A 121,896-nucleotide genomic window follows, 5' to 3' on the forward strand; every position below is an offset into this window, starting at 1 on the left:
TGTCACCCTGTTTGTTTAATCTAGGCACTGAGCAAACTATACATCATGAGAAATGCTGAGCTGGGCTAAATGAGTTACAAGCTAGAATCAAGATAGGTGGGAGAAACATCAACAACCTCAGATAAGCAGATGATACCACTCTACTGGCAGAGGAACTAAAGAGCCTCTTGATGAGGGTGAAGGAAGAGAATGAGAGTTGGTTAAAACTAAATATTAAAAAACTAAGATCATGGAATCCAGTCCCATTCCCAGTATTCCAATCATTAGTCACACAGTTGTGTCTGACTCTTTGTGACTCCATGGACTGTAGCCTGCTAGACTCCTCTGTCCATGGAATTCTCTAGCAAGAATACTGGAATGGGTTGCCATTTCCTTCTCCAGGAGATCTTCCCAACCTAGGGATTGAACCTGGGTTTCCTGCATTGCAGGCAGATTCTTTACAGCCTGAACCACTAGGGCAGCCCTCCAGCCCCATTATCTCATGGCAAATAGAAGGGGGAAAATGGAAGTAGTGACATTTCCTCTTCTTAGGCTCTAAAATCACTGCGGATGGTGACTGCAGCCATGAAATCAGAAGACATTTGCTTCTTGGCAGAAAAGCTAATGACAAACCTAGACAGTGTGTTGAAAAGCAGAGACATTACTCTGCCACCAAAGGTGCATATAGTCAAGTCTGTGGTCTTCCCAGTGGTCACGAACAGTTGTGAGTGCTGGACCGTAAAGAAGGCAGAGTGCTGAAGAATTGATGCCTTCGAACTGTGGTGTCAGAGAAGACTCTTGAGAGTCCCTTGGACAACAAGGAGATCAAACTAGTCAATCTTAAGGGAAATCAACTCTGAATACTCGTTGGAAGGACTCGTGCTGAAGCTGAAACTCCAGTATTTTGGTCATCTGATGCAAACAGCTGACTCAGTGGAAAAGTCCCTGATGCTGGGAAAGTTTGAGGGCAGAAGAAGAGGGCATCAGAGAATGAATGGCTGGATGGCATTCTGATGCAATGGACATGAACTTGGGCAAACTTAGGGAGATTACCTACCTTCGGAAGGTACAGAGAGGCCTGTTGTGCTGCAGTTGCAAAGAGTCGGACATGACTGGGCGACTGAAGCACAACATCTAACGAACCTAAAACCCTTACTGTCAATTTCCTCAGGACATTCAGTAAATTGGGGACCACTGTTGGTTCAGTTCAGCTGCTCAGTCGTGTCCGACTCTTTGCGACCCCATGAACCACAGCACGCCAGGCCTCCCTGCCCATCACCACCTCCCGGAGTTTACTCAAACTCCAGTTCATCAAGTTGGTGATGCCATCCAGTCATCTCATCCTCTGTCGTCCCCTTCTCCTCCTGCCCCCAATCCCTCCCAGCATCAGGGTCTTTTCCAATGAGTCAACTCTTCGCCTGAGGTGGCCAAAACATTGGAGTTTCTGTTTCAGCATCAGTCCTTCCAACGAACATCCAGGACTGATTTCCTTTAGGATGGACTGGTTGGATCTCTTTGCAGTCCAAGGGACTCTCAAGAGTTCTCCAACACCACAGTTCAAAAGCATCAATTTTTCGTTGGTAACCTGAAAGAAATCCACACACTGGAGGCCTTTCCTTTCCCTACAGGAAAGTATCTTTTGCTGTATTTTTGCCCCTTGAATGCCTTAGAGGAAAAAAAGAAAGGAAGAAAGAAAGAAATCTAGGAGAGATGGTGACAGACTTGTTCCTTTCCAGTGTGGAAGCTGGAGGACTGACTCAGAGAAAGGACATCACAGGCATTTTGTTCTTCCAAGAATTGTAATGCTTGGGATTTTTAATTTCAAGCAGTGAAAAGCAAATGATCAGGGCCAAAATCAGAGAGAACACAACAATTTCAACAATTTGGGGGTTATCTTCCCTGTTTTTTCCCCTCTGTGTCTGTATGGTTCCTCAAACAAAGTGGGTTGGAAAAGTTCAAGCTTAGTTCACAAAAGAGAACATTCTGTACTCTGCACAACAGGCTGGGCTGCTCTCTGTAAAACAAAATCAACAGCATGATCTCAGCCACCGCGGCGGCAGGCACCACGCGGCCAGCCCACAGCCCCAGCGTTTGAATAGACCGGCTGTCAAAGGCGCCCCATGGACAGGACATGAGGAAGGTGCAGTGGCATGAGCATGCACCCCACACACAGACACACACACACACACACACACACATGACTTTTTGCCCGATTGTTACTTCATACACACACATGTACAACTTTCTGCCCCATTGTTACTTCTTCTCCCCAGAAGGTCAAGGAAGTTGTTTGGATATTTCTTTTTGGAGAGTGATTACAGCTGAAACATTTCCAAGGAAACAGCCCCCGGATGTGCACTTCTGCTCTGGCATTGATTGGAGATTTTTAGTCTGTTAGGATGTTACTGTAATCAAATGACAATATCAACACATCACTGCTTCCCTACTAAGGGAAAGGGAGAGGAGGAAAGAAAAGGGTCAAGTTGGTGTTTTCACCCCTCCTCCATCCCCTCAGCTTTTCAGTTTACTTCTGGATTTGCAGCCTTGGCTTCTTTTGTCTAGAATGTAGCATGCATGTAATTCAGTAAATATTTGTTGAGTGCATATTTGGTGCCAGGGACTGCTCACAGTAAAATAATACCTATAGCAGGGTTATTCTTGTAAAGTGAAAACCTGGCCTTGAAGCCAAGCAGTGGAAGAAGAAAAGAGATTTAGGGCTTCCCTGGTGACTGAGCGGGTAAACAATCCACCTCAGTGCAGGAGGCCTGGGTTCAATCCCTGGGTTGGGAAGATCCCCTGAAGAAGGGAAAGGCTACCCACTCCAGTATTCTGGCCTGGAGAATTCCATGGACTGTATAGTCCATGCGGTCGCAAAGAGTTGCACATCAGTGAGCGAATTTCACTTCACTTCACTTCACCAGGGAAGGGGAGAGGGAAAAGGAAGCGGGTTCTCCAGGAGGGTTGAGAGATTGAGGTACCAGAAGGCCCCAGGCACAGGTGGGTGAGATTCAGGAAGACAAAGCAGACATCTGGAATGGGGCTGCTAGCCCAGTGCTCCTTCCATGCTGAATTCAAGCCTGTTTGCTCTAGAAAGAAATAACAACAAGAATACACAACTGCCCACAGCAGGGAGTGGAATTGCTGACCCAAGCCTTGTTTAAAGTCACCCTTACTGCAGCTGCTGCAGGACCCAGAGACTGCGGATAGGGGCAGGGCACGTGGAGAAATGGCGAGTGAAAAAGCAGAAGCTTTTTGCCTGGGGAGGGGAGGCTTGGAATCTGGGCTTACTGTGTGGCCTCAGGCTTACTGAGGTTCTCAGACTCTGTGCCTGTGAGTCTCTCCAGCTGTGCCCTCCCTCAGCTGTTAACTGGGGTGAGAAACCCCTGTTTCTTAGGACTATTGACTATTGACCTATTGTTATTACTAACATATAGTAAGTTCTGTTCAGAGAAAGCTGTTAACCGGGGCATCAGTTAAGAATTTCCACCAGTGTGTCCTCTCAGATGTTTTCGTGCCCACGTAGCTCACAACCTGCTGACTTCCCGGGTGTCTGCCATACACCTTCACCCAGGGTCACGCTGTGTGCAAGGTAAGACAACAGGCATCGGACCAGCAGAAGACTCGTCCTCAGGAAGCTCTCTGCCCTGACCAGGGAGGGGGTTTACACAGGGCAGTGACCACCCTGGGGTTCAACGGATACTTCCTCACAGCCGATCTTCCTTTGTGCTCAGGCTCACTTTTTCTGGGTCCCAGACCACCTCTTTGGCTGTCCAGCTGTCCTACAGAGAAAGCTCCTGGGGGGCGGGGATTGGTTGGGAACAACCCTGATGCAAGACATTTCTCGAGACTGCTCTTCCAGAATGTAAACACCCTTCCTCACTTCAGGACCAGAGCTCCTGCCAAGACTTTGAAAAACAAGTTACACAAGCACCTTTGGGGTGGTTGGTCGTGCCACATCACGGGTGCTGCTACTTGGAGAGGTGGGGGAAGGGTGACCTCAAGGACTCAGTCAGGGACAGTGCACAAACGTGTAAATGCCAGACTCACTGGGTCAGGAGTTCAGGAAAACACAAGCCCTTGGGCACCACAGTAAGACACCGCCTGGGGAAGGAGTCAGTCATTTAAAGATCATTTCAGAGTTGCTTCCTGCCATCACTGAAACAATCCCAGGACTCAGTAGAAGAATCATCTGCTATTAGAGTCGGGTCCCAGGCCAAGGTGGCCCTTCCTTAGAACTGCTCACTGTGATATCTTGAATTTTCTCTCCCCCACAGAGATCACCTCCCTGACTATACTCACCCCACCTGTTTAAAATTTGGGGAGCAGACAGTCTGTCACAAAAACACTTCACCCTGTTGAACCTCCTTTGCCAAAGGCTACTGCCAATTCCAGCCAGTTGCAGGTAGAACTTCTCAAAAGGATGGAGTGGGCATGGGACAGCAAAAGAAAAACCCTAAGGATCTGAGGTAGACCAAGCTAACTATTATAAATCCAGGGACTAGGCAGGTAACCAGAATCTCAGGGAAGAAATGAAGGGAAGTGGTTCCTAGTTCATACCCACCCGCACATACTTGATGGGAGGAGAGCCTAAGAGAGTGATGTAGGTTGGCCATTTATTATATGCCAAGTGCCTTACATACATTCTCTCACTTAATTGCCATGATAATGTTGTGTGGCAAGTAGTGGTGTTATCCCAGTCTCAAAGGGCTTAAATAACTGGCCCAAGGTCATGTAGCCAAGTACATGGTAGAACTTGCACTTGAAACCCTGTTTTGTCCAACCTAAAAGACCAGGTTCCTTTCATTATACTAATCTGCCTCCCTGTAGCAAGAATCTTTCTAGAATACCATTGGAATCATCTTGTACATTGATTTTGGTTTTTCAGAGATGGATGTCTCAAAGTTCTGACACAAAGTCTCACTCTCCAACCTCAGATATTTTATTATACTTTATCTCAATAGATACCAGTCAGCAATAGTTATTGAACATGCACCAGCCATTGTGCTGTGCTCCCTGGGGAATAGAAAACTGTTATGCATGAGTGTTACCTTCAAGGAACTTATAATTTGCATAGGATATTAACATACAATTAATTTTTATTTATGTTATTATTTGAATAACCTCTGACTCTAAATGGCATAACACGACCAAGGTTTACTTCTTACTCATACCACATACCCATTGTGAATCAGCTGGGTCCTCTCTCTTACTGCTTCTTCCCTAAAGGGGCTCATGTTAGTTCTGTTCACATTTCCTTAGCCAAAGCAAATTAAACAATCACATATAACTTCAAAGATTAGATAAGGACAAACCTACCACGAGTCTGGAAATGGAGAAAGACCTGAAAACTCTGGTCAGTTCAATTCAGTTCAGTTCAGTCACTCAGTCATGTCCGACTCTTTACGACCCCATGGACTGCAGCATGCCAGCCCTCCCTGTCCATCACCAACTCCTGGAGTTTACTCAAACTCATGTCCATTGAGTCAGTGATGCCATCCAGCTATCTCATCCTCTGTTGTTCACTTCTCCTCCTGCCTTCAATCTTTCCCAACATCAGGGTCTTTGCAAATGAGTCAGTTCTTCGCATCAGGTGGCCAAAGTATTGGAGTTTCAGCTTCAACATGAGCGCCAAAGAATTGATGCTTTTGAACTGTAGTGTTGGAGAAGACTCTTGTGAGTCTCTTGGACAGCAAGGAGATCCAACCAGTCCATCCTAAAGGAGATCATTCCTGAGTTCACTGGAAGGACAGATGTTGAAGCTGAAAACTTTGGTAAATAGACCAGCTAATGACCACATTCTGGGAAGAGGAACAACCTTGATGCCTCATACCCCAGATTACAAACAATGAAAGACTGAAAGATCTAGTGCCATTGGAGTGGATGCATTCAAGACAGATGTCCTAAGGACTAACTCAGGAGAGAATCACGCCTGGACCCGAGACCTCAGTGAAGTATCCTGAGGAAGTGAAGAGCTGCATTGAGCCTTAAAGAGTGGGATGGACTTAGATGGACCTACAAGACCAGTTCAGTTGTATCCACCTTGACCTTCAATAAGGTGATGATAATATATCACCAGTCACTCTCATGAACTACATAGGTGCTTTCAGGCCTGGAGAGACCACCCAAATGAGTGCCTGAAGGTGAGAATGTGCACAGTGGGCTTGAGGGGAAAGGCCCATCATAGCTGGGCAGGGTATTCAAGCCAGGGAGAGATGGCAGCTGGCCAGAGCATTACTTGAGAAGGAATAAAAGATCTTTAAGTGAGAAAGTCATGATTACAGTGGAACTTTGGGGATTTTAATCTGTTGTAATATTAAAACAAATTCTTCTTTCATCTGTTTCTTCTTTGATTTCACAAATGCTTTAAATATTTTGCAGAGGAGAAACAAAGGTAGATAAGGCTTGATTCCCACCTTTAAGTCTTCAGTGGGAGAAGAAATGTGTTTGGTTTTTTAACTTTTAAGAGGAATTGATCTCAAAGAGATACTTCGTTTGCTGAATAAGATCTAAAATTTCAAGGATGTGTGTTTATGAAGCAGAAAGGGCTAAAAGAGCCAGTCGACTAAATGGAATTGGGGTGGTGATAAGGAATCCAGGAGTGGGAGGAGTGTGAAAATGGAGGAGGCAGAGAAGATAAGACAGCTAGCAATAAGAGAAAAGCCTTTGGGTATGATGGGGATTTTTAATGGGGAGTTTTATGAAGTTTAGCCATATGGTGTTCAGTGTAAGCCCTCCACTTTTCTCCCTTGTGAGCATTTCAGTAAAATATATGTTATTCAAAATGCTTTGGGAGGTGACTTGAGAGGTCACATGGGGGCAACTGGGTAGCAATTAAGTGTTGATTGTGGCCTCAAACTGTACAGAGTGTGAGCCAGAACATGTGAAGAGAGCACAGTCATGTTTATGTTAAATAGATATGTGCAATCACACTTCTGTGGGATAAAGTGGCAATTCTAGGCGTGGGAGAGTTTGTCAAGAAATGCTTCATAAAGGAGATTAAAGGAGATCCTGAGGCCAGGTGTTGAAATATCAGAAAGTGTCCTGACCCATCTGGATTAAGGAAAAGCTTTCCAGTCCAGGCACAGAGAGCAGCATATACGAAGGCAGTGGGGTGTGGGACAGCCTACATTATTGGCACTACTCCAAAGCAAACATTGATGGGTAGGCTTATGAGGGACAGGGCTCAAGGGAGCAAGTCCGGTAGTCTAATCCATTTATCAGGGTTTGTGGCAATAAGGACATATGTTTACCTTCAAAACTGTTTATTCAGTATTTATTTACTCTCATATACTTTTCAACTTTTATATTGTTGCAAAACTATTTTGATTTAGCAAAAAAAAACTAGAAAACTAATGATTTCCTGTTTTCTTACCTATTGGTAAGACAAATGGTGGATCCAGAGATTAACTTTTCTAAGGATATCCTGACTTGTTTATTTTCACTGCCTGTGTACAGCATGTCAATATTTACCTGGCTGCTGAGCACCCCCTCCCCACGTGCAGTGCAGAGAAGTGCCAGGATCCTTCAGGTCCTGTATCCCAGGACGTGAAGGATTGCCTGAGACAGCAGCAAACAGAAGCAGATAGCTGGTGACTATTAAAACACACCTCTTGATTTACAGTCACCTGTCAGGTAGCAGAATTTATCGCCGCTGATCAGAGCAGAAAGTACCCTGCGTATGAGGTATGTGTGTGTGTGAGTGCCTGAATATATTTTAAGTATCCACCTGGGAACTCTCTAAATCAGCATTTATTTTAATAATCTCATACATTCATATGGCACCTTTCTCCATAAATGCTTCCAAAGCAGTTTGTAAATTTTATATAGCTGGGGAATCATCACTGCTGGAGTAAAAGGAAAGAGATGCTTATCAGCTTGCTAATGAGAACTGTACTTTTGTTAAGAAGTACAGAGATCCAAGAATGTGTGTGTATTTAAATGACTTTGTATTTCATTAAAATAGTATTCAAATTTCCTCTGAATAAGCCATTCAGATTCTACCTATTCCATAATAATCCATTCAGATTTCCAGCTCACCTCTAGATTCAACTTTGCAGTTGATGCTAAATTTCGGTCCCCTAGAGCAAAGAACTGTCACTTCGCCCTGGATGTGACTCTTCCCTTAATACCCAGAAGAACAGAATTGGGCGGGAGGCCTCTGTCACTCTCAGGGTTATACATCATGCATTTCTGACCCGTTAGGAGGCTGTGCAGTACCTGAGAGGCCAGTGAGCATCCGGGAGGAAATTAAAGGAACTTCAGTTCATTCATTCAGTAAGTAATTATTTATTGGGCCATTACTATGTTCCAGAAACTGGTAGGGTGCTGGAGATACAACTAAGAGCACCAGAGACAGGGCCCCTGTCCTGGAAGCCAGCTGTCTGGCAGGGGAGGTGATCATTAGTGAAATAATCACACAGATCATTGTAAACTGAGAATCAATATAAGTGCTACAGAGGATGGTTCTGAGCGTATAAGCAGGGAACTCACCCAGACTGGGGAGTCAGGGAAGGCTGCCTGAGAAAGTGAAGTTCAAGGCTTCAGCTGAAGGATGAGTAGGAGAGATACAGAGAGAGAGAGGAAAACAGAAGGGAGAGGGTGATGGGAAGAGGCGGGGAGGGAAAGAAGGGGAGGCGGGGAGGGATGGAAAGGAGTATGTGTGAAGGGTGTGTGTGATGGCCTGAGTTTCTTCATTTGTAAAACAATGATAGTAAGTTTTACAGTCTAATTTTGGAGTCCACAAAAGCAGATCCTGAGATAAGGACTCTTGTGAATGTGATTTATTGGGAAGTGTCTCCAGGGAAAACTGCTAGAGAGGTTGAAGAATGAGAACAGAAAGGGAAGGAGGCCAAGCAAGTTTGAGAAGGAAGCAAAACGCTGTGGAGGGGAGACCTGGAGACAAGACAGGTACCACAAGTAGCTGGGGCACTTGTCCCCCTGTGGAGTTTCATTGCCAGGAAAGTCCTGGGCACGTCTGCTGTCTGTGCTGGGAAGCAGGGTGGCTCCAGCAGCTGGGGGACTGTCCACTCACACAGTCAGGGCGCTGACTGCTGGGAGCACCGCACGTGGTCGTAAGGGAACAGGAATATGAGAAAAGGATGTGGAGGGAGGCAGGCAGAGCACTGGTGGCCTTTACCACATAGGATACAGGGACAGGTTAAAGGAAGCGATGCATATAAGGAAGAGAGCGCAGTGCCTGACACGTATTAGTGCTCAATAAATACTCTCATTGTAATTCTTATTGACTATCCATTGATGTGGCCTGGAACAGGCTTCATCTGCTCAGCTATCTCTGCCTGTTCCGATCCTGCAGGAACCACTCTACCCACTCTAGCCACTCCCCACCACATCTTCTGAGACAAACACATGTATAAATATAGCAATATATATTTATATTTCACAGGATTGTCACATTTTGCTGAGCTTATATCAGAACTGAACAAATAGCCCTTTCATCCCCCGCAATATATCCTATCATTCACTGAGGCCACATCTCTCCCAGTCCTTCTGGACTCCTGGAGCTCAGAAATTCACGAGCCTGGCTACTTCTTAAATGTGATCTGTACCAGCCTGATCAGTTCTCAGGCAGGCCTGCGTTTCCTGGACAAGTTGATAGAATTTTTAGACCAGAAGGACTTCCTCGATCTGCTCATCTTCTTGAGTGGTATATTGAATAATTATTTGCTCCTTCAAAAAGCAGCATTTTAAATAAAAAGGAATGAGCTATGGATATTCTAACAAAAATGAATCTCAGAACCATTATCCTAGGTGAAAAAAGTAGACACAAAAGAATGTATATGGTATGATTTCATATATTGGGAATTCTAAAACAGACAAAATTAATGTGTGGTGACAGAAAGCTGGTCAAGGATTGCCTGGGGCTAAGGCTGGGTTAACTGTAGAAAGGCGTGAGGAAACTTTCAGGAGTTGAAGATGTTCCATGTCTTGGTTGTGGAGGAGTGTGTACATTTGTCAAAACTCAGAGTGGTATACTTAAAATGGGTGTGTTCTATTACATGTAAATTATACCTTAATAAAGTGTATTCAGAATCAGATAGGCATTTTATTGCCTGACCAAGAGATCAAAAGTAGATCCAAGACTTGTCTCAGGGAGTTCCATCTGGCCAGACACACAGAAGCCTTTGTATTGTTCTCCATCCCCACCCCCTATTTTTTCCTTTTGGCAAGAAGTTGGTCTTTATTATTTGCACCAATGGAGGGGAACAATGGCCCCGAGACTCTTAAAGGGGAATAATCCACGAATCATTTATATCTGGTGGCTCTGAAATGTGTTTTGTAGCCTGTCTGGTATTTGAATAGAGATGTGCCTGCTTGACATCCTGAAAATTCACTTCAGATGAAATAATGAAGTTCCCTATAGAGATCCGAACTGTTGGAAGCTTGGGAAGCCCTTCACTTTCCCTGCCTGACCTCGCTTCTCCGTTCTCCTCAGTCCAAGCAGGAAATGCAGTGTTTCACCCAGGCCCAAACCTTCCTTCAGGCCGGTTCTTTCTCGGCTGACACCTCTGCCTTGTGAGATTTAGTACCTCTGTGTTAACATGCAGTGTAACGAGAGGGACTTGAGACACTCAAGTTGTTGAAAAAGAAACTTGATAAAGGTCTTCTTGCAAGCTAAGTGGAATCAGCTACTTGCATGCAGATAATTGAGAACAGATTCTATAAAAATTGATTTCTTATATTTAGGATAGAGTTTAGCTAGCTCTGGCTCTGGGAAGTCTCTGCTGGCACCCCCACACCACCAGCCCTGCCATTCTCAAGGCTGGGTTCACTGCCCCCACTGTTTGTACCACCTCCAACCCCCTCGACTTTGCCCTTCATGGCACTCACCACGTGGAGGGCAAATGCTTGTTTGCTAATCTGTGCCCTGGACCTGACTGAAAGCTCTTTGAAAGCAGGGTCTGCTGAGGTCACCAGTGCATCCCTAACTGCTACAACAGTGCTAGGCTCATAGTAGGTGCTTAATAAATAGTCGTTGAGTTGTTATGACTCTGAACATATCACAACAGAGTTTATTTAAGGTTTTCAAAATCAACTGCACAAACAGGAAAACTCTGGGTGCTTCCAAAAAGAACTCCACCCAGACAAGAGCTCCAGCAGGAAATACCAAAAAGTCAGTATCTAGCACCGAAATCACTGTGTGTTTCAGGGCAAACTCTCGTGAGCTGATCTCTGAGAGGCTGTGGAACAGTCTGGAAAGTCCAAAGCTTTAAAAACTCTACATAAGAATTCTCCAAAGCAAGTGACACTCTCCAAGTGGGGGGCAAGGTAGGGGTTGGGAAGGGAGGCTCCCAGGAAAACGCCCTGGGGCTCTGAAGAAACCCTGAACTTGGGGACAGTGGACAGGCTGGGCACCTAGGCTCTCAGAACCTCTGTAAATGACATTAATGACACCTCCCACAGAGTTCCACCTGTCAGTCCATAAGGATGACAACACGTTTTAGCTGCCTGTATCATCAGGGAAAACAACAAAATACACCAATGGCTTTAAATTTGATACACAAGAAGAGAAAGAATGAGGAAATTCTAAATAAAAATCATAAGTTACTCCTCATTTTTCACACACTGACCTCCAAGATAAAAACCACCCCAGTTCCTTCTTCCTCATGGCCTCCTGGGTGCTCACATGGGGCTCATTTATTCCACGTGTGTGAAGAGAGAACACAGGGTGTTTAATTCACTCAGTGTCACTACATATTATCCACATTAAAATTGGGAAAGAGACAGTTTAAATGAGCATACAATCTGAATCCCAGCTTTCCATAAATTCATCCTGGTGGGCACCTAGGCCTCAATATAAAAAGAACAAAATTAGTTTCTTGATTAATGGTGCCTCTTTCACTAAAATGTTAAGAAGCAACCTCTTGAACTTCACAGAGTACTGTGGCCTAGACCCATCAGGTAACTTACCTTGAATTTAGATAATGAATCATGCCAGTATTTGGGGGAAAGTAAAAAATTGCAGACTATCAGCAATCAGGTCAACTGCCAGAGAACATGCAACTGGTGCCTTTCATGATGTCATCAGTCATCCATTCATTAAATCATTTGTTCAACAAAGGAGAAGATCTTCAAGTCTGGTATGAATCCTTCTATTAGTGATATTGTTGTTCAATTACTAAGTTGGATCATACTCTTTGCAACCCCATGAACTATACAGCACACCAGGCTTCCCGGTCCTTCACTATCTCCTGGAGTTTGCTTATACTCATGTCCATTGAGTGGATGATGCTATTGAACCATCTCATCCTTTGCCACCCCTTTCTCCTTTTGCCTTCAATCTTTCCCAGCACTGGGGTCTTTTCCAGTGAGTCAGTTCTTCACATTAGGTGGCCAAAGTATTGGAGCTTCAGCATTAATCCTTCCAATAAATATTCAGGGTTAATTTCCTTTAGTATTGACTGGTTTGATCTCTTTGCTGTCCAAGGGACTCTCAAGAGCCTTCTCCAACCCAAGAGTTTGAAAGCCTCAGTTCTTCACCACTCAGTCTTCTTTATGGTCCAACTGTCACATCCATACATGACTACTGGAAAAACCACAACTTTATATAGACCTTTATCAGCAAAGTGACATCTCTGCTTTTTAATATGCTGTCTAGGTTTGTCATAGCTTTTCTTCCAAGAAGCAAGGGTCTTTTAATTTCTTGGCTGCAATCACTGTCCACGGTGATTTTGGAGCCCAAGAAAATAAAATCTGTCACTGCTTCCACTTTTTCTCCTTCTGTCATGAAGTGATGGGACTAGATACCATGATCTTAGTTTTTTGAATGTTGAATTTTAAGCCAGCTTTTTTACTCTCCTCTTTGACGCTCATCAAGAGACTCTCTGGTTCCTCCTTACTTTCTTCCACTGGAGTGGTATCATCTACATATCTGAGGTTGTTGATATTTCTCCTGCAATCTTGATTCCAGCTTGTGAGACATCCAGCCTGGCATTTTGTGTGATGTACTCTGCATATCAGTTAAATAAGCAGGGTGACAATATACAGCTTTATCATACTTCTTTTATTAGTGATGCAACATTCATCAAATTGGATGTCCCTTCCTTTGTAGGTTGCAGATCACAGTAATTCCTACCTTGGAGATGTGCCATGAACATTAAATGAGTAGCTTTAATTATTAGTAATAATAGAAACAATAGCTATGGCTCAGAGCAGACTACATGCATGAGGAACTAAGAGTCATCTTGCTTCTCCCACTCTAAGAATGCTCTCTCCAGCCTTAAGGCCTTAAGTGGGTGTCATTGCCCTCATGGTCACATGCCACAGGTAGACATTAAAGAGAATCTTATACAAAGAAAGCTTTGCAAAGTGTCGTGTTTCTAGTAAGATGATAGTTCCATCAGACTAAGCCACCTGACTGTTTTTGGAGAAAGAAAAAGAGCTTGAATGAGTAGGAACTGGAAAACAGAGAAAACAAAGGACGAAGGTAAATACATAAGAAACCCAGTTTAAGCAGATCCTATCTTTCTAGCACAAAGTTTTGATGAGCACAAAAGCTTCTCTAAATATGTCCCTGCTAACCACAATTTAAGCACAGTGTTTTGTAAAGAATGTGTGCTGCCAATATATGCAATAAATATTCTCTTGCCTCCATGGGATAAGCAAGAGTTCAGTTCAGTTGCTCAGTTGTGTCTGATAAGCAAGATGAGAGAACCAAACATGAATTACATGGTGCCCTCCCCTAGGGCATCTGTCTGGTAAATGCTCGATGACTTAGAAAGAAAGTTTTCTATTTCAGTTCTAGTTTTCAAATTCCAGAGCACTTTACCTGTCCCACTCTTAGGAAGCAGTTTCTCCTGAGTCTATAGTTGATCTCCCTTGCCAGAGAAGGCAAGGAATTGGGATGGCCCCATGCCTAGTCCACCTGATCCACTGGGTGGACCACATAGCACCCGATAGAGTGCCAAACACACAACATATTTTTCTCCTTCCACTGCTCTACACATATACACACACACAGTACTAACTCTGTTTAGAACTGTCACACCTATAAAGGCCTTACTTTAGAAGGATGCAGAACTGACCATAGTTGTTTATATCTGACCCCTATCCTTTGCCAGTTGTTTAACACCTAGTTCTCCAAAGAATGAGGACCACCACATTTTCATCTCTTCAAACCTCATCACAGCCTCCCTCCAGACATCTTTCTCTGGCTACCTATAAGTCATTGACTATTTGGAGCTGAAAGAGCCAATACAACACACAGCCTCCACCATACTTATTATATAGTGAAATTAAGATAGTGAGGCAAAAGGGGGATGCTCTACATCATAGAGTCAGTTCTGTGGTCAGAAAGAGGACCTAGGTCCTTAATTTCTTGCCTTTCATGTGTTCATTTTCCAAGGAATTAAAATCCCAATTTGGAAGCAAGACTTTATTCAAAGAGATAACCAAGAGGGCAGCAGAAATATGGAAGCAGTCCCTTCCTTACCTTTGTTGACTTTGAATTTTAAAGGCTATTGGAGAAGAGTTGTTCTATTATATGTAGCAAATGTACATGTACACACACATTTCATTGTGCATAAGTATTGTTGTTGTTCAGCCGCTAAGTCATGTCCAACTCTTTGTGACCCCATGAACTGCAGCACGCAAGGCTTCACTGTACTTCACTATCTTCCACAGTTTTCTAAAACTCATGTCTGTTATGTCAGTGATGCCATCCAATCATCTCATCCTCTGTTGCCCTTGTCTTTCTTGCCCTCAGTCTTTCCCAGCACCAGAATCTTTTCTAATGAGTTAGCTCTTCACATCAGGTGGCCAAAGTATTGGGTTTCAACTTCAGTCCTTCAGTTTCAACTTCAGTCCTTCCAGTGAATGTTCAGGATTGACTTCATAAATATACCCATCTACAGTGTTAAGCCCTAAGATATGTGTGTGTTTATAGCATTATTGTATGTTATTATATATACTATATATAGTATTATAGCATATATATGTTAGATTCAGTTGACCTGGTCAGCTATTTAAATAGGTTGGCTCCTGAAGAATTTTATTTGCATATAGAACCAGGTGACTCATGGGAAAATTTTGACATAATAAAATGTGAGTCTCAAAGCCTCTGCTTGGTTGAAGAAGTCAGTTTGCCTTAAAAAAGGATGCCTAGGGGGCTATTCCTTGGGGTACCTCTGCTCTTTCTTCCTGCTGTGTTTTCCTGAAGTTCTCTCCTCTCTTTGTGATGTTATTTTATGGAGGGTGCTGGGGAAAAGAAGTCTGCAGCAACTGCATCAAAACAACAGTCATGGGTTTACACCTTCTGCGGGGAAGGACTGGTGGCTGTGGGAAGGTGCTCTGGCACTCTTCAATGAGGGCACACAAAGAAAGAAAATGGGATTTGTCCCCTGCAAACTGGTTAAAGACTGAACCAAAGAAACACTTTCTGTTTGTCCCTGGTCTTTTCAATGACGTCAGCACCTCTACACCCAAATCCTAGAACTCAGCTGTTGTTTCTTGAAGGAATCCCTTCCTCACCCAAATTTGAAACCAATTGAGGAAAAGAGGAGTCAGGCAGATGGAGATGAAAATGCTATCCTTATTGTTTGCTATAGGCTGACTTTGTGCCCCACAGAGTCACATGTTGAAACCCTAATCCTCAATGTGACGGTATTTGGAGATGGTGCCTTTGGGAGGTAATTAGGTTATGAGGATGGGAACCTCAGGATGGGATTAGTGCCCTTATAAGAAGAGAAATGAAAAAAAAGAAGAGAAATGAGAGAGCTTGCTTTCTCTCTCTGGGCTATGATATGTGAAGATACAGAGAAAGGACAGCCATCTGCAAACTGTGAGAGGGCCCTTGCGGCAACCTGACCATGCTGATGTCAGACCTTCCCAGCTTCCAGAAGTGTGAGAAATAAATGTTAAAATAAATGTCATGAGTCTATGATAATTTGTTATAGTAACCCAAAGTGACTAAGACTCAGAAAGGCTGGGTGGGAAGATGTGTGAAGTGTGCAGTAATAATGAGTTTTCTAATACCAAACCCCAGAACTAAGCGACAACTCACCCAGTCACAGGCAGCAGTGATTGAGTGTAAGGCCCCAACCAAGGCAAAGGCTGCTCTATATAGAGGATGCGTGAGCAGAGGAGAATGGGGGTTTTAGCTGGCAGGCCAGTCCCAAGAAGAGGGAGAAACTGAGCCACACAATTCAATCCCTTGTCTCAAAGTCGTCATTCTGCTATGTCACCTAACCTCTCCTGAGAGGGATAAGTAAAAGGGTATGGAAGGGCCAGGAATATTGCTGTAGTAAAAGGCCCTCCACATGAAAGGAATATTGAGTCAGAAGTAAACACTCGCCAGCATGAGCCAAGACACAAGCCAAGCTTCAGGTGACAGTGGAGGTCCCCCAGCATGGCTCAAATATGGTGCTCTACTTCCCAAGTCATCGTCTTTCCTAACTTTCTAATCTCACTTTGTTTACAGTCCCTTGGGCTGCTCCTCTGGATTTTGAGTCATGGCACCCCATCATGAGGGAAAGGAGTAACAATTAAACCCAAGGGTTTGTTGTTTCTGTTCTTCACTTCAATGACTTGGCTGGAGGATAGAGAATGGACAAGGAGGAGCAGGTCAGATGGGTACACAGTACCTCTGCCTGCTCACCTTTTCCCTGTCTTCCCAAAAAGGATAGAACACAAGCAAAAGGACTCTAAAGTCATGGCTTTGCCTTAGCTAGGAAATCAGGAGTCTACCTAAGAGCAGTCTTTTGGATTTACAAAGCCCATTATTTCCTGGTAATACTCACTCATGCATTCATTCAGCATTTTTATTGAACACCTGAAAGGAGGAGGCATGGGGTCCTGGGGACACAGGCACAATCCAAGCTCCAGTGAGATTTCTGTTGATCCATTAGTCAGACAAGAATTTATGAGCATCTATTATGCACCCCATTGTGCCAGACAGTGAACACCTGAGATTTAGCCGCCTCTAACCTACTCAATGCAACTGTGGAAAGTGCAGACTTGGAAGTGTCCAAAAGCATGGTTCCCTTTGGGGTGAGATTTCTTCAGATTGCATGAGAGTGGTGGAGGGTTTAGAAAAACAAAGTAAATGACTGATTCAACTAACTAAAATGTCTCTCGTGGATGACTGCACAACTTCTGCACCCCTTAGAAGGGCTAGTGAGCATTACTCTTGAGTAGGTAAAGTGAAAGTGAAAGTCGCTCAGTCACGTCCAACTCTTTGCAACCCCATGGACTATACAGTCCATGAAATTCTCCAGGCCAGAATACTGGAGTGGGTAGCCTTTCCCTTCTCCAGGGGATCTTCCCAACCGAGGGATCGAACCCAGGTCTCCCTATGTGGCGGCTTTAAAAACATTAAAGGCTTGAGAATCTGCTTCCCATCCTTGACGGAAGTGTGACTGCTGACCTGACTGTGGCTCTTGGATGAATTTGTATGTTTGGCTTGAATATGTATGATTGGCTCTTGGATGAATTTGTAGACATCATAGATTTCTTTCTGTCTGAGCTTCTTTTGAGCATTGTACATTTTGATAAAATTTTAAAACAACACGCAGGTAAAAGAATAAAGTCTTGTATCTCCTTTAGTCTCAATATATCTCTGTATGAAGGGCAGAAAGCCAAAAAGTTCATGTCTAAAAACTCAGGTGCTATTTGTAGCTTTCTAATGAGCAAGACTATAGGGGCCACTTACTCATTCATTTTGCTACTACAAAACTTAGCATGAAGATAGGCACATAGTGGGTGTTCAATAAGGGATTATTTAATGAATAAATCAATTTCGAGAGATAAATCTCCAGTATGTCCAGCCTTCTACAAGCACCGTGTGACTTTGGGACTGGCCAGCAGTAACTACCGTGTTTATACCCCACCTGGAACTAGAAGCAGAGCAGTTCTTATATGCTGACCCTTAAAAGGAAAAAAATGAAGTATAGAAAGAGGATAGACTCATTCAGAAAGAATGCTGAACCCTAGAAATAGAGAACTAGAGCACTTGAGAGATAAGAGGACTGGGAATTTATACACCCAGTCTTGTCCTCCATCGCGCAAGTGCTGTGAGGGGACAAGGGAGTATCTTCTCAGTCCAGATTCCTGATTCCCCAGAAACTGTGAGATAATAAATGTTTGTGGTTTTCATCCACTAAACTTTGGTGAAATTTGTTACATGGCATGGATAACTGATAGAACAACACTGGAAAATCGGCAAAAGGTACAGATTATTTTTGAGCCTAAGATACTGTTTCTTTCTTCCTTTTTTTGAGGGGGGGGGTGCATTTGGCCTGGTATATGGGATCTTTATTATTGATAGTTCCCCAACCAGGGATCAAATCTGTGCTCCCTGCATTAGATGCTCAGAGTCCTAACTACTGGAGCTGCCAGAAAGTCTAGATACTGTGTTTCTTTAAAATGAGCTTTATTATACAAACTACAACTACTCTCCTGATCCACATTTGTCTAAGTGCCCCATAGCGTAACATTCTGTTGTTCCACCCTATTATGAATATCCCCATTCCACCCCATTATGAATGTCCAGGCCAGGGTCCTGACTGTGTAAGCTAAAAACTAACAGCTTCCCAGTGGGAAGTAGTCCCTTCCTCTTCTGCCTCCCTCCGGCCTCAGTGTGGGCCCACCACTGATGATTGTTACGACCAGGACATCAGTTGATCATGATCTCACAATCATATAATCAAAGAACCATAAGATTAGAAAGAGCCCAAATGAGATTTATTGACTATAAATTTAATAAAGGTAAAAATTGTATGCCCAGTTAGAGAGGAAATCCTTAATAATTCTTCTCTCCCCTACTGAAGAAAGCTCATATAGCAAAGAGCCCACTGAGTTCTCTCATTTTTAACTTTGTATAATGAAAACCTTCAACATAGAGAAGTAGAACAATATAATAAACCCATAACTCTTGCATCCATCTTCATCTTCAACAGTTACCAACTCAAGGCCAATTTTATTGCATCTCCTGCTCGCTTACGTCACTATTCACTTAACCCTCACCCTGACCCTTTGGGTTATTTTAAAACAGATTTCAGCTATCATATCATTTGTAAGTACTTTAGTACATATCTCCAAAAGAGAAGTTGAGAACTTTTTTTGTTTAACATAATCATGATACCATTCTTATGCCTAAATTTTTTTAAAGGAATTCCTCAATGTCATCAAATATCCAGTCACTGTCTTATTTCCCACAATTGTCTCACGTTTTGTCTTACAGTTGGTTTGCTCAAACAAGGTCTACACATTGCTTTGGTTGATACGTCTTTTAAATCTGTTTTAATTTAATTCTCCCTCCGTCACCACTCCCCACCTACTACGCCCTGAACTAGTGGTACATTTTGAGGCAATCTTTCCAACCTTAGTGAACATGTTGTTCTCTGACTTCCGCTAGTGACTCATCTCTCCTGATCAACAAATAACAGCACACTGGACCTCCTTCTTTAAGATATAACTATAAGAGATGTGCTTGAACTTGGGTCCATTTTAAAGTATCAAAATTTATCAAGGAGAGAGAGACTGATTACACATCATCCTGGAGGAGATAGAAGTCAATTTCACACTACAGTTGATATAACACTTTTTAAAAACTCTCCTATTGGGGGATATTTCATGAAAGTCAATAAATATTTTGGTCCATTGACGCTGCCCTTGCCATAACTTTTAAATAATAAATATGAGATGAGAAAGTGTTTCAGCAGCAGTACACATCAGGTGGCCTTTCTTCTAAACCTCCTTAAGATTTTTCTTATTTTCTCTAAAGTGGGATAAAACTAATAGCTTCACAGGAAAAATCTCACTGAGGCCTCTTTCCAAGTTTTTCCCAAGCGGAGGCGCATCTGTGGAGAGTTGGTGTGAAGTGAAAACACAGGGAGTAACTGATATCTGTGAATGTATTGGGGTCATCATGATGCTATTAACTACAGGGTTTTGACAGGAATGCTGTGAAATCTCCCAAGCCTGGTGTTGCTTAGGACCCAGGAGGAAGCACACTCTCAGGGCATGTTTACTTTTCAGACCTATCTCCCTGGGCTTGCAGTTCACCTCTGCACTTAATACCTGGTCAGTCAGAGCTGGGCACTGCATTCTTGGAGGTGTGAGCCTCATTACGGCTTTTTCTCTGGTGCATGCCTGGGATCTGTCCTGCCTTGGAACAGGCAGAGTTGAGAGCAGATGGCACCTTTTCATGACTTGAGTCAATTAACAAGGGATTCCAATCCGGCCTGGAAGGCCTGGCTGCCAGAGGGCCCTGGAGCAGCAGCTGGAATAAAACTAATAAAAACAACTACAGAGCAATTTGTGAAAATGTCAAGGCCAGCACAAACACACTGACCCTCGTAAACCTTAATGTGAACTTGGAGGGGTTGGCCCAGCCTGCCTTCAGGATGGCAGAGCGGGTGGGGGCGGCTGCCTTCTTGCCAATTCTGGGGTCTTTCCAAGTCTCCTACTGCCTTGCTCCACTGCCCAACCCTCTCCTGATACGGCTTGCTCCAGTGGACCAGTCGTCTGGGACAGTCACTCTCTCTCAGCAGACCCTCTCCATATTAAACTCGGTCTGTAGTGACTGGAAGTGTCAGATGTATCAAAGGGGGCTAGAGCCGGGAATTCTAAGAGCCTGTTAAAAACAAAACAAAACAGCAGTTCCTCAAGCCCATACAGACACTCAGAACTTAAATAAGTAAATGTTAGGATTCCAAACTTCTTTTATCTCTTCCTCCCTCCCTCTAAATGGTTTGGAGTGTACTCACCACTGTTTACACAAAAGCAAATGCCTCTCTCAAGATAAATGGACTTTTTGTAAACCTACAGCTGTGTAAGCTACAAGCAGTTACAGAGGTGATTAATTGATCGAGACAACAGCTTAGCTTATGTAGACACATGGCAAAAGGCAGCCCAGATCACAATTTTGCAACTACTGTAGGTATTGAACCAAATGACTGTTTCAGGATCCCTAAAGTCAGTTAAACTGAGGTGAGGAAAAATTAACCTATATTGAGAAAGGGAAAATAATATCTGCTTTTATTTCTTATTAATTTGCAAATGTGGTTTTTAAAAATACTTTCATGAGGATAATGCTTCTCCCTGGGACAAGAGGACAGTCGCCCAGAGGGGGCATGTAAAGGGCTGCTGGAGAGCTGGCAATGTTGCCCCTATTTGGCCCAGCATGATGGTCACATCAAAATTTGCTTTGTGATCAGTCACAGGGTTGTATATTCCTATTTTGTATGCTTTTCAGCGTGTGAGAGTGCTTCACAATTTTACATATGTATATACATTGTGTGTGTGTGTGTGTGTGTGTGTGTATCTTGTTTTCAAGATTAATAGACAGTCCTAAATAATGCACAGTCCCTAAGATCAGTTTGCAAAAGTTTATTTTTAAAGTATTGGATTGACCAAAAAGTTCGTTCAGGTTTTCCCATAAGCTGCTATGGGAAAACCTGTATGAACTTTTCGGCCAACCTGATAACTTTCGTTTTATGGGTGCCTGTAAGAACTCCTGTAACTTCAACTGTGTCCCTCAGTTGCCTGCTTCTGAGTTATGTGGGGTGACTGTATAAAAGCAGAAAGTGGGATCCCCACCCAGCTCAGCTGACATAGACTTGGGAGAGGGAAGGCAGGAGGGGGATAAGTACTTTCTTAGAACCCAATACCCAAGCCAGAAAACTGAGATGATTTGCGCCTCCCTCTGGTGCACCACCCACATCCAGACAACTGTCCCATCCCTGCTGTGACTCAGCCTCTCTGCTGCTGCCTTTCCCCGCTGACCTCCTCATGTGTCTTCAGGCTCCATTCTTGCCCTCCACCACTCATCTTCTGTACCATTTCCAGGATATATTTCTAAAACACAAGCATGACGGTGATAAGAGATCCCCTTTGCTAAAGTCCCACCTTCCTCCTACACACAGCCCAGCTCCTGGGCCGGGTCTACAACTGTACCTCTCCACTCTCCTCTTCCCCAGGTATACCTGTGGTCCTCCCACACCTCCAGTCTGCTCTGCAGGTTACAGAGGTACCATGTTCTTTTGCACATTCTTGTCTTGGCTAATTTTGTCTCCTCTGCCTAGAAGTTCTGCCGACTCCCTTCTCCAAGCACAGTCCTACTCAGATGTCTCCTTATCTGCCTTCCTTTCCTGCTGCCGGAGACCCTATAAGCCCCTCCCTTGCCATGACAGGACCTCTAGAATGATACCTTTTTTCTGTTCTTTCTTACAGAGAACTTGCCTACACAGTTATAAACACCTAAAGAAAGACACACTGCCTTGTTTCTTTTTGAATTCCTTAAACCTTGCACAGTTTGAGGCCCAGGGTTGGTGCTCAGAAATGTTTCCTCCACTGAATTTAATTGACCCTAACAAAAACCCAGTAAAACCTATCACTTGCCTCCTCAGCCTTGGATCCTCTTACCTAAACTGTTCACTTTTGGTTCCTTTCCAGTCAGGGTGAACATTTGATCATTTCTGGCCTACACTGATGCTTCTCCTAATGCAGGTCTCTCTCCTAAGCCTCCTCTTATTGGCCAAGCTTGGGCTTGAGCAGCCAACACTGGTGCCAACAACTATAACAATTACACACTTTTCCTGCCAAAAGCAGCCATGACCCAGGGGTAAAATGAGCATGGTCACTGGAAAGTGTTCAGTCTTTGCCGGTTGATGGAACATTCTCTGGTCACCTTCTGAAGCAGTATGCAATAGATAGAATTACCCTCACCTGAGGCAGAGGTGTCTGGGAGGATACTTATCTCCCTCCAAACCAAGCCACCTTTTCTTCCAAGTGCCTTTGCAGTCTAGAATTCTGCCTCCCTTCCCTGGAACTTGTCTTCTTGGATGGAGGTTGATTTTCTAGCCTAAGATGGCAGAAAGTCATCTTGGAATGTTTTGAATTCTGCAAGCAGTTGCATTGACTCAGGGGCTAAGTACAGCTTTTATTCACACTGCCTAGAGACACCCAGGACTGAAAACAGTGGGTCAAGCACTGGGTCCATGAAGTATTATATTAAAATATTTGGAGAGTGGACTATATCAAAAAGGACATTGGGTAAATCTCAAAATGTAATAGGAAGAATTTAGAGGTCAACAAGTCCACGGTCCCATTTTACACACAGGAAGCTGAGGCACGCAGAGAAGGAATAGCTTGCCCATATCACACAGCTGATCAGCACTGAGCCTCACTCCACTTGGGGCTCTTTCCAGCATCCTTCCATACTTAAGTCTGAGGAGTTTCTGGCAAAAACAAAGTCCAGGGTTCTCTAACACCTCTGCTCAATCCATCTTTCATCTGCTCAGTTGCTTTTATAGGGGTTGCATTTCAGATTCCCCACCTACTTATTTACAGTGCACATGTGACCCCCAGTGGCTACGGAGTGTGGACCCTCTCCCGTGCGCTATCTCTTAAGCCATGGTTTCTAAACAGGCACCAGACCACCTGGAGTGATTTTTTAAAATATAGAATTCTGGTCCTCATATTAGTATTTTTCGTTTCAGTAGGAGAGGCTCAAGAATCTGGTTTGCTTTTATTTTTAACTCTTTCGCTAATTCCCTTGTAAGGTAAAAATTCAGGACCACCCTGACAACTTTCCTTTTTAGGTCCCTTCCAACCTGGAGGTTCTGTGCTTAAATGTCATATGGAATCTCTCACTTCTGATTTACTGGCAATCACCCATCATTCCTAAAAAAAAAAAGGAAAGGAAAAGAGAAAAAGGAAAGATACGACTGGAAGTGTGGGTTTGTTGTCCAGACTTTGAGCAAGAAAATGAGCATCCAGAAGAGAATGTGAAAGTCGCTCAAGGTCACCCATGACCTGCCTCTATCTGTAGGAGGGCCCAGGGGTTTTAACTCACTGACCACGAGGTGATGCTGTCCTATAGAATAAGCAGCAAAAAGGAGACCTGTGACCCTGAATGACTCAACCATTGCCCTGCAAGGTGAAAGTCATAATGTCTGTGCACCATCTCTTCATCCATGACATGAGAGTGATAATGCTTGCCTCCATTTGACAGAGATGCTTATAAAAACACCGAAAGCATAAAAGTGTTAAGAGAAGACAGACTGTCTTTTTAAAATAACTCACATGCTATTCCCTCTTAAGTGGCTGTGTCAAGTAAAATTTCCATTTAGATCCAGCATGGAAATAGGAACTATGAGAACACTGACATCTTAAACCACTGTTCATATAACTTGGGCTGCATAGGTGGCCTCACTTAGTGTGGTTACTCCAGTTTATAATTTATTGAAATCAGCCTAACACCAAGATAAAACTTTATCAGGTCAGGTGACTCTTTTAGTCTCCAGTCAAATCCAAAACCCCCTTTACAGAGCTTGCAATATGGAAGGTGCCTCCAAGACAAAAGTCATAAACCCTTCAACTATAAACTCTGGTCTAAGGAGTTAGAAACTAAGAACTGGCTGAAGACCACTGCTTAGTGATCCAAAGAAGGTTCCTATAATCATTGCAGATCCCTGGCAGAACCTCTGTATTAACCATCTACTCCATCTTTGTCCCGACTCCCACTAATCTGATGAGGTGATGGGAAACACTTAGGCATGACCAGTAGAATGCCTTAGATAGAATCGAAAGCTTAAGAAAGCCTTGAAGGACTTCTCTGGTAGCTCAGTGGTTAAGAATCTGCACTTCCACTGCAGGGGGCACAGGTTCCATCCCTGCTTGGGGAACAAAGATCCGCGTGCCATGTGGTGAGGCGAAAAAACATAAAAGCCTTGAATAAAATTCCACTTAGATGTATGGAATTTCAGTGGCTACTGTCTTGTGGGATTTAAGACTCTACAATGCTTAAGTTGTTTTGCAGTGTTCTTCCATCCATGTAATGCTCATACTCAGAGATTACTATAGTGTTCCCAGTGGTTTGTGGGATGGGAAATTCTGACCAGTCTTCACATACATGTAGTGGGAAACTGCAGAGAGAACAAATGAGTAGAAATACAGAGGAAACAGATTAGGGAAAATGGAGCTCCGGGACAGACCAGAGAGAGCAAAGTGGAGACACAGTGTGATGATAATAAGGTCACGTGTGAAGCTAGAGAAGCAAATGTGAAAAAAGAGAAGGGAGAAGAAGAAAAGGCCAAAAGGTGAGAATAAGATATCTGCCTTTCAAGGAATCCACATGCCAGATAGATGCAGATGAAGACCATTGTCTGCTCCAAATTGTTTTGAGCTGAGGCAGTAGTAATAGAGATGGTGGTGACTGGAATTTTATTGACTGCAAGGAGAGAAAAGTCATGTCAGCCTGCATACTGACTGGAGCAACAACTGACCTTCCTGGGCCAAGGGAGCCACAGGGAGATCAGGGCTCTGGACTGGTGTGCAGAGCAAAGCCTTGGGTTGTAAAATCAGACCACCAGCCCAGGTTCTCTGCAGAGCCCATATCTCTGATAGAAGTCAGATCTGTTCATCTGCTGATGGGCATCTAGGTTGTTTCCATGTCCTGGCTATTATAAACAGTGCTGCGATGAACATTGGGGTGCATGTGTCTCTTTCAGATCTGGTTTCCTCAGTGTGTATGCCCAGAAGTGGGATTGCTGGGTCATATGGCAGTTCTCTTTCCAGTTTTTTAAGGAATCTCCACACTGTTTTCCATAGCGGCTGTACTAGTTTGCATTCCCACCAACAGTGTAAGAGGGTTCCCTTTTCTCCACACCCTCTCCAGCATTTATTGCTTGTAGACTTTTGGATAGCAGCCATCCTGACTGGCGTGTAATGGTACCTCATTGTGGTTTTGATTTGCATTTCTCTGATAATGAGTGATGTTGAGCATCTTTTCATGTGTTTGTTAGCCATCTGTATGTCTTCTTTGGAGAAATGTCTGTTTAGTTCTTTGGCCCATTTTTTGATTGGGTCATTTATTTTTCTGGAATTGAGCTGCAGGAGTTGCTTGTATATTTTTGAGATTAATCCTTTGTCTGTTTCTTCATTTGCTATTATTTTCTCCCAATCTGAGGGCTGTCTTTTCACCTTGCTTATAGTTTCCTTTGTAGTGCAAAAGCTTTTAAGTTTCATTAGGTCCCATTTGTTTAGTTTTGCTTTTATTTCCAATATTCTGGGAGGTGGGTCATAGAGGATCTTGCTGTGATTTATGTCGGAGAGTGTTTGCCTATGTTCTCCTCTAGATTATAGTTTCTGGTCTTACATTTAGATCTTTAATCCATTTTGATGCCCATCAGCAGATGATGGATAAGGAAGCTGTGGTACATATACACCATGGAATATTACTCAGCCATTAAAAAGAATTCATTTGAACCAGTCTAATGAGATGGATGAAGCTGGAGCCCATTATACAGAGTGAAGTAAGCCAGAAAGATAAAGAACATTACAGCATACTAACACATATATATGGAATTTAGAAAGGTGATAACGATAACCCTATATGCAAAACAGAAAAAGAGACACAGAAATACAGAACAGACTTTTGAACTTTGTGGGAGAATGTGAGGGTGGGATATTTTCAAAAAGAACAGCATGTATATTATCTATGGTGAGACAGATCACCAGCCCAGGTGGATGCATGAGACAAGTGCTCGGGCCTGGTGCACTGGGAAGACCCAGAGGAATCGGGTGGAGAGGGAGGTGGGAGGGGGGATCGGGATTGGGAATACATGTAAATCCATGGCTGATTCATATCAATGTATGACAAAACCCACTGGAAAAAAAGAAAAAAAAAATAAATAAATCCCAGATTAAAAAAAAAAAAGTGTGGCCAGTGGAGTCTGCATGTCTGGGTTCTAATCCTGGCTTTGGAACTAATTAGGTGGATAACCTCAGGCCACTTAACCTATCTTGAATCTCAGCTTCCTCATCTGTAAAATGGTATAACAATAGTACCTACCTTGCGAACTTGCTTTGAGGATTCCATGAGTAAGTGTAAGTAAAGCATTGAACACCATTATAACAACATTAACAAACATTTATCTCATGATAGGCACAAGTATACATTAGTTACATGTAAGCTTTTCACGTTGTTTACATGTACCTGTGAGCTATTGATAATAATAATGTTATTATTCTCATATTAGAGGTTAAGAAACTGTGCCTGAGGTCCTACAGTGAGTAGGTGATTGGGCAGGATTCTGCTGAAGTATTTAATAAAGATCCGATACTACTACCACCAATGTTTCTGCTAATGATCAAAATATGGTTTCCTATACTTGAAGGGGTTCAGAAGCCAAAATTAAGGTCAGATCGTTAGGGAAGACAGTCATTTGCTCCTAACATAGAGGGAAGCAGATGCCTCAACTGATTTACAGAAGGATCCTGAAACTGAAAGCAAACATTGGATTTCAACTCAGTGAGTGAAAAGCTGTGGCTTGAGGTTTATACACTGTTATACTTGGGGATGGGAATGTGCCTGCAAATAGATCTTTAAGAAAGACCTGCTGGAAGGAAATGGCATTTATCTGGAGGAAAAACAACTCACATAGATAATATACATGCTGTTCTTTCGAAACATCCCACCCTCACCTTCTCCCACAGAGTTCAAAAGTCTGTTCTGTACTTCTGTGTCTCTTTTTCTGTTTTGCATATAGGGTTATCATTACCATCTTTCTAAATTCCATATATATGTGTTAGTATGCTGTAATGTTCTTTATCTTTCTGGCTTACTTCACTCTGTATAATGGGCTCCAGTTTCATCCATCTCATTAGAACGGATTCAAATGAATTCTTTTTAACGGCTGAGTAATATTCCATGGTGTATATGTCCCACAGCTTCCTTATCCATTCATCTGCTGATGGGCATCTAGGTTGCTTCCATGTCCTGGCTATTATAAACAGTGCTGCGATGACACCAGCCCAGGTGGGATGCATGAGACAAGTGCTCGGGCCTGGTGCACTGGGAAGACCCAGAGGAATCGGGTGGAGAGGGAGGTGGGAGGGGGGATCGGGATGGGGAATAAAGACCTGCCCTCTGTAGTTGAAATAAAAAAAAAAAAAAAAAAGAACGGGGGCGGAAACCCCCAGGAAAGTCCCGCGCGAGCGAAAGTATTGACCAATGAAATTGCAAACGTGTAACCAATCCGCTTCTCACCCTATAAATTTGTGTAACAGCTTGGGCTCAGGGCTCTCTGACTCGCACCACTGCGTTGGTTGCGGGCGGAGAGTCCTGGCTCGAGTCAGTAATAAACTTCCCTTCCTGCGAAAAAAAAAAAAAAAAAGAAGTCAGATCTGGGGGAAACATGGGTTTCCACTTGTCTGATTCAGCTCGGGCTGCCATAACAAAATACCACTGACTGGATGGCTTAAAGAATAGACATTTTTTCCTCACAGTTTTGGAGTCTGGGAAGTCCACTATAAAGGTGCTTGCTGGCCGGTTTGATTCCTGCTGAAAGTCCTCTTGCTGGTTCACAGGTGGTTGCCCTCTTGCTGTATCCTCACATGGCAGAGAAAGAAATCATGGCTTGTTGTTTCTCTTCTTATAAGGGCACTGATAACATTTGTGAGGGCTCCACCCATGACCTAATTAATTTACTCCCCAAGAATCCACCTGCAATGAGGGACACCTGGGATCAATCCCAGGGTTGGGAAGATCCCTTGGAGAAGAGAAAGACTACCCATTCCAGTATTCTGGCCTGGAGAATTCCATGGACTGTATAATCCATGGGGTCCCAAAGAGTTGGACACGACTGAGCGGCTTTCAGTTTCACCCCCATATCCAAATACCATCACACTTGAGAGTAAGACTTCAACATAGGAATTTTGAGGGGACACAAACATTCATTCCATAGTACCATCAGTATTTGTTTTTCTTATGAAAAATTTTAAACTGCAGTGAAGTATAATATAAGCCACAGGGCTTCCCTCATAGCTCAGTTGGTAAAGAATCCACCTGCAATGCAGGAGACCCCGGTTCAATCCCTGGGCCGGGAAGATCTGCTGGAGATGGGATAGGCTACCCACTCCAGTATTCTTGGACTTCCCTTGTAGCTCAGCTGGTAAAGAATCCGCCTGCAATGCGGGAGACCTGGGTTTGCTCCCTGGGTTGGGAAGATCCCCTGGAGAAGGGAAAGGTTTCACTCCAGTGAAGCCACTCCAGTATTCTGGCCTGGAGAATTCCATGGACTGTATAGTCCATCGGGCCGCAAAGAGTCGGACACAACTGAGCGACTTTCACTTTTACTTTCACCTACTACTCAGACTTAAAAATGTTAATACTTTCCTGTATTAGCTTTAAATCTTTATTCTAAATGTTACATCTATGTTTGGAAACTTATCTGGACCCTTCTCTGATCCTGTTTCCTGAGAAGTAACCACAGTCGGGAAAATTGTGTTTACCCATTTTTTCTGTCTTTTCATATATTTTTTACTACATATATGTTATGATGATATGATAAGTTGCTTCAGGCATGTCCAACTCTTTGTGACCGTATGGACCATAGCCAGCCAGGCTTCTCTGTCTATGGGATTTCCCAGGCAATAATACTAGAGTGGGTTGCCATTTCCTTCTCCAGGGGATCTTCCCCACCCAGGGATCGAACCTGGATCTCTTAAGTCTCTTGTTCTGGGAGGCAGGTTCTTTACCACTAGCACCACCTGGGAAGCCTTACTACATATATATGCATCCGTAAACAATTGTTGGCATTGTTTGAGTGTGTTTTTAAGTTTTGCATAAAAGGTAATACATAGGATCCTGAAACTTGCTTTTTAAAGTTTAAAAATTATGCTTTTGAAAAGTAAAGAATTAGTCCCTCAGTTGTGTCAGACTCGTGGCAACCCTATGGACTTTGCCCTGCCAGCCTCCTCTGTTCATGGAATTCTCCAGGCAAGAATATTGTAGTAAGTTGTCATTCCTTTCTCTAGGAGATCTTCCTGACCCAGGATCAAATCTGAGTCTCCTGCATTGCAGGCAGATTCTTTACCATTTGAGCCACCAGGGAAGGCCTGATGCTTTTGAGATTCATTCATATTGTTGCTTATAGATCTCATTTATTCTTGTAGTTGTTGTATGCTATTCCCTTATCTGAATAGCCCTCAATTTATTTATTCATCCTCCTTTTAATAGACTTTTGGTTTTCATTTTTTGCTGTTATAACACTGCTTTAAAATTCTTGTGAGAGCTTCTCTTGGATATAAGCTTGGTGGTAGGGTACATATATATATATCCAACTTTCATAGATATTACCAAGTTATTCCAGTAGCAGTCCTCCCAGTTTGTGTTTACCAACAGTGTTTGAGGTTTCCTTTTCCTCCACACCCTCACTATTGTTGTTGACTTCTAATTTTCACTAATCTGATGGGTTTGAGATAGTATCTCATTTTAATTTTAATTTGCATTTCTATGATGTCTAGTGAGAATGAGCATCTGCCCCTTCAGGTCAGCCTCTTCTGTGAATTTCCTGTCTTTTCTTTTCTCATTTTTTTCCTTTTCTTTGGTTAGTTGGTTTTTTTCCTCAAGTATTTAGGGAAGTTCTTTGTGTGTTGTCTGTAATGCAGAGTCTTTTCCCAAGATGTAATTTATATTTTAACTCTGTTTTTTTTTGTTGTTGTTGTTCTTTTATTACTTAGACTAGGTTTCTTTTTCTTAATATAGTTTCTTAATTTTTCATTTATGGTTGCAGTTTTTGTTTTGTTTAAGAAATTCTCCCTTATCCTAAATTGTAGTCTGCCATAATTTTTTTAAGTCTTACTTTTTTATTTAGAGCTTTAATTTTGTAGAATATATATATATATATATAAAGTATGATGGAATGTAGAGATATATTTTTGGCTTCCCAGGTGGCGGTAGTGGTAAAGAACCTGCCAGCCAATGCAGATTAAGAGACACAGGTTTGATCCGTGGGTCTGGAAGATCCCCTGGAGGAGGAAATGGCAAACCACTCCAGTATTCTTGCCTGGAGAATCTCTATGGACAGAGGAGCCTGGCGGGCTACAATCCACAGGGTTGCAAAGAGTTGGACATGACTGCAGCAACTTAGCATCAGCAGCAGAGATACATTTTCATATTTCTCATATAAGATATCCAAATACCACAACACAATGAATAGTTTATCATTTCCCTTATTGATTTGTAATGTGCCTTTACCTTACATTTTCTTGTATGTTTATCTTTATGGGCTCTCCATTCTTTTCTATTAATCTTTCTGCTTTATTACTGCATCAGTATACTGTTTTCATTAAATAGCTGCATAATAAATAACTCTTGATATCTGCTAGAGCAAATCTCCCTCATCCACCTTCTTTAGTTTTTCAAAATTCTCTTAGCTTATTCTTGGCTTCTTCATCATCCAAATTAATTTTCAGATCAGCCTGTTAATTTCTATGAAATTTCTTTGGGATTGCATTAGTAAAGAGTTGCATTAGTTAGGAGTTGATCAGAAACACACAACCACTGTGAAAGACTTAGAAGAGGGATCTATTATAGGGCTGCATCTGGTGTAGGACCTGAAGTCAACAAGGCTAGCCAATAGGGAAGGAAGAAAAGTGGGGCAGAGCAGAGACAACTAGGAAACCACAAGGGCAAACCTGTGTCTTTCTCTCACTGTCCCCAACCTCCGTGATATAGATGACCTTTCAGATAAGCTGCCATAGAACTGTCACACAGACCTGGTCCAGCTGCGACCTCATGAGTTGCAACAGGGCCTAGCCCTCAACAGAACTTCAGAGCATAATAAATTACTGCTGCTTTATCTCTACCCTCCAATTCTCATGCTTATCCTAATCCAGGACCATTCAATGAAGAGAAGCCCGGGTGACAAAGTTCCCACCTAGCTAAATTGATACTGTTCAATACTACCTCAGGAACTTTATTTGGAATGGCTTTAAGTTATAGAATAATTTAGACTAATTGTCATCCTTAAAACATTTAGTCATTCCATCCATGAAACCAATTTCTCTCCTTTTATTCAGATCTTCCTTTATGTCCCTTGAACATTTTATGAATTTCTCCAGAAGAATCTTACACATAATTTGAACCTTAAGTACCTTACAATTCTGTTTAATATTTTGAATGGAATCTTTTAGTGTTAAATATCTTAGATGATTACTAATGGTTTATAAGTTTTGATTTCTGTAAGTCCACCTGCTACAATTCTGTTCAGTTCAGTTCAGTTCAGTTCAGTTGAGTCGCTCAGTCGTGTCTGACTCTTTGCGACCCCATGAATCGCAGCACACCAGGCCTCCCTGTCCATCACCAACTCCCGGAGTTTACTCAAACTCATGTCCATCGAGTCAGTGATGCCATCCAGCCATCTCATCCTCTGTTGTCCCCTTCTCCTCCTGCCCCAATCCCTCCCAGCATCAGGGTCTTTTCCAATGAGTCAACTCTTCGCATGAGGTGGCCAAAGTATTGGAGTTTCAGCTTCAGCATCAGTCCTTCCAATGAACACCCAGGACTGATCTCCTTTAGGATGGACTGGTTGGATCTCCTTGCAGTCCAAGGGACTCTCAAGAGTCTTCTCCAACACCACAGTTCAAAAGCATCAATTTTTGGCGCTCAGCTTTCTTTATAGTCCAACTTCTCACATCCATACATGACTACTGGAAAAACCATAGCCTTGACTAGATGGACCTTTGCTGGCCAAAGTAATGTCTCTTGCTTTTTAATATGCTAGTATCTAGGTTGGTCATCACTTTCTTCCAAGGAGTAAGCGTCTCTTTTAATTTCATGGCTGCAATCACCATCTACAGCGATTTTGGAACACACCAAAAAATAAAATCTGACACTGTTTCCACTGTTTCCCCATCTATTTCCCATGAAGTGATGGGACCAGATGCCATGATCTTAGTTTTCTGAATGTTGAGCTTTAAGCCAACTTTTTCACTCTCCTCTTTCACTTTCATCAAGAGGCTTTTTAGTTCCTCTTCACTTTCTGCCATAAGGGTGGTGTTATCTGCATATCTGAGGTTATTGAAATTTCTCCCGGCAATCTTGATTCCAGCTTGTGCTTCTTCCAGCCCAGTGTTTCTCATGATGTACTCTGCATATAAGCTAAATAAGCAGGGTGACAATATACAGCCTTGACGTACTCCTTTTCCTATTTGGAACCAGTCTGTTGTTCCATGTCCTGTTCTAACTGTTGCTTCCTGACCTGCATATAGGTTTCTCAAGAGGCAGGTCAGGTGGTCTGGTATTCCCATCTCTCTCAGAATTTCCCATAGTTTATTGTGATCCACACAGTCAAAGGCTTTGGCATAGTCAATAAAGCAGAAATAGATGTTTTCCTGCAACTCTCTTGCTTTTTCGATGATCCAGCGGATGTTGACAATTTGATCTCTGGTTTATCTGCCTTTTCTAAAACCAGCTTGAACATCTGGAAGCTCATGGTTGTCGTATTGCTTGAAGCCTGGCTTGGAGAATTTTGAGCATTACTTTACTAGCGTGTGAGATGAGTGCAATTGTGCAGTAGTTTGAGCATTCTTTGGCATTGCCATTCTTTGGGATTAGAATGAAAACTGAACTTTTCCAGTCCTATGGCCACTGCTGAGTTTTCCAAATTTGCTGGCATATTGAGTGCAGCACTTTCACAGCATCATCTTTCAGGATTTGAAATAGCTCAACTGGAATCCCATCACCTCCTCTAACTTTGTTTGTAGTGATGCTTTCTAAGGCCTACTTGACTTCACATTCCAGGATGTCTGGCTCTAGGTGAGTGATCACATCATCGTAATTATATGGGTCGTGAAGATCTTTTTTGTACAGTTCTTCTGTGTATTCTTGCCACCTCTTCTTCATATCTTCTGCTTCTGTTAGGTCCATACCATTTCCTTTATTGAGCCCATCTTTGCATGAAATGTTCCCTTCGTATCTCCAATTTTCTTGAAGAGATCTCTAGTCTTTCCCATTCTGTTGTTTTCCTCTATTTCTTTGCACTGATCACTGAGGAAGGCTTTCTTATCTCTCCTTGCTATTCTTTGGAACTTAGTTCTAATCATTTGTGTACTTGGATTTTTCTGTTTAGACATTCCTATGAAGTGTAAGTGTTGAAAATTTTGCTTCTTCCTTCCCGAACTGATGCTTTTTTTTCCCCCCCAAAAATGTTTTCTTTTTGTCTTACTCAATTAACTAGAACTCCCTCTTTCATCTAGAATAGCATGGTAAAGGGGGCATTCTTGTCTTGTTTCTGGCTTTAATGAGAAAACCTGTAGAATTTCACCACTGAGTATCATATTTCTTATAGATTTTTGGAATGTACTTTATATTAATGTAAAAACTTTTCTTTCTATTTCTAATTTAAGTCTTTTATCATGAAGAAATTTTTAACTGTTTTATTTTTATTTATTAAAACAATTATGTACATTTTCTCCTATATTTTGATTGTGATAGCCAGCCTCCAAGATGGCCCTGGTAATCCTCATCTCCTGGTATTCCCACCTTTGTATAATGCCCTTCCATTAGTGTGGGCTAGACCTAGTGATGTACATACTTCTTTTTTCTCAAATTGATGTTTATTTTTTTAACTTCTTATTTTATGTTGAATTATAGATGATGAGCAATATTATGATGGTTTCAGGGTGGACAGCAAAGGGACTCATCCGTGCATATACATGACTCCTTTCTCCCCCAAACTCCCCTCCCATCCAGGTGGCCATATAACATTTAGCAGAATTGCATGTGCTGTACAGTTGGGACATGATGTACATACTTCTGATGATAGTGTGGCAGATGTGATGGTATGTGATTTCTAAAATTAGGTTTAAAGCTTTTTGTGTGTGGTTTTAATAAATGAAGTAGTTTTCTGTCTTTTGCTGTTCTATAAAATATTTGTACAGGAGAAATTATCTGTTTCTTAAAGATTTAGTAAAACCTGTTTGTAAAATTACCTGGGTTTAGTGTCATTTAACTGAGGATTTTCAAATCTCCAAGGCAATATCTTAAATAGTTACTGATAATTCTTCCTGATTCACTTTTTGGTGCGTTATGTTTTTCTAACATATTGTCCATTCCATTTAAGTTTTTAAATATAGCCTTAACCTAGTTCATATTCATTATCCGTGAAGTTTTAAATCTCTAGCATCCATTGCTATGATCGCAATATTGTTTATTTTTACATTTCTCTTTTATCCCTTGATTAATCTTTCCAGTAATTTGACTGTTTTATTAAACTCTTCAGAAAATCAGTTTTGGGCTTTTTTGAGAACCTCTGTTGTTTCTTGGTTTTCTGTTTTACTCAATTTCAGTTTTATGATTATTATTTTCTTGATTCTACTTCGTTTGGATTTACTCTGTTATTTGCTATTTTCTCTTTACCTTCTCAAATATGATATTTAATTTGGGTCTTTCTTCATATCTAATAAATGTGTTGAATGCCCCACTTCAAGCAAAAACCTGTCTCTTCACTGCTTCTGCCTGATTTTGGGCCCAGAGCCTGCTGCTTCAGGGCTACTCCTTATTTGTCTTTCTGCTCCTTTGCTGATCAACAAATGTTTATCTGGTCTTTGAGCATGGCTGTGTAGTTTTATTTTCTCATTTTATTTTTTAATCTATCAATGGTATCATTGGAGCAAAGATGCTGATTGATGCATAAACTTAAAATACAATCTTGACAGAAGCCTCAAGCTAATTCTTGTATGGAGCCTCAAAACACAAAAGCCTTTGTCTACATGGAAAAGTTTAACCCTCATGGAAGGGACAGGGATGTCATTCCAAATGTTGATTCAAAATCTGTGTTTGTAGACCTGAAGCTCTTTTTTTTTTGCCCCATCCCAATATGCTCATTAAAAAAAAATTTTTTTTTAATGAAGTATAGTTGATTTACAATGTTGTGCTAATTTCTGCTATGCAGCCAAGTGATTCAGTTATACATTTATATGTATTCTTCTTTATGTTCTGTTCCATTGTGATTTATCATAGGATATTGATATAGTTCTTTGTGCTGTACAATAGGACTTTTTTGTTTATCCATCCTATATATAATAGTTTGTATCTACTAACCTCAATCTCCCATTCCATCCTTCCCTCAACTCCCTCCCTCCTTGGCAGCCACAAGTCTGTTCCCTATGACTGTGAATAGTCTGTTTCTATTTTGTAGTTAGGTTCATTTGTGTCATATTTTAGATTCCACATTTAATGGTATCATATGGTATTTGTCTTTCTCTTTCTGATTTACTTCACTTCGTATGATAATCTCTAGGATCACCCACGTTGGTGTGAATGGCAGTATTTCATTTTTTACAGCTGCGTAGTATTCCATTGTATACATATACATCTTCTTTAGCCATTCATCTACTGATGGACATCTAGGTTGTTTCCATGTCTTGGCTATTGTGAGTAGCGTGGCTATGAACATGGGCAAACATCTATCTTTCTGAATTAGAGTTTTGTCTGGATATGTGCCCCAAAGTGGGATTGCTGGATCATACAGTGATTCTATGTTTAGTTTTCTGAGGAACCTCCATACTGTTTTCTTGTGGCTATACCAGTTTACATTCCTACCAAAAGTATAAGAGGATTCCCTTTTCTCCACATCCTCTCCAGAATGTTTTATTTGTAGAGTTTTTAATGATTGGAGGCCTGCAACTTTGAGTGCTGTCCCACATATTCTCCCTAAATTTGGGTGTAGGGGTATGCATTAGCTTAGCCCTGCGGTAATTGTGTTCCTGGCCAACAGTGGAAGTGATAGCCATCACAGGGTTTACCCCAGTTGCCCCACTGTTTACTGACCCCTTTGTTTGGTAGAAAAATCCTCCCTTGAAATTTCCAATCAAAGAGAGTTTACAAACTGTTGGTAAGTCAACACATGTTTATATTATTAAAACAAAACCCCAAAGATCAATTTACCCTTGAACTCATAAGGATATGCATCCTAGTTAGGAGTATGTGGTCATATGGCAGTGATGGAGGTGTGAACTATACATGAAGCCATTGAATAAATAACTACACCCAGTCTTCCTAGGGGGAAAATTTTACCATGACAATTTGGGTAAGAAAAAAACTTACATTTTTATATTAAAATACACATAGATATGTAGCATCAATGCAAAATTCCTGTGAGTCATTATAATATAACACCAGTCTTCAAAGAAATGACAAGAAATTGCTTTTCCTTTGAGTCAAACTCTTAGAATCTCAGAAGTTCACTCTTCTGGTTGGTTAGGATATTTCAGTAGAAAAGTTGGAGAAGAATCATCATAAGTGAATAAAGTAAAATATAAGGTGGCATGAACTGTCCATTCCTTACTCATTCATTCACTTCAGATTCTTTTTTTTTTTTTAAAGTCGCTCAGTTGTGTCCAACTCTTTGCGACCCCATGGACTGTAGCCTACCAGGCTCCTCTGTCCATGGGATTCTCCAAGCAAGGGTACTGGAGTGGGTTGCCATTTCCTTCTCCAGTCACTTCAGATTCTTATTTTCCTAACTTTTTAACCAAGGAGACCAGGACTTGAGGTAAGAGGTAGTGGTTAGGATGTTGTTTAAAGCCCAAGAGTTTAGTCTTCTTTACTTTAAACATTTCTAGTTAAATCTAAAACAGAAACAAAACCTATGTGCAAAGCAGTAAGGATAACCCAGAGTTAAATATTCTGCTCAAAAGTATGTCAGTCAGCAGTTGTTCCCTTTCTTCTTTCATTCACACCAAAAAATTACTTGCCCTGTCCTAGGTCTGTATAGTCTCCCTTTGAGTGCCATATTTCCCACAGTATGAAACATATGACCTGACAATGAAGCAGAATATCTGAAATTAATACTGTCCTAGAAAATATTTGATTCACTGGAATTGTACTACCAAAAAAAGCCAATGATTGAATAGTATACAGCCTTCCACACAATGACAAGACATGAGAATGAAATCTCAAATGAGATCATTTTGTCACTATACCTAACATGTACTAGATGGTCAATAAATGGTGGCTAGAATTCTCCATATTCTGTTCTCTGCACCAGGTTCCTCTGGGGATTCCTCACTTCTTCCACCATAGTCTGCTCCCCAGTATTCTCAGGCTTATCTTACACAACAAGGGCTCCTACTGAAAGAGGGCCTGACCATTATTCATTTATTCAGTTTTTCAGAGAAGGCACTGGCACCCCACTCCAGTACTCTCGCCTGGAAAATCCCATGGGCAGAGGAGCCTGGTAGGCTGCTGTCCAGGGGGTCACTAAGAGTTGGACATGACTGAGCGGTTTCGCTTTCACTTGTCACTTTCATGCATTGGAGAAGGAAATGGCAACCCGCTCCAGTGTTCTTGCCTGGAGAATCCCAGGGATGGGGTAGCCTGGTGGGTTTCCGTCTATGGGGTCGCACAGAGTCAGACACGACTGAATCGACTTAGCAGCGGCAGCGGCAGCATTCAGTTTTTATGTTTTCCTTTACATGTTAGCAACTTTTCACCATCCCAGCCTTTGAAGAGTTATATCACTTTATTTTTGACATAACTTTTCACTCAAAACTCACAAACAATGAATAAGAAGTAATATTTCTTCATTTGGGTTTCAAGCAAAAAACCTAATCACCAATTTTCTTGACATAGGTTTATTGTAGGAAATATCATTTGGAACCAATTTACATTGTGAGCCATGTTTATATAAACCCCAGACATTTGATTTTGCCCAATGAAAGGACCAAAGAGGTCGCAGCATATATGACCCTTTGACCTGTTGAGTGCATTCACTATTTCCATTTATTTTGAAGTACTCTCAAGCTTAACCTTGATTCTGCCATAAAGGTATTGTTCTGTGCTGTAATTTTATTTTTAGCCCCATGTAAGTGCAAAAGTCACCAAAGTGTTGAAAAAGTGAACAAGAAAGAAAGAAAAAGAACAATAATAGTAAGCCTTTAATACATTCTCTTTTGTATAAATGGTATTGATTTAATTTTTGACTTGCTGCTTATTACTTAATTAAATTTATTTTTATTGTTCAATTGACATGTTATTTTTAACCTGTAGAGTCGTTTGGTATCTTGGGATGGGATACAGCACAATTTTTCCCATTAGAATGAATAGTTTTTTTTGTTTTTTTTTTTATGTAACCATTTTTCACACAGCAGAATTTTCAGTAAAAATGACAGTCATGAGTGAGAGATGGGTATACTCTGTTCAGGGCGCCCCACAAGGCATTGGAAATCCAGAGATGAACTGAACACAGATTGTGCCTAAAACTCATAATCTGTTAAAAGACGCTGATGAATCAACATACACCTTAGAAAGCAACGAGATGAATGCTATAGTAAAAATGCAGGGAGAAAAGTTTCAGTCAGCCAGAGGTACGAGGATGAACTCTAAGAGAGCATATGAATTTGAGGCAGGAGATTGTTCAGGACTTTTACTTAGGCCTCGCTCCTTCAGCAAAACAAAAGTATCTTATTCCTTTAGAACTTTACAAATTAACTAGATTGTTAATCTGTAATAAAGTAATTTAAGGTGAGGAGTTAGTGGCTAATAATTACTCAGCTATCTACTAGGCAATTCCTCTGGACTGTCCCACAGACACTGTGAACTGTAAAATATTTTTAAAAAATATTTATTTGGCTGCTCTAGGACTTAGTTGTGGTATGCGGGATCTTTAGTTGCAACATGAGGCATCTAGTTCCCTGACCAGGGATCAAACCTGGGCCCCCTACATTGGGAATGTGGAGTTTTAGCCCTGGACCAAAGACAGATCCCCAAACCTGATTCTATATCCTCACCTACAAATCTATGTTTGCCACAGTTGTTGAACCCAGAAACCTGGGAAACATCCTTAGCCCCTCTGCCCTTCTCCACCAAATCTGATCCCCAACCTTTGTCAGTTTTTCATCCTAACTGTATCTCGGCATACTTCTCTCGACTCTTTTGCCACCATCCTATTCCAAGCTACTTTCACCTCTTCCCTGGATTCTCATTTCCCTTCCTCTAATCTCGGTTCTTTTGATTCATTCTTTAGACTACAGACAGAGTTGTGTTTCTAAAATGCAAGTCTGTATCTCTTTCTTGGATAGAGCCCTGAATGACTTGCTATTGCACTTAGGATAAAGCCATATGGGTATTCACAGCCATTTAAGATCTGCTCCATGCTTGCCTTCCCAGGCTCAGCTCTCTCCGCTTCTGCCTTCCCAGGCTACACTTCTTTCAGTTCCTTATATGTAGCCTGATCTCTTACCTCAGGACCTTTGTACTTGCTATTGCCTCTTCCTCAAACATTCTTCCACCCATTTCCCCTGCTTGCTTGCCTAACTCCTCCTCAGCTTAGCTCTGAGTCCTTCCCTGATGCTCTTATAAGGCAAAAGGACCCCTATTATGTTTTCTTTGTAGCACTGTTTAATTCTCTTGTCACAGCATTAATTATACAGTATTACATTTGATTATCCCTCCCCCCACCCCCACTTCTAGTATATAGGATTGGGAAGACAGTAGTCGTGTGTCTTCTGTTCACCGTTATATCCATTGTGCCATTCTGAGTGAAAGCAAAAGTCACTCAGTCGTGTCCGACTCTTTGCGACCCCATAGGCTATACAGTCAATAGAATTCTCCAGGCCAGAATACTGGAGTGGGTAGCCTTCCCTTCCCCTTCTCTAGGGGATCTTCCCAATCCAGGGATCGAACCCAGGTATCCTGCATTGCAGGCAGATTCTTTACCAGCTGAGCCACAAGAGAAGCCCAAGAACACTGGAGAGGGTAGCCAATCCCTTCTGTAGCAGATCTTCCTGACCCAGGAATCGAACCAGGGTCTCCTGCATTGCAGACAGATTCTTCACCAACTGAGCTATCAGGGAAGCCTTTCTGAGTAGCGTGATGAAATCTTGTGCTGTCCTGCTCCATCCCACCTGGTTCATGAATTGTGCCTTTGTCCAGAGTATCCTGCCATCTTGGTTATTATGTGTGGTATCTCAGTGCATGTGTTCTTGTCACCCTATTTTACTTACTAAGGGCCCCAAAGTACAAGTTATCCTGGCCATTCGGACATGCCAGAGAAGCCATAAAGTACTTCCTTTAAGTGAAAAGGTGAAAGTTAGAAATTTAATAAGGAAAGAAAAAGTCGTATGCTGAAGTTGCTAAGAGCTGCGGGTGAGAACGAATCTTCTGTTCGTGAAATTGTGAAGGAGGAGAGAGAAGTTTGTGCTAGTTTTGCTGTCACACTTCAAGCTGCAAAAGTTACAGCCGCAGCGCATGATAAATGCTTCCTTAAGATGGAAAAGGACTGATGCTGAAGCTGAAACTCCAATACTTTGGCCATCTCATGCGAAGAGTTGACTCATTGGAAGGCACCCTGATGCTGGGAAAGATTGAGGGCAGGAGGAGAAGGGGACGACAGAGGATGAGATCACTGGATGGCATCACCGACTCAGTGGACATGGGTTTGAGTAAACCCCGGGAGTTGGTGATGGACAGGGAGGCCTGGCATGCTGCGATTTATGGGGTCGCAAAGAATCGGACATGACTGAGCGACTGAACTGAACTGAACTGAACTGAAGATGGAAAAAGCATTGAATGTGTATAATAAGATAGTTTGAGAGAAAGAGGCCACATTCACTTGTGTTTTATTAGAGTATATTGTTATCATTGTTAGATTTTTAGTTATTGTTAATCTCTTAGTGTGCCTAATTTATAAATTAAACTTTATCATAGGTATATATGAACAGGAAAATACATATAGGGTCTAGTACTCTCCATGGTTTCAGATATCTACTGCGGTCTTGGAATGTATCCCCTGCAGACAAGGGGTGAAGTACTGTATAAAAGAGGTGTATCTGAAAGTGTCTTTTCCCAGAGTGACCTCTTCTTGGTCCCTGAAGGGCTGGAATATTGATTCTAGGTTCCTGTGAGGCCCCTCTAATTCTCTCCACATCACCTGCCCACCTCCTTCAATGACATGGCACTCTCTGTCCTTGCTGTAATGTAGCCACCGTACCAAAATCTCAAGACCCTTCTCTGAACAGCTTCTGCATTCCCAAACTGCTGCTGGGTTATTCAGGGCCTGTGTGCAGACTGGTATCTGCCTCTCGGAGCATGTCCAGTAGCCCTGCATCTGGAAATTGGCCTACTGAGCCTCACAAAACTCCCAAGTGCTGCTGAATATCTGACTCACCATTTTTTCTGCACCAACAAGGCATAGAAAGAAGCATGATAAAAGATAAATATAATGATAGACCAGATATGCAAATACAAAAGCGATTATGTAATGAACTTTATGACAGCTAACACATTCCCCAGTCAGATCTGTTTCCTCCTTGACGGGGTGAGGCAAGAAAATTACATATCAAATCTCATACAGGGTTAAGCTGACTCCCTGAGCTAAGAGACCAGAGAACTAGTTGGACAACTTTTCTGCTTTTGCTTTTGGAACTGTTAGGCACTGCTTGGGGGAAACTTTAGAAACTTGCTTATCAGTGCTGTAACTAGTTTATGGTTGGGTTCCCAGGCAACTCTTCACTAAATTCAAACTGATATAAATTTTGTGGAGAGCAATTTGGCAACACAGGGCAGTCCTGGCATTTTCCTCTTTGCTCTAAGCTCCGCTTTTGCCCTTCCATGCTCTGCTCTGCAGAACCAAATCTGTATTTGCTGGGTCAGTGCAAAACAAAAATGCTAGACTGTTCAAAAAAAATTTCAAAAGAGTCACAGCAGGGGGCCCTTCTAAGGGTGGGGCCCTTGTGCAGATGGAATGGCCATGAAGCTGGCCTGGCTTCTCTGTATCACAGGGAACTGGATTCTGCACATTTTCCCCAGCCTTCTTTGCCATTTTGATTCTGATTAGGTTCAGTCAGTTGTGGGTATTGGTGGGGTGGGCGGGACCACCTGAAGGCAGGCAGGAAGGAGGCTTTTGTATCCCTCTAGCCTTCTGGTCTCAGAGGCAGTGGGGTATCCCGTGGTTCCAGCCGCTGCAGTAGTGTGACTGTGGTTCCCACATCCTACAGCAAGCATGAATGGTTTCAACAACAATTCAGTCTTCCCAGTGTCTGCAGTAAGCATGTCCTAGGTCCTGGCAATACAAACTCCTCCTGTTTGCTGCTGTAAGCCTAGGGTTGGTAGTAGCTTCTTGCAGTGACTAATCTAGGGGTTAACTCACCTTTTTGCTCCTTCAGCCCTTCCAACAATAATTTTTCCTTAAATAGTTACCCTGATTGAAACAATTGCCATGGTTTCTATTTTCCTGGTGGGGCACTGGTTGAAAAGTAGCTAAATACTTAAAATCACATCTACCCATTGACCCAGGTAGTCAACTTCTAAGGATTTATATACTAATAATATCATCACAGAGAGGGGAAAGAACTAGCCAAAATACTACTTATTATAGTATTGGTCTGGCATGCTGCGATTCATGGGGTCGCAAAGAGTCGGACATGACTGAGTGACTGAACTGAACTGAGCTGAACAGCATTGTCTGGAATAGTGGAATTTTGGAAAAACCTAATTCCCAAATATCCAACAATGCATCCATTAACAATAATGAGGTGTGAAAGACACATATTAATGAAAGAAAATGTAGCATAAAATCCAGAAATGGACTCAAACATTTAGTATATGACTAAAGTGGAATCTCAAATCAATACATAGCAAGGACATTACAAGGAAAGACCAATATGAGGGATACAGACCAAAATCCCTCATGAAAATAATATGAAAATACTTAACAAAGTATTATCAAATAGAACCAAGCAGTATATGAAAAGGTAATAAATTATAACTAAATGTGATTTATTCTAGAAATGCAAGTTGACTTATTAGTCATACGTTAATCAATATAATTAACCACATTAACAGATTAAAGGCCAAAAAAAGCATATGATCACCTCCACAGGTATAGAAAAGGTACTTGTTAAAATTAATGATAAAAACTTTCAATAGGGACTTCCCTGGTGGTCCAGTGGCTAAGACTCCATCTTCCCAATGCAGGGGGCCCAGATTTGGTCCCTCAGGGAACTAGATCCCACATGCCTCAGGTAAGACCTAGTGCAGCCAAATAAATAAATAAATAAATTTAAAAGGGGGGAAAAAACTTTCAACAAACTAGGAATAGAAGGGTACTTTCTCAGTCTGATAAAGTGTATCTACAACTTAGAGCTAACATTGTACTTAATGGTTATGGCTTCCCAGGCAACTCCATACACTGCAAAATTGTTCAAAGTGGCATAAACTTTATGGAGAGCAATTTGGCAACACAGAGCCAGCCTGGGCCTTTACCAGTTTGCTCTCAGGTAAGGTCAAGAAGGAGAAGGGGATGACAGAGGATGAGATGGCTGGATGGCGTCACCAACTTAATGGGCATGAGTTTGAGTAAACTCCGGGAGTTGGTGATAGACAGGGAGGCCTGGCATGCTGCAATTCATGGTGTCGCAAAGAGTCGGACACGACTGAGCAACTGAACTGAACTGAAGGTCAAGAACAAGGCAAAGATGCTCACTCCCCCTAATTGAGCCAACAGTTAACTAGAGGTTTTAGCAAGTACAAGGAAGTAAGAGGGGAAAAAAAAAAAGAGGCACAAAGCTCAAAAAAAAAAAGGAAGAAAAACTGTCTTTATTTAGTGGTGACATGATTGTATCTTTAAAAAAATAAAATCAACACATAGGATTAAAATAACTAGATATCATCTGGAAAAAATTTTAATTGGGTACACACTTCCCAAATTATGAAGTACAAAGTGAAGTCGCTCAGTCGTGTCTGACTCTTTGTGATCCCATGGACTGTAGCCTACCAGGTTCCTCTGTCCATGTAATTTTCCAGGCAAGAGTACTGAAGTGAGTTGCCATTTCCTTCTCTATCAGAAATTACACCCCCAAAAAATTTTAAATAGATCACTAAATCATAAGAGGATGGGGGGGTGATGTTTGGGATGGGGAACACATGTTAAAAAAAATACAATAAATCATAAGAGGACTAGAAGAAGTCATGGGACAATTATAATATGAATGGAGAAGGACTTTCAAATTACAAAATATCTAGAAGTATAAGAAACCGATAAATATAACAATAACAAAAAACACTCGTGCATGACAAAAACTCTAAGCAAAGGTAAAAGGCAAATGACAAATTGGGAAAAAATATTTGTGATTCATATCACAAAGGTCTAATATAGAAAGACTCTAGAGGGGAAGAAGCCCACAGTCTAGAAGAAAATGGGTAATAGCTATGGGTTAAAAAAGGAAATATCCAGAGCTCTCAAACATATGAAAAGATTCTTAACCTCATCTCTAATGAGAGAATGAAAATTTAAAGCACCCTGAAATACCATTTTTATCAATCAAGTTGGCAAAGATCAAACACCTTTTTAACCACCTCATTGATGAAGATGTAGAGAAACAGACACTTTGTTTTTTTCTTTTTAAATTTTTTCTTTTGTACTTGGGTAGAGTTGATTAACAATGTGATAGTTTCAGATGAACAGTGAAGGGACTCAGCAATACATACACATGTATCCACTCTCCCTCAAACTTGTCCAGGCCACCACATAACATTGAGCGAAGTTCCATGTGCTATACAGTAGGGCCTTGTCAGGTATCCATTTCAAATATAGCAGAGTATACAAGTCCATTCCAAACTCCCTAACTATCCATTCTTCCTGTCCTTCCCCTGGCAATCATTCTCTGTGAGTCCGAGAAACAGGCACTTTTATACATTGCTAGTTTATACTTTTATTCATTGCTGTTTGGAGTTTGTACACATGCATGGTACATGGTGCAAACTGTAGGGAAAGCAGTTTGATATCCATAAGATTACAATGGCATGTAGCTTTTAACCCAGCATCACACTTTTAAAAACTTTATCCTTGAAGTATATTGCTCAGAGTAAAAGAAGTTTATTTAAAGTAGTCTTTTCCAAAATCCTAAAAGACCCAAAGTAACATAGATGCCTAGCCGTAGTGAAAAGAAGTGAAGTCACTCAGGCGTGTCTGACTCTTTGCGACCGCATGGACTGTAGCCTACCAGGCTCCTTGGTCCATGGGATTTCCCAGGCAAGAGTATTGGAGTGGGTTGCCACTTCCTTTTCCAGGGGATCTTCCCGACCCAGGGATTGAACCTGAGTCTCCTGCATTGTAGGTAGATGCTTTTACAGTCTGATCCACCAGGGAAGTCCTGCTGAGCAGCAGGGGACTCATTAAATAAATCAAGGTACATTTGTATTAGAATTCTATGGCAGCCCTTAGACAGGAGGAAACAGGAGGAAAAGACCCTGATGCTAGGAAAATTTGAGGGCAGGAAGAGAAGGGGACGACAGAGGATGAGATGGTTGGATGGCATCATTGACTCAATGGACATGAGTTTGAGCAAACTCCAGGAGATAGTGAAGGACAGGGAAGCCGGGCATGCTACAGTAGATGGTGCAAAGAGTCGGACATGACTGAGTGAACAACAAAAAACAGGAGGAAACTATATGTTTTCATCTGTAATAGTGATCATGAAGATATATATATATATATATTTTATTTATTTTAAAAAGTGTATTTGGCTGCACACGCAGCATGCAGGATCTAAATTCTACAACCAGGGATTGAATTCAGGCTATGTCCCAACCACTGGACCCACTAGGAAGTTCCCCAAGATATATTATTAACTTGGTAAAGCAAGATGCATAACCGGAGCTTCCCTGATGACTCAGGGGTAAAGAATCTGCCTGCCAATGCAGAAGACACAGGTTTGATCCCTGATCTGGGAATATCCTATATGCCATGAAGCAACTAAGCCCATATGCCACAGCTATTGAGCCCATGCTCTGAAACAAGACACCTCAGTGAGAAACCCCGTACAGCAACTAGAGAGTAGCCCCTCACTCTCTGTAACTAGAGAAAAACCACACAGCGATGAAGACCCAGCACAGCCAAACATAAATAAAATTACTTTTTTAAAAAAGATGTATAACATTGCTATGATACTAACCATTTATATAAAAATGTGGGCAGTGTTTTTGTATTTCTTGGATATATATAAAATATCTCAGGAAGGATTTACAACAACAACTTCGTTGCTTCTGGAAAGGGTAATTAGATATCTGAAGGATAGAGCTGGGGAAGAGATTTTTCATTATATATCCCTTTAAACTTTTAAAATTGAACCATGTGAATGTTTACTTATTCAGAAGATAATTATTTTAAATAATAAGGTAGAATGTAAAATACTTTCAGCTAGAATTGTTAGCTGAAATTATTCAGCTGACTTATTAACACACTGAAAAAATGATTATAAAAACATATATATGGCCTGATCTCACTTTTTTTTTTAAATGTATAGTTGTTCATAAAAAGGATAAGACCAATATATACTGAAATATTAACCATGGTTACCTCCAGGTTTGTGGTATATGATTGATTTTTATTTCTTCTCTTTGGGTTTATCTGTATTTTTTAGCTCTTTTACAATGAAAAGATATTCATTTTGTAACAAGAAATAAGTTATTAAAGAAAGCCCCACAGATACCTGGTTTACCATCTCAGCTGGGCAGCTGTTGCTATTTAATAATCCTGTTACTCATACTGAGTCAATTCACTCTTCCAACAGATAGAAACTGCCATGTGCTAGGCCCAGTGCAAGGAGATATAAATAAGGTGGCTTATTTCAATGACAGGCGTTCCAGACCCTTGCCATGTTCCCCATGGCCTCTGTCACATTCCCCATCATCTCCTTTGCTCCACAAAGAACACTGGCATGAACTCCCCAGGGCTTTCCTCTTTTCTACCTCCAAACTTCTCCATGTTTCAGCCAGATTCACATTGTTCTTTCTGCCTCAAAGGAAGACAGAGCTTTCCATTTTCCTTCTAGGCTCTTGAGACTATGTTGCCCTCTGTACTTTGTTTTATCAGTGATGTCCTCCTTCATATATTACAAATTTCTGCCTAACCTCTAACTTCTCCTCAATGAAACATATTAAAATATTTGCAATCTAGACTGTTCTGAGCATCTTTCCTTCCCTCTATATATCCCTATATCCGCTTTTCCCCTTAACCTCCCAAATTCTTGCAAAACTACCACATAGTGTCTGATATGTGTTTACCTATAGTTCATAGTTCAGCTGATTTGAGTTTGATTAATGTGCCTCTAATCTACTGAAACATTTCTTCCTAAATGTTTCTGTTAGACTGCAAATAATAGAGCATCCAACTGTCAGTGGTCTATACTTTTAAAAGAGCTCTTGAGCAGTTGTGTTGAGAAAAGAAACCAGGTCAGGAGTGGAAGCAGGAAGACCAGCTGAAGACCACTAAAGTTATCCATTTGAGAGACGAAGGTGGTGCAGTAGAGGAGACCAGAAGTGCCAGGTTCTGGCTGTATTTGGAAAATACAGCTAACAGGAGTTCCTGATGGAGAAGCTGTGGGGTATAAATTAAAAAGAGGAATCAAGAATAACTCCTCTGTTTGGGGCCTGAGCAATCAGAGTCCCAGGAATACTGTTCACCTAAGATGGGAAGGACTTTGAATTAAGGAAATAATTAGTAGTTCAACTTTATTTATTTTTATTGATGTATAGTTAATTTACAATGTCACGTTAACTTCAAGTACAGAGCAAAGTGATTCAGTTATACATATATATGTATTCTTTTGGGGATTATTTTCTAATATAGGTTATTATAAGATACTGAGTATAGTTCCCTATGTTATACTCAGTAGTTCAATTTTAATATGTTAACTTTGAGATTCCTGTGACATCTTCCAAGTGCAGATGAGGAATGGATAGTCAGGTGTGACATTCAAGACAGAGGTCTGACCTGAAGATAAAACTTGGGAGTTGGAACTTCCTTGGTGGTCCAGTGGTTAAGACTCTGCCAGTGCCACAGTGTGGATTTGATCCCTGGTCAGGGAACTAAGATCCCACATGCTGAGTAAGGCAACCAAAAGATTTTTTAAAAAGATCCTGCAGGTCGCAGTGAAGATCAAAGATCCCATGTGCCACACTAAGACCGGGTGAAGCCAAATCAATAAATATATTTAAAAAATAAATAAAGTTTGGGGGAAAAGAAAAGACAGGAGGGAGTACCACATATTTTTGTGCTGAACTGAATTATTTAGCAGAGAAGGACAATTGATTAGCAGGAGATTGAGATAATTTCAGGAACAATCATTAAATAGTCAACAGGGGAGGAGACGATGGTGCCAAGGTCTTGCTTTAGATAAGAACAGAGACACGACATACGTGAGACAGGAGGGAAGGCAGAGAGGCAGGTAGGATGGAAGACATGGTGGGTAGAAGATGAGGAGTTCTTGTGAAATTGCTTTTATTTTTCTCAGTGAAATGAGAAGTAAAGCTTTCAGCTCAGAGTGAGGGAGGGGAGAGGTGTTGGATATTTGGGAAAGGAGGTGCAATGTAGTCATTTCAGAGTGTGGGGAAGTAAACCAACTAGGGAAATGCAGAGGGCAGTGTTGAGAGCCCACTGGAGATTCATGATCATAAATTTAGTGACAACAGCTAGCACCGTTATTTTTGTCTGCTGTGTCAAGCTTGGACAGAACCAGGGTTTTGCCTAGCAGGTGGTCCCAGGTACAAGGAAGTGAGGAGTATATACAAAGGGGTGGTATAGTGATAGACTATGAAATGTAATGTAGGTAGGAAAGATGTGAGAATATAAGGGCTGTGATGAATATGGGAAAGTAGATTGGAGGTAAGAATGGGGGCAAAGAAATGTTCAGAAGGGGTTATTAGGGGTTATTATTAAAGAAGCTGGAAGGGAAAGAGGTGTTGATCAAGGAACAGAATGTTTGAAAAGTTCAGCAGTGCTGCTGTTATTTGCTGATGCAAAGGTCCAGGGTACCCGCATGACAGTAGGGTGGAGAGGGATGTGGTTGGAGGGTTTCAATAAGGATACGGAATTCACTGACAATGTTAGCAGGAATGAGGTGGGGGTAGAAGACTGTGTGTCAGGTGCTAGAATCTCCAGGGAGTTGGGGGTGGGGTGGTAACACCAGAGAGATGTGGCAGAAGACAGTAACAAGCAAGCTGTGGTATAGTCTAATGGCAGGTACTTCAGAGCAGCTGGGGGCAGATGGGAGAAGCAGTCTTACTTGGGTAGTAATTCTCCAGGTGTGGGGAGACCTGCTGTGTTAGGAAGTCTACTCTCTAGGGCCTCAATAAGCTCCCTTCTCTCCTTCGCCTCTGAGAGGCCATCCAGGGTGGGATTTATTCAGGGTGATGGAGTCGGAAGGAAACCAGGGAACTGTTGGGACTTTTACTCCCTCTTCTCTGCTATCAAAATACCAGGACAGCATCTGTGCAACATGTGTGCTGCTGAAGGACAGGAAGCTGATAACAGTGGCCGGCCCAGTGGTGGTGAAGAGGTGGTTTTTAAATAGGGTGAACTTCAGGCAGGCGGCACCGGAAGCTCAACTCTCATGGCCTCCTCAGAACTCTGTTCATTCAGCTTCCTTTAGGGGGAGAGGCTGAATTCTTCCTCCGCCGCTGGGAAGCAGGCTTGGAAAGGGAAGGTTTTGCCAGATTCCCTATGGAGAGGGTGTGTCCCTGCGAAAACAGGAATCTGCCTGAAAACCTCAGTCAGCAGGGAACTTTGGGCACCCTGTCCGGAAAGGGACAGCCTGTGATGGCGAATAAGCCCGCTCTGTGGCATCCTGGGTGAAGCATTCTCACACGGTCAGCGCTGTCACTACCTGTCGCTGGACAGGTGGCCACTCATGGGGGTGGCCCAGGGCGCTGGCCAAAAACGCAGCCAGGCAGGGCCCCCACAGGATGCTATCTGGTGCCAAGTGGGGAGAGGAGGAAGGGAGGGAGGCAGGCCTCTTCCACATTCCTGGGCGGGGAGCCCCAAGGGCCTTTCCAGGACACAGACGTGCCCCAAGTGGACACAGGGCAGGGCAACCGCAGCCACAGCCGAGTCCAGGGACGTCTCATGACTGCAGTGTTTTGCTGCAGGTTTCCCAGCTGCTCTGGGCGGGAGGCGGCGTGGGGGTGGTGGGGGCGAGGAGGAGGAGGGTGGAGAGGAGGCGGGAAGTCAACACACGACCACAGAGAGAGCCAGTTCCCTGCGTTCAGAGCACACCAGCCGCCTCCGGTCCCGGTGGGTGGCTGTATGTGTGGAAATGAAACTGGGAGGGGACGGGAGAGTGGGAAGAGTAAGCAAGCGGTTCTCGGCTGTTACCCACCCATCTCATGCCTTTCCTGACCCACCAGCCCACTCCTCTCTGGGGTGAGGGGGTGGGAAGGAGACGGTTCACGAAGCGCCCACCCCCAAGTACTCGTAGCTAGTTCAGCTGTCGGTGAATCAGACAGTCTGAGCAGCTGTCACCTGCGCTCAGGCGGGGAGCAGGGGGGCGGCCTTGGGAAGGGGGAGGATGGGTGAGTGGCAGATGCTGTACTGGCCTGGGCGTGGGTGCCGCCTGGGGCTGGGAAGAAGGGGTGTCTACCTTTCAACACCTACACCGGGACCCGGTCCCAAGGACACTGGGATATCTGGGGTGGATCGAGGGCATGGGGGCACAACTTAAGTGGGAACTGGAAGCGAGGTAGGGGGTGGAAGGCGGGGAGAGTCTGTCTACTGCGGCGGGAAGCGCTGGGGAGCAGGGCTGGCCGGGGCCGCGGGGCAGGCTGCTGCCCGCCGCCTGCCCGCGCGGGGTTATGCGAGGTAACGGCGAACCGGGAGGAGGAGGGAGGCTGCGGGGGCCGCGGGCCGGGGTGTCTGGCGCTCGTTGGACAAAGAGATGATGAAACGTGAGCGCTATATTTACCAAGGGGGTGGAGATCGGGCGGGGGGCGGGGAGTAAAAAGGACAAACTGTTCCACAACAACCGCAGGAAACACAGCCCATCTGACTCACCGGGAGGGCCGCGCCGACCCCCTCTCAGGCTTAGCCTGGAGGCAGGCGCGGGGCTAGAGGGCGCGGAGGGTCTCCGAACTGACCTAACTGGGCGCTACAGCTATGGCTGGGGGGTGGGTCGATTTATATAAATAAAGGCACTTTAGAGTCAAGGGCTGCGCATACGTGTGTGTGGCTTTTGTGGGGCAGGGGAGAGCGCGGAATGGCGCGAATGTTTCCTAACCCTGTGGCCCGACCATTGCGGGAGAGGTTTGCCTGCAAACTCTTCAAGCTTGATTCCTGCAAAGTCATCTCCTCCCGCACAGCCCGGCCAGTCGGCCCGGCCCGCCCCGCCCGCGGCCAGCAGCACGCGCTTCCCCCGCTCCCCCGCCCGAGTCCAGCACTCGGCGCTCAGAGTTGGGGTGCGGTGCGTGCTATGTTTAGAAGCTGATGTCATCCGACACCCTACTCTGCAGTGTTCCCAGGGGGACCGCAGGGCAGGTTTTCCTCTTCCTCACAGGCGTGGGTGATGGAGAAGGTACCTCCTCCTCCCAACCCCTCCCCCCAACAGCTATCTTACCCCGGGGATTTTTTTTTTTTTTAATGCAATCCCGCCAGAGTTATGAAACAGGGTGGTGGGGGCCGTACGCGCACGCAGAGGGCGCAAACCCTAGAGCTTGGGCCACGAAGGGCCAACCAGCGGCCCCCGCCCACTCCCACCCTCTCCCGACCGGGTGAAGGGGCTAATTTCAAGGTTAGTTCACGTGGGCGCGGGCGCCCGGAGCTTCTTGCACGAGTTTGGGGCGGGTTCCTCATCCCCCAATCTAGGGCAGTTTGTTCAACTGCAGTAAAGGGAGCTTGATGTTCCAGCAGGGAAGGGATTTCTGAGAACTAGGACTGTCCTCAGATGAACTCGCCTCCTCCGGCTGCTGCTGCGGCGGCCGCCCGCGGAAGACTTTTTAAAAGGGCGATGCCAGGCCGGGGCGCGCGGCCCGCGAGTGGCTGTGCCGCCCGCCAGTCTGCGGCCCGAGCGGAGCGCCCGCCCCCGAGCTCGGGTGATTCAGCGTGCGCGGCGCGGGGCTCCTTAGAGCGCAGGGGGCTGCGAGCTAAACTTATCCTCCTGCATATGCATGAACGGGTGGCCTTTCTGCTTGGCAAAGGAGAGGCCTGGAGTTTTGCGGAAGGCTGCTAAGTGGAGCGAGAGCAAAGTAGGGCGTCGTGCAATTTTTCGCTGGGCCGGATCCCCCCACCCCCCCTGCGTGTTAACTGTCATTATGGCCGCGGGCGTTTCACCAGATAGGGGTTTACCTGATTGCATTTCAAATCCGGGCACACCGCCATTGTTGGAAGCCCGATTCTTTCAGCTTCTCCTCCGTCTTCCCCAAACTCCCACCTTCCCCTAATTCCTCAGCTCTTAACTAAGACGAAAACTGTGCTTCTCCCACCGCACCTCCCCCCCGTCCCCCAAATACCCTCTGTGCCTTGATGGGACCGCTGAAGTCGAAGGGCCTGGGTCCTGAAAGAAGTTTTGGATCCAGCCCAGAGTGAGGTCCGACACGTGATTCCCTACCCTCAGTGGGCCATCTGTTCTCCTTCCTTCCCGCCTGGAGGCTGGCAGCTCTGCCCAGCACCGTCCACGCCTCCCAGCAGGAAAGAAGGAAAGAGTGAGAAAAGCCAGCGTTGGCGGAACCCACTACCTACAGAGTGCAATTTCAACCTAAACCTCTCTGAGCCTTGGGCATGGGTGAGACTGGGCAATGTGTATATTAGACTAAGCTTCAGGTGATTAGCTCCCCGGGAATTGCTTTGGGCTCCTTTGCTTTGGATTAAAACCAACAGGGAATGCGCCTGGGAATGGGCTGAATTTGCCTGGAAATAACTCACTTGAAGCTCGGGTGGGAAACTTGTCTAGGAAAAGGGATGGGATTCTGTGACACCTCTCTGACCCCAGGCCACTTCGCACAAACTAATTTGAAGAAAGAAAAAGAACAAGAAATTGAGGAATAAAGGATTTAGGTGATCTTGGATGAATTTATATTTGTGCCTGCTCTCCAATTAAATATTGATTTAAGGTATTCTGACCTTTACTGCCCTAAAGAACTGTATTTGTAAATGCACAGCAGAAGAGTTGGTGTTTAAAAAACCCAAGTATTAGGCTTTTTTGGTTGGGGCATGAGGGGGGCCCAGAGACTATGTAGATGTATTAGTCTAGTCTCACTAATTCACAGATAAGGAAATAGCTCTAAGAGGTTGCGTAAGGTCACACAGCCCCTCTCAGGCCCAGGAGGCCAGTTTCCTACCCCATGGTGATTTAAACACCTGCTGAAAATCAGCTCACTGTAGGTACTGCCTCTGAGGAGGGGTGATAATGATAATTACTTTAGGAAGCACAGAAAATCAGACTTCTTGCTACAGGCATTGTTCTTGAGAACTTGGAAAATAAAGCCAAGACTTAGACAGGAATTAGGGAGGAAAATGCATACTTTAAAACGATAAGCACAGTTCTAGTCTCTGAATGCTTGTGCTTCTCTCAGTTGGCTTGTGTAATTTTGAAATGTATGTTTACAAAGATTAACTTGGGGGAAAACAGAGTTCTTATATTTATGTGGCATAATGTATACTTTACTAGTAAATTATTCATTGTAATTAGGGATGATTCACATTAATCTGGGATAATTTATTTTGCCAGAATTTTAATTGGGACAATTGCATACTGGCAAAAAAGCATAAATTAGTTTAAATCATAAAACTATTATAATATGCACCCTAGCACAGAAAGGAAACCCTATTGTTGAAAATACAAGAAAAAAATCCTGATGTAGGAATTACTAGTTGTTGTGAGACATCTGTAACTATATCTATATTTGTTTTTAATGTCATGCCTCAGTGAGGATAGATCCTCTTTTCATTTCTCTATTTACCCTTGCCTAACTCATTAGCAGAAACAAATATCTGGAGAGGGAATGAGTGGAAAAGGAGGAAAAAGAGAAAGCATTCTACAATTGTGGAATTATTGGCTTTAAAAAGATTGTAAATCAAGTAGCATTTATGTTTGTAAATGTGAGAGAAATTCATGTGAATGAAATCTCAGTTGTATTTTATTACTTCTTGTATAATTCTGAAATGAATGGGTTGGAAGAGTTTAGGGTTTATGTCCAGTCCAAACAAAATTAAAGGGAGTTAAAGAGAGCAAGAAGTAAATGTATACTTTAAAAAAAACCTATGATGATTGACTTATTCAAGTTCCTAGATACAGTCTTCAAGAAAAGATACAGACTTTGTTTTTTATAATAACCCCACATTAACTCTAGAACTGTCTGCTATGAAGATACCTGGTGCAATGACAGTTACAATGCAAATCTGAGAGAGTAACAGGCCTTGATCATAGTAGTCCTAGAGAGATCCTGCTGGTATTTGTACTGGACCTTAGAGGGGCAAGCAAATGTAGAATTTCTAAGTGGTTATGTAGCCTTGGGGACAGAGTCTGTCCCAGAAAAATCATGAAGTAGGCAAATTTCTTTGGGCTTCAGTGAATTATTTTCTAAAATTAAGGGGATTGGAATACAAGAACTCGAAGATGACTTCACTTTACATGTACCTACCTTACTATGTTGGTAGTGGTGGTGATGATATTCTTAGTTGACCAGCACCCCCTTTCTAAACTTCCCTTTCCTGTGTAGTCACCTACTGCAATATCTTTCTGTGCCATTTTAAAAGCAAAAGTCAAACTACACTAGCCTTCAAACTAGGAGGGTAAATTTGAGACCGCTCCTTTAGAGACCAGAACCTTTTCCAAACCTTAACAAAGGCTAATAGCCAGGGTGGGGTTATGGTTGGACCTCATTGCATCTGTGTCACATAAAAGCAGGTACCTCTCACACCCACTTAGGAAAGTAAATGCATTTTTAATCCTGTGGACAGTACACCTCCTGCAAGAAACATTGGCCCTAGATTCCTTTTTCAGCTATCAAGATGAATAACAACCACATCATTCTTTCAGAGAGAGATGCAAACCTAGTTAATCAGACTCTCAAGAGCCATACTAATTGTTGATCAAGTAATGCCACAATATTCAATGGCTTTGGCTGGTTCCAGTTCTTAAGAATCTGTTAAGCAAAGTTAATACTTCACAAAACCAGAGTTCAGTTCTGAAGCCCAAAGAGCTAGGAATCAGATTTATGTTTTCCATGGAGTTCTCTACCTGATAAGGTAGACAAGTCACTTCTTTGCATCTTAATGTTAGTATGTGTTAAGTGAGGGAAGGGATACATACACACCCTAACATCCCACAGGAGCTGTGGAAAGAAAATGAATTAAAAATGTTTTTGAAGTTTTAAAAGTTATACAGGGATTTTTTAGCTCCATTTATTTGAGGGAGATTAAAATAGCGTCAAAACAAAACGAAAACAGCTTACTTAGAATAAACTGCAGGAGGGAAAAAGAGGAATTAAAGACGCATCACAAAAGCAAAGATGAAGTGTTCAAAGTAAGTATAGTCAGAACAAAAACAAGCTTTAAAACAGAACTTTTGTCAGCTCTGCATTTTCGAGATGAATTAGTCATAGTTAATGCACTGGGTGGAAGAATTATTAAAAATCTACCTAAAAGTATGCTGCTTCCCAAAACGGAAGAAAACGAATTGATGCTTTCTCATTTGTGTTTATTCTTGGGCAACTTGGCCTGATAATATTTAGTTGTTTTCTTTAATTATAGACTCACTTTGCGTTTATTCATCACCCCTGCCCTCCCATACATATCTCCATTTTACTATCAGCAACACAAAGTACAAGGATATATTCAGTTTCACTACAGCTCTTCCCGTTTACAAGAGTGGAGCGCTTGTCTTCGGAACGCCCTTCTGATTGGCTAAGCCAATGTCAGTGACATCAACCAACTTACTTTTGATTGGAAGGTTGGTTGCTGGGACTGTAGCGTTTGCAGGAAGTCACTTAACTGTTTGCGAGCTGGAAAACCGAAACGGACGTTATCTTTTTGTCATAAGAAAGAACGCAGCTGAGTAGGGAAGGTGTATCCTACAACTCCGCTAGCTGGAACGTGAGCCAGGAAGCCTGGACCGCCTAAGGGATTGAGGGGACTCCCAAAGACGTCCAGCTGCTCCTTTCCAGCCTCCCGGCTGTTACCCTTTTAAATGTCAGCGTTCGAGGCTGTAGGGGTAGCACGAGGCATCGAAACGGAACAGTCGGATTGGCCGCGCGCCTCAGTTCTAGACGCACCTCTCCACCGAAAGGCCGTTCTGACTGGCAGCGGGAGAAAGTAAACAGAGTTGAATCACCCTCCCCACTGGCCAATTGGAGGGGGTTCGGATTGTGACGTGATGGGATTCTGCGAAATTGTTACTGTGCGAGAGAATGCCGGCACGGTGCGGACCGGCAAGAGCAGGGGCTCAGAAGCTGTCAGTGGACTGGGGGAAAAGTGTCTCTTAGACCTGGCGCTTCGTCTGGCGCTTGCCACCTGCGTCCAGGTGGTTGGGTGAATGTCCTGGGGCTTCGGCTCGACGGAGAGGCGGCCGAGGGCGTGTACCTCTCTGGCAGTTTCCTCTCCCAGCGCCTCGGGGGCGTTTTCGGTCGAATAAACTTGCGACCGCCACGTGTGGCACCTTTCCAAGGGAGCGAGCTCGGAGTGGCGGGCGCGCCCGTCGGCGGGGATCTCGCCCGGCTCTGGGCATCGGCGGCGGCGAGAGGAGGCAGCGCGGCGGAGACCGGGGCCGTGGATGCTGCGTGCGGAGGCGCTGCCGGTTACGTAAAGATGAGGGGCTGAGGTCGCCTCGGCGCTCCTGCGAGTCGGAAGCGCCCCGCGCCCCCGCCCCCTTGGCCACCGCGCGGCGCAGCGCTCGTAGTCCGAGGCCAGGGCACGGCGAGCCGAACCTCCGCAGCCACCGCCAAGTTTGGCCGCGCCGCCGGGGCTGCTGCCGCCCGCACCATGTCCGCGGCCGCCTACATGGACTTCGTGGCTGCCCAGTGTCTGGTTTCCATTTCGAACCGCGCTGCGGTGCCGGAGCATGGGGGCGCTCCCGACGCCGAGCGGCTGCGACTACCTGAGCGCGAGGTGACCAAGGAACATGGTGACCCGGGGGATACCTGGAAGGATTACTGCACGCTGGTCACCATCGCCAAGAGCTTGTTGGACCTGAACAAATACCGACCCATCCAGACCCCCTCGGTGTGCAGCGACAGCCTGGAGAGCCCGGATGAGGACATGGGATCCGACAGCGACGTGACCACCGAATCTGGGTCGAGTCCTTCCCACAGCCCGGAGGAGAGACAGGATCCTGGCAGCGCGCCCAGCCCGCTCTCCCTCCTCCACCCTGGAGTGGCTGCGAAGGGGAAACACGCCTCCGAAAAGAGGCACAAGTGCCCCTACAGTGGCTGTGGGAAAGTCTATGGAAAATCCTCCCATCTCAAAGCCCATTACAGAGTGCATACAGGTTAGCGGCGGCGTCTCCCTCTCCCACCCAACTCTGGGGTTAGTTAACCTTTGGCCAGGCAGTGTTCCTGGGTGTTAAGGACTCCATATTCGGCCGAAAGGGTGCAAAATTTTGGATGAGGTGCTGTTTAAGTCTTTAAAATGATTGAACCTGGTAGAGACGGAGAGCTCACTCTCTTTGATCGTCCCCAGCCTCTAGAAGCCATGGAGAGCCTTAACCTGGGGGCCAGAGCGAGTGCTGAGTGCCAGCCCTTGTGCGTGGCTTCGTGGGGAGTGGTGCCGCCCCTCCCCTGTCCTGCCCCGCCCCCCCCCCCAGGACTCCCGCACCGGGCGACTATGGGGCCACCCAACCTGGGCAGACGCTGGCGGGGGCTTGGGGGGACAGAGTCAAATGGCGTATCTTTTATTTTATTCTCCTGTGGGATTGCAGCGAAGTGGCCGAAACCTGGGAAGAAGCGGCGCACTTTACATGGAACCTTTTAGGGATGACTAAGGGCTCGGTTAGCTGTATGCCTGCTACTTTTCAGGGCTTGCCAAGGTGGTTTTAAATATGGCCAAGAGTCCTCAGAGAGGTTTAAAATAACACTGCTTCGGGCAGCAAAGGAGTTTGATCAAGTGATGGTTGGTTAACTTTACGACTAGTTAGCCTTTTTAATGAGATTTCAGAGCAGATTTTTTTCCCACGTAATTTAGATCACACCTTCCACCCTGAATAGAGCACTTAGCGAGGAGGTGTGGTCCTTGCCGGAGGTCAAGGCTGATAGTGAAGGTTGGGATGTTTTGGAGGCCCCGTGGGAGGGGGTCTACCGGGGGAGAGCAAAAGGCAGGTCTGATCACTGATGCATGTGGCTGGTAAGACATCTGCAGTATAAAACAGGCTTTGGAGACTTACAGGAACATTGGTCAGTCAATTTTGTTGGTTTTGTTTAACATATTCAGAAAAAGTCGGGAAGCTTTCATGCTTGACCATGCCCTCTCACCACGTTTAGTGTCAGGGTCCTTTATCACTGCTGTTTGATAAGGAAGCACTGTGCCTGGTCCTCTCCTGAAACTCCTTTTCCATCTGTCCTATGACACCATGTTTAAGAGGAGGTTGTCAGAGTTCCTTGGAAAGTATTACCGGTTTTTGGTGTAATTGTTAGTACTTTTAAGGTGAGGTCCTGGGCCTGTGGTTTCAAAATGATCTTTGGTTGGTTTGATTTGGTTTTGCTTTTTTGAAAAAGGCTACGTAATTGCATCTCATATTTTATTTCCTTTGGAAAGTGCTTCTTGTGGAGGTGGCTGCTGGCACAGGAGTAAAGCTGAATTTCCTCCACCGTTAATGTAAAATCAGGTTCTGTTTGGGGTTGTCATCTAGGTTGCCAAAAAATAGCACATTTTACAGTTTGTATCTTCTTGTGCCTGACTTGGGGGATGTGACCTTTAGCATGGCTCCCGGGGTGAAGTAGGGGTGTACTAACCAGGGGGTGTTACTCACCGACAGCTGTTGGGCGGGCCTGGCTGTGTCAGCCATGTTCCCGGAGTTCAGTTCACAGGGACACCCTCTGCCACCTTGAGCAAAGGCACTTTCTCCTTCAAGGAGCTGCCCAGTCCTGCAGCTGAGGAGGCCTGCAGAGCTTCTTTGCGAGCTCCCTGAGTCTGCCCAACTCAGAAAGGCATTCAGGACCATTCCGTTGAGTGATTTCTCTCAGGCATTTACAGAAATGGCTGCTTGTGTGTGCGTGCATGCGTGCTGCTCTTTAATACTCCATGAGGCAGGTCAGCTCAGAAGAACCTTTTACACAGCCCAGAGTGGAAAACGAAGTGAGATGTTAATCCCATTTTAAATGCTACAGTCGGTCCTTTGAAACTAGTGATGTGGTAATTGCAGTTGTCTTATTTAAGTCTGGGGGCTCTGTGATAATACTAGGACATGGTCAGACAAAAACCACTGCCTCTGTAAAGACCGTCAGAAGCGTACTCCTGCTGGAGAAGGCATTCTTTCTCCTGTGCAAAGGCTACTCTAAATAAAAGACTGGTAGGAGGTCTCATGCATTTGGAAGTTTCTGATTCAGCTTCCAGTTAGATTATTTTTGGTGTGGGGTAGCAGCTTCTTGATTTTTTAAATTATTGGCTGGTATTAAACCCAGAAGATGGCTAGGAAATAGCAACTGGCGTGTCTGTATTTTGTGGAGACTTTAAAAACTAAAATTCCAGCCACACCCCCTGCTCTGTGTGGCCGGACCAGAATCCCTCCTGCTGCTGGCTCTCCTCCTCCTGAGCCCCGCAAAACTGCCACTTGTGCAGAACCTGTGGCTTTAAAAGCTGAGCCACTTAAGCAAAATTGTGGTTTAGTTCGGTGCAGTTCCTTCTAGAATCCCCGAAGAGAGAAGATCCTTTTGAGGTGGACCGAGCTGCATTCTGATTTGTCCTACCCTTTCTGAGTTGTGAGGCCTTAACCTAGTTCCTTGCATTCAGAGTTTGTAAACTGGAGGTCTGCTGCTCAATTTGCTTTGCAAAATTTTTGGTTTGGTCAGCGCAGGGTTTATAAACATTTCGTTACTAACGTGGAAAAATAAGGATTTCCGCACAAATCCAGATTTCTGGCTTCTCTGAAAAAATCAAACAATCTGGCAATATGGGGCCTGAATTCCTGCCCAGCAGCAATTGGCTTGAACTGACCATTCTTTGTAAGGGGCATGTCCTTTATTTTAATCATTTACATGGTCTCTGTTGGCATTTAAGTTTTCAATCTCTTCTCTGTTTGAGCCTCAGTTTCTTAATCCCAAGATACGATACTATCTCTGAACTTAGGTTTTTGTGTAAAGATAATAGTTTGTGTGTGATAGGCAGAGCTTAAAATCAGCAAACATAGGAGAAACTTACTTTTAAGTAGTACTGTACTTTATGTTTTTTTCTAATACTTTGTTCAGTTTGTTTTTCTTTACCCTCTAGATCAGATATCTTCTCATCTGATATACCTCTAAAGTTTAAGCAGTAAATCCATGTTAATCTGAAAAAAAGTAAAACAAATATGAACTTTTCTATCTCCAGACTCTTAGGAGAGTGTTATTGTTTTGAATAAGTATTAGACCCACTGGAGTACGTACTTTGCCTGAAAACATATTGGGCTTATTATTTGAAAATGCAACCAACTTTTATCTTGGCACACCCCACATCCACACCAACACGCTCCCCCCGCCTCGGAGCATACACCCCAAATTGGGCCTCCACAAGCCCTCACCCACACCCACTGATTCCCCAACTCTCTCCCACGTGCCCTCAATCTCTCTGTAAGCACACACAAAAAAAGAGTATCCCAAGTTCCCTGACTTTGTGGTCACCCTGCACACACACCCACACCCATGGGAGTAACTTTTGGAGAAGTAAACAACTACATCCAAATTCCAGCTCAGAAGTCATCAGAACCAGCTGATACAGAGTCATCCTAGGGTTGACATTCCAATGATAGACACCCTAAGCCTTATTTCCATGCCAGGTGCAATTTTACTATCATTTTGGAGGGACTTAAATCAACTGTCCCCAAGTGGTGACAGTAGGTTGAGCCTAAGGGCACTGGTTACAGGATTCTGAGAACCAGAAAGCCCTAAATCCCAGTTATCACACCCCACTTCTGTAGAAAAAGAATTTTAATAATTTTTTCAATAGGGCAGAAGGGACATTCATTAAAAACAAGGAGAGATAAGAGCTGCAAAGGGCTCAACAGTGGCTGCTCCTGTTTCTCTTTATCCTGTTTGAACATTTCCCTGGGCTACTTAGAATATGTGGTGGAGGGGACCTGGGGAGTTCCCATCCTGGAAGTTATCATCCAAACAGGAAATAATAGCTGAGACTTCTTTTACATTTTAAGATCCAGTTTTTGCCCTATGGGGGCAATTTTTTGGCTTCTCTAGGAATGTCCATCACTGGCTAGCTTTCACTCGGGTCTATTTCCTTCCCTAAGACTAAAGTTTTAAAATTTTGGTCATATAAAATGAGCCAGGCCTGCTCTGTGCCTCATGAACTCTTCTTCCTTAATTGCTCCAAAAAGCTTTGGAGTCAATTTTTTGGTTCAGGAGACTCTAGTACCATCAGAGGTATGAGAAGGACCCACTTCTGTCACCCAGACAGCAGGGGTTTGGGGACAGGGCAGGGTCTTGAAGTGGCCTCTAGGCAGTCCATAAATTAACCCCTGCTCAGTAATGGCAACCCACTCCAGTATTCTTGCCTGGAAGATCCCATGGACGGAGGAGCCTGGTAGGCTACAGTCCGTGGGGTTGCAAAGAGTCGGACACGACTGAGCAACTTCACTTTTCAGTCTTTTCCACTTACTCTTCTCTAGTAGAAGGGAGGCCTTGTGCCTTGATCCTTAAGGAAACATTCTCTCTCCCCTGTTCTTCTGTTCATAAGGCTCCCCAAAGTGATGTAGAATAGTGTTTCATAGCCTGACATGCTTCATTAAGTGTAACTAGACTTAATATGGTGGTGGTTTAGTTGCTTAGTTGTGTCTGACTCTTGCAACCCCCGTGGACTGTATCCTGCCAGGCTCCTCTGTCCATGGGATTCTCCAAGCAAGAATACTGGAGTGGGCTGCCATTTCGTTCTCCAGAGGATCTTCCTGGCCCAGGAATCAAACCTAGGTCTCCTGCACTACAGACAGATTCATACTTAATATATGTCAGTGTAAATATACACTTAAATCTGAGTGGAATCTGCAGAGATAATTGTTTCCCTACCCTTTATTCCCACTTTGTCTCCCCTAAGGAGATTAGCCCTTTTCCCCCCCATAACTGCCCTCCCCCATGACGTTTTGATACTGTAGAGCTGTTTATGTACTGTGCCCCTTTTGAAGGCTAGAAACATTGGAAGAGCTAAAACTTTTCCCACCTGCCCAAGATCCAATTTTTGCCCTATGGGGGCAATTTTAGCCCCATTTCCACCCCCAGTGAGACTGTCCAGACACAAGCTCATGTATCCTGTCAGGAAGAAATGAGAGCAAAGGACGGCAAATGGGCTCTAGCTGTGGAGGATGATAGGATTCTAAGGACTACAAGGATGTCCTGTTGGGTTTGCTTCTGAGTTTCAGGCAAACTAGAAACTCCCCTGATTCCAAGGAAAGATGGCCCACAGCTGCTTGAGTCCCAGCTCACTGTTGGAATCTCATCCCGGGGGCTAAAACCTGTGAGGGGACCTGAGAGTTCTTTATTCCTGGTCCCTGAGATAGGAAGGACCAGTTGCTTCTTCCTCACTGCCCTCCATCCTTCATCACCCTCCATGTAGCTGACCTAAGAAGACAGAGTGGAGTTGCCTTAGGAGAGCTGCTGTTGCTGGCAGGATTACTGTGTTACAACAGAAAATACAAGAGGAGTAGCATTACAGAGTAAAACCATTGTCTCCTGTGATTGTCCTCTCAAATCTTCTGTGAGTGGTGAGGAGAGGGGACGCACGTGGGGCCTCAGTCAGCGAGGGAGGTACCAGAGTACATTTCGCTCTGTTTTGATGGTAACACCTCATTACCTTCAGCAAAGATGTAACCTGAGGAAAATGAGTTCTTAGGACACTGAACGTAAGGGTCAGATTTACATTCCTGGCCCAATTGTTGATGTTTATCCCAAGAACTAGTCATTCTGCAACGTCTGTGGGAAATTCCCAGATTGAACTTCCCAGGGAGAAACATCATATGACATATTGGGAAAGTGGCTGACAATGGTCTTCCTTAATACGCTCATTGAGAAAAAAAAGTGGGCGGGTAATTTCCCAGTATTCAATCCTTCAGGAGCCCCTAAAACAACCTGATGTTGTACCCTGGTTTAAGTCGGATTTCTTGACCATCATTTTGATTTCTGCATGCCTTATGATCATGAGCATTCTTGATTCTTTTTTTTTTTTTTTTAGCTAGCTTTGCCATTTTTGTTAGTCTCGGCTACCAAAAATTTTTTCCTGTTTTTTTTTTTTTTTTTTCCCTTTCTTCCCTTTGGCTGCTCTCAGGCTTGGAGAAAAAGCTTGCAGCATTCCAGGCCTCTGCTGCTTGAATCCTCCCCCACATCCGACCCTCCCACCTTTTCCTAATGTTTCTCCAGCAAGCCCAGCGCCCACTGAAGAACGTAAATTAGTGCCTAGTAATTGGTACAAAGGCACTTTCTGTTTCTATGCAACAGACGCAAAAAGGAGGGGCAAAGGGAAGGATAAAACCTCACAGATGGTTAAAAAGGGAAAGAAATGGTATCCTCTGCAGTGGTCTTTGAGCAGTCCTGTCTCTCGCTCCGCCTTACTTTTTGTTAGGAAGTTAGTAACAGGCCTAAGCCCAACTCAGGGCCCTTGGTGGCAGTTGTTAGTACCAAAAGAATAGAATTTGGAGGTTGGAAGTGACCTTGAGAGGTCATCGCATCCATCATCTTGTCTGTAAAAAAGTACACTTTTTTACACTTTCAGATGGACAGTGATCGTTCCGTAGAGGCACTGGGGGGCTATGGAGGGTTTGGAAAAACAGCACCAAGGTTCAAAGGCTGGCTTAGCAGGCACCTGGAGCCTCAGCTTGCTCAGCAACACAGTGAGGGCACCAGGCCCTCTGAAGGTGAAGTTCTCCAGGCCAGAGCTTAGCCAAAAGGAGATCTTCCTTCACTGAATTCTTGGCAGTTCTTAGACTTGATTCCTTTCCCCCAGGGTCTCCTGAAGATTTCAATCTGCTTAAATCTGGTAAACTTAAAACACACACACACACACACAAAACCCTGGATTTAAAGAGCGGCTTTGCATTAACCAGATTAACAATGGAGTGAAAGGGCAGAGGTGGAGTCAGCCCGAGGGACCTCTCCCCTTTTATTATGGGAGCAGCACTCTGAAACAGCCCAAGGCCAGCGCCTGTGAGATTTCCTACTCCTCCCTTCCTGGAGTCCTCCTGAAACCTTAATACCTTTTTGGTGCATTAAGGCCAAGAGTAAACATTTGTCTTATCCTAGCCTCTAGCAGCACCCTCAGCAAATAATAGAACTAACGTTATCATTCTTTGAGAATGCCTTTCCCACTAAGGGAGTGAGATGCATCTATTTTTTATGCATGGGATCTTCCATGGCATCTTTCCATTTATGATTAAAGCCCATGCTTATGATGGTGCACCTGTAGGCTTCCCTTGTAATATCAGCCTTTGTAGTTCGGACGTGAGAATTGAACATCTGGATCTGAAATCTAGAGGTTCTGGAGCTGCAGAAACTAGTAAATTCACCATCCTAAATCCAGGACCACTGGGCATTTGAATTTTTTTTTTTTTAGCTGAAATTGATCGAAAATTCGAACAGCAGAATGGAATTCATCCCTGATTGCGTACCCCCTCTTTTTTTTAATTGAGGACTTTATTTAAATTAAAGAGATGGGAGCTTAAGCCATACAAAATTAATGACAAGGATTTGAAAGGCAGGCAGCAGTATTTTGTATTAAACGAAGTATGAACATTTTTCCAAGGTGAGTCTCTATTGTTTTGGAAGTGAGTCCCTCCCAGAGGACCTGACTTGAACCAAAGTGGGGACCAGTGAGGTAGGCAATAGACAGAAGCCCAGAAATTCTGCTTGAGAATTACAGATATTTCAGAACTGGAAGGAATCCTTTAGATCCTCTTTTTTCAAAGACACAGAAATGGGGCTAGGTTTCACCCTCTCTCCCTTCCACAGAGCCAGCTTTGATGGGACAGTGGCAGTCAGAAAAGCAGAGTAAGGCCTATGAAGAGGAAACCAGCCCACCCTTAGGAACTTGAACATGAGGGGTCTCCAGAGAGGTCTTTACCTTCAGCAAAAAGGCAGTAAGTAGGTAGAGCCAGTAGAACATGGGCTTTGGGGGTCCCTCACACACCTGTGTTTGAATCGTGCCTATGCCACTTTCTAATTGTGAGAACTCTCTGAGCCTCAGTTTTCCCATCTGTAAAATGGGAATTCAGTAATTACATCCCTAAGGAGTTTTTATAAGACTTAATTCAGTTGAGGTATTTAATGCACTTAGGACAGTGTCTCCATATAGTATTACACTTAAAAATAATTTTCATGTGTTGCCCAGAAGCCCTTACAGTTCCCAGAATTTTTGTTTACAGTTCCACATTAATCCAGCAGCTTATTCATTTAAATAATACTTACTATTGAGTACTCTTACATGCAAAGAATGGTGCTAGATGTCAAAAGCAGGCACTGTGAATGTTGTGAGTAATAATAATAATAGTAATAATTATAAATTATTAATATTAGTAGTAATGCTATTAATAGTAATAATGATAACATCCAGCATATATTACACGCCAAGTTCCAAGCCAAATGGTTTACACACATTGTCACATTTCTACTCCCAGAAGGCCTGTGAGATAGGGTGGTACCCGCTCCGGTATTCTCGCCTGGAGAATTCCAGGGACAGAGGAGCCTGGTGGGCTACAGTTCATGGGGTCACAAAGACTTGGACACTACTGAGCAACTAACACTTTTGTCATTTTATAGAAGCAAACTGGAGATAGTAAACTTAGTCCAAAGTTACTCTTAAGTTTTCCTTGGATATTTCTAGGTGTTTGGAGTTGTGCCATGATGGCTGTTGACAAGGACCCCTTGGGTTTTTGCCAGTGGGAAGAGACCCTGTGTTTTGCGTGGCTCTCTTGGATTTGGCCACAAAGCACCGTTGTCTCTACTCTTGGGTTCTAGCTCTGGCTTGTGGTTGGTTTTTATGAAGCTTGGTGAGAGATACCTGCAGAAATCATGGAGCTGGCCAAACCTATCCTATATTTTCCAATAGCTATCCAGAACCTGCATCCTTCCAATTGAAAAAGACCCCAGTTCTGAGCCCACAGCTGATTTAATCAAGCTTCTTGGTTGGAAGGGAAGAACCCAAACTTGGACTGGCTTAGTAAAAATGAGAACTTTATTGGTTTCCATTACCAACTCCTTTGGGGGTAGCGCTAGTGTCAGCATCTCTGGACACAGGTGATCAGCGTCTGCCCCTCTCCCTGGCCCAGCCTTGCTCTCCTCTGCTTTGGCTTTGCTTACAGGCAGGCTGTCTCTGAATGGTGGCAAGATGGCTCCCAGCAGTTCAGTCTCCCTTCCTGCCAATTCAGCAAGCCCAGTGGAAAGACAGCTCCCCTTTCCTAATGATTCCAGCAAAAGTCCCTGGCTTCAAGCTGCATAACCGAGTTAGAACTTTGTGCCTGTCCATGAACTTAGTCACTGTGGCACAGCTGGGTCACATCCAGCCTCTGGGCCTGGCGTGTGGGGTTGCCTACCTGGAATTACGTAAACTCAGAGTGAGGAAGGGGTGGTTTCCAAAAGGAAATGCTAGGTGTGCTGTTCACTACCCCCAAAGAGGCAATAGGTGCCAGACAGGCAGCACCAACAGCTCTCCACTCTGTCCACCCATTTGTAACTACAGACAGGGTATTCCAAAAAGCAGAGTTTGACAAAATGAGAGACAGTAGTATGACATTTTCCCCCCATATTTTTCTCCTCTTTGAAGAGAAAGAGCCCTGAACTCTGGAGTTCAACCTGTAAGATCGCTACCAGGGCATATGCTAAGTGGTCTTTGTAGAAGACAGATTATTTCAACATGTATTTCTCGTGGTCAGGCTCAGCCCCATAGGCCCTCCTCAGTGGATGTTCTAGAAGCCAGAACCCAGAGACTCACATGGGATACGTGTAGCCGCAGCAATGTGATCAGCAGCGCCGTTCACTTGGTCTCAATTCCAGGCGTCTATTTTAATGCCCAGAGGAATGAATTATGTTTGCCTGAATGTTTGTCACCTTGTGTGTTATTAGGTAGAGACCTTGTCTATACAAAGATGAGCTATTTATATGGTGGTTCCCACTGGGATTCAGAAGTCTATTCAGTGTATGTAATGCCCAATAAGAACACCGTAATAAATCATAAGAGGCAAAAATTAGACCTTAAAAATAACTTACAAAAACACATAAAAATGACTTAAACCCCTACGCTGCCATAATTCTACAGTAGTTTTGTACCATTGCTGTTTTAATGAAAATAGGCAGAATGACGAACAGCTGTTTTCCCTCTTCAGTGTTGCAAATCACCCATGGCCAGCCACAAGATGCCTGTCTGCTGAGCATCACCCACTGAAGCTGGGGTTCCCAGTGTGAAAGAAACCACCAGCTGCTCCTCTGACCTGAGTCATTTCTTCTCAATGCCCTGCTTGCTCTCAAACTTCAAAGCCCTGTCCAGGAATGCCTGCCCCAGGAGGGCTGGGGGAGTCAGGAGGGGGCTATTTGGTAAGAGCTGGACAGCTCAACCCTGTCGTTCTTCTTGGTCTTTGGTGACAAACACCAGACTGTATGAATTAGTGGCTCACTCTGTTGAAGCTGGAAAAACTATTTGATGGTGGCACATGTGGCATGCATGAGTGGGATCTGTGGTCATTGCAGCCTCACTCTCATGCCAGCAGTATACAGAGGTTGAGCCCGGAGAGAAACAGCTGGAAATCTGGTGCTGTAGCAGCATCACTGATAGTCACCGTGGGTCACTGCGAGCGCCGTGACCTGGGAGGCCGGAGGAGGAAGCCTTCACTTACCAGACAGCAGTCTCCTGTGTTTCCTGGTGTTACCCATTGTCTTTTGAGCCAATGGCTTCAGCCCTCTGGGTAGCCCTTGCCCCCAGACTGGAAGCTGTAGGCGCGACATAAAATTTTACCTAAAGGCACACATGGAGAGGTTTCCCTTGCGTTTGCAAAGGATGCCAGAAATCTTGGTGGCCCTCAGAAAGCAGCTATGTCCTTGGGCAAGAATCCCCCAGTCACGAGCGTGGGAAGCACAAAAAGGGAAGTATTCATAACCAGAGCTGAGTTCTCTGGAGCCCCGCTCCCTTCCCCACTGTTTCTGCTGTTGGGTGGGCAAACTTTCTTTTGGTAATTTGGAGTCTCCCACTCTACTCTTTGTTAAGTTTTATTCTCTTTTGGGTATGTGCTCACAAAATCAGAGTTCTCGCTCCCTTTCCTTTTGCCTTTCTTTCTCTTGGGAGTGACTTCTTTGGTGGGCAAGAGCCTTGTCTCTTCTGGCATCATGGGAGGGCTGTCCACATGGCGTGACCTCCTCTGACTTCCGGTCTCCCCCAGGGTGGCATGCCCCAGCTCGGGTCGCATTCCTCGCGGGCGGGTGTCCTCTGCTGAGGTGGGCCTCTGCATAGTGTTTCCTCTCACCCGTGCCTTGTCCTCCCCTGGCGTCCTCCCCAGTGCTTGGACTTAGACTTGGGAACACACAGTCTCTTCCCCGACCCGACATTTGAAGGGGTGGAAACTCAGGCAGGCCCTTGAGACCCTTTTCTCAGCGTGGCTGCCCAACTCCTTAGGCGCCCCGATGAGTGTCGGGGGCTTCCCTAGAGGGGCTCGGACAGGCTCCGGGCAGGCAGCGGGCCACTACTCTGAGAACGCGCAAGCCTGTTTCTAACAGGAGAGTCCAGAATGCCTGCCCTCCTCAGAGACCTCTGCGTCTGTTCCCTAAACACAGCCCCTCTGATTTCTCTCTCTCTGCAGCTCAGTCAGGTCTTGCTAGGAAGCTTTGGAAAATTAAGGGAACTTAAGGGTTTCAGCGTCTGCTTTACATTTTTCAAACTCTATTTTGAAACCTCAAGCTCAGCAGCAGCTTACTTGTTTTAACTGTCTCTCTCTCCCTGAGGCAGTGCCTCTTGAAAGGAGGGCCTGGGAGTAGGGGAATTAGAAAGACACGGAAGAGGCGCGCTCTGCGTTTAGTTAAGGCCTGTGTTCTTCTTTCACCTCTAATCTTGTTCTGTGCTCAAAACAGAAAAAGGGATTTGAAAACTGGTTCTAATCTAACGGTGTCCTTGGTCGAGTCACTGGCCCTCTGAGTTGGCTTCACGTGCAAAGATACAAAGAATCGCTGTTCTCAGCTTAGTTTTGCCGTCAAGCTTACACATCCTTTTCAGTTACATATCCTTATCAGTTCCTGATACGTAATTGTTATTTATTTATTATTATTTTTTTCCCACAAAAACTGTGCAAAGGCAGCACATCACAGTCTGGGATGTGAGGAAGAATGCACTTGTGGGAATTGACTAATCTGGGCCTAGACCTAGCTGTGTGGACGTGGGACAATCACTGCACCTCTCTGCCATTTCAGAGTTGCTGAGCCAGGGCCAGGTAGCGTTGACATGAAGACATAATGACATATCTCTTGCTGGTTTGAGCACCTAAAGAGTCAAGACCCTAGTCTGTCATCTTCATTTCTGAGGTCCTGGCACACGCGCCCTCGCATGAGTCAGTTGAGGTTAGGGATGTGCAAGCAGTGTTCAGACAGGCTGACTTGCTTCCGTACACCTAGACACCAGCTTCCAGTGAGGAAGTATGCGTGACAGATGTTACAGACGCCCACTTCCCAGTTCAGAACCCCAAATCTGGGGACAGGCTGCTCTCCACAGATAAACACAGGGACCAGGAAGTAAAATCTCACATCCAGACTGTATCATAACTCTTTTGTATCAACAAATGAAATGTAAAAGGAAACCAAATCACAAGAAGGATTCAGACAGAGAGAGGCCAGGAGCAAACCTTAATGTGATGGGATGGCATTCAAGCAGGATTATCCTTCTAATGCTATCAAGAATTTTTATTTTTCAGGACATCTACCTGTGGAGATAGTAGCAATATTTTTGGCAAACACGAGTCTCATAATTTCTTGATTTTTGAGTTTGGTACTAATTGGAATGATTTATGCAGGAAACTGTAGAATTGGCTATATCCAGACAATGTACACCTCTTCTTAAGTGTATGGGCGTGTCAGCACTTGAGGAATAGAAATGAAAAGCAGTAAAGCCTTATGTACCTCACATTGTGTACCTGCAGTTAGCATTACTCTCCTGTGGGGAATGAGGATTGATGATAGTGACAGTGAGGTGTCAATGGCCTGGGGTCAGTGCAGGGACCCGCCCCGGGCTCTGGGCTTCGGGCTTCCTGTCTTTGCCCGTCTGTCTCCCCCTGCTTCCTAAGGAGCCTATTTCTTGGTGGGGCAGGCCTACCGTCACTGCCTGTGTCAGTGTCTGAAGGGAGAGTCCTGTCTCTCCTTGCAGGGGCCATTTTCCTTTCACGTATGAGAGGAGGAGGTGGGGGAGGGGTGAGAAAACAGAATAAAACCGTTTATTCTGAAAGTTTCTCACTTTCTAACAATTTGAGAAGGAAGCAGAACAACTCTTCACCTTTCTTCAGTTTTGGACACTTGAGTCTATTTCTCAATAAAGTGTAAATCCTCCCCTGCCCCTGGAATCTTGATCAATCTGTTGGTGGAAAAATTTGAACTCATACTCATTATTGTTATGTAAGACGCTTCTGAAAAAAAGAAAAAAAAAGACTCTTCTGACTTCTCATTATGGAAGAAACAGTACTTAAAAAAAAATAAGAAAACATAGGGGGAAATTACACCCAAAAAAAGTAGAGGTTACCCCCTCACCTGTAGATGACTATTTTTCATATTTTGTGTATATTCTTCCAAGATGTTTCCTCTCCGTAAATGTTTACACATATACACAGCAGATCATGCACTACTCTCTTGATTTAGCTGTGAATTGCTAACATCTATACAGAAACATCTGTATAGGACCTGTGTAACAGGCACATGTTATTCCTTTATGTGGAACACTGAAGTGTTCAACTAGATCTTCTTGGTTTGACATTTTTAGGTTGTTATCAAGTTTTACCTTTTATGAACAATGCTGGTATCCCTGTATATTTTCGTATTCCTCTCTTATTGTTACCACAGATAATTCCTGGACAAATGTATTACCAGAAGGTCCTGGAACAATTATAAGTTTCACCCATTCCTATTTTCTCATGCCACCATCAGTGATTGGTATATGAACATACTTTTTAACATTTTTACCATCCTGGTGTTCTTGATTGGCATGTTTTGGTTACTTATGAGATTGAATATATTTTCATATATTTATTAATTGGTTGTTAGTATTTCTTTTTTTTCTTAGATTATTCTGTTTGCATCCTTGCCTACTTCCCTGGTGGCTCAGACGTTAAAGAATCTGCCTGTAATGCAACAGACCTGGGTTCGATCCCTAGGTCAGAAAGGTCCCCTGGAGAAAGGGAATGGCTACCCACTCCAGTATTCTTGCCTGGGAAATCCCATGAACAGAGGCTACAGTCCATGTGGTTGCAAATAGTCAGACACAACTGAGCCACTAACACTTCCTAGCTTTATTAAATTGGGCTATGTTGATTTGCTAGTGACCTTTTTGTACCATAGATTTTAACCTTTTGTCTTATGCTGCATTTTCCTTTATTAGTTCACTGTTTTGGTTATATATATATATACACACACACACACACATATATATATATAAAGTTCTTAAATTCTCTTTCCTCTCTATGTATTATTTCCTCATTCCATCCTTTCTTAGGTTCAAAGCATGTGTCTTTTTTCAGATACCTTAATATGTGTCTATCATTAACTAACATGCAGAAGTGCATCCCATGTAGGTTGTATGCAATCTCTCCACCAGATTCAAGAGGTGGATTATTTCAAAGAGCTGCAAATGCAAACATTTTAACATTTTTACGTATTTCAGACTGTCTTTCAAATAGGATATTGCCTTTGGTTTCATGTTTAGAAAATCTCTCCCTACTCCAGGATTCTAAAAATATTCACCTATATTTTCTTTTACCTTTGTGGTTTATATTTTACATTTATGTGTATAGTCCATTTGGAACTTGAATGAAATGTGTAAGGGTAGGGATTCAGGTTTAATTTTTTTTTTTTTTTTTTACCAAATATCTCTGCCATTTATTGAATTAAGTATTCTTTTCTTCAGTGATTTGAAATGAAGTTTCAGTTTATTTTCAGACTTGACTCTGCTCCACTGATTTGTCTTTTCCTATGCTGGTATTACAGTATCTTAATTATTACAGCTTTAATCATACATTTTAATAACTGGTATTGCAAGTGCTCATTTGTTACTGTTCTATTACAAAATTTTCTTGGCAAGTTGAGTGTATTTATTCTTCCCAGTGAACTTTAAAATAATTTTGTCAAGTTCAAGAAGAATTTCTTTAGTGTGTATTAGTTTTATAGATTAATTTGTACAGAATAGCCATACTGACACCATTGGGTCTTAACCATCCAAGATCATGGGAAATGTCCCATTTATTCATTCTTGTCATATCATAGTTATGATTTTCTTTGTGCAGGGCCTGAACTTTATTTTAGGCTTATTCTGACTAACTATGGTTAGCATATAAGAAAACCACTGCTCTTTGGTATATTTATACCTATGAATGCATTTTTTCTTCAGATTTTTTTATTGAAGTATAGTTGATTTCAGGCTTTCTTGGTGGCTCAGTGGTAAAGAATCCACCTGCCAATGAAGGAGATGTGGTCTGGATCCCTGGGTTGGGAAGATACCCTGGATAAGGAAACAGCAATCCACTTCAGTATTCTTGCCTGGGAAATCCCTTGGACAGAGGAGCCTTTTAATTTGTCCAAAAAGAAAGTTGTGTCAGTTGCAAGTAATTCTTATTTCGCCTCCTCCGTCCCACAATTTACTTCTCAATTTGTTATCTAATTGCATTCAGAAGCATTTCCTGAACAACATTTAAATAACTGTGATGATTGGGGCAGGAGTCTATTCCTGCCTTGAGCTTAACTTTAGTGGGAATGCTACCTTCTTTTACTATTGACCTTGCTGGGGAAAGGTTTGTATCTATATTTTTTATTCTTTAAGGAGCCATTTTGTTTTCCTAAAAAAAAAAGGATAGATGTTGAATTTTATCAAATACTGCTCTACATTTTTGAAGGCAAGATGTGTGTGTGTGCGGGTGAGGGTAAGTGGGGGTGAATTTAGCCTGTTAAAATGAGGAATAATATTATTATGATTTCCCAATATCAAATTATCTTTTTATCTCTGGAATCCTAGTTGCTTTTTTGTAATTATGAAAAACACTATTTTTCCTCAAGAAACAGCCTTGATTTTGTACATCTGTGTGATGCTGCGATTATTAATTGGCATTTTTAGAATTCTGTTTTGAAAAAGAGGCCTAAATTCCCTTAGATTTGTTTTACTAGACTGAGTTACTTTTGCTCAAAGCAGTGGAAGTATCAGGGTGTTTTTAACCCTCTTGTGTCAATTAAGTTTAGCCCATTTTCGGCTCTTCATGGAATTGTGGAAGGAGAGCCAGAGAGGGGAGGGTTGAGAATCCAGGCTGGGACCTCAGTGGCTGCCCGTCTGAGCTCAGGGGAGCCTGGACAGGGTTAGATGTATCCAGTTAGCAATCTCCAAGCTTGTCCTCTTTTTCATTCTATGCAGAACACTTAGCACTGTTCATTTCACAACTTTACACAGAAGAATAAGCCTCACTTGGCATTGTCAGCCAATCACCAGGTAGGGTAGAGGTTCTTTTCTTAAAAGCAACGAGCCATCAAGTTGGCAAGTGCATAGCCAGCAGGCCCTACTTCATTTCTCTTGAACCTACTGGAGGCCCAGAAGACTTCTAGAGGCCTGACCTGTCTCTGTAAAGAAAATCTTTTACATGTTTGGTGCAGTGTTCAGTAGCCGCTTCAATCCAGTTTATATACTCAGAGCTGAGTCTGTCAGTGATAAGCACTTAGCTTGTTGCTGAAAGGGGAGGGGAGGGGAGTGGTGTATAAATAAGGAGAACACACAGAAACTTGTGCTGTTAACAGCTCTGCTTCAGTAAAGCAGACTTCATTGTGTCGCTGCCTCTGGGTGTGTTTTCCTGTGAAGGCCAGAAATAAAGCACCAGTCTTGTACATGTCTTTTATTTTTTTTTCCCCCAGGAGGATGGTGACTCTCTCATTAATATGAAAGATAAGTTTAAATATTGTTTAATTAGTTGTTACTTTACCATATGATTTTTTTTTTTTTTATATATAAAGAAGGCTACCCATTCTTCTGGCATCTTAGACTTGAGCTAAAAGGAAGGGCCTGACTTGATCTACCCCCAGCTGCAGGTTGCAGGCAAATCCCAGCCCCTCTGAGGCCCATCCTTCCCTCTCTGCACATCATCTCCCGTCTCATTCAGCCTTAAATTCTCTTTCCTCTCTATGTATGATTTCCTCATTCCATACTTTCTTAGGTTCAAAACATGTGTATTTTTCCAGATACCTTAACAAGTGTCTATCATTAACTAACATGTGGGAATGCATCCCATAGTAGATTGTATGCAAACTCTCCACCAGGTTCAAGAGGTGGATGATTTCAAAGGGCTGCAAATTGCAAATCACCAAGAAGTCAAGTCCCCTGCCTGCTTACTGCTTGGCTGGCACAGTGTTTTATCAGAGGTGGAATTTGAATGCCTTTCTGTGTGGAAAGCATTCCCCAGTTGGCTCCAGATTCCTCTACAGTCTATGATGCAGTCTAATATACTGGGCATTTCACCCACTTTTATTTTGTGTCTGATTCCTGAAGACATTTAAATTTACAAATTCTGGTGTGTACCAGATAGAGAATCAGGCCTGCAGGTTGAGATGAGGGGCAGCCAATTTTTTATAAAGGACCAGATAGTAAATATCTAAGGTTTTGTGGTCCATACGGTCTCTGTCACAACCACTCAGCACTGCCCAGTCAGGCTCCTCTGTCCATGGGGTTTCTCCAGGCAAGGATACTGGAGTGAGTTGCCGCCATACCCTCATCCAGGGAATCTTTCCAACCCAGGGATCGAACCCAGGTCTCCTGCATTGCAGGTGGATTCTTCACCAGCCGAGCCACCAGGGAAGCTCAAATAAAAAGTCAGCCATAGATAATACATAAATAATGAGCATAATTTGTGTTCCAATGAAACGTTTATGGGGACATGAAAACTTGAATTTCATATGACTTTTTCTTGTCACAAAATATTTGTTTTGATTTTTTTTTTCAACCATTTCGTAAAAGCTAAGTATAAGGATAGTGTTTATTCCAGCAGGTCAAACTTGACCTATGGGTTGAAGTTTGCTAACTCCTGATTTAGATCATCGACCAAAAGCCCCTAATTCTTTTCCAAAGGATCCAAGAAAAATCAAAACAATCCTAGAGCTTTTAGACTAGCAACTCACTTCCAAGTAGATCTATTTTTAAATGCTTGGAAACTGTAAGCTTGAATTATACACATTACATGAATCTAACAAAGGCTACTATTGGCTCTGATTTGCTCTGGGCCCTGTGGGTGGCTTTCTCCTCTCTTAAGCGCTCAAGGAAAAGGATGTTAGGGCAAAGACTGTACCTGGGTTAGACGCAATGAGAACAATCACATGACAACTATAAGGGGCAGTGAAGAGAGAATAGCCAGAAGCTAGAACGAAAGTGAAGGCAGTGGGAACGGACCCTGATTACACTTGGAATGTTTGTAAAGCAATAAACATATATACTTAGTAGTTCTCCAGTACACACAGCTGATTCAGGCTTCATGACAATTTTCCACTGACTATCACTTCCATCTTGCTGAAACAGGGAATACCTTTATTTCTTTTCCAATCTTAGCACATGCTGGAGTGGTCTTCTGACCCATTTTTCCCACAGTGGACACAGATTCATTCAAATAAATTAATCCCTCCTCATGACACACTTGAAAGAAACACGTGCCAGTGAATAACTAAACCACATTACCACACCCTCAAGGAAACTGCCTCTGATGTGCATTTGTCCTAACAAGCATAGAGAAAACACGGAGCTTTTCCTTGTCATCACTTCCCTCCCACCAGATCATCAAGCAGTGGAGAGAGGGCTCCAGTAAAGGGAGAACAGAGAGGGGTTTCCGGTCTGTTTTGGGCTTTTTTGTTGTTTGTTTGTTTTACAGCTTTTCATGCTGTGAATTCTAACCATTCATTATATTTTTTAATGTAACATGTTTAAAAGAACACTTCTCCATAGAGTCTTCATTGGGGTTAGAGAAGACTTTGCTGCTGCCTGATTCTGAAATAGCCCAGAAATCTTTACGTGTTCTGGGAAATTCTGAACAGGATTTGGTCTTATGAGAGACCTGGAGGATGAGCAGACTCGGTGCACGTACGCACACGCACACAGTAGAGGCATTTACTAAAAGCTTGGCAGCGCAGGTAGCACAGAAGTCAGACATGACATTGTCCTTGGCCCAGGAGGCTCAGACTTTTTGGGTTTTGATAAAACCTGCATTTTGCCTTTTGCTCAAAAGTTCTGCTGAACTGGGTACAAATGCTTTTTAATCCAACAGAAGTTACAAAACTGTCATTATAACTCCATGTCGTTGGCGTTTTCAGAGGGTTCAGCTTGAAGCCCCTTCCTTGCACATCATCTGCCTTGGGAATTCACTGGCTTGCTGTATTGCCTTCGGCTGCTGTGGCTTTTCAGCTTAGAGCTCAGGGAGGAAGTATTTATACTTCGACCTTTGTATAGTGAATCTGTGTATAAAAATTCATTTTGCCCACATCGGGTTTCCCATAAGAGCAGGTAGGTTGTACATGGCGTGGTCACTGTTGCTCTGCTTAGACAGCAGCAAATAAAATCTTGGTCATGTATAGATTGTCACAGAGGTGATAGCGGTATTTTGGTTTTATTCTCATTATTTTCACATCTCTGGCACAGGTTCGGAGAAGCTGGGGGAAAGAATCATTTTTGGATGACTCAGCTGCACCACACTGGGCAGCTCCCAGCCCTTTGAGCCTCTCTCTGGGTTTCAAGAAGGTGGGGACAGGAGTGAGACAATATTCACTCCTCACACCTACCTAAGGAGTGTCTGGAGACTTTTGTGGAAACCAGAGTTTGTGCCCTGAGTCTGTGAAGCAGCTGCTTTGGGCTGTGCTTGGAAAGGCGTGAGGAGCAGGGACACACGTACCCAGAGCTGGGGGCTAACAGTCACAAGAAGAGCAAGCGATTCTCATCTGAAGCAGCTCCTTCTGCCTTTCTGCTTGTGTGGGTCCCTCACAAACGTGGACATGGACTCTCCCCTGCCAGTCTAGGGGGCAGGAGGCCCCCAGTGCTGGCCTGATCATGTCTGGAGGGCGAGGATTAGCTGCATTTTAAGTGGGACAAGGAAACAGAGCATGAATCTGAGGAGAGCAACCATAATGGAAAGGATGTGGAAACACTGACGAGCGTTAAGCCGGTTTCCTCATTTGTAAAATGGGCCACTTTCATGGGGTGTCATGTAAGAATTCAATGAGATAATACATGTGAAACCATTAGTCTGTACATGCGCTTTTGTCATTCAGTTGTCGCTCAGTCGTGTCCAACTCTTTGCAACCCCCTGAACCGCAGCACACCAGGCCCCCCTGTCCATCACCAACCCTTGGAGTCCACCCAAACCCATGTCCGTTGAGTCGGTGATGCCATCCAACCATCTCATCCTCCATTGTCCCCTTCTCCTCCTGCCCTCAATCTTTCCAGCATCAGGGTATTTTCCAATGAGTCAGCTCTTCGCATCAGGTGGCCAAAGTACTGGAGTATCAGCTTCAACATCAGTCCTTCCAACATCCTAAAGGACTGATTTCCTTTAGGATGGACTGGTTGGATCTTGCAGTCCAAGGGACTCTCAAGAGTCTTCTCCAACACCACAGTTTAAAAGCATCAACTCTTCTGAGCTCAGCTTTCTTTACAGTCCAACTCTCACATCCATATATGACTACTGGAAAAACCATAGCCTTGACTAGATGGACCTTTGTTGACAAAGTAATGTCTCTGCTTTTTAATATGCTGTCTAGGTTGGTCATAACTTTCCTTCCAAGGAGTAAGCGTCTTTTAATTTCATGACTGCAGTCACCATCTGCAGTGATTTTGGAGCCCAGAAAAATAGTCAGCCACTCTTTCCACTGTTTCCCCATCTATGTGCCATGAAGTGATGGGACCAGATGCCATGATCTTAGTTTTCTGAATGTTGAGCTTTAAGCCAACTTTTTCACTCTCCTCTTTCACTTTCATCAAGAGGCTCTTCAGTTCTTCTTCACTTCTGCCATAAGGGTGGTGTCATCTGCATATCTGAGGTTACTGATATTTCTCCCAGCAATCTTGATTCCAGCTTGTGCTTCTTCCAGCCCAGTGTTTCTCATGATGTACTCTGCATATAAGCTAAATAAGCAGGGTGACAATATACAGGCTTGACGTACTCCTTTCCTATTTGGAACCAGTCGGTTGTTCCATGTCCAGTTCTAACTGTTGCTTCCTGACCTGTATACAGGTTTCTCAAGAAGCCGGTCAGGTAGTCTGGTATTGCCATCTCTCTCAGAATTTTCCACAGTTTATTGTGATCCACACAGTCAAAGGCTTTGGCATAGTCAATAAAGCAGAAATAGATGTTTTCCTGCAACTCTCTTGCTTTTTCAATGATCCAGCGGATGTTGACAGTTTGATCTCTGGTTCCTCTGCCTTTTCTAAAACCAGCTTGAACATCTGGAAATTCACAGTTCACGTATTGCTAAAGCCTGGCTTGGAGAATTTTGAGCATTACTTTACTAGTGTGTGAGATGAGTGCAATTGTGTGGTAGTTTGAGCATTCTTTGGCATTGCCTTTCTTTGGGATTAGAATGAAAACTGACCTTTTGTAGTCCTGTGGCCACTGCTGAGTTTTCCAAATTTGCTGACATATTGAATGCAGCACTTTCACAGCATCATCTTTTAGGATTTGAAATAGCTCAACTGGAATTCCATCACCTCCACTAGCTTTGTTTGTAGTAATGCTTTTGTCATTATTTTAGTTTATTTTAAAATTTTTATTTATTTATTTTTGACTGGGTGTTTCCTCAATTCTAGGGGCTATTAATGAACTGGATCTTCATTGCGGTGCATGGGCTTCTTGTTGCAATGGCTTGTGGAACACAAGCTCTTAGGCATGTAGGCTTCAGTACTTGTGGGCTTATTAGCCTCTTGGCATGTGGGATCTTCCCAGACCAGGGATTGAACCTGTGTCTTCTGCATTGGCAGATGGATTCTCAACCACTGGACCACCAGAGAATCCCTGCCATTATTTTAGAATAATGTGAGTTCTTCTTTTATGAGAAATATAGAAGAACCTGGGATTATTTCATCCAGATAAGAAAAGAGAAAGGCATGATGGCAGTCTTCAGATAGTTAAGAGACTATTATGTGGCAGAGGGAACAAACTAATTCTTAGGGTTAAAATATAGCCTTCACAGGGAGGCGGGTTCATATTAGTAAGAAGTTTATTACAGGGATGCTCAGAAACAAGCAGGCTTCCTTGGCAAATATGGGGCTCTGCCACCAGACTTGTTCAGGCAGAAGCTGGATGGCCAGGCCCTCAGACACTTGAGGGGAGATACCAGCCCCTGGCAGGAGGTTGGTTGGATTAAATGCTCAGTTCTCTTCCATCTCTACAATGCCAGGAGACTTAGCAAGGGCTAAGGTTTGACTCCTCAGAGAGAACTCATGAAACCAGCAACAGCATTAAAAAAAACCTGGAAAATGTAGTTTCCAAGGCTCTTTGGGGATCCATTGGGTATAAAACAGCCAGCTCACTCATTTACCTAACAGAGATGAGTCTCAGCAGTTTCTTCATGGTATTACTTTGTTAGGGCTGCCATGACAAAGTTCCACAGACTGAGTGGCCTACTAGCCATCCCCAACCTTGGCACCAGGGACTGGTTTCATGAAGGACAGTTTTTCCATGGATGAGATGGTGGGGATGGTTTCAGGATGATTCAAGTGCATTACATTTATTGTGCCCTTTAATGCCACCACTGATCTGACAGGAGGTATTGGTCCATGGCCTAGAAGTTGGGGGCCCCAGGCTTTTAACAACAGAAATTTATTGCTCACGGTTTTGGAGGCCAGGAGTCCAAGATGAAGATGGTGGCAGAGTCAGTTTCTTCTGAGGTCCATCTCCTTGGCTGGTAGATGGCCACCTTCTCCCAGCATCTTCACATAGCCTTTCCCGTGTGAGGCAGTGACCTGATCTCCTCTTCTCATGAGGACACCAGTCATTGGATTAGGGCCCATCCTGATGACCTCATTCATGTAACCTCAGTCAACTCTTTAAATACCCTGTCTCCAAATACAGCTACATTCTGACTGAAGTGCTGGGTGTTAGGACTTTGATCTCTGACTAGGGGCAGACAGTTCTGGGAACATAGAGGCGTTATCCTTTTGCGTCATGGTGATAAGGTCGTCCACCAGGACCAGCCTGGAGAGTCTGGTGACAGGTCCTTTAACCTCTGTCCCTGATTCCCTCCTCTTAGGTGAACGGCCCTTCCCCTGCACATGGCCAGACTGCCTTAAAAAGTTCTCCCGCTCCGACGAGCTGACTCGCCACTACCGAACCCACACAGGGGAGAAGCAGTTCCGCTGTCCGCTCTGCGAGAAGCGCTTCATGCGGAGCGACCACCTGACCAAGCACGCGCGGCGGCACACAGAATTCCACCCCAGCATGATCAAGCGATCCAAAAAGGCGCTGGCCAGCCCTTTGTGAGGCGCCGCCCCCTCGGCCGGGAGGGACAGACCTGGAAGGACGAACTACTCCCAGCGAACGGACGGACGCGTGCGAACCACGGCCCCCAGGAGGCGTGCTGCCCGCCTCGGAAGTTGCTGTTCTTTGGTCTCTAGTCTAATTTTCCTCTCCCCGCGTTGTTTTTAAAAGCACATTGTAGCCTGAGATCAAAGTCAACACTTGGTCCCCTTGCAGAGGCAACTCTGAACTGTTGTCTCTGACTGTTGGAGGGAAGGCAAATGCTTTTTTTTTTTTTCCCTCTCCTTAATTTTTTTGGGGGGTGGTGGTGGGTGGGGGGAGGGAGTCAGGCCAAGACTGGGGTAGAATTTTAAAGATACAACACTGGTGTACATATGTCTGACTGGGTGAGTTGAACTGTGGCATCACACAGTGATTCTGGGCCCTTTCTGCTTGCTGTCTTTCAGAATTGTTTTCTTACCTTTTAATGTAATGACGAGTGTGCTTCGGTTTCTTTAGCAAAACCACTCTCTTGAATCACGTTACCTTTTGAGATACAAAACGCCATAGCACAGCTGTCTTTATGCAAGCAAGAGCACATCTACTCCAGCATGATCTGTCATCTAAAGACTTGAAAACAAAAAAGTTACTTATAGTCAATGGGTAAGCAGTCTGAATTTATACTAATCAAGACAAACCTTTGAAAGGTTACACTAAGTACAGAACTTTCAAACCTTGCTTTGTATGAATTGTACTTTTTGAACATAAGCTGCACTTTTATTTTCTAATGCAGAGGATGAATAAGTTAAGTACATGCTTTAAGGATAGAAGCAGACATTCTGTTTGGAAACGCATTATAATCTGCTTATTTTACAGTACATGTTTCCCTGTGAAATGGCAAAGATGTGAGGGCAGAATATATACAACAGATGCTGAAGGAGAAGGAGGGTAGTACTTTTTTTTTTTAATTTAAAAAAACAAACAGAATTTTAGCTCTATTAACTTTTCAAAATTTTCCAATCCTTTTAATTAACCTCATCTTATTGTACCATAATGCCACGAACAGGAGGGCTTTGACTCTGTTGGGTTTTATTTGAATGAGTGCATAATGGTAACTAGCTCTGGGAACGTCTGCTTTCTGGGGAAAAGCATTGTTGGTTACCATCTCATATTCCTACAAAACTCCCACTAACAGGTGCAAGAGTTATGTAAAAAGAAAAGGGGGGTGAAATGTGAAAAGAAAAGTAATACATCCCTGTAAGTAGTGAGTGCTAAGGGAAAATACCACAATGATTTCAGAGGAGACTGCAGAGTCGTCTCTTTTGGAAAAGGAAGGCACATGGAATATGTAGGGATGAAAATGCATCACTGTATCTTTTACATTTTACATCAGTAGCCTCACCACTATAGACCTTGTATCCAGGTGTCTAAAATGGCCTCAACCACTACATCCATAATATGCCATTTATCTGATAACATAATTTTGGCCTTTATGTGGTCAGAAAAATGAACTGAGTTTTCATCATTAAGAAGAAACCTCAAATAAGGGAGTCAGCAGTGATGGTGGGGGAAATGTTTACATTTTTTTTTTCATCAGAAACATTTTCTGACAATTTTATCTGATATTTAAAACAGGGAGCTATGGTGCACTCTAGTTTATACGTGTGCTATGAGATGTGTTGTGTAAACCTGGGGTGCCCACCTGTTGGTGAACTCATCATTTCACCTGACACATGCTTATTTCCAGTTCAGAACCAGTGTGGGCTCCTGCAGCAAGCATGGGTCACAGCTGATTCCAACTTCCAATACAATAGCCATCACCTGCATGGTGTTTTTCTTTTATTTGTTTAACCAATGTAGTTGTATTAGTAGTTCTATAAAAAGAACTGCTTTTAACATTAGGGACTGGGAGCAGTCCATGGGATAAAAAGGAGAGTGTTTTCTCACGGGAAAACATGTCAGGAAAAATAAAGAACACTTTCTACCTCTGTTTCAGATTTTTGAAACGCTTATTTTAAACCAAATTTTAATTTCTGTGTCCAAAATAAGTTTTAAGGACATCTGTTCTTCCATACGAAATAGGTTAGGCTGCCTATTTCTTACTGAACTCATGGAATGGTTCTGCTTGTGATCCTCTGCACGCTGCCTTTTAATGAGTGAGGAGTTTGGGGTTGCCTAGCAACCCACTAACTTGTACAAACTCATCTTTCCCTCACAGAATGAAATGAAGGAAAACCAAGCAAAGTCAGTGAAAGACAATCTTTATAGTTTCAGGAGTAAATCTATACATGGCTTTTGTCCAGCACTTAGATGGATGTAAATGCAGCAACTTGTTTAAAAAAAAAAATGCACAATTTACTTCCCAAAAAAAAAGCTGTACTTGCCTTTTCAAGTCATTGAAGAACTCACATTTGATATTCTCTTATATGTTATAATAATATAACGTATAAACTCAAGGCTTTTTATTCTTTGTGATAACTCCTGTTTTAACACGTCACAAAACAGGAACCAGCATTCTAATTAGATTTACTCTATCAAGATATGGTTCAAATAGGACTACTAGAGTTCGTTGAACACTAAAACTATGAAACAGTTACTTTTTATATTAAAAAGACCATGGATTTAACTTTAAAAAATCCAAATGCAGGATAGTAATTTTTGTTTACTTTTTTAACCAAACTGAATTTTTTGAAAGACTATTGCAGGTGTTTAAAAAGAAAGAGAAATTGTTTTATCTAATACTGTAAGTAGTTGTCATATTCTGGAAAATTTAATAGTTTTAGAGTTAAGAGAACTCCTCTCCTTGGTTAGGGAAGAAGAAAGCCCTTCGCCACTGTGGAACGATGCCCTGGCTTTAAGGTGTAGCCCTACATCATGCTTCTTTTGAGAATTATATTTGGTAGTTATAATTACAGAAACTGATTAGTTGTCAGTTTGCAGGTAGATTTAGCACAGTACTCATCACTCTGGATAGATTGAGATGTTCTTTCACAACAGATAAATGATCTGTAACACTGTAAGATACTGATCTTTACAACTGTTTAATCAGTTTTATTTTTGTACAGTATTAGTGACCTAAGTTATTTTGCTGTCCCATTTTTGTAAATCAAATGAAATTATAAGAGGATTCTGACAGTAGGTATTTTGTACATATGTATATAAGTTGTCCAAATAAAAATAATAAATGATAAAGATCAAATTGTTCCAGCCATTTGTGTTCTAAAAGGGGTGTGTTTTTGTCATACTGGAGGTTACTTTTTTAACCAGTGCTCACAGGGTTTTATGATGAGTACACAGATGATTTACTCTAGGCCTTTCAACATGTGAGATATTTGTGTAGACCTGTCTGTATTTACTATTCACAGACCTCTGAGGAAGGAGATGGAATGGAGGCTGTGTGAAACTACTGTATTATACTGAAGGGGAATATTTATATTTTCAGGTAAATCACTTAAAGAGATCTATAAAGCTTATAACTGTTCTGGGGTAAACTAGGAACTAGAGAACATGACTCAGATTATTCTCTTGAGATATGGTATTGATAAGAACTCACAAATTGAAGTCTCAAAGGCAAAACAGTAAAACCATAAAACCAAGTGAAGATGAATACCAAAGTGTGTGTGTGTGTGTGTAATTTCGTCTAGATAATCTAAAACCTATAACCACAGTATAATCTAGTATAAGTAGATACTAGCTAGCTAGTATTTATTAAGCTTTTATTGTGCGTCACAGTGCCAAGCGTTCAGTACTTTTTTCTCATTTTATCTTTACAGCAGCTCTGTACAGCTCCTCACAGAAGATACCACTGTTATCCACATATTTCAGATGCGGAAATTACTAACTTGCTAACACGTTCTAGTAAGTAGTGTAGACCATATTTAAATCTGGATCTGCTGACCTGAAGCCTCCATCTTTCTATGCTTACTACATCAGGTTATTTGCATTTGACCCATGTTATTGAGCAGCTGTTAGGGCCACGCATTTTCACTGAGGACACAAATGTGACAAGAACACACAAACTCTCTTCATTCAAGGAGTTTATATGTTAGGGGATGAAAGCCCATAAACAAGTAAACAAAGTATCCATATAATTTCAGACGGTGATAAGCAGTGTGATGAAAATAGAGTTGGGTGACTTGGGTGTTGGTTGGGGAAAGCCTACTGTAGGTTGAGTCTCCCTGAGGGGACTTACACATACGAGCTGGGAGCTGGGTGACACGGAGGAGCCAGGCCTGCAGATACGGAAGAAGTGAGAAGAGCCAGTGCGAGGAGTTTGGCAGGAGGGTGATCAGATTTTGGAGGAACTCAAGGAAGGGGCGGCTGGAGTATAAACAAGAAAGATGAGAGTGGATGGGGTGGTTGGCACAGGCCAGATCATGAGGCCTGTATTGCAGGTTACAGTGTAATGTTTGATTTTGATTCTAAGAGGGGGCCATCTCATGGAAGGACAAGCAGAAGACAGTTATGATCAGATATACATTTTCCAAGAAGCTCTTTCTGGGTGCTGTGTAGAGAATGGATTTTAGAGGGGCAAGAATAGAAGCAGGGAGACTGGTATTAGTCCAGGCAAGAGGTGATGATTACTTGGATCAGTGGAGGTAGGTAGAAGTGAATAGTTCCAAAAGTGCCTCATTTAGACTTGAAGATGGTAGGATGTCAGGGGTGAATGATAAAAAGCTCCAGTCATGGCCCTCAGGTTATTACGGCCTGAGCAACAGGTTAATGCAGTTGGATGAGGTGGAGGAAAGGAGATGGCTGGTGTGAAGGAAAGTTGTGGACTCATCTGTGGACATATTGCCCGTCAGACATCACAGGGACGTGTTGAGAAAACAACAATTATACATACTAGTTTAGAACTCTTAGAAGTGTGGGCTGGAGATTTGGAAGTCACAGGCATTTTTTATATAACTGAAGCCACAGGAATGGGTGGGATCACCTGTGGTAGAATAGAGAGAGAGAGTCTAGAACAGAGGAGGAGGGAGGGGGGACAGAAAGGTAGCTGAAGAAATAACAAAACTTAGAAAACTGCAGGGTCCTAGAATAAGGCACTGGGGTTCCAAGGTGGCTCAGTGGTAAAGAACCCGCTTGCCAAACAGGAGATGCGGGTTCGATCCCTAGGTCAGAAAGATCCCTTGGAGAAGAAAATGGCAATCCACTCCAGTATTCTTGCCTGGGAAATCCCATTGACAGAGGAGCTTGGTGGGCAACAGTCCATGGGGTCTCAAGAGTCGGACATGACTTTGAGACTAAACAACAACAGAATAACGGTTGGGGTGGGGGTGGGGGAAGATTAATCAATTATGTTGAATGTCACTGGGGGCTGTAGTAAGACTAGTGCTAAAATGTGTCCATAGTACTCAGGTGAGGTATTTGAGGTGATTGGTGAAACTTATTAGTGCTGCATTAGAATAGTGGAAACAGACATCTGGTTGGGGAGGGGGAAGAGTAATTAGAAGGTAGAAAATCATAAAATAGTTGTTTCTTGTACAATTTGCAGGAAATTTAAAAAGCAGAAAGAGCCTTGATCAATACATAGCACAAGATAGGAAAAAGAAAGGAGACACAGAAATAGACAAAAATAAGGAAAGTAGAATCCACATGGCACCAAAATTTCCTTATTTAAAGTTATATTTTCAGTTGAATCAAAATATGAAATTGTGTGTGTGCATATTTCACAAGAGCTTCACTTAAAATGAAATAACAAGGATTATCTTTATCCAGTAAAAATAAATTATTTTTTTGTTGGCCTCTTCCTTGTTTGAGTTGTCAAATTGAAATCAGAAAAGAATAGAATTTAATGGAAAAAATGGATGAAAGAAGGGATTACTTTATATGGGTACATTCTATATTGAAGATGTAACAGTGGCTAGTAACATTCCATCAACATATATGACACACAAAAAAAGCCAGAAGAATTTCATGAAAACTATAGAATTGCAATCTTATCTAAATAGGAGACGACTTTGGTAATATGCATCTTTTCAAATATTCATGAAACATGTTCAAAAATATAAGATACAAGATAATAAGTAACAGAGATTATACTTTCTGACCAGCAGGCAGTAAAGGAAACAATTCATAACAAGTTGTCACTCACCTAGAGCCAGATATCTGGGAGTGTGAATTCAAGTGATCATTACTATGATCAAAGCTAGAGGCGGTGATGGAATTCCAGTTGAGCTATTTCAAATCCTAAAAGATGATGCTGTTTAAATGCTGCAGTCAATATGCCATCTTATTTGGAAAACTCAGCAGTGGCCACAGGACTAGGAAAAGGTCAGTTTTCATTCCAATCTCAAAGAAAGGCAATGCCAAAGAGCATTCAAATTACAGTTGCACTCATTTCAGATGCTAGCAAGATTATGCTCAAAATCCTTCAAGCTAGGCTTCAACAGCGCATGAACCGAGAACTTCCAGATGTACAAGCTGTATTTAGAAAAGGCAGAAGAACCAGAGATCAAATTGCCAGTGTCCGCTGGATCATAGAAAAATCTAGGGAATTTCAAAAAATCATCTGCTTCATTGAGTATACGAAAGCTTTTGCTGTGTGGATCTCAACAAACTGGTAAATTCTAAGAGAGATGGGAATACCAGACCACCTTATGTGTCTCCTGAGAAACCTATATGCAGGATAAGAAACAACAGTTAGAACTGGACATGGAACAAAGGACTGATTCAGAATTGGGAAAGGAGCACCTCAAGGCTGTATATTGTCACCCTGCTTATCTAACTTATATGCAGAGTACATCATGTCGAAATGCTGGGATGGATGACTCACAAGCTGGAATCAAGATTGCTGGGAGAAATGTCAACAACCTCAGATATGCAGATGATACCACTTTAATGGCAAAGAGAGAGCAAAGAGGAACTAAAGAGCCTCTTTATGAAGGTGAAAGAGGAGAGAAAAAACTGGCCTAAAACTGAACATTCAAAAAATGAAGAACATAGCATCCAGTTCCATCACTTCATGGGGAATAGAAGGGGAAATCGTGACATTTTATTTTCTTGGGCTCCAAAATGAGTATGGACAGTGACTGCAGCCATGAAATTAAAAGATGCTTGTTCATGGGAAGAAAAGCCATGACAAACCTAGACAGCATATTAAAAAGCAGAAAATAGCTTTGCCAACAGAGGTCCATAGAGCCAAAGGTATGGTTTTTTCAGTAGTCATGTATGGATGTGAGAGTTGAACCATAAAGAACGCTGAGCGCCAAAGAATTGTTGCTTTTGAACTTGTGGTGCTGGAGAAGACTCTTGAGAGTCCATTGGACAAAAGGGAGATCAAACCAGTGTCAATCCTAAAGGAAATCAACTCTGAATATTTATTGGAAGGACTGATGCTGAAGCTGAAGTTCCAATACTTCGGCCACCTGATGTGAAGAGTCAGTTCATTGGAAAAGACCCTGATGCTGGGAAAGATTGAGGGCAGGAAGAGAAGGGGGCAACAGGATGAGATGGTTGGATAGTGTCACTGACTCAATGGACATGAGTTTGAGCAAACTCAGGGAGATACCGAAGGACAGGGAAGCCAGGAGTGGTGTAGTTCGTGGGGTTGCAAGGAGTAGGACACGACTTAGCAGCTGAACAACCACAGCAATATCTTAATTCTTAATGAAAGAGAAAATACAAATTATAATCAGTTTAAGTCAATAAAAATAAGAGAAAAACTATATATCCAAAATATACCCAAAAGCTTTACGTAGAAGAAAAATTCAGAGCCTTTGTTGTTGTTTAGTCACTAAGTCATGTCTGACTCTTTGTGACCCCATGGACTGTAGCACACCAGGCTTCCCTATCCTTCAACCATTTCCTGGAGTTTTTTTATATGTTTTTATTATTATCCATTAAAAATAAACCAAACAATCAGTTCAAGAAGCAAGAAAGTGAATAAAATCTGGGAAAAGCATGAAGAAAGAACAGATTAAACCTAAGAGGTGGATCTTTGAAAAGACCAAAAGATGTCCCTCTTGATAAAGCTAAATGGCAAAAATAGAAAATCTAAATAAATGCATGACACTACAAATAAAAAGAGAGATTAGCTATAGATATTATAAAATAATAGTTTGGGGTATTTTGATTAAATGGCTTTCTTAGGAAAATAACAATTTTGATGAATAGTACAGTATAGACCAAAAACTATAAACAAAGTTAACAAATGTCAGAGAATTTCAGCACCTACATAATTTTATAGGCAAAATCTTTCAAATCTTTAAGGAACCAATATCTTCTTTAGAATTTAAACTGTTAGAACATAAAGCATAGAAAATGATGGGAAACATTTCAATTCATTTAGGGAGCTAGTTTAACCCTGACTTAAAAGAATCATCAAGAATATTTTGTAAAAGAAAAATAATGTAGGAGAATTTGCTCTACCAGGAATTACAGCGCATTTTAAAGACATAAGAATTTAATATATAAGAGTGACATTCCAAGTCAATGGGGAAAGCATGAATTATCCATTGTGTTTAGCCAGTTAATTATCTAAAAACTATATACCAAATTAACTCCTATCTTAATTAAATATTTAAATAGAATTATTAAAGCACTTGAAGAAAATATAGGTGAAGATTCACAAATCATGCTTTGAGGAAGAACTCAAATATACAAATCTAAGAGTAAAAGTCAATAACAGAAAATTAGTAGATTTAACTATTTAATAATGTGAAGCTGTTATTAAAAAATTAACCTAAACAAAATTGAAAGGTACAGATATAGAAAAGTGCACCTCAAAAGGGTTAGTATCTTTAATATATATCTTCTTACAGATCAGTATTAAAAAAATTTAGAAAAATTCAAATAATATGAATTGACACTTTAAAAAATGATAAAAATAGTCAAACATTTAAAAACCACTTTCAGGCAAAACCACAATATAAAAAAAATGAGTTAGTTATATTTTGGAGAAGGAAATGGCAAACCACTCCAGTATTCTTGCTTGAAAAATCCATGGGCAGAGGAGTCTGGCAGTTTATAGTTCATGGGATTGCAGAGAGTTGGACATGACCGAGTGACTGAGCAGACACAGTTGTATTTGCCTAGGCAATTAGTGAAGATTTAAAAAATAAAGCACCCATTTTGTCAGAAATTAGGAGAGATGGACACATTGTTAGTGGGAATCCAGACTGGCACATGTTTTCTAGGAGACAATTGGGCCACAGAATTTAAAAACTATAAAAATGTTCTGAAGACTTAAAGAAGCAGTGTCTGGAAGGGAGGTTGATACGGGGCATCTACGCTCCTTATATTGTCCCTCTTCCCCTTCACTCCAGTTCACTCAGGCTCCCATCATGTCCCACCTATATTCCTCGAATAGCCTCTTAACTAGTATAGTTTCCTCCATATTTTCTTTTAACATGATCATCTGCTTTGCCATGTCAGCGTTCTAAATATAAACCATCCATGTTGTTCTGTTTTGCCAGTACCTCCCATGTTCCCCTCACTTAAAGGATTCAGGTCAGTCGTCTTGGTATGGCTTACAAGGTTCTCCATGTCCTGGCCCCTGCCAAATTCTCTAGGCATACCTTTTACCCCCACTGTTTTGCTGTCCGTTCATAATATGCATCTGCTGATAATTTTTACAGATGTGTTACTTCTGTTCACATCCTCTCAGTTAGTTCAGTCCTGCCCTCCCCGTCCCCATCACTCTGTTTCTTTGCAGAGAAGGCTCTGCATGCATGCTTGCTAAGTTGCTTCAGTTGTGTCCGACTCTGCGATCCTATGGACTGTAGCCTGCCAGGCTTCTCTGTCCACGGGATTCTCCAGGCAGGAATACTGGAGTGGGGTGCCTTACCCTCCTCCAGAGGATCTTCCCGACCCAGGGATCGAACCTGCATCTCTTACTTCACCTGCAGTGGCAGGTGGGTTCTTTACCACTAGTGCCACCTGGGAAGCCCTAGTGAAGGTTGTACCTTCCTTTAGAAAGCTTTCTGTGACTTCCTGGGCTGGATTAAGTACCCCTCCATTTGCTCCCACAAAACACATTATCTACTCCCCCACATTATTTTTGTGAAACTCATTCATGTCACTGTAAGTAGTTGTAGCTTGTTCACTCTCATTTCTCTATTCAATCATCAAAATATTTCACAATTTTCACAATTGTTATTAAATAATTACTCCAGATACAGGTTAATATGTGTGGTGCTTCTGTTAGCGTTCTTGTGCCTGTGTTTTGGTAAACATGCACTCATTTCTGTTGGGTATATATCTAGGACTGTAACTGTTCAATCATAGGAGGAGGTAGGCAGAATAATAAAAGCAGCCATTTAGAATCCTTGCCCTAATGATAGGTTTTCCAGGTGGGCTTAGTAATAGGGAGATAACCAGGTGGGCCTAATATAATCACAACTTCTTTCAAAGCAAGCGCTTTCTTCATCTGGGAGCAGACGAGGGAGTCAGACATGAAGCACAAGGAATACTTGCTGCATTGTTGAGGGCTTGAGGATACAGGGGTCCACATTGCAAGGACTGGAAAGTGGCCTGTAGAAGCAGAGGGTGGCCTCAACTGGCCCCCAGCAAGGAAACAGGGCATCAGCCCTACAACATCAAGGTTCTGAATTTTGCCAACAGTGAGTTAGGGATATGGGGTTCTCCCCAAAGCCTCTAGTTGAAGACTCATCCTCCCCAACGCCTTGATTTCAGCCTTGTGATATTCTGAGTAGATCACCCAGCCACGCTGTGATGGACTCCTGATCTACAGAATTGTAAGCTAAAAATAATTCTGTTCTTAAGTTTGTGGTAATTTGTTATATAGCTAGTAGAATACTAATATGTAAAATTTCCATGTATTCATTGTAGAAGATGCTGCCAATAGCCATGTATGAGAGTTTCAGTTACTCTATAAAATCAATACATGTTGCTTTTAGCATAGTCACAAAATACAAAGCATCTAGTAAAAATTTGCCTGATTATTGAACCTAAGTATTAATCATTAGCGAAACAAAATTAAAAGTGAAATATAGCATTCAGTATCTCGTCTGGAGTAAAATATCATATAAATTATAATATTTGTTTCTTAAAAACTGTAAGAATATTCATATCCTTGACCAAGCAATTGCATGTTCAAGGAATTATCATGAATGTCTGTGAAGGTTGAGTTGCAAAAATCTACCTGGTGGTATATATTGTTTATATGTATTGTTTATAATAGTGAAAACTTGAAAACAATCTCCATATTTAGTTCTAATGAACCCTTTAACAATGGAATATGGTGCATCCATTACAAATGATATAGAACAGCTTTACACCAAAGATGTTCTGTAGAACGTTAATTTTCCAAATGTTCTAGAAAGATTCCATGATTAAATAGGTTAAATGAGAGGATACTCTGGGCAAAGTGACCCAGGTTTCTCTACTGGCGCTCTTTGCAAGCCTTTGCTCTAATCAAACAGCCATTGTTAACGTCTGAGGCTGGGACAGTATAGCATTGCACAAATCTATTTGATTATGGTCAGTTTGCTTTGTTTTTCTGGGACATTTTGCAAATTAGATTTTGGGAAATGACACAAAAGCATGTTCATGATATATATATTTGGTGCAAAAAGTGGTATGAATAACATAGTCCTACTTTAACATGTAGAATGTAAAGGATATTATACAAAAATGTCAAATGTGATTATGTTGATGGAGGGTTTTTATATCCCTTATCTGTCTTTTTCTCAAGTTTCTATAAAATTAATATAAGCTACAATTGTAAAAAAAGAGGAAAAAGGAAATACCAGAAGTCAATCTAACTACCATTTCTTGGAACAGCAGTATTAAAGCCGTAGCTCTTGCACTGGGATTAACCTGCTCTGTGGTCTGGCTGAATTAAATTCATTAATGATCTACTGCTGGGCTGCCTGTCTTGACCATGGCAGGCCAATCTGGGAGTCAAACGCTCCAGTCAGTTTGGGTTGATTTGGGGTGGCCTCTGGGACTGTTGGGCATTCCCTCCTCTGTGCTCTAATTCAGGCACGCCTGGTTGCCCTGGCACCAAAGGTCTGTCTTCCTGAGTTTCATCTCTTCCAAGTACGGCTTCTACTCCTCCATGTTTCACTGTCAACTCAGGTCTTCCCACGTTGCAGTACCACATTGAAGGGTTACTGAAAAGACCAACCCATGTTCAAACCCTACCTGCGGACCAGGTGGAGGCACTTCATCTTTGAGTCTCACTTTTCCTCAACTATGAAAAGTGTACATATATATGTAATACTGTAGTATTAGTAATATGTTATTACTTAGACACATTGTAATAGTACTGTTGTGAGGAGTAAATCGAGATTTAAACACAGTACTAGGTTTTCAAGAAATGTTCTTTCCATCTCTCACTCCTAGAGTTAACATGACCGTCCGTTAGCAGTAAGAGCTATCACCTGGTTTCTTTCTCGTGGGTGGGTCCTGTTTTCTTACATCAGCCTTTGTTTATGAAAGAGCTTGAAGTAGGGTGAGCAGGTGTTGTTGATACTGTTGGTCAGCAAACGATGGCCCCTGGTCAAATCTGGTCCGTAGATCATTTTTATAGTCCGCAAGTTAAGAATAGCTGCTGCAGTTTTAAATGGTTGAAGAAACCAAAGAGAATTTTATATCAGACACTTGAAAATGATATAAAATTCAAATTTCAGTGTTTGTAAATTTTCATTGGAACACAAGCCCTCACTCACTTGCATGTTGTCTATGCTGTCATACAATGTCAGTTGAGTATGCATGACAGAGACTGTACCGCCTACAAAGCCATGTTTACCATCTGATTCTTTGCAGGAAAAAAAATCTACTGACCTGTACCCTAGGCTCTTTCTTTCTTTTGTTCTTTTTTTAAAAAGTAATGTTTACTTTTTTGGCTGTGCTGGGTCTTCGCAGCAGCTAGGCTTCCTCTAGTTATGTTGCTCGGACTTCTCATGGCAGTGGTTCTCTTCTTGCAGAGAATGGGCTCTAGGGCTCACGGGCTCAGTAGTTGTGGCTCACAGGCTTAGTTGCTCCACAGTACGTGGCATCTTCCCAGATCAGGGATCAAACCCATGTCTTCTGCATCAGCAAGCGATTTCTTTAGCAGTGAGCTACCAGGGTCCTTAGGCTGCTTCTTATCAGGTATTTCTTACAGACAAGCTTTGAGAGACATGGTGCTCATTCAGTTCAGTTCAGTCGCGTCTGACTCTTTGTGACCCCATGAACCACAGCACACCAGGCCTTCTTGTCCATCACCAACTCCCGGAGCTTGCTCAGACTCATGTCAATTGAGTCGGTGATGCCATCCAACCATCTCATCCTCTGTTGTCCCCTTCTCCTCCCGCCTTCAATCTTTCCCAGCATCAGGGTCTTTTCAAATGAGTCAGCTCTTCGCATCAGGTGGCCACAAGTATTGGAGTTGCAGGTTCAGCATCAGTCCTTCCAATGAATATTCAGGACTGATCTCCTTTAGGATGGACTGGTTTGATATCCTTGCAGTCCAAGGGACTCTCAAGAGTCTTCAACAACACAACAGTTCAAAAGCATCAATTCTTCGGCGCTCAGCTTTCTTTACAGTCCAACTCTTACATCCATACGTGGATACTGGCAGAACCATAGCCTTGACTAGATGGACCTTTGTTGGCAAAGTAATGTCTCTGCTTTTTAATATGCTGTCTAGGTTGGTCATAACTTTCCTTCCAAGGAGTAAGCGTCTTTTAATTTCATGGCTGCAGTCACGATCTGCAGTGATTTTGGAGGCCAAAAGAATAAGGCCAGCCACTGTTTCCCCATTTATTTGTCATGAAGTGGTGGGACCGCTTGCCATGATCTTAGTTTTCTGAATGTTGAGCTTTAAGCCAACTTTTTCACTCTCCTCTTTCACTTTCATCAAGAGGCTCTTTAGTTCTTCACTTTCTGCCATAAGGGTGGTGTCATCTGCATATCTGAGGTTATTGATATTTCTCCCAGCAATTCTTGATTCCAGCTTGTGCTTCTTCCAGCCCAGCGTTTTTCATGATGTACTCTGCATATAAGTTAAATAAGCAGGGTGACTGTATACAGCCTTGATGTACTTTTGTTCCATGTCCAGTTCTAACTGTTGCTTCCTGACCTGCATACAGGTTTCTCAAGAGGCAGGTCAGGTGGTCTGGTATTCCCATCTCTTTCAGAATTTTCTACAGTTTATGGTGATCCACACAGTCAAAGGCTTTGGCATAGTCAATAAAGCAGAAATAGATGTTTTTCTGGAACTCTCTTGCTTTTTCGATGATCCAGCGGATGTTGGCCTTTTCTAAAACCAGCTTGAATATCTGGAAGTTTACAGTTCATGTATTGCTTGAAGCCTGGCTTGGAGAATTTTGAGCATTACTTGCGTGTGAATGAGTGCAATTGTGCAGTAGTTTGAGCATTCTTTGGCATTGCCTTTCTTTGGGATTGGAATGAAAACTGACTTTTCCAGTCCTGTGGCCACTGCTGAGTTTTCCAAATTTGCTGGCATATTGAGTGCAGCACTTTAACAGCATCATCTTTCAGGATTTGAAATAGCTCAACAGGAATTTCATCACCTCCACTAGCTTTGTTCATAGTGTTGCTTTCTAAGGCCCACTTGACTTCACATTCCAGGATGTCTGGCTCTAGGTGAGTGATCACACCATCGTGATTATCTGGGTCGTGAAGATCTTTTTTGTACAGTTCTTCTGTGTATTCTTGCCACCTCTTCTTCATATCTTCTGCTTCTGTTAGGTCCATACCATTTCTGTCCTTTATTGAGCCTATCTTTGCACAAAATATTCCCTTGGTATCTCTAATTTTCTTGAAAAGATCTCTAGTCTTCCCCATTCTATTGGTTTCCTCTATTTCTTTGCACTGATCACTGAGGAAGGCTTTCTTATCTCTCCTGGCTATTCTTTGGAACTCTGCATTCAAATGGGCATATCTTTCCTTTTCTCCTTTGCTTTTCGCTTCTCTTCTTTTCACAGTTATTTGTAAGGCCTCCTCAGACAGTCATTTTGCCTTTTTGCATTTCTTTTTCTTGGGGATGATCTTGATCCCTGTCTCCTGTTCAATGTCACGAACCTCCGTCCATAGTCCACCAGGCAGTCTGTATCAGATCTAGTCCCTTAAATCTGTTTCTCACTTCCACTGTATAATCATAAGGGATTTGATTTAGGTCATACCTGAGTGGTGTAGTGGTTTTTCCTACTTTCTTCTATTTAAGTCTGAATTTGGCAATAAGGAGTTCATGATCTGAGCCACAGTCAGATCCTGGTCTTGGTTTTGCTGACTGTTCTTCATCTTTGGCCGCAAAGAATATAATCCATCTGATTTTGGTGTTGACTATCTGGTGATGTCCATGTGTAGGGTCTTCTCTTGTGTTGTTGGAAGAGGGTGTTTGCTATGACCAGTGCATTCTCTTAGCAGAACTCTTATTAGCCTTTGCCCTGCTTCATTCTGTACTCCAAAGCCAAATTTGCCTGTTACTCCAGGTGTTTCTTGACTTCCTTCTTTGGCATTCCAGTCCCCTATAATGAAAAGGACATCTTTTTTTGGGTGTTAATTCTAGAAGACCTTGTAGGTCTTTGTAGAACCAGTCAACTTCAGCTTCTTCACCATTACTGGTCAGGGCATGGACTTGCATTACCATGAATGGTTTGCCTTGGAAATGAACAAAGATCATTCTGTCGTTTTTGAGTCTGCATCCAAGTACTGCATTTCAGACTCTCTTGTTGACTATGATGGCTACTCCATTTCTTCAAAGGGATTCTTGCCCTCAGTAGTAAATATAATGGTCATCTGAGTTAAATTCACCCATTCCAGTCCATTAGGTTCGCTGATTCCTAAAATGTCAACGTTCACTCTTGCCATCTCCTGTTCGATCACTTCCAATTTTCCTTGATTCATGGACCGAACATTCCAGGTTCCTATGTATGCAATATTGCTCTTTACAGCATTGGACCTTGTTTCCATCACCAGTCACATCCACAGCTGGGTGGTGTTTTTGCTTTGGCTCCTTCTCTTCTTTCTTTCTAGAGTTATTTCTCCACTGATCTCCAATAGCATATTGGGCACCTACCGACCTCGGGAGTTCATCTTTCAGTGTCCTATCTTTTTGCCTTTTCGTACTGTTCATGGGGTTCTCAAGGCAAGAATACTGAAATGGTTTGTCGTTCCCTTCTTCAGTGGACCACGTTTTGTCATTCCCTTCTCCAGTGGACCACGTTTTGTCACAACTCTTTACCATGACTGATCCGTCTTGTGGTGGCCCTACACAGCATGGCTCATAGATTCATTGTTTTGTATCCATATACACCCTAATATAAATATATATATATATAATACATGTATATAATTTTTAAACTAATTACTACAGATTTATCATTGGTTTTAATTGGTAGTTAACCAGCAATGCCTTAGAAGACTGTCTGTTATTGCCCCCCGCCTTGTTATTTATAAACAAGCATCTGAGAAGATGCTGCTTCAAAAAGACCCTGTGATCCATTTGTCATTTGAGGATTCCTGTGCAGTGCAGCCCCTGTCACCTTCATGTTTTTCTGTAGGTGAGATGTTCAGATACTAATGGTAAGTATTCTGTTGCATGGTGCAAAGGGCAGTCTCCTAACAGGGACAGTAGGATATCTTAGGTAAAGCCTCTGCAGATTTTCTTTTCTCCTCTGAGAATGGGTATTTCGGTAGAGACTCTCTGCAACCAATGCAGGAGACGTGGGTTTGATCCCTGGATTGGGAAGATCCCCTGGAGAAGGAAATGGCAACCCACTCCAATATTTTTCTTGCATTACCATGAAACTCCAAGTTTTCTTGCCTGGAAAACTCCATGGGCAGAGGAGCCTGGTGGGCTACAGTCTATGGAGTTGCAAGGAGTCAGACATGACTTAGCAAGTGAACAAAAACAACAAATCTGCAACCTGGCCAGCTCTGGCTGCGTAAATTATAGCTGAACTGGGCTTAAGTAATAGGAGGGCGGGTCCAGTGTATTGTCCATTTTGTTTATAGTTCTATGAAGGTAAAAATCTGTTAAATGCAACTAACTCAAAGCAAAACAGTATACATATGAGCAGTATTTAATGGCCAATGCCTGGTTTTGAGTGATAATAAAGCCAAACTGAATTCGATTTTGCTTATTCTAAAAGAGACCTTTCTGTTGTTTTCAGACAGAAAAAACCACACGCAGAGCATGCAGATTTTCTTCTGATGCCAGCTCTCAACAACCATATTTGCCCAGTTTTAGAATATGTTTGCTTTCTGTTAGTCTTTTCTGTTTCTCTAGTTGCAGCGAACAGGGGCTACTCTCTGTGCTGTGCTGGGGCCTCTCTCGTTGTGGAGCATGGGCTCTGGGTACGTAGGCTTCAGTAGCTGCGGCTTGTTGGGCCCTAGAGCATGTAGGCTCCAGCAGTTGTGGCTCACAGACTTAGTTGCTTTGCAGTATGGGGGATCTTCCCAGACCAGGGATAGAACCTGTGTCTTCTGCATTACCAGGCAGATTTTTTTTTTTACCACTTAGCCACCAGGGAAACCCCCTTCTTTGCATTTTTACGAGCTGTGAACCATCAGTACTTTGCAGAATTTCCTCATTTTCCTAAAGCATCAGGATAACAGTCCTTCCTGACTCCCTTCAGCTCCTTGATTTCAGTGTTTGTCTCTACTAGCCTGTTTCCTTAGTAGCCTCCTGCCTAGGTCAGACTTTTAACTCTTTTGCATCAAAGTTCTAAATAGACAGGAATCTCCCACAGAGGAGGTGCTGAGTTGTCTATAGCTTCTCCAAGCTTTCATTATTTTCTAGGATCAGTTCAGTTGCTCAGTCGTGTCCGACTCTTTGCGACCCCATGGACTGCAGCACACCAGGCTTCCCTGGCCATCACCAACTCCCGGAGCTTGCTCAAACTCAAAGTTTGAGTCAGTAATGCCATCCAACTCTAGGATACATTCAGTAATTTCATTATATAGTGTTTATGGTGCCCAAGATTCCAGCTAACTTTTTTTTTTTATATCCTTAGTTTATTATAAAAGAGAAACATGGAGATTATTTACATGATGAAAGATTTCAGAACTTCAGTGGAATGGGCGGCTTCACGTGATACCATTTCAATAGTGACTTATTTCAGTCAACATATTTCCCAAGAATGTCACCATCTCTAAATAAGAAATAATCCTTGTCGTCTAGAACTACTTTGGTGCCTCCATATTCGGGGAGAAGAACTTTATCTCCAAGTTTCACACTAACTGGTTCAATCTCTCCACCCTTTCCTTTAGAGCCTGATCCAACAACTACCACCGTTGCTTGCAATACTTTTCCTTGTGATTTTTCTGGAAGCATAATGCCTCCTTTGGTTACAGTTTCGGCTGCACTTCTTTCAACTAATACTCGGTCAAAGAGGGGAAGAAACTTTCTAAATGCCTGTCCTGCCATGACTCCGGCTGCCGCAGCTCGTATTCTGCACTCACGCCGCAGGCAAAAGGACTCCAGCTAACTTTAAGGGAGCCATGGATAAAGGCATTGTAAATGGCTTGTTTACCTTTCTGGGTTGAGATAAACATTGACATGCAATGTATTGTTCCTAAGCACCTCTGGCAATGTCTAAAAATGTTTTCTTTTTCTATAGAAATCAAAGTCACTTTTTAAAAGCCTACCGTCACTTTCTATGTTTCTCTGCTGGTCTTAGGAAATCAGCTTTGGGCATCCTAAAACTAATTTTGTTATCACCACCCATGGAAATGCCAGTTAGGCTCTGAGGAATTTACCTAAATGAGTCAACCTTTATGCATGCTTCACTTCTGGTTATTTTTATTATCAAGTTTTATCATTTATATTTTGTTTTCTCTTCAGAATCCTATGAAGAAATGTCTCAACATTTAAATATTGACTTTTTAAGTGTCCTTCAATTTAAATATCTGAGATTTTACATATATTCCAAACGGCATTTCAGAATGAGGCTGCCTGAAGTTTACTTTTTTGTTGTTCAGTTGCTGGGTCGTGTCTGACTCTCTGCAACCCCATGGACTGCAGCACACCAGGCTCCTCTGACCTCCATCTCCTGGAGTTTGCTCAAATTCATCTCCATTGAGCTACCTAACTGTTTCATCCTCTGCCTCCCCCTTCTCCTTTTGCCTTCAGTCTTTTCCCAGCATCAGGGTCTTTTCCAGTGAGTCAGTTCTTTGCATCAAGTGGCCAAAGTGTTGGAGATTCACCCTCAGCATGAGTCTTTCCAATGAATATTCAGGGTTGGTTTCCTTTAGGGTTCACTGGTTTGATCTCCTTGCAGTCCAAGGGATTCTCCAGAGTCTTTTCCAGCATCACAATTCAAAAGCATCGATTACTTTCACCACTAGACACATGAACAACTGAGTGTCGTTTCTGCGTTGGCCTAGCTACTTCATTCTTTCTGGAGCTATTAGTAATTGCCCTCCATTCTTCCCTGGTAGCATATTGGACACCTTCCAATCTGGTAGGGGCTCATCTTCCGGTGTCATTTTTGTTTTTTTGCTTTTCATACTGTTCATGTGGTTCTCCAGGCAAGAATACTAAAGTAGGTTGCCATTTCCTTCTCCAGTGGACCACATTTTATCAGAACTCTCCACTCTGACCCATCTGTCCTGAGTGGCCCTACACAGCAATGCTCACAGTGTCTTGGAGTTATACAAGCCCCTTTTGCCAAAACAAGGCTATGATCCATGAAAGGGGAAGTTTACTTTAGAAACTGGCATTTATTTAATTTTTCTGGTGCTTCTGTGCTCCCCTGTCCCCCGCAAATACTATTTGAAATCTTAATGGATGACAATGTATACAGAAACACAAATGAAAAAAAATAAGCTTGGCATATCTGGGAAAATAGACTAGAAAACGTTGCTCATTTGAAAGTCAGAATAAGCTTCTTTTATCTTGAGATTAGGGTCATGGTGGATGGGAGGAAGGTAGGGGAAGAGGGCTGAGTAAGCTACTATACAGTTTTGCATGAGAAAATGTTGTACTTAACAGAAATGAAGTATAAAGTTCAAGTACTATGCATGTACTCAGATGAGGCAACGTTGATATTAACCATGGAAGGTTGAATCCATTTTTAAAAACAAAGATTTGGGTGCTCGGTCTTCTGAGCACAATGTCACAAAACTACAGCTTTCTGTTTACTCTTGTCTTTCCCATGAGGCTGTTAGTTCCTTAACTGTGTAACTTAGCTGTATGTGTGTATATAATATATGTATGTATCATCCCTCCAACCCTGTCCTTTGGGGGCTCTCATACCCTGTGTCTCTGAGATACTCTGGCCCAACCAAAATTGAGAAGGAGAAGTAATTTTGTCTGCTGCATTTGCTAGGTTGGACTGTATTATGAGTCTGGTCCTATAAAGGGCCATCTTTCCTGGCTGTATGAAAAAACTGTGTACAGGAGAAAAGGAGAAAACATACCAAGGCCGGAGAGCTCAGAAGTCAAACCGGAGTGAGCCCCGAGGATACGTGAAACCTTGAATACAGCTGAGCCAGTTTCACACTGTACTTCCTAGTTGTGTGTGAGTGAATTTCCTGATTTGTCTCAGCTGGTTTAAATTTGGCATCTATAACTTTGTTAACGGAGATAAACTAAGGCAAGCATGAATTATCAGAAATTAAGTCAGGAATAGCAGAGGAACTGTGATTTGAAAACAAGTGCTCCAGCAAGCTGCAGGCCAATCTACTGAGGGCTGTTTTTACTGGCAGGGAGTGCAAAGAGGGGGATGTCCAACAACCATCCAAGCGGTGAGTTCATTGCCTTGAGGATGGAGAGAAATTCTTGGCGGATATTCATTGGTTAGGAGATAAATCTTGGTTCTGTGAATCAAGTGTTTATGGGAAACGAATCTCCCAGTTCTTCGGAGGGCACATTGATGAGATTCTCTGTTCGCTCTTTTTCCAGGTATATTTCACATTTTCTTAGACTGTGATATTTAGCTATCTTTTATAAGTCAGATAACATTGCTGTGTTCCGTTGACCAGTGGTTCTTTGGGGACTGTTTTTTTCAAAATGAGAGGAGGTGTGGGACCCAGGTGATAATTTTAATGAACCAAGGATTCTCTCCCAGATGTTTTTGTTCCTCTCAATCTGAAATATTTGAGTTGTTTTAAATTGCTTAAACCTATTCTGCTATGTAAGCAATACTTTCATTGTTTAAAATTTTTCATCTTTTAATTCCTAGTAAATTGTTCAAGAGCAAACTGGTGAACAAGCACAGCGTCTTACAGTCAATTCACAGATAACATCTGTTCATTCCTGGGAGATTTGGCAGATTTAAAAAAATTTAAGTGACCACTTTGTTCTAAAATACTTATTTTTTTTTTCAGTCAGGGATGCCACTTTGGCTGTTTGTCAATGAGTGCCACACTTTTTACTGGTTATTTCATGTTTAAGCAACTTGAATAGGTTTTCTTCAAAATAGAAAACCCCAAATTGTAATAGGATGATCAATTTTTATGGCATATTCCTTAAAAAAAAAATTATAAGCATCAGAGTGTAAAAGCAACATGTGAGAAGCATTGTGTGTTATTCTCATTAATTTAGTCTGCTAAGAGAAAAGGTCAGAAAGAACCTAAATGTTCATCACACAGCCTCAATTAAATACATTATGACAAATTGAGAAAATGGAGGAAAATTTGCTGTTAAAAGAATGAGGTAGAACGTGTACGTGATATGGGACACAGAATTTAAGATAGACAAGGTCTCTGACATTCTCATGTCCACATTAGGATCACATATTTCTATTTGTGAAGTTTATTAAAGTGTTTCTCTAAGTATATATAAAAGTATAATTTTAAAATATGCTTGGGCTTCCTTGGTGGCTCAGCGGCAAAGAATTTGCCTGCCAATGCAGGAGACACAGGTTCGATATTTGAGGAGCAGCTAAGTCTGAGTGCCACAATTATTGAACCTGTGATCTAAGGAGCCCGGGGACCAAAACTACTGAGCCCGTGAGCTGTAGCTACTGGAGCCCATGCCCAGAGCCTGTGCTTCCCTGTAAGAGGAGGAGGCCGCCACAGTGAGAAGCCCGCCCACTGCAGCTAGAGAGTAGCCCCTGCTCCCTGCAACTAGAGAAAAGCCAACACAACCAAAAATAAACAAAATCTTAATTTAAAAAATTTTAATGCTTATGTATGTATATGTACATATATACACATATATATACACGTATATATAAACACTCATTTATATGTGTATATATAAAATGTTTGCTTTACAATCTTCTTGAAGTATACCAATAAAGTGCTATAGTGACTGCCTCTGGGGAAGGGGAGGGGAGTCTGAAGTAAGTCGGAGCCTTCCTTGTCTACCATTTGGGTACCATACACATATATTATCTTTTCATCCAAAATAAATTAGTTTTCACCAAAAATAAATTACTTTTAAAACAACTTTCCAATAATTATAGCCAGTATTTGTAACTTTCACTAAATATATAATCACTGTTAAGGTAGAAGAGTCATTGTGGTTGAAAAATTGTGGGACCATGACTAGAAATACTCATTTCCCAATAAATCTGTTTGCTTCTGTATGATCATATCTGGCATTTGATAATACTCAAAGTGAATAAAGAGTGCCCTGTAGAACTGGAGCAAGAAGTAATCCAAATTAAAATCATGAACACAGAAGGAAGGGGAATGTTATTAAAGAAGTACAAATAAAGATAGGCAGGTGAGAATTTTTGGTCCTCACCAATAAAGCCAAAAAAAAAAGGGAAATACAGTGAGTTCAAAGGAGATTTAGGAGTCAGCATTGGAATAGTGGTCAGGTGGTCGAGCAATTTCTGGTACCAAATATTATAAGATCACAAACGCAGAAAGCAATTTATGAGAGGAAGAAGAACAAGGCTTCCTTCAGCATCAGGCACTATGGAGCCTCTGCAGGAACAGAATGGACCCTCCACCCCAAATTTGGTTCTGATGTCAAGATTAGTGCCACCTCCATGACACCAAGAGGTGTGAAAGATTTATTATTCTTCTAACAAGACTTTCTGGAGAGAGCAGAGGAGGCTCCCAAGTTGATTCAAAATGGCTTGAGAACAAGCAGAGGAGTGGTGTGGGTTTTATCATGGTTAGGGGTGAGGTCAGGGTGAAGCTTCCTGCAGTGAGATTTGAACTTCCTGCTGGCGCCAAGGAGGGAGCGCCCGAGCTGTCCATCAGCTTGCCCAAGTGTGGGACACAGGAGTAGGCTTACAGGCCTCAGAAGTCAAACATCATCAACCAAGTCAGACTCTACTGCACAAGGTCCAAAGACTTTAGCATCATTTTCCATTACTCCATTTTCATGTGGAAAAGATGGAATGGAACAGAAAATCCTGAATCTCTCCTGCCTTATGTTTTAAGATTGGTAAAAAGGAAGTATGGCTCTGGAGAGAAAGAAGATAGGCAGTGGGCAGTGTGGAAAAGGCGTGGGGAAATGAGACAATTTGAAATGCCGGGCACTCTCAAACATGACCTAAGGGATCTATGAATTTGCAAGCAAGGTTGCTACTATGTCAGAAAGTGGCTACAAAATTTGAAGTTTGAGACAAAGATGGAAACTCATAGGAGAGGTTTTATACCAAAAAATAAAGCACCCTGTCCATTTCAGTGTTAAATTTGTTAACTTATATCCATTTTGCTTGGTAAATATTTGAGATGATAAAATCATTATAAAATCAAAGCTAGAAAATGTCTCTTGAACAAGAAGGGAAACATGGTCTCTCTAGAAGAAGAGTAGGGAGGTCAACGGTCAGTCAGATACAGAAATTCAGCAAGAAGGCAGTCAGTACACCAGGGCTCAGGCTCCCAAACAAGACAGGGCACATGCGGGTCTCTTGTCTTGCCACTTATCCCCTGAGTAACTTTGAGTCAACAAGTAACTTGATTTTTTTTTTTTTTTCTTTTTTAAGCCTTAGTTACCTCCTCTGCAAGCTGGACACAATACTAGGACTTATACAGTGGTTGTAAGGATTAAATTAGATAGTATATATAACCTACTTAGCATAGGGTATGGTATTCAACCAGTGCTGGTATTAATGTTAATATAAAAAGATTTTGAGAGTACTTAGCAAAAAGTGGAGAGTGAGGGTGGCTCTGTTTTGGAACATACATCATCTCATTTAATCCCCATGACAACACTGCAAGGCAGATACCATTACTATCTCCACTTTACAGATGCTGAAAGAGAAACAAAGGTGTTCTATCACTGCTCCAAGATAGGTACTGGTACCAGCATCCAAGTCCAGGTCTTCATGGCTCCAAAGCCTCCAGGCTGTCCCACACCAAGATGCTTTTCTTTGCTACTCATTAATGGATACGTTTCAAGTGAGACAGAAGAGGAAGAACAATGGCCCTTAGAAAGAATAGAAATGTGAAAGTTTACAAATGTGTATAGTCAGAAGAATGGAACCAGAATGTAAAATACATTCGAGAATTTTTTTTTAAAAAAGGATGGAAAAATAATGGCCATAAGTATATTGTGTTTTTTTAAAAAAACTGCAATGCTTTTGGAAATTTCTTGGCTAGGTGATGGAGGAAACTGTATATGTGTAAAATGTTAAGGACAGCTTTTATAATTAAAACCTGTGAGAAAGAGATACGAAATGGCTTTAATAAAATTAAAGGTACTTTATCATTAAGATAGTATTAGAAATGAAGTATCCTTTAAATGCTTCTTGATAAACTTGTAACTAAAGCAGGTTTTAATTGCCATAATCTTTTAACTGTTTTTTTTTTTTTTTTAAAGACGAGGTTGGTACACAATAAATGGAAAGAAGGCATTTACCCAAACAACTCCACTTACCTCATTTCCGCATTCTTGTTGTTTTTGTTGATTTCGTTGGTGGCGGGGGAGGGGAGTGGTCTATTCAAATGACTTTTCCAAGACAATCTCAAAGGACATCATTGTTATTTGGATATACATACAAAATTTACACCAATAGCAACTAACCTTGATCCTAGTTTTTAATATTCCATGCATCTCACAGCTTGCTCCTCACTTTAAATTCCTCAACATTTAGTTTCTAAAGAGCCACCATGTTTGGAATTGAGCTGCAGAAAGAATGTGATGAGAATACAAGATGAAAACAGTAATTGTGTACTGCAATTCCAGAATATTATAAAGGCCAGTCAAATAGCAAAGTCCAAGCAAGAGAACAAGTCTTGGTGTCCTGTCCTCTGGTTCACCTGCTTTTCATGATGCTCCCTGAGACATAACCCAGCCCTCTCTGCATACTCCTCCCCTGTGTTCTTAGACTTACATCCAACAGAGAACTGTACTCCATGGTAACACAGGCTCTCTGTAAAGACTTTTCATCCATTTGGAAGCTATGGCTGAGGTAGGAGGATAAGTAAAGAACAGAATTTTTCCACCTGACTTCCATGGATGCTGGAGGCTTCCTGCTTATTTCTGTAAAATGAATCCAGATTTATACAGAGTAGTTTTTATACTGGGTTGGCCAAAAGGTTTGTTTGGGTTTTACCATAACATCTTACAGAAAAACACAAATGAACCTTTTGGCCAATCTAGTATTTCCACATTAGAATATAAAAGTAGAATAGACTTAATCTTCCTCAGAGACACAATTTAATCAATTTGTCAAGCTGGGTATCCTACTTGTTTATGTACTATTCAGTTCAGTCACTCAGTCGTGTCTGACTCTTTGCAACCCCATGGACTGCAGCACACCAGGCTTTCCTGTCCATCAGCAACTCTTGGAGCCTACTCAAACTTATGTCCATTGCGTCAGTGATGCCATCCAACCATCTCATCCTCTGTCGTCCCCTTCTCCTCCCACCTTCAATCTTTCCCAGCATCAGGGTCTTTTCAAATGAGTCAGTTCTTGCATCACGTGGCCAAAGTATTGGAGTTTCAGCTTCAGCATCAATCCTTCCAATGAATACTCAAGACTGATTTCCTTTAGGATGAACTCCAATACTCTGGCTACCTGATGCAAAGAGCTGACTCATTTGAAAAGACCCTGATGCTGGGAAAGATTGAAGGCAGGAGGAGAAGGGGACGACAGAGGATGAGATGGTTGGATGACATCACTGACGCAATGGACATGAGTTTGAGTAGGCTCTGGGAGTTGGTGATGGACAGGGAAGCCTGGCGTGCTGCAGTCCGTGGGGTTGCAGAGTTAGACATGACTGAGTGACTGAACTGAACACAGTCAAAGGCTTTCGCATAGTCAATGAAGCATAAGCAGATTATTTTTGGAATTCTCTTGCTTTTTCTGTGATCCAGCGTATGTTGGCAATTTGATTTCTGGTTTCTCTGCCTTTTCTAAATCCAGCTTGTACATCTGGAAGTTCTGGGTTCACATACTGCTGAAGCCTAGCTTGAAGGATTTTGAGCATAATCTTGCTAGCATGTGAAATGAATGCAATTGTATGGTAATTTGAACATTCTTTGGCATTGCCTTTCTTTGGGATTGGAATGAAAATTGACCTTTTCCAGTCCTGTGGTCACTGCTGAGTTTTCCAAATTTGCTGGCATATCAAGTGCAGCACTTTAATAGCATCACTGGAAGGACTGATGCTGAAGCTCCAATACTTTGGCCACCTGACGCAAAAAGCCACCTCACTGGAAAAGACTCTGATGCTAGGAAAAGTTGAGGGCAGGAGGAGAAAGGGGTGACAGAGGATGAGATGGCTGAATTGTATCACTGGCTCAATGGACATGTGTTTGAGCAAATCTAGGAGATAGTGAAGGACAGGGAAGCCTGCCACGCTGCAGTTCATGGGGTTGCAAAGAGTCAGAAAGGGCTTGGTGACTGAACAACAAAAACAACCACATTTCAGTGAGTGTATAGTTGTATCCAATTAGTTTATTTCCCTAATGACTAATGTTGAGCACTTTGTAATATGTTCATTTGTTTGCATCTCTTCTTTATTCTGTTAAAACTTTTTGCCTATTTAAAAAATTAAGTTATTTTCTAAGACACATGTACCCCAGTGTTCACTGCAGCACTGTTTACAATAGTTGGGACATGGAAGCAACCTAGATGTCCATCGGCAGATGAACTGATAAAGAAGCTGTGGTACATATATACAATAGAATATTACTCAGCCAGAAAAAGAAACACATTTGAGTCAGTTCTATAGAATGAGGTGGATGAACCTAGAGCCTATTATACAGAGTGAAGTAAGTCAGAGAAAGATAAATATTATATTATAACCCATATATATAGAATCTAGAAAAATGGTACTAATAACCTATTTGCAGGGTAGCAATAGGGATGCAGACATAGAGAACAGATTTGTGGACACTAAGGGGAGGGAGAGGGTGGGGGAAATGGGGAGAGTAGCATGAAAACATACATACTACCATATGTAAAATAGGTGGTGGGAATTTGCTATATGACTCAGGCAACTCCAGCCAGGGCTCTGTGATAACCTGGAGGGGTGGGATGGGGTGGGACGTGGGAAGGAGGTTTGAGAGGGAGGGTACATACATATACCTATGCCTGATCCATGTTGTATTGAAGAAACCAATACAATATTGTGAAGCAATTTTCCTTCAATTAAAGATATATTTTTTTAAAAAATTAGACTTTAAAAAAAAATTGGAAGTACTTTATATACTCTGGATAGAAACCCTGTATCAGATGTAGGCCCTGAAATGGCTTTGTAGTAGTTTGTGACTTGTCTTTTTTCTTTTTTGCAAATATTAGATGGGGTTTTTTTTAAATAGAAATACAGTTGACTTACAGTGTTGTGTTAATTTCTGCTGTAAAGCAAAGTGATTCAGCTGCATATATATACACATTCTTCTTTATATGATACTGCATTGTGATTTATCACAGATATTGAATACATCAGTTTTCTGTGCTATATAGTAGGACCTTGTTTATCCATTCTGTATATTAATATGATAGTTTGCATTTGCTAACCCCAAATTTGCCTTCCATCCATCTCCTACCCCACTGCCCTTGGCAACCATAAGTCTGCTTTCTATGTCTGTGGATCTGTTTCTGTTTTGTGGGTAGGTTCATTTGGGCCATATTTTAGATTCCATATATAAGTGATATCATGTGGTATTTGTCTTTTTTTTTAATTTACCTCACTTAGTATTGATAATATCTAGTTCCATCCATGTTGCTACAAATGGCATTATTTTGTTCTTTTTTATGGCTTAGGTAGTATTCCATTGTACATATGTACCACATCTTCATACATTCATCTGTTGATGAATGTTTAGATTGTGTCCACGTGTTGGCTATTGTGAGTAGTGCTGCTATGAACAGAGGGGTACATGTATATTTTCATATTATAGTTTTGTCTGGATATTTGTCCAGGAGTGGGATTACAGATCATATGGTAATTCTATTTTTAGTTTACTGGGGAACCTCCACACTGTTTTCTGTAGTGGCTGTACCAGTTTACATTCTCACCAACAGTGTAGGAGGATACCCTTTTCTCCAGTATTCGTTACTTGTAGACTTTTCTTCAATGCTGTCCATTCTGACTGATATAAGGTGGTAATTCTCTATAGTTTTGGTTTGCATTTCTCTTAATAATTAGTGAAGTTGAACATCTTTTCATGCTATTGGCCACCTGTATTTCTTTTTTGGAGAAATGTCTACTTAGGTCTTAAGTCCATTTTTCACTTGGGTTGTCTCTATTATTGTTGTTGAATTGTATGCACTGTTTATATATTTTGGAAAGTAAGTCCTTGTCAGTTATGTCACTTGCAAATATTTTCTCCCCTGTTTTGTAGGTTGTCTTTTTGTTTATGATTTCCTTTGATGTATAAAACTTATAAGTTTGATTAGGTCCCATTTGTTTATTTTTGCTTTTATTTCTATTGCCTTGGGAGACTGACCTAAGGAAAATATTGCTACAGTTAATGTCAGAGATATTTTGCCTATTCTCTTCTAGGAGTTTTATAGTGTCATGTGTTACATTTAAGTCTTTAAGCCATTTTGACTTTATTTTTGTGTATGGGGTGAGGGCATTCTAATTTCACTGATGTAGCTGTCCAGCTATCCCAACACCACTTGCTGAAGAGACTTTTTTCATTGTATATTCTTGCCTCCTTTGTCAAAGATTAAGTACCTTTAGGTGTGTGGGTTTATTTCCCTGCTCTCTGTTCTGTTCCATTGATCCATTTTTGTGCCAATGCTACATTGTTTTGATTACTGTAACTTTGTCATATTGTCTGAAATCTGACACAGGGTTATGCCTCCTGCTGTGTTCTTTTTTTTTTTTTTTTTTCTTTCTTTCAGATTTGCTTTGGCAATTCTTGGTCCTTTATAGTTCCATAGAAAGTTTAGGATTATTTTATTTGTGTGAAAAATGTCATGGGTAATTTGATAGGGATGCTTTGGGTAGTATGACCATTTTCACAATATTAACTCTTCCAGTCCAAGAGCATGGTCTCTCTCCATTTTTTTGAATCATCTTCAATTTCCTCAGGGCTTCCCTGGTGGTTCAGATAGTAAAACGTCTGCCTGCAATGCAGAAGACCCGGGTTCAATCCCTGGGTCAGGAAGATCCCCTGGAGAAGGAAATGGCAACCCACTCCAGTACTCTTGCCTGGAAAATTCCATGGACAGAGGAGTCTGGTAGGCTACAGTCCATGGGGTTGCAAGGAGTTGGACAGAACTGGGCGACTTCACTTTCAATTTCCTTTATTAATGTTTTATAGTTGTCAGCATATAAGTCTTCTACCTCATTTACTACATTCTTCAGCCCAGGGCATCTCAGGTCTGGCTCTTCAGGGCACTGCCATAGTGACCCCCAGTAGTTCCACAGCCAGACTTTGGGTCTAACCATGGTTTGTCAGACATGGCCAGACTTTGGGACTAACCATGGTTTTGGTTGTTTCTTGTCTGAACAACACAAGAGAAGACTCTACACATGGATATCACCAGATGGCCAACACCAAAATCAGATTGATTATATTCTTTGCGGCTAAAAATGGAGCAGCTCTGTACGGTCAGCAAAACCAAGACCAGGAGGTGACTGTGGCTCAGATCATGAACTCCTTATTGCCAGATTCAGACTGAAATTGAAGAAAGTGGGGAAAAACACTACACCATTCAGGTATGACCTAAATCAAATCCCTTACGATTATACAGTTGAAGTGAGAAATAGATTTAACAGACTAGATCTGATAGAGTGCCTGATGAACTCTGGACGGAGGTTTGTGACATTGTACAGGAGACAGGGATCAAGATCATCCCCAAGAAAAAGAAATGCAAAAAGGTATAATGGCTGTCTGAGGAGGCCTTACAAATAGCTGTGAAAAGAACAGAAGCAAAAAGCAAAGGAGAAAAGGAAAGATATAAGCATCTGAATGCAGAGTTCCAAAAAATAGCAAGGAGAAATAAGAAAGCCTTCCTCAGTGATCAATGCAAAGAAATAGAAGAAAACAATAGAATGGGAAAGACTAGAGATCTTTTCAAGAAAATTAGAGATACCAAGGAAACATTTCATGCAAAGATAGGCTCAATAAAGGACAGAAATGGTATGGACCTAACAGAAGCAGAAGATAATGAAGAAGAGGTGGCAAGAATACACAGAAGAACTGTATAAAGAAGATCTTCATGACCCAGATCATCATGAGGCTGTGATCACTCAGCTAGAGCCAGACATCCTGGAATGTGAAGTCAAGTGGGCCTTAGGAAGCATCACTACAAACAAAGCTAGTGGAGGTGATGGAATTCCCATTGAGCTATTTCAAATCCTAAAAGATGATGCTGTGAAAGTGCTGTACTCAATATGCCAGCAAATTTGGAAAACTCAGCAGTGGCCACAGGACTGGAAAAGGTCAATTTTCATTCCAATCCCAAAGAAGAGCAATGCCAAAGAATGCTCAAGCCACCACACAATTGCACTCATCTCACATGCTAGTAAAGTAATGCTCAAAATTCTCCAAGCCAGGCTTCAAGCAATACGAGAACCGTGAACTTCCAGATGTTCAAGCTGGTTTTAGAAAAGGCAGAGGAACCAGAGATCAAATTGTCAACGTCCACTGCATCATTGAAAAAGCAAGAGAGTTCCAGAAAAACATCTATTTCTGCTTTACTGACTATGCTGAAGCCTTTGATTGTGTGGATCACAATAAACTGTGGAAAATTCTGAAAGAGATGGGAATACCAGACCACCTGACCTGCCTCTTGAGAAACCTACATGCAGGTCAGGAAGCAACAGTTAGAACTGGACATGGAACAACAGACTGGTTCCAAATAGGAAAAGGAGTACATCAAGGCTGTATATTGTCACCCTACTTATTTAATTTATATGCAGAATACACCATGAGAAACGCTGGGCTGGAAGAAGCACAAGGTGGAATCAAGATTGCTGGGAGAAATATCAATAACCTCAGATATGCAGATGACACCACCCTTATGGCAGAAAGTGAAGAACTAAAGAGCCTCTTGATGAAAGTGAAAGAGGAGAGTGGAAAATTTGGCTTAAAGCTCAACATTCAGAAAACTAAGATCATAGCATCCAGTCTCATCACTTCATGGCAAATAGATGGGGAAACAGTGGGAATAGTGGCTGACTTTATTTTTCTGGGCTCCAAAATCACTGCAGATGGTGACTGCAGCCATGAAATTAAAAGACGCTTCCTCCTTGGAAGGAAAGTGATGACCAACCTAGACAGCATATTAAAAAGCAGGACATTACTTTGCCAGCAAAGGTCCGTCTAGTCAAGGCTATGGTTTCTCCAGTGGTCATGTATGGATGTGAGAGTTGGACTATAAAGAAAGCTGAGTGCCGAAGAATTGATGCTTTTGAACTGTGGTGTTGGAGAAGACTCTTGTGAGTCCCTTGGACTGCAAGGAGATCCAACCAGTCCATCCTAAAGGAAATCAGTCCTGAATTTCACTGGAAGGACTGATGCTGAAGCTGAAACTCCAGTACTTCGGCCACCTGATGAGAAGAGCTGACTCATTTGAAAAGACCCTGATGCTGGGAAAGATTGAGGGCAAGAGGAGAAGGGGACGATGGAGGATGAGATGGTTGGATGGCATCACCGACTCAATGGACATGAGTTTGGGTGAACTCCGGGAGCTGGTGATGGACAGGGAGGCCTGGCATGCTGCAGTCCATGGGGTCGCAAAGAATCGGACATGACTGCACGTCTGAATTGAACTGGTCTGTTTAAAGGAATATTATCACATCTAGTATGAGTGAACCTGTCATACAGAGTGTGATCAAATCACTCAAACTGGTAATGGGCTAGGACTTTATCAGCCTGACAAAACAAGTTGTATGGACAGTTTTGTGCTTGCTTGTAATAATGTGTTTCCTTTTTTTTTTTTCTGGAATAATTTATTGTGCACAGAGGGGAAGGGCTTGGTCCTTCTTGGCTGCCCCTTTCCTCCTGGCAACCAGGATATTGCTCAGCTCCTCTCTCTTCCTCTTGGTGCAGACATGTGTGCCCACCCTTTACTTGATGAACTCGAGGGCCCATGTGTCCTTGGAGACCTTGAGCAGCTCCATGGCCTGTTGCTCATAAGGGGTGAAGCCGCACACCTCCCAGATCACGTCCCGCATGAACGTGGTGTATTTGCTGAGGCGCCCGCAGCAGCGGCTGTGCCTCGGCTTGCCCACGTTCGCGGTCACCTTGCGGCCCTTGTTGAGGCCCACAGCCAGTTGGTATCGCAGAGCCATGGCTGTTCTTCAGTGTGCTGCAGCGGAAGTTGTAAGAACGCTTAACAAATACATGTTCTAGGCAGAATTTGATCTAAGACTTACTTTCATTGTATCCTTTTAAACAAGGTTGTGGGGAAACAGCTAACTCTCAGCCATGCTAAACTTAGTATTTTTTTGCCAGTAGAATCTCTTAAGAGCTGTACATTGGAATCATTGTCTTGAATCAGCTGGAAATAATTGGATGTATATTTTTAACAGCATGAACATCTTTCCATTTCCTATAAAACACCCTAAAACACATGTTCTTCTACCTCTTAGAAGGTCCACAGTGATTATCCAGATACTGTGTCTTCCTGAAGCCTTACCAGTCCTCTAGCAGATCCTATCCCCTCTCAGTTCCGATAGTATTCAATCTGCATATCACTGCATTTCAAAATTTGTCTTTGTGGTTCACTTCATACCACTTGATAGACTAAGTTTCTTAAAACATTTTTTTTTTAATTTTTTACCTTTTTTACCCTTTCATCCTATTTATGTCACCTCCCCCATTCTACTACCACTGGAACCATCAATTCAGTCTCTATGAGGTCAGTTTTTTGGTTTTTAGTTATTGTTGTCTTGTTAGATTCATTGTTTAAGAGAGATCATGCAGTATTTGTCTGGCATATCTCACTTGGCATAATGCCCTCAAGGTCCATCATGTTATCACAAATGGCAAGATTTCAATCTTTTTTACAACTGGATAATATTCCATTATATGTATATATATATATTTTTTCACCTTTTCTTTATCCACACAACTGTTGCTGGACATTTAGTTTGCTTCCATATTTTAGATATTGGAAATAATGCTGCAGTGCATTTGGGGATACATTTATCTGTTTGAGCTAGTGTTTTTATTTTCTTCAGATGAATACCCAGAAGTGGAATTGCTGTATCACATAGTAGTTCTATTTTTAATTTTTTGAGAAACCTCAATACTGTTTTTAATAGTGGCTGCACGAATTTACATTCCCACCAACAGCGTACAAGTGTTCCCTGTTCTCCACATCCTTGCTAATAACACTTGTCATTTTTTGCATTTTTGATAACAGCTAATCTGACATGTTTGAGATAATAACTTTGTGGTTTTGACTTGCATTCCCCAGATCATTAGTGATGTTGACATTCTTTTTTAAACAATTTTTTAAACTGAAATGTTGATTTATGATGATGTGCTAGTTTGAGGTGTATAGCAAAGTAATACATATATGTGTATGTGTGTATTTTTTTTCCCATTCTCTTCAATTGCAAGTTATTACAGATATTGAGTATAATTCTCTGTGCTATACAGTAGGTCCCTTTAGGTTATCTATTTTATATATAGTAGAGTGTATATTTTAATTCAAACTCTTAATTTATCCCTCCCCTTGCTTCTGGTAACCATAGTTTGTTTTCTAGGTCTGTGAGTCTATTTCTGTTTTGTAAATAGGTCCCTTTTGTGTGATATTTTACAGCCCACATATAAGTGATATTATATGGCATTTGTTTTTCTGACTTACTCCACTTAGTATAATAATCTCTAGGTCCATGCATGTTGCTGCAGATGGCATTATTTCATTCTTTTTTATGACTAATATTCTATCGTGTATATATACCATATCTTCCTTATCCATTAATCTGTTCATGGACACTTGTTTCCATGTCTTGGCTATTGTAAATAGTGCTGCAATGAATAATGGGGCACACGTATCTTTTCAAATTATGGTTTTCTCCAGATATATGCCCAGGAGTGGGATAGCAGATTATATGGTAACTCTCTTTTCTAAATTAATTAATTAAACACACACACACACACACACACACACACACTGCATGGTGTGCAGGATCCCAGTTCCCCCAAAAGGAATCAAACCTGTGCCTGCTGCAGTGGACTGCCAGGGAAGCCCCAGTAGCTGTATTTTTAGTTTTTAAAGAAACTTCCATTTTGTTTTTTGTAGTGGCTGTATCAATTTACATTTCTACCGACAGTGTAGGAGGGTTCCCTTTTCTCCACACCATCTCCAGCATTTATTGTAGATGTTTTGATGATGGCCATACTGACCCATGTGAGGTGATAGTTCATTGAAGTTTTGATTTGCACTTCTTTAATAACTAGTGATATTGAGCTCATTTTCATGTATTTTTTGGCCATCTGTACATCTTTGGAGAAATGTGCATTACATCTTTTGCCCATTTAATGATTGGGTCATTTGGTTTTTGTATATTAAATTGTATAAGCTGTGTGTATTGTATATTTTGGAAATTAATCTCTTATTGGTCACATCATTTGCAAATATATTGTCCCAACCTCTAGGTTCTCTTTTCATTTTTTTTTAATGATTTCTTTTGCTATGTTGTTGTTATTCAGTCACTAAGTCATGTCCACCCCTTTGTGACCCCATGGACTGCAGCACACCAGGCGTTCCTGTCCTTTACTATCTCCCAGAGTTTGCTCAAACTTATGTCCATTGAGTTGGTGATGCTATCCAAGCATCTCATCTTTTGCCATCCCCTTCTCCTCTTGCCTTCAATGTTTTCCAAGATCAAAGTCTTTCCCAATGAGTTGGCTCTTTGCATCAGGTGGCCAAAGTATTGGAGCTTCAATTTCAGGATCAGTCCTTCCATTGAATATTCAGGGTTGATTTCTTTTAGGATTGACTGATTTGATCTCCCTGCACTCCAAGGGACTCTCAAGAGTCTTCTCCAGCATCACAATTTGGAAGTATCAATTCTTTGGCACTCAGCCTTCTTGATGGTCAAACTCTAACATTCATACAGTACTACTGGAAAAACCATAGCTTTGACTATTCAGACCTTTGTCAGCAAAAGCTTTTAAACTGAATTAGGTCCCATTTGTTTATTTTTGTCTTTACCTTCATCACTCTGAGAGATGGATCCAAAAAGATATTTCTGTGGTTTAGTTCAAGGAGTAATCTGCCTATGTTTTCCTCTAGGAGCTTTATAGTATCTGACTTTACATTTAGGTCTTTAAACCATTTTGACTTTATTTTTGTGTGTGCTACAGTGTTCTAATTTCATTTTTTTTACATGTAACTGTCCAGTTTTCCCAGCACCACTTATTGAAGAGACTATCTTTTCTCCATTGTATATTCCTGGCTCTCTTGTGTTAGACTAAATGGCCATAGGTATATGGGTTTATTTCGGGGCTTTCTCTCCCATTCTATTGATTTATATTTCTGTTTTTGCACCAGTACCATACTGCTTTGATGACTATAGCTTTGTAATATGGTCTGAAGCCAGGGAACCTGATTCGTCCATCTCCATTTTTCTTTCTCAAGATTTCTTTGGGTATTCAGGGTCTTTTGAGTTTCTGTACAGATTAAGGGAAAAAAATTTGTTCTAGTTCTGCCAAAAATGCCATTGATAATTTGCTAGGAACTTCATTAAATCTGTGTATTGCCTTTGGTAGTATACTAATTTCTAGAATAATGATTATTTCAATCCAAGAACATAGCATATCTTTCCATTGGTTTGTGTCACCTTCAGTTTCTTTCATCAACAACTTATAGTTTTTGGAGTACAGGTCTTTTGCCTCACTAAGTAGGTTTATTCCTAGGTATTTTATTCTTCTGATATAGCAGGAAATGTGATTGTTTTCTTAATTAATATTTCTGATCTTTTGTTGTTAATATATGGGAATGCAAGAGATTTTTCTGGTATTGATTCTGTATCTTCCAGCTTTACTGAGTTCATTGATGAGTTCTGGTAGATTTCTGCTTGCATATTTAGGATTTTCTGTGCATAGTATCATGTCCTCTGCAAACAACAGAAGTTTTACTTCTTCTTTTCCAATTTGTGTTTCCTTTATTGCTTTCTCTTCTCTGATTTGTAGGAATTCCAAAACCATGTTTAATGTGGCAAGAGTAGGGGCAACCTTGTCTTGTTCCTGATCTTAGAGGAAATACTTTTATCTTTTCACTGTTGAATATGATGTTATCTGTGGATTTGTCATGTATGTTCAGTGCAGTTCAGTTGGTAAGTCGTGTCCGACTTTCTGCGACCCCATGGACTGCAGCATGCCAGACCTCCTTGTCCATCACCAATTCCTGGAGTTCACCCAAACCCATGTCCATTGAGTCAGTGATGCCATCCAACTATCTCATCCTCCATCATCCCCTTCTCCTTCTGCCCTCAATCTTTCCCAGCATGAGGGTCTTTTCAAATGAGTCAGCCCTTCTCATCAGGGGGCCAAAGTATTGGAGTTTCAGCTTCAACATCAGTCCTTCCAATGAACACCCAGGACTGATTTCCTTTAGGATGGACTGGTCGGATCTCCTTGCAGTCCAAGGGACTCTCAAGAGTCTTCTCCAACACCACAGTTTAAAAGCATCAATTCTTTGGCACTCAGCTTTCTTTATAGTCCAATTCTCACATCCATACATAACTACTGAAAAAACCATAGCCTTGATTAGATGGACCTTTGTTGGCAAAGTAGTGTCTCTGCTTTTTAATATGCTATCTAGGTCGGTCATAACTTTCCTTCCAAGGAGTAAGTGTCTTTTAATTTCATGGCTGCAATCACCATCTGCAGTGATTTTGGAGCCCCAAAAATAAAGTCTGACACTGTTTCCACAGTCTCCCCATCTATTTGTCATGAAGTGGTGGGACCAGATGCCATGATGTTAGTTTTCTGAATGTTGAGCTTTAAGCCAACTTTTCCACTCTCCTCTTTCAATTTCATCAAGAGGCTCTTTAGTTCTTCACTTTCTGCCATAAGGGTGGTGTCATCTGCATATCTGAGGTTATTGATATTTCTCCCAGCAATCTTGATTCCAGCTTGTGCTTCTTCCTGCCCAGCATTTCTCATGATGTACTCTGCATATAAGTTAAATAAGCAGGGTGACAATATACAGCCTTGACGTACTTCTTTTCCTATTTGGAATCAGTCTGTTCCATGTCCAGTTCTACTATTGCTTACTGACCTGCATATAGGTTTCTCAAGAGGCAGGTCAAGTGGTCTGGTATTCCCACCTCTTTCAGAATTTTCCAGTTTATTGTGATCCATACAGTCACAGGCTTTGGCATAGTCAATAAAGCAGAAATAGATGTTTTTCTGGAACTCTCTTGCTTTTTCAATGATCCAGTGGATGTTGGCAATTTGATTTCGGGTTCCTCTGCCTTTTCTAAAACCAGCTTGAACATCTGAAAGTTCACAGTTCATGTATTGCTTGAAGCCTGGCTTGGAGAATTTTGAGCATTACTTTACTAGCATGTGAGATGAGTGCAATTGTGCGGTGGTTTGAGCATTCTTTGGCATTGCCTTTCTTTGGGATTGGAATGAAAACTGACCTTTTCCAGTCCTGTGGCCACTGCTGAGTTTTCCAAATTTGCTGGCATATTGAGTACAGCACTTTCACAACATCATCTTTTAGGATTTGAAATAGCTCAATGGGAATTCCATCATCTCCACTAGCTTTGTTTGTAGTGATGCTTCCTAAGGCCCACTTGACTTCACATTCCAGGATGTCTGGCTCTAGATGAGTGTGAGTGATCACAGCATCGTGATTATCTGGGTCATGAAGATCTTTTTTGTACAGTTCTTCTGTGTATTCTTGCCAACTCTTCTTCATATCTTCTGCTTCTGTTAGGTCCATACCACTTCTGTCCTTTACTGCGCCCATGTTTGCATGAAATGTTCCCTTGGTATCTCTAAGTTTCTTGAAGTAATGTCTAGTCTTTCCCATTCTATTGTTTTCCTCCATTTCTTTGCACTGATGACCTTTATTATATTGAGGTAGGTTTCCTGTATTCCCACTTTGTAGAGTTTGTTTTTTTAAAATCATAAATGGATGCAAGGAGATTCAACCAGTCCATCCTAAAGGAGATCAGTCCTGGTGTTCACCGGATGGACTGATGTTGAAGCTGAAAGTCCAATACTTTGGCCACCTGATGTGAAGAGCTGACTCATTGGAAAAGACCTTTGTGCTGGGAAAGATTGAGGGCAGGAGGAGAAGGGGATGACAGAGGATGAGATAGTTGGATGGCATCACTGACTCAACGGACATGAGTTTGAGTAAACTCCAGGAGTTGGTGATGGACAGGGAGGCCTGGCATGCTGCAGTCCATGGGGTCACAAAGAGTCAGACACGACTGAGCAACTGAAATGGATGTTGACTTTTATCAGAAATTTTTTCTGCATTTCTTGAGACGATCATATAGTTTTTATTCTTCAGTTAATATGGTGATTGATTTTTTGACACTGAAGAATCCTTGCATCCCTGGGATAAATCCCACTTGATCATGGTTTAGTCACTAAGTAGTGTCTGACTTTTTACGATTCCATGACTACAACATGCCAGGCTCCTCTGTCGTCCACTATCTCCCAGAGTTTGCTGAAACTCATGTCCATTGAGTCAGTAATGCTATCTCACCATCACATCCTCTGCTGCCCCTTTCTCCTTTTGCCTTCAATCTTCCAGCATCAGTATCCTTTCCAGTGAGTTGACTTTTTATATCAGGTGGCCACAGTATTACAGCTTCAGCTTCAGTATCAGTGCTTCCAATGAATATTCAGGATTGAGTGCCTTTAGGATTGATTGGTTTGGCATCCTTGCAGTCCAAGGGACTCTCAAGAGGATTCTTCAGCACCACAGTTGGAAAGCATCAATTCTTTGATGCTCAGCCTTCTTAATGGTTCAACTCTCACATCCATACATGACTACTGGAAAACTCATAGCTTTGACTATACAGACCTTTGTTAGCAAAGTGATATCTCTGTTTTTAAATACGCTGTCTAGTTTTGTCATAGCTTTCCTTCCAAGGAGCCAGCATCTTTCAATTTCATGGCTGCAGTCACTGTCCACAGCATTTCTGGAGCCCAAGAAAATCTGTCACTACTTCCATGTTTTCCCCTTCTCTTTGCCATGAAGTGATGGAGCAGATACCATGATCTTAGTCTTTTGAATGTTGAGTTTTAAGCCAGCTTTTCCACTCTTCTTTTTCCCTTATATCAAGAGGCTCTTTAGTTCCTCTTCATTTTCTGCCTTTAGTATGGTATCATCTGCATATCTGAGGTTGATATATCTCTCAGCCATCTTGATTCCAGCCTGTGATTCATCCAGTCCAGCATTTTGCATGTTGTACTCTGCATATAAGTTACATAAGCAGGGTGACAATATACAGCCTTACCTTACTCCTTTCCCAATTTTGAATCAGTCCATTGTTTCATGTAAGGTTCTAGCTGTTGCTTCTTGCCCTGCATACAGGTTTCTCAGGAGACGGGTAAGGTGGTCTGGTATTCCCATCTCTTTTAGAATTTCCCAGTTTGTTGTAACTACACAGTCAAAGGCTTTCACATAGTCAATGAAGCAGAAGTATATATTTTTTTCTGGAATTCCCTTGCTTTTTCTATGATCCACCGGATGTTGGCAATTTGATCTCTGGTTCCTCTACCTTTTTTAAACCCAGATTATACATCTGGAAGTTCTCAGTTCACATACCACTGAAGCCTAGCTGGAAGGATTTTGAGCCTAACCTAGCATGTGAAATGACTGCAATTGTGTGGTAGTTTGAACATTCTTTGGCATTGCCCTTCTTTGGGATTAGAATGAAAACTGACCTTTTCTGGTTCTGTGGCCACTGCTGTGTTTTCTAAATTTGCTGATAAACTGATTGCAGCACTTTAACAGCATCATCTTTTAGGATTTTAAATTGCTCAACTGGAATTTCATCATCTTCATTAGCTTTGTTTGTAGTAAAGCTTCCTTAGGCCCACTTGACTTCAGATTCCAGGATGTCTGCCTCTAGGTGAGTGACCACACCATCATGGTTATCTGGATCATTAAGACCTTTCTTGTATAGTTCTGTGTATTCTTGCCATGTCTTAATCTTTTCTGCTTTTGTTATGTCCTTACCTTTTTTTGTCCTTTATCATGCTCTTCCTTGCATGAAATGTTTCTTTGATATTTCCAATCTTTGAAGAGATCTCTAGTCTTTCCCATTCTATTGTTTCCTGAATTTCTTTGCATTGTTTAAGAAGAGCTTTTCATCTCTCCTTGCTATTCTCTGAAACTCTTCATTCAGTTAGTTATATCTTTCCCT

At 42.2% G+C, this 121,896-nt stretch overlaps 2 protein-coding genes and 1 pseudogene across 2 annotated transcripts; 1 reads left to right on the forward strand and 2 right to left on the reverse strand.

Moving 5' to 3' along the window:
* The first annotated feature begins 56,177 nt into the window (after positions 1–56,177).
* Positions 56,178–84,499, forward strand: KLF9 (Kruppel like factor 9). The gene is made up of 2 exons (XM_043487063.1): positions 56,178–57,978; positions 81,095–84,499. Exons 1-2 carry the CDS (start codon positions 57,474–57,476, stop codon positions 81,322–81,324), a joined length of 735 nt encoding a protein of 244 aa, XP_043342998.1. The 5' UTR covers positions 56,178–57,473; the 3' UTR covers positions 81,325–84,499.
* A 14,742-nt stretch (positions 84,500–99,241) lies between these two features.
* LOC122453181 (10 kDa heat shock protein, mitochondrial-like) lies at positions 99,242–111,736 on the reverse strand. Its single transcript, XM_043487065.1, has 2 exons — positions 111,730–111,736; positions 99,242–99,676 (listed from the first exon to the last, which is right to left on the reverse strand). Exon 2 carries the CDS (start codon positions 99,644–99,646, stop codon positions 99,338–99,340), a length of 309 nt encoding a protein of 102 aa, XP_043343000.1. The 5' UTR covers positions 99,647–99,676; positions 111,730–111,736; the 3' UTR covers positions 99,242–99,337.
* A 1,750-nt stretch (positions 111,737–113,486) lies between these two features.
* Positions 113,487–113,832, reverse strand: LOC122453180 (annotated as a pseudogene).
* Between the last annotated feature and the right edge of the window lie 8,064 nt (positions 113,833–121,896).

Source organism: Cervus canadensis, chromosome 14, assembly GCF_019320065.1.
Source record: "Cervus canadensis isolate Bull #8, Minnesota chromosome 14, ASM1932006v1, whole genome shotgun sequence".
Classification (NCBI taxonomy): domain Eukaryota; kingdom Metazoa; phylum Chordata; class Mammalia; order Artiodactyla; family Cervidae; genus Cervus; species Cervus canadensis.

Coding starts and splice junctions, on each gene's coding strand:
- KLF9 (XM_043487063.1), top strand. CDS start 57,474: ATGTCCGCGGCCGCCTACATGGACTTCGTGGCTGCCCAGTGTCTGGTT. Junction 57,979..81,094: donor CCATTACAGAGTGCATACAG/GTTAGCGGCGGC, acceptor CCCTCCTCTTAG/GTGAACGGCCCTTCCCCTGC.
- LOC122453181 (XM_043487065.1), bottom strand. CDS start 99,646: ATGGCAGGACAGGCATTTAGAAAGTTTCTTCCCCTCTTTGACCGAGTA.